Consider the following 124463-nt stretch of genomic DNA (forward strand, 5'->3'; position numbering starts at 1 on the left):
CTAATCTTCTGCCTGCGGCGCCGGCAAACCAGGTTCTAGTCCCGGTTGGGGCACCAGATTCTGTCCCGGTTGCTCCTCTTCCAGTCCAGCTCTCTGCTGTGGCTCGGGAGTGCAGTGGAGGATGGCCCAAGTCCTTGGGCCCTGCACCCTCATGGGAGACCAAGAGAAGCACTTGGCTCCTGGCTTCGGATCAGCGCGGTGCGCTGGCCACAGCGCACCGGCCACAGCGGCCACTGAGGGGTGAACCAACAGTAAAGGAAGACCTTTCTCTCTGTCTCTCTCTCTCACTGTCCACTCTGCCTGTCAAAAAAAAATTAAAAAAAAAAAGAAGTTTGTATGGATACATGGATGGATGGATGGAACGAGAGAGCATATAGGTGGACAGATGAAAGTATGATGGATAAAAGTTGAGTTAATTAATGGATGCTGGGTAGAAGGATGGAGGGAGGGATGAATAAAAGTTTGGATGGACATGTGGATGGATGGGAAGATGGATGGAAGGAAGGAAGGAAAGAGGAAGGAAGGAAGAGAGGGAGGGAGGGAGGGAGAGGTTTGGACTGACAGACAGATGGAGATGGATGACGGGGTGAATGGGTCCTGCCCTCCATTTCTTTGCACACTACATCATCCCCTCCTGCCTACAGTAGCCAAGTCTCTCCCAGACATCTCCCCCTGGTGGCTGTGACAGCTCACAGCTCACCAGGTGCAAGCACATCTGAGACAGGTGTCTGTCATAGACGCACAAGGCAGAGAGATGCTCCCGGGCACAGCAAGCCCACCTCCCAAAGAGCAAGTTCAGGAAGCTATGGTACCAGCTGGAGGCCTTGCTGGATGGGTGTGAACACAGGCCAATTCCTGAAGGAAGTCCGCAGCACAGAGAAGCCATTGTCGCTGCCTCTTGAAGGAAAAAAATGTATTGAGGGGAAAGAGAGGGGATGGGCACAGACTCCCAGCGGACGAGGGGTGACAGGCTTCCAGGGACTTTGACCTCCTGAGCTGGACTGAGTGCTGAGCAGTGTAGCAGTGGGCCTGCTACACCGACAGGTGGTCGGGGAGAGGGCGGTTCCAGTGACTGCTAATTAATATCTTATTTCCCTTTCAGAGCACCGGGCAGCAGAAGCAAAGATGTTTGTTATCTGGCTGGGGTTCACCACGTTTGGGCAATTGGGGTATTTTTAGCTTTTAAGGAGCATTGGGAGGACACAGCTCCCCAGGCGGGCGTGGGAAGAGTCCCGTGATCTGGGGACAGAAGAGCAGTGTCAGAACGGCTTCCCCGGGCAGCACTTGGGTGTCACGTATGCTTGCTTGAACGTCTGTCTCATAATGACTTCCAGGCAAGGGATGCTTGGATTCTGAGTGCAGCTTGATTCCATCAGCTACCAGGAAATCTTTTTGATGCTATGACCTTTTGTTTTGTTGTCTGCCCACTTGGCAAACCAGAGAAGCCATTAACAATGACAGAATGGAACAAAAGGTGAAATATTTTCAAAGGAACCCTTGGGACATTGCCAGTCAAGTCTTCCTCTCAGTTAAGACTCCTAATGGCCATTGTTTAGCAGCCACTCTAAAAAGCACTGTGGTGTAGTAGACCAAGCTACTGCTGCAGTGCCAGCATCCCATATGCACACCAGATAGAGTCCCGGCTGCTCCTCTTCTGATCCAGCTCTCTGCTGTGGCCTGGGAAAGCAGTGGAAGATGGCCCAAGTGCTTGAGCCCCTGCACCCAGGTGGGAGACCCAGAAGAAGCTCCTGGCTCCTGGCTTCAGCCTGGCTCAGCCCCGGCCTTTGTGGCCACCTGGGGAGTGAACCAGAAGATGGAAGACATCTCTCTCTCTCTCTGTCTGTTTCTCCCTCTCCCTTTCTGTCACTTTGCCTTTCAAATAAATAAATCAATCTTTAAAAGACAAAATCCATGCTAAGTGAGGGATAATGGGTATAAGAGAAGAGAAAAAGGCAGAGGAAAGAAGGATTTTTAACTGCCATTAGGGGATGGAAGCTGAGGCCCAAAGGAGTTTATAAAAAGTGGCCCAAGATCACCCGAGCGCTGACGGCAGTGAGGCCAGGATGCAAGCCTGGACGTCGCTATGTGAGACAGGTTTGCAAGGACTTCACAGATGGCTGTGGGGAGGGCCTGGGGCTCTGGGGCCTGGTAGAGCCTGTGTCCCCCACCACAGCCAGGGATGGAGGAGCAGGCAGCTGATCTGACAACAGCACCTGCTGGAGAACCAGGCCTGAAGCTCAGCCTAGAGCCAGGAAAGCTGCAGCTGCTCGAACCAGAGCATCCCAGAAAAAGCTGCCCCTCCCTGAGGAGAGAGCACGAAGCCCACTGCCTCTGCGAGAAAGGAGAGGCTGAAGATGCAGGGGCAAACGCGGACACTTTCCTGAGAGATTTTCTTTTTTTTAAAGATTTATTTATTTTGGAGGCCGGCGCTATGGTGCAGCAAGTTAAAGCCCAGGTCTGCAGTGCCGGCATCCCATATGGGGGCTGGTTCGAGTCCCGGCTGCTCCGCTTCTGATCTGGCTCTCTGCTATGGCCTGAGAAAGCAGAAGAAGATAGCCCAGGTCCCTGGGCCCCTGCACCCACATGGGAGACAGAGAAGAAGCTCCTGGCTCCTGGCTTCGGATTGGCCTAGCTCCAGCTGTTGCAGCCATTTGGGGAGTGGACCAGCAGTAGATGGAAGACCTCTCTCTATCTCTCTTTCTCTCTATGTAGCTGCCCTTCCAGTAAATAAAATAAATATTTAAAATCTTTTATTTTTAAAAAAAGAAAAGACAGAGAGATAGATAAAGACACACAGGTCTTCCATCTTCCGGTTTCATTCCCCAAATGCACACAACAGCAAAGGGCCTGATCCAGGAGCCAGGAGCTCAGTCTAGGACTCTTGTGTGGATGGCAGGGACCCAAGCATGGGGGCAGTGCTCTGCTGCCTCCCCAAGGTGTGCATTAGCAGACAGATGGGTCAGAACCAGAGCTGGAACTCACACTGGGCATCCGGCGTGGGTGTAGGCACTTTCAACCACTGTGCCAGTGTGTGCCCCTGGAAGATGAGAGCGATCTTTCACCCCCTGGGTTTCCTGAACTCATGTAAATGGGATTGCTTTCTTGATTTCTTTCGCAGATAGTTCATTATTGTGTATAGAAATGCTGCTGATTTTTATATGTTAATTTTGTATCCCGCATCTTTCCTGAATTAATTTTTCAGTCCTACCAGTTACTTGGAGGCATTTCTATATAAGAAATTAAATCTTTTGCAGAGACAGAAAAAAAACCTGATAATGTTTAATGCAGGTTCTACCTCCACAGTACTGCCTTTATAAAACCCTAAGTTCCCTAGTAATTAAGCAGAAATCTGTACTTTCTTCTCAAACTAGTCAGTAACCAGCCCCATGCAAATAAAAGCCCCTTTAGACCTTAAGAGAAGCCTCTGAATACAGTGACTTAGCGAGAGGCAGAAATAAAGTGGCAAAAGAAAGAGCGTTAAGCCCCTGCCATACATCAAAATCCTAAATCATCCAGACATCACCTCCCAAAGGGGCATTGTTCATCCAGTTCTACCTGTGCCCGGGGCTGTAATTGGCAGAGACATTCTAGAATGAGTCACTGGGAATCACAGAAGCCGGAAGTCTACATGGAAGCAAAGCACTATTTGGCTCAGGCAGGAAAAGCCAGCTCGGCGCAGAGGATGGAGAAGCAGAAAGCTCAGAGGACTGCTCCCTTACCCACATGGCGCCAGTGCTGTGTGATGGACTTTAGGCCTCATCACAGTGGACATCAGAAACCCTGCAGTCCGGCAGGATGCTATTCAGAGACAAACACACAACCCTACTGACAGAGGGTTGCGTGTAAATGTGAAGTTAGCTCTTGGAGAGAATGATAGTGATTTTTTTATACCAACCCTATAAACTCTGTATGATCCCAGTGAAAATTCCAACGGACATTTTTAGAAACATACAATGACTTTGTCAGTAAAAAATAGATAGGTGAGAACGACTGTGGTACAAAAAGGCAGACGAATAATAGGAAGTGTTCCTATCCAGACATGAAACTTTTTTTTTTTTTGGACAGGCAGAGTGGACAGTGAGAGAGAGAGACAGAGAGAAAGGTCTTCCTTTTATCGTTGGTTCACCCTCCGATGGCCGCCGCAGCCGGCACGCTGCGCCTGGTGCACTGCGCTGATCTGAAGGCAGGAGCCAGGTGCTTATCCTGGTCTCCCATGGGGTGCAGGGCCCAAGGACCTGGACCATCCTCCACTGCACCCCCGGGCCACAGCAGAGAGCTGGCCTGGAAGAGAGGCAACCGGGACAGAATCCGGTGCCCCAACCGGGACTAGAACCCGGTGTGCCGGCGCCACAGGCAGAGGATTAGCCTAATGAGCCACAGCGCCGGCCGAAACCTTTTTGAATGATGAAACGGCTGCAAGCTGGTGAATGTGACGGATCAAAGAAGAGATGTGGACACAGCATTGTCTGTGGATAGCGGCAGCTCTCAACCAAAAGTGAGTATCAAAGCCAAATGGGACTCTTTTTTCCTTTTTTAAAAAATATTTATTTATTTATTTATTTATTTGAAAGTCAGAGTCACACAGAAAGAGAAGGAGAGGCAGAGAGAGAGAGAGAGAGAGAGAGAGAGAGGTGTCTTCCATCCACTGGTTCACTCCCTAGCGGGCGGCAATGGCTGGAGCTGTGCCGATCTGAAGCCAGGAGCCAGAAGCTTCTTCCAGGTCTCCCACGTGAGTGCAGGGGCCTAAGGACTTGGGCCATCCTCTGCTGCTTTCCCAGGCCACAGAACAGAGCTGGATCAGAAGTGGAGCATCTGGGATGCAAACCAGCACCCAAATGGAATGCCAGTCCTGCAGGTGGCAGCTTTACCTGCTATGCCACAGCACCAGCCCCACAAATGGGACTCTTAAAAAAAAAAAAAAAAAGTCCACCCAAAACCTAAGTCAGAATGAAGATCTCCCAGGGAGAGACAGGGCACACATGTGTTTTTTGTTTGTTTGTTTTTGTTTTGACAGGAAGAGTTAGACAGTGAGAGAGAGAGAGACAGAGAGAAAGGTCTTCCTTCCATTGGTTCACCCCCTAAACGGCTGGTACAGCCGGCGTGCTGAGCCGATCTGAAGCCAGGAACCAGGTGCTTCCTCCTGGTCTCCCATGCAGGTGCAGAGACCAAGGACTTGGGCCATCCTCCACTGCCTTCCTGGGCCACAGCAGAGAGCTGGACTGGAAGAGGAACAACCAGGACAGAATCCTACGCCCCAACCGGGACTAGAACCCGGTGTGCCGGAGCCGCAGGTGGAGGATTAGCCTAGTGAGCCGCGGCGCCGGCCACACATGTGTTTTTATAAAGCATGCCCACAGATTCTGCTGTATACCCCAATTGAGAAGCACCACAATATAGAGTCAAGATTGCTACTCACAATGGTGAAGGGAAGAGGCGTGGCTGGGACTGGCTTCATGCCATAGCAGGATGAGCTGTCTCCTGTGATGCTGGCGTCTACATCATGTGGGGAGCAATCCGGACTGGACTGAGTTACTGGAATTAAGACTTATTCTATGCATCTGCTCTCCTCTGTGGGGAGCAGCTCGGACTAGACTGAGTTACTGGAATTAAGACTTATTCTATGCATCTGCTCTCCTACAGTATGGCGCTGGGGGAGGAGAAAACAGCTTCTACCCAGCTGCCTCCAGTTCAACCAATAAACTGTAGGACTTGCTCCTGATTGGAGAGCAGCGTACTCGGCGTGTGGGCAGCCGAGTTAGGATTGGCGGAGGAGGACTATAAAGGAGGAGAGAGACGGCATGCACCGGGAACATCTATGGGGAACATCTAAGGGAACCCGTGCAGCCCCCGAGAAAGCCGGCCGGCGATGTGCCGCTCCCCTGCGGAAGTGGGGAATGTGGCCAGGGGGAACTGCCCTTCCACGGAGGTGGAAGGGATAGTAGCCAACCCGGGAAGAACCAGCAGCAAACCCGGGGAGGGCCGAGCAGACGAAAGAACAGCGCAGGGTCCTGTGTCGTTCCTCCACGAAGAGGGGGAGCGACATAATGGTGCCGTGACTCGGATATGAAGCCTAGGCAGGGTTTAGTGTCGTTCCTCCACGAAGAGGGGGAGCGACATAATGGTGCCGTGACTCGGATATGAAGCCTAGGCAGGGTTTAGTGTCGTTCCTCCACGAAGACGGGGAGCGACATAATGGTGCCGTGACTCGGATAGGAAACCTAGCTCGGATAGGAAACCTAGGACGGATAGGAAACCTAAGAGGGAAGAAACGGGAAGAAGTGGAAAATACCGGAGAGAGAGACTAGCAAAGAGCCTAGGTGCCGGAAGAAGCTATTGAAAGCCTAGGCAGAGACTCGGATATGGACTGTGGGAAAGAAGTTAGGATTTAAAGTGAAAGCAAGAAGAAACTTAGACTCAGATACGGACTGCAGGTTGAAAGTGAAAGTGAAACCTGTAAGAAACTTAGACTCGGATACGGACTGTGGGGAGAAGCCAGGAGAAATGAGAGGAATATTGTTGGAAGAAAACTTAAGGAAACATACTGGGTAGAGAGGAATGTTAGGGGGGATGAAGCCGCGAGTGCAGGCCGAGGCAGAGATATAAGCCACCTTGGAATTCTTCAAGTCACCCCGGGGAGCAAGAGGCGAAGATCTGGAACCAGAGGCAGAGACGTGGGCCGCCAGGATTCGCCAGGTTAGTCCGGGGAACTTGGACTGAATGCCGGTGGTGGCGGAAACATTCGCGGAAGCCGTGCAGAGCTGTGAAGCTGCCGCGGGGCGGGCGCCGGCGGGGCGAGGCTCCGGGAAGCCGCGCAGAGCCGTGAAGCTGCCGCGGGGCGAGCCGCCGAGAAGCAGCTTCGGGGCGGAGCCCGCCGGCGGGGCGAGGCGCCGGGAAGCCGCAGGGATAAGAGAAACAGAAGTTTTAGAAGTAAAGTGAGAGAAATAGGAATGCTGGAAGATAGAAGTGGAATGGGAGAAATAGGAATGCCTGGAGATAGAGAAATAGAGAAATAGAAAGGCCTCCCCTCAACATGGCAATAAGAAAGCTTGGATTCGGTCTGCCTGATTAAGTGAGGCGATGAGCACCTGGGCGGCTAGCAGCTTATGCGCCGCAGGTCACCGAAGACAGGCACGAATTAACATCAGTAAGGCTTCCCCACAGTGTAACAATTAGGAGGCTTGGATTCGGTCTGCCTGATTTAAGGCGGTAAGTGCCAGCAAGCAGCTCGACCAGAGTATGAGCTGCAGGTCACCGAAGATAGGCACGAACCAACACTAATAAGTCTCCCCCACAATACGGCAATGAGAAGGCTTGGATTCGGTTTGCCTGACAGGGCTTGTAAGCCCCTGCAGGCTCGACCAGAGCATGCGCTGCAGGGCACCGAACACAGGCACGCATCAGCGCCTAAAAACCTTCTCACAACAGGGCGAAGAGAGGACCCGGATTCGGTTTGCCTGATTGATAGGACTTGTAAGAGCCTGTGGCAACTCTAGCAAGTAGAGCAGAGTGTGTGCCGCGGGACACCGAAGACAGGCGCGTATCAACGCTAAAAAATAAAAAGAAAGGGGGATCTGTGGGGAGCAACCGGACTAGACTGAGTTACTGCAATTAAGACTTATTCTATGCATCTGCTCTCCCACAATATGGCGCTGGGAGAGAAGTAAACAGCTTCCGCACAGCTGCCTCCAGTTCAACTAATAAACTGTAGGACTTGCTCCTGATTGGAGGAGAGCAGCGTACTCGGCGTGTGGGCAGCCGAGTTGGGATTGGCGGAGGAGGACTATAAAGGAGGAGAGAGACGGCATGCACCGGGAACATCTATGGGGAACATCTAAGGGAACCCGTGCAGCCCCCGAGAAAGCCGGCCGGCGGTGTGCCGCTCCCCTGCGGAAGTGGGGAATGCGGCCAGGGGGAACTGCCCTTCCACGGAGGTGGAAGGGATAGTAGCCAACCCGGGAAGAACCAGCAGCAAACCCGGGGAGGGCCGAGCAGACGAAAGAACAGCGCAGGGTCCTGTGTCGTTCCTCCACGAAGAGGGGGAGCGACACATCACAGTGCCAATTTTGAGCATTGGCTGCTCCGCTTCCAAACCAGCTCTCTGCTAATGTGCCAGGGAGAGCAGCAAAAGATGGCCCAAGCCCTTGGACCCCTGCCACACATGTGGGAGATCCAGATGGAGTTCCTGAATTTGGCTTGGCCCAGCCCTGGCTATTGTGGCCATCTGGGGAGTGAACCAGTGGATGGAAGATCTCTCTCTCTCTCTCTCTCTCCCTCTCTCTCTCTATCCACCCCACTCTGTCATTCTGCCTTTCAAACAAATAAAATAAATCTTTAAAAAGAAGAAGAGGAGGAGCCAGCTCTGTGGCATAGCGGGTAAATCCACTGCCTGCGGTGCCGGCATCCCATATGGGCACCAGTTCAAGTCCCAGCTGCTCTACTTCCGATCTATCTCTCTGCTATAGCCTGGGAAAACAATAGAAGATGGTCCGAGTCCTTGGGCCCCTGCACCCACATGGGAGACCCAGAAGAAGCTCCAGGCTCCTGGCTTTGGATCAGTCCAGCTCTGGCTATTGCAGCCATTTGGGGAGTGAACTAGCAGTGGAAGACCTCTCTCTCTCTCTCTCTCTCTCTCTCTCTCTCTCTCTCTCTCTCCTGCCTCTCTGTAACTCTGACTTTCAAATAAATATTTTAAAAATAAATATTTTTAAAAGGAGGAGGAGAAGGAGAAGAATAAGAGGAGGAGGAGGAGGAGGAAGGAGGAGAAGAGGAAGAGGAAGAAGAAGAAGGAGAAGAGGAGGAGGAGAAGGGCTAGATACTGGTCAATCAAATTTTCATTTATATAAAGTGATTCCATACCTCCCTTTAATACCACAATAAATCTCAAATAGGTCAAACACTTAAGGAAAGCAGAGCAAATCATGAAATCACAAAGAGAATACTTGGGTGACAGTTTACCTGACATGGAAGAATATCTCTGAGCAAGACATGATTTCCAAAAAGAAAAGACTGATGGACATGAATTCATCTATGAAACTTGACACGTCAAAATAAGTACACGCACAGGCACACTCAAACAAATTCAGAATCGAGAGACTGGGTGACACTGCAAACTTCACAACAAAGGGTTAAAACCTATAATATACATGGAACATCGTAAGTAAATGCCTAAAATGGTAATTATCCATCCGTTTTTATGCCTAAAAAGCATCCTCAGAACTGAGTGGTCTCCAACAGTAATCTTTTTTTAAGGGTTTATTTATTTGAAAGGCAAATTTACAGAGAGGCAGAAGAAGAGAGAGAGAAGTCTTCTATCCGCTGGTTCACTCCCCAGATGGCCACAACTCCCGGAGCTGTGCCTATCCAAAGCCAGGAGCCAGGAGTTTCTTTTGTGTCTCCCATGCGGGTGCAGGGGTCCAAGGACTTGGGCCATCTTCTACTGCTTTCGCAGACCATAACAGAGAGGTGAATGGTAGTGGAGCAGCCAGGACTTGAACTGGCGCCCATATGGGATGCCGGCACTGCAGATGGCGTCTTTACCCACTACACTACAGCACCAGCCCCTCCAACCGTAATTCTATATTCTCACTCTTGCATATGTGGTTGATTGAGGGTCAGCTTATTTGGACAGAGAACGACCATGCAATTCCCCTGAGCCTCATTTTCCTTGGACTGACAGGTATGTTCCCAGACAGTAGAGACAGGCACACAGAGAAAAGTGAGGTTATTATGCCAGGTTTCGCACTGGCCACTGTCACTTCTGTCTACAATCCATTCATCCAAGTCAATCATATGACCAAGCCTAACATCGGTGGGTTAGAGAAATGGACTCTCCTCCAGGAAGACCGTGTAATTAAAGCCTGTGGATGCAGAGAAGGTGGGATTGAGGACCAGTGATACTTCTGTTCTGGCTGGCTGACTCATAGCAGGAAATGAGCCAAACCTTGAAAGACAATCACAGCAGAAGAAATACAAACCACGAAATGACCATCGATCTTAGGACTTACAAATGTAAACAGTTGAGCATTATTTTTTCCCAACTTATTGGCAAGGACATCTAACACTCAGTAATGCAAAGAGAGTGCATGGGAGCCCTTTAAAATCTATACAGTCTTTTTAAGGGGAAATTGGTAACAACTATTAATATTTTCAGTGCACAAACTGTCGTTTTTATCTTAGTTCTACTTCTTACCGTGTCAGCCCTTGGGCAATTTTTTAACTGTTCTGTGCCTCAAATATGTTATCTCTAAACCTAAAATATGTAGAGCAAAGGAGGTCCTCGCGCAAGACAGCACAGTACAGGGTGTGTGTTGTTACACACAGCTGGTGGTGTAGAGACAGCCAAATCAGCAAAAGCTGCAGATGTATTTGTCAGTTTTCCATTGCTGTAACAAAGTATTTGAGGTTGGGTGCTTTATACAGAAAAGAAATTGGTTCAGCCCTCAGTTCAGGAGTTCAAGGGCACGACACCAGCTTTGCTCAGCTCTGGTGAGGGCTCCCTTGGCTGGGTCCCCATATGGCAGATGGCATCACAGCAGGAGCATGTGTGAGAGGAGGAGATAGCAGGCAAGAGAGACAGCAGGTGCCCAGTCTTGCATTTTCAAACAATGGAAACTAACTGGGGTTCTACCAAAACTATGTTACTCTCTCCCAAGGGAAGGGTCCCCAGCGACCTAATGACCTCCCACCTCTAACAGCTTCCACCACCTTCCTCCATTGCCACACTGGGGACCAAGCCTTCAACACAGGAATCTTGCAGGACCCACTTAAGCCGTGGACACACCAGAGAATCTGGGAACTAGTTACCTAAGTTAGGACACAGCCAGACAGTACAATCCCAGGATGGGCTTGGTCTGCACACACATATTGCAGAGTAACCAGGGACATCTACAGCTAGAGGGCTTGGTTTCTGAGAGGAAAGCGGAAAGAGGAAGTGAAAGAGAAAGAGAGAAAGAGATTCACACTGTCTCTGCCACTCCCCACCATGCTCCAGCTGTGCCCCCATCCCAGTCTGTTGGCTGCTTGGCACCTGCTGGCATAAGCTGATAACCTGCTGGCCTGGTCTGCCATCTGCAGAACCCTCAGCCTGGGACTGAACACATTCCTGGTCCTGCTCCAGGCAGTCTTTCCAGCCTGGCTTCCCACCCTGGTTGGTGTTGGGGTTTTTTGTTTTGTTTTGTTTTGTTGTTGTTGTATTCCACAAACTGTATCAAACTAAGCTTCTTCTTAGCTTCACATATACACCTTGTTAGTTTGCAAAGCTGCCTGCAGATCTGTCCACATGGCTGAAGGACACTCCCAGGGGCAACTCTCTCACCCTCTGAGTGGTCTGGGGCTCTGAGCCTAGAGCCTAAAGCCTAGAGCATAGAGGGCACCATGCTTCCTCTTCTCTCTCTCCTGTCTCCTGCTCTGGAGAAAGCCAGAGGCCACATCGCCAGTCCCGTGGGAGGTCCATGTGGCAGGGAACTGGTGGTATTCACCCACTGGCACACACATGCTGCCCCTGCCCAGTGCAGCCTGCCGGTGACCACAGTCGCAGCTGCGGCAGGGGGGACCCTGCTGTGCTTTGCCTGTGACTTGCCCTCTGACCTCCTGCACATGCTGAACCGCTCAAGTCATGCATTAATGGTACTAAGGTGGCGGGAACTGCATACAACTTTGGCGTCTAGGAGCTGGGACCCTTGGGAGGTCCCGGGACTCCTGGTGGGAGTGACCTTGGATGATAGTTCAAATTGTTATAAAAGCCTGTGTCTGGGTTTAGGGTGTCTCTCTGCTTCCAGGTTCACCATGGGATCCTGCCTCCATACACGCCACCATCTGCCACAGAGCCCAAGCCTGCACCACGCCCTCTGGACTCGGAAGTTCCAGAATGTGAGCTGAGTAAGCTGTGCTCTTGATGGCTTTGCCCCCTTGGGTGTTTGTTATGGAGAGAAAACGGCTGACTACTGCACACACTGAGCCAGAAGCTCGCACCCACACTGCCCAGCAGGCGCTGAGTGACACCAGGCATGATTAGGGTCTCAGGCCGCTGGATTTAGGGCCGTTTGTTACACAGCACCAATGAGTGCCTCACACCTGCACCTGCATCCCCTCTGCCCATTCTGCTCCTGCCCAACCCTGTCTCAGGCTCAGCTGCTTACAAAACACACCCTGCAAGCCGGCGCCGCGGCTCACTAGGCTAATCCTCCACCTAGCGGCGCCGGCACACCGGGTTCTAGTCCCGGTCGGGGCGCCGGATTCTGTCCCGGTTGCCCCTCTTCCAGGCCAGCTCTCTGCTGTGGCCCGGGAGTGCAGTGGAGGATGGCCCAGGTGCTTGGGCCCTGCACCCCATGGGAGACCAGGAAAAGCACCTGGATCCTGGCTCCTGCCATCGGATCAGCGTGATGCGCCGGCCGCAGCGCGCCGGCCGCGCCGGCCATTGGAGGGTGAACCAACGGCAAAGGAAGACCTTTCTCTCTGTCTCTCTCTCTCACTGTCCACTCTGCCTGTCAAAAAATAAAAAAATAAAAATAAATTAAAAAAAACACCCTGACCCCTTTAGACAGAGGAGCTTTTCCTGCATGTGAGAGAAAGGTCTTCCATCTGCTGGTTCACTCCCCAAATGGCCGCAACAGCCAGGGCTGGGCCAAGCCAAAGCCAGGAGCCAGAAGCTTCTTCCAGGTCTCCCACATGGGTACAGGGGCCACTACTGTCCCAGGCACATTAGAAGGGATCTGGGTCGAAAGTGGAGCAGCCGGGACTTGAACCGGCACCCAAATGGTGGTAGCTGTGCCTGCTATGCCACAGCACTAGCCCCTCCTCAGTTATGATTTTTGCTCCTCTTTGATTCTGTGGTTTCTGAGGGCAGGTGCTAGGCCAGTGCTTGACTGTCTGATCACCCAGCTGCCTCCCTCCACCGCCCATCCCCCCTACTGGAGGTGTCACTCCACCCACATGTTTCGTATTGGAACCTGCCCCACACCTGGCCTCTGTGGGCTCCTCCAACTCCAGACACGTCCATGCCCCAGCTGCCCACGTTCTGGGTGAGAGAGGCCATTTCCCACACGTGCAGGGCTGGCTCTGCTGGGCCGCCTGGGACTTGGGCCAGAAGGGGCCTTTCTGGGTATGGAGTGGGAGCCTTGGTGGGGGAGAAAGCTCTGGGGGAAAGGAGATCAAGTGCATTTTTTTTGTTTTACATTTTTTTTAATTTATTTGAAAGTCAGAGTTACAGAGACAAGGGAGGTGGGAGGAAGAGAGAGAGAAAAAAAAAAACAGTTATCTTCCATCTTCCATCTTCTGGTTCACTCCCCAGATGGCTACAATGACCAGGGCTGGGCTGGGCTGAAGCCCTCAAAAAACAAGTTTCTCTCTCTCTCTCTCTCTACCCCTCCTCCCTCCCTCCCTCTCCCTCCCTCCCTCTCCCTCCCTCCCTCTCCCTCCCTCGCTCTCCTCTCTCTCTCCCACTCATCTCTCTCTTCTCTCTTTCTCCCCCTCTCTGTCCCACCCTCCCTCTCTTTCTCCCTCTCTCTCCTTGTCTCTCTCTCCCCCCTACGTCCCTCCCTCCCTCTCTCTCTCTCCCTCTCTCTCCATGTCTCTCTCCCCCTCTCTTCTCTCTTTTCTCTTTCCTTCTCTCTCTGTCCCTCTCTCTCTTTCCCTCTCTCTTCTTCTCTCTCTCTCTTGTCCCTACGTCCCTCCCTCCCTCTCTCTCTCCCCCCTCCCTCCCTCCCTCCCTCACTCTCCCTCCCTTTCTCTCTCTGCCTCCATTCCTCTTTTTCTCTCTCCCTGTGTCTCCCCACCCCACCAGTTCTCTTTCCTTTCCTCCTTCCCCCTCCATCTCTGAAGCGAAGCCCTGTAGCTGTAGATGTCCTCTGGGTATAAAGAGTGGCAAGTGTGGGGCACTTGGCCTTTGAAACGTGAGGAAATAACCCAGTATAACAAGATTTCCCACGCGAATGGTGTCCAGAAGAAAGCAGGCGCAGCCATACTTCTAGCAGACAAAACAGACTTTAAATCAAAAGCAGTAAAAGGAGGCATGGCAGCTGTGATGCAATGATAAAGGGCTCAATCCCGCCAAAGGAAATGACAATCACACCCGATAGTAGAGCACCCAGACACACAAGGCGAATATTAACAGTCCTACAGGGAGCTATGGTCCCCACACAGTAATAGTAGGGGACTTTAACACCCCACTTTCAGAAACAGCATTCCGACAAAGCAAACAACAAAGAACAGCAGAGTGAGATTGCACGTGGCATCAGTGGGACCTGACAGACTTCTAAAATGTTCCATCCAGCACCTGCACTGCACACATGCTCAGCACCACACAACACTGGAACGTTCTCCAGGACAGGTCACCTGCAGGTCACAAAACACATCTTGACAAATGGCTAAGACCAGAAATCCTGTCAGGTATCTCTTCCAACCACAATGCAGTAGAACCAGAATTCAACAATAAGAACCCCTTTGGAAGTTACCTACGTACATGAAATTGAAGTTACTCCTGAACAAGCACTGGGTCAAGGGAGAGTTAAGAATGAAATTAAAGAATTTCTTGAAACAAATGAAAATGGAGACACAGTATACCAAAACCTGTGCGATACAGCCAGAGCAGTGCTAAGAAGGACGTTTATAGCAATCCACACCCAGATCAGAAAGATCTCAAATACACAGCTTATTGATACCCCTCAAGGACCTAGGAAAATAAGAACCAATCAAACCCAACATTAGTAGAAGAAAAGAAATAACAAAACTCTGAGCACAAATAGATGAGCTAGAAAATAAAAAAATACAAAATATCAATAAACAAAGAGCTAGTTCTTTGAAAAGATTAGCAACATTGAGAAACCCTTATTACCTAAACCACAAACAGAGAAGATGCAAATATATAGAATCAGATGTAGAAATGAAGATATTACAACTGATACCACAGGAATACAAAAGATTGTATGATAAGCCAGCGCCGCAGCTCAATAGGCTAATCCTCCACCTGCGGCGCCGGCAAACCGGGTTCTAGTCCCAGTCAGGGCGCTGGATTCTGTCCCAGTTGCCCCTCTTCCAGGCCAGCTCTCTGCTGTGGCCAGGGAGTGCAGTGGAGGATGGCCCAAGTCCTTGGACCCTGCACCCCATGGGAGACCAGGATAAGTACCTGGCTCCTGCCATCGGATCAGCACGGTGCGCCAGCCGCAGCGCACCAGCCGCGGTGGCCATTGGAGGGTGAACCAATGGCAAAAGGAAGACCTTTCTCTCTGTCTGTCTCTCTCTCACACTGTCCACTCTGCCTGTCAAAAAAAAAAAAAGATTGTATGATAAAATCAATAACCTAGAAGAAATGAACCAATTCCTGGATATATACACCTTACCAAGGCTGAGTCATGAAGAAGCAAGAACACCTAAACAAACCAATCATGAGTAACAAGATTGAATCAGTAATAAAAAAAAAATCTCCCATCAATGAAAACCCCAGGACCAGATGGCTTCACTGCTGAATCCTACCAAATAATTAAAGAAGAATTACCACTTTTCTCAAATTATTCCAAAAACGAGAAGAGGGAGGAATTTTTCCAAATTTATTCTATGAAGTCAGCAATCAGTTGATACCAAAACAAAGGCACAACACAAAAGAAAGTTACAAAATACCAGCAAACTGGAGCTGGTGTTGTTGGGCAGTGGATGAAGCCACCACCTGCCACTCCAGCATCTCATCTCAGAGCACAGTTTCAGTCCTGGCTGCTTAGCTTCCGATCCCACTTCCTGCTAATGTGCATGGGAAAAGAATGAGAAATAGCCCAAGTGCTTGGTTCTCTGCTACTCACATGGGACGCCAGGATGGAGTTCCTGGCTCCTGACTTTGGCCTGACCTAGTCCTGGCTGTTGCAGTCATTTGGAGAGTAAAATAATGGATGAAAGATCTCTCTCTCTCTCTCTCTCTCTCTCTCTCTGCCTTTCAAATACAAAAGTAAATCTTTTGTAAAAATCCTAGCAAATTCAGTCCAATAGCACATTGACAATATTATGTACCATAATCAAGTGGGAATCATCCTACAGATGTAGGAATGGTTCAACAGAGGCAATCAATAAAAGTCATGCACCACAGCAAAAGGATGGAGAACAAAATTCAGGCGATCATCTCAACAGATACAGAAAATGTATTCGATAAAATCCAGCACCCCTTCATGACCAAACTCTGAACACATTGGATATGGAAGGAAGGCACCTCCAAATGATAAAGGCCATATCTAACAAGATAACTGCTAACATCATACTGAATGCAGAACTAAGGCTTTCTATATAAGATCTAGAACAAGTCAAGGATGCCCACCATCACCTTTATTCAACATAGTACTGGAAGTCTTAGCTAGAGCAGTTAGGCAAGAGAAAGGAACAGCTTTCAAACCAGAAAGGAGAAAGTCAAATTGTCACTCTTTGCAGATGACATGATCTTATACATAGAAAACCTCCAAATATCCCACCAAAAGCTATTAGAAGTAATAAATGAATTCAACCATGTTGCAGAATAAAAACTCAACCTGGGGGACAGCACTGTGGCGTATTGGGCTAAGCCTCCTCCTGTGGTGCCAGAATTCTATATGGGCACCAGTTCGAGTCCTGGCTGCTCCTCTTCTGATCCAGCTCTCTGTTATGGCCTAGAAATCAGTGGAAGATGGCCCAAGTGCTCGGGCCCCTGCACTCACGTGGGAGACCCTGAGGAGGTTCCTGGCTCCTGGGTTCAAATCAGCTCAGCTCCAGCCATTGCAGCCACCTGGGGAGTGAACCAGCAGAGGGAAGACCGATCTCTCTCTCTCTCTCTCCCTCTCTCTCTCTCTCTCTGTCTCTCCCTCTCTCTGTCTGTAACTGTACTACCTCTCAAATAAACAAATTAAAAAATCTTTTTAAAAAAAGTCAACCTGAAATAGTATTGTTATATGCCCATAGTAAACTACTTGAAAAAAGAAATTAGGAAAGTAATCCCATTTCCAAAAGCCACAAAAACACAAGATATCTAGGAATAAAATTAAACAAAAAGGTGAAAGATTTCTACAATGAAAACTGTAAATCGCTGATGAAAAAAATTGGAGAAGGCACAAATAAATGAAAACATATCCCATGTTCATGGATTGGAAGAATCAATATTGTTAAATTGTCCATAGTATCCAAAGCAATTTACAGACTTAAAGCAATCCCCATCAAAATACCAATGACATGTTACACAGAACTAGAAAAAATACACTATCAAATTTGTATGGGGTGACAAAAGACTCTGAATAACTACAGTAATCTTGACAAAAAATAAAATAAATGTGACTTTAAAAAATATTACAAAGCTCCAGCAATTAAAACAGCATGGTAGGGTGATGGGCATTGTGGTACAGTGGGTTAGCCCTGTGCTTGGGGTGCTTGTGTCTGTTGTCGGAGGGCCTAGGGTCAAGGCCCACTCAACTTCTGATCCAGCTTCATGCTAATATGCGTGGGAGAAAGAAGATGATGCCCCAAGTACTTGTGTCCTGCCACTAAAGTGGGAGACCTGGATGGAGTTTCAGGCTCCTGGCCTCAGCCTGGCCCAGCCCTAATCATTGGTGCCATTTGAGGAGTAAACCAGCAGATGGAAGATCTGTCATCTCTCTGCCTCACCTTCTCTCTGTCTCAGATCCGCAGAGCCATGGAACCCATCTGTCTTCAACCAACTGCTCTTTGACAAAGGTGCTAAAAAATGCATTGGAAAAAGCATTTTCAATAAATGATGCTGGGAAAATTGGAATCCACATGCAGAAGAAAAAAAAAAACTAGACTGATATCTCTTACCACGTACAAGAATCAACTTAAAATGGTCTTAAGACCTGAATGCAAGATCTGAAACCTGGAGACCACTATAAGAAAACACAGAGAAGAAGTCTTCAGGATATTGGAATGGCAACTGTGTGTGTTTTTTTTTTTTTTTTTTTTTGGCTTGGACTCCAAAAACACAGAAAACAAAAGTAAAAATAGACTATTGGGATTTCATCAAACTAAAGAGCTTCTACATAGCAAAGAAAACTATCAACAGAGGGAAGAGACAACCTACAGAACAGGAGAAAATATTCTCATTATATATCTAACACAGAGCTAATCAAAATATTAAAGAAACTCAAACAGCTCGCTAGCAAAAAGAAGAAAAATCCAATTAAAAAATTGGCAGTGGCTGTAGAGACATTTCTCAAAGGAAGACATAAAAATAGGCAACAAGTGCACAAAACAATGTTCACTATCACCAATAATCTGGAAAATGCAAATCAAACCCACACTGAGATATCGCCTCACTGCAATTAGATTGACCATTATCACAGAGACAATGTGGCAAAGCTAGGGAGAAAGGGGAAACTTGCACCCTGTTGATGGGGATGTAAATTAGCACAGCCCTTAGGAAAAGGATGAGGTTTACAGAGCTTCCTGGAGAAACTGCAAACAGAACTGCCCCCAACCCAGCAATCCCACCACTGGGTGGATACCCAACAGAAGTGAGATCAGGCTCAGGAAGGGAGCTCAGCACTCCCGTGTGTATCACAGCACTAATTCCCAAGAGCCAAGAGACGGAGCAGCTGAGGGGTCCTTCCGCTGATGGCTGGATAAAGCAGATGTGGTGCACGTCCACCATGGAGTCCCACTCAGCAGAGTGGAGAAAGGCTGGTTTAATAGGTATTTAGGTCACAGCTGTACAAAGTAAGATGTTCTGGGACCCTGTTGCACAGTAGGCTGATTATAGATAACGTTAATGGGCCGGCGCCATGGTTCACTAGGCTAATCCTCCGCCTTGCGGCGCCGGCACACTGGGTTCTAGTCCCAGTCAGGACGCCGGATTCTGTCCCGTTCGCCCCTCTTCCAGGCCAGCTCTTTGCTGTGGCCCGGGAGTGCAATGGAGGATGGCCCAGGTGCGTGGGCCCTGCACCCGCATGGGAGACCAGGAAAAGCACCTGGCTCCTGGCTTCAGATCAGCGTGATGAGCTGGCCACAGCACCGGCTGCAGTGGCCATCGGAAGGTGAACCAACGGCAAAAAGGAAGACCTTTCTCTCTGTCTCTCTCTTTCTCACTGTCCACTCTGCCTGTCAAAAAAACAAACAAACAAACAAACAAAAAAAGATAACGTTAATGGATGTGTAGTTCTCCGTTTTCAAACCTGGAAGATGGGATTTTGAATGTGTTCACCATAAGGAAATATTCAGTGTTTGAATATTTACCTTGATTGGACATTATACAAAGTGTTTATGTAACGAAACATCATATTAGGGGGCCAGTGCTGTGGTTAAAAGGCTAAGTCTCCATCTGCAGTGCCAGCATCCCATATGGGAGCATAGGTTCAAGTCCTGGATGCTCCACTTCTGATCCAGCTCTCTGCTAATGCACCTGCTAAAGCAGTGGAGGGTGACCTAAGTACCCAGGCCCCTGCACCCACGTGTGAGACCCAGAAGAAGCTCCTGGCTCCTGGCTTCTGCCTGGCCCAACCCTGGCCAATGCAGCCATTTGGGAAGTGAACCAGCGGATGGAAGACCTCTCTTTCTCTCCTTCTCTCTCTGTAACTCTACCTGTCAAATAAATAAATAAATCTAAAAACAAAAAGAGGCTCCAAGCCTCCAATCATGAGGTGATATCAAAGAAGGGGAAATGTTGGTCAGTTCACGCTGTACAGTTGTATTGAAATCTCATTCCAAAGCTCATAAATTTGTGAAGTTATTGTCCATTTAATTTTTTTAAACTCCATACACAAAATTAACAAATGATGAATTGCAAGATGACATTTTGTAAAATTTTAAATTGTGGAAGGATTAATATTTAGATCACACAGAGGAATGCTACAAATACATAAGGAAAAAAATATCAGAAACAAGAAAACAGCAAGAAGTGTGAACAGGCAACTCACTGAGTGGGAAACTTTAACAAATACATGGAGATGCTCAACTCACGAGTTCACCAGGAATTGCTGGCCAGGCCCCACATTGTGGCTCAGTGGCTTAAGTTCCCTGTAACACCAGCATCCCGTGTGGGCAACAGTTCAAGTCCCATCTGCTCCACTTCTGATCCAGCTCCCTGCTAATGCACCTGAGAAAGCAGCAGCAGATGGCCCAAGTGCTTGGGCGCTTGCACCCATGTGGGAGACCTGGATGAAACTCCTGGATCCAGGTTCCTGGCTTCTGTCTGGCCCATCCCTGGCCATTGTTGTCATTTGGGGAGTGAACCAGCAGGTGGAAGATCTCTCTGTGTGTCTCCCTTTCTCTCTGTATTCTGCCTCTCAAATAAATAAATAAATCTTAAAGTGAAAGAAGAAAGAGATCGCTTCTCGGCCTTTTGGCTAAGATCAAGTGTGAAGAAAGAAAGAGAAAGAAGGAAAGAAGAGAGAGAGAGGAAGGAAGGAAGGAAGGAAGGAAGGAAGGAAGGAAGGAAGGAAGGAAGGAAGGAAGGAAGGAAACCACCTGAACAGGTTTAGCTGCCACCTGAGACAACAGCATCCCACATGGGCACTGGTTCAAGTCCCAGCTGCTCCACTTCCCATCCGGCTCCCTGCTAATGAACCTGGGAAAGCAACAGAAGATGATCCAAGTGCTGAGCCCCTGCCACCCACATGGGAGACTTGGAAGAAGCTTCCTGGCTTCAGCCTAGCCCAGCCCTGGCTTTTGCAGCCCTCTGGAGAGTGAACCAGTAGATGGCAGATCTCTCTCTCTCTCTCTCTCTCTCTCTCTCTCTCTTTTTCTCTTGCTATAGCTCTGCCTTTCAAATAAATAATTTTTTTAAAAAAAGGAAGGAAAAGAAGAAAAGAAAAAAAATAAACCTCATGAGACCACTGAGACCAGACAAGAACCTGTGGAAATGATGGGAGGGATTACTCCCAGAGCCCACCCAGGGCCGCCCAGTCCCACCAGCACCTGCACAGCACACAGAGGAATCTGGGTTCCTCATGGGGACAGCAGCTCCTGTTTCAGAGACTCCCATGGATCAATGCACTTTCAAGTGTCATAGCTGCATCGCAGAACAATACACAAAAACAGCTGCAGAGGCCGGCGCCGCGGCTCACTAGGCTAATCCTCTGCCTTGCGGCGGCACACCGGGTTCTAGTCCCAGTCGGGGCGCCGGATTCTGTCCAGGCCAGCTCTCTGCTGTGGCCAGGGAGTGCAGTGGAGGATGGCCCAAGTACTTGGGCCCTGCACCCCATGGGAGACCAGGATAAGTACCTGGCTCCTGCCATCGGATCAGCGTGGTGCACCAGCCGCAGCGGCCATTGGAGGGTGAACCAACGGCAAAGGAAGACCTTTCTCTCTGTCTCTCTCTCTCACTGTCCATTCTGCCTGTCAAAAAAATAAAAATAAAAATAAAACAGCTGCAGAAAAAGAGTGCCCAGCTCCCAGAAGATAGCAGCATTGCCCACACATGACAGCCAATCAAAAGTCACCAAGCAGGTAAAGAAATAGAGCAATGTAACTCATAATGAGCACCCAAAAAGTGGAACAAAAACAAACCTGGAAAAGAAAAGGTGACAACAACCCCTTGGAGTCCCTGAGGAAGACAGGGAGGGATGGGCTTGGGCGTGGTGATGGGATTGAGGGCAAGCACCTGCTGCTGTCAGAGAGATGGATTAACTGGCTGTGTTAACAGCACAACAGTCCGAACCAGATGCCCAGGACAGATCTAATGAGCATCGCGCTGTGAGCAGAAGTGGGAAAGGGAGGAGGCGTGCACTTCCATTCATGCACATGAAGCACACATGAAGCAGACGTGCGTGTCTCACGTGTGTCTACTGACAGAGAGGAAGGGAGGAAAGCTGCAGGCAGAGGGGTCCCAGGGACCAATAACAGACTCCAGTAATGAGGGAGCAGAGCTCAGAGGGCAGAGTGGACTCCACAGCCCACCGCGGCTCTCTTGCCTTGCACCGGGTCATTGCACACCTGCCCTGCATGTCCTCCACCCCTCCTCCCTTGTCACTGTTGGAAGACGAGCTGCAGGCAGTTATTGACAGCAGGTTGATAAGGGTCTCAGTCACAATCATTGTTGAATAACTCAGAATTACTGACCCCAGGCCCCAGGTGCTCTCTCTGCACCTGCTGGGAGGAGAGAATGGTCCTTTCCCTTTGCCCCCTCCCCGCCCCAGTCTTGTCCATACTCACCCTAAGCCAGCTGCCCGGGAGGTGTCCAGGGCCTCCAGTTTCCTGCAGACTCAGGCCTTTCTATTTACTGTGCTTCCTTCACACTTCTGTGTGCAAGGCACCCTTGCAGGTCCAGCTTTGGCTTCCTGACGCATATCGTGTGGGTGCTGAGAACAGCCCAGTGTCTGTGGCAGGAACCCTGGAGGGGCTGACCCGGGGAAGCCTCTGGGAAAGGCAGGAGCCTGAACCCACCAGTTCCAGATGCTGAGCATGAGGCCGATTCGGTGAGGACCCTGCTTTGTGACAGGTACCTGTGAGCCTCTCTGTGGCTGATCCACTGATTGAGCTTAACACCTGTGGGAAAAGCTGGCTGAGCCTCAAGGCACCAACCCCAGGCTGGGGGCAGATCAGCACCAACTGGGAGCTGTGCCTTCCCAGACGTCACTGGAACAGAGACGCCATCCGAGCTCAGGTGGCACCAGCTGGCTCCCCGCCAGCCACCCCCCTGTGTCACCTGCCTGCTGCCTCAGCTCTTCCCAGTGCTGGGCCTGTTCTGCCCACCAAGTGGGCTTCAGGCCTTATACCTGGAGTGGACAGGCCCAGGCACCCCAGACAATACTTTCCTCCCAGTCTCTCTCTCCTCTGACCTCTCTCCTCTCTCTTTCTGTCCCCTCTCCCCCATCTTCTCTCTCTCTCTCTCACACACACATTTTTTGATTTATTTTATTTATTTTAAAGTCAGAGTTACACAGAGAAACCCCAAAAGGAAATTAATAAAACAATTCCATATATAATAGCATCAACAATAATAAGGCACCTAGGAACTAACCTAACCAAGAAAATGAAAGACATGCATAATGAAAACTGCAAAACATTTCTGAAAAAAGTCAAAGGCATAAATAAGTGAAAAAGCTTCTCATGTTCATGGATTGTAAGGGTTACTGTTGTGAAGATGTCAATATTTCCCAAAGTTCCTTACAGATTTACTGCAACATCTATCAAAATCCCAATGATGTTGTTTGCAGAAATAGAAAAACTCATACTAAACTTTGTATTGAACCTCAAGGGACCCTAAATTATAAAGACAATCCTGAAAAACAAGAATAAAGCTGGAGGACTCACACTTTCTACTAGAAAACTATTATACTCGGGGCCGACGCTGTGGCTCAGCGGGTTAACGCCCTGGCCTGAAGCGCCGGCATCCCATATGGGTGTGGGTTGTAGTCCTGGATGCTCCTCTTCCTATCCAGCTCTCTGCTATGGCCTGGGAAAGCAGTCTATCTTAATCAGTTTAGCTGTAATGATTTAGTGGTCTTAGGTTCATTTGTGTTACTGTGCATTGTTATACATTATATGTATCATATGTTATAATTGATATATAATATATATTGCCATATATATATTATATATGTATATATATATATTGCCAGAAATCTTTCCTTTTGCAAAACTGAAACTCTGGACCATTCTACAAAAACTTCCCATTCTACTCTCTCTCCACCCCAGCAACCACCGTTCTATTTTCTGCCTCTCTGCGTATCTCATTTAATGAAATCATATAACATTTGTCTTTTAGTGACTGTCTTGCTTCATTTAGCATTCTATTCAAGGTTCATCCATGTTTCAGCAGATGGTAGGATTTCTTTCCTTTCAAAGGTGGAATGATAGTTCATTCTGTGTATACACTGTACCGTGCCACATTTTTCTGAATTATTCATCCAACTGTGGGCCTTGGTTTCTTCCTCATTTTAGCCTTCGTGAATAATGTTGTTATAAATGAGGTTAGGCAAACGTCTCTTTGAGGTTCTGCTTTCAATTCTTTGGACTTTATATTGGATGTGGAAGCACTGCATCAACATTTCTATGTTTAATTTTCTGAGGAGCTGCCATACTCTTCTACAGCAGCTGGATCATTTTGCAATTTTTTAAAAGATTTATTTATTTATTTTTGAAAGTTGAGAGAGAGAGAGAGAGAGAGAGAGATCCTCCATCCACTGGTTCATTCCTCAGATGGCCACAATGGCCAGGAGCCAGGAGCTTCTTCCGGGTCTCCCATGTGGGTGCAGGGGCCCAAGGACTTGGGCCATCTTCTACTGCTATCCCAGGCCATAGCAGAGCTGGATGGGAAGTGGAGCAGCTGGGACTCCAACCAACACTCATATGGGATGCTGGCACTGCAAGGAGGCAGATTTAATCCGCTGTGCCACAATGCTGGCCCCTACATCTCTGTCTTTATACCAGTACATTGAGTATAATAGTTTTCTTTTTTTTTAAAGATTTATTTTATTTATTTGAAAGACAGAGTTACAGAGAGAGGTAGAGACAGAGAGAGAGGTCTTCCATCTGCTGGTTCACTCCCCAGATGGCTGCAACAGCCAGAGCTGTGTTGATCCAAAGCCAGAAGCCAGGAGCTTCTTCCAGGTCTCCTATGTGGGTGCAGGGGCCCAAGGACTTGGGCCATCTTCCACAAGGTCAAGAACAGGTCAAGGTCGATAGAGGAAAGATTTATTCGTATGCAAAGCCAAAATACCCACTTCAGAGGGAGTGCAGGCACCATCAAAGAGTGACAAGGTTGTGGGCCATCTAGAGGCGTGGGGGTAGTACCTGGAGCGGGGTTTAATGGAATAGTTATATAGGGTGGAGCTTGGAGCAGGGCTGAGTGCTGTCCAATTCCTTGCCTGTTTTTGGAACTCTGAGGGGCATGAGAGTTAGCAGTGTCAGGCAAGGCAACTTCATTGAAATCACACGGTAATGAGATAGAGGCCATCGCGGGGGCACAGCCAGCAGCCTTGTTAGTTATTCCCACCAGTGCTGGTTCTAAGCAGTGGTTTCTTGTGGAAGTTGCACAGACACAGGATCTGGATGGGGGTGGTTGTAGGCAGGGCTGCAGAGAGAGGCTGGCATCCTTGGCACTCCTTGCTGGTTACCTCCCTACGTCCATCACAATCAAACTGGGGGAACGAACAAACCTGGGAATGTAAACCTGCCAAGGACGGGCAGGAACGTGGAGGTGCAGGAACGCAGGCTGGCTGGAACAACCAGTGAGGGAACTGCGTGCCCTTGGCTGGAAAGACAGCACCCCCTCATTCCCTTCCATCAGAAAGCCGTTTCCCAGCAGTGTCCTGGCGACTCCCACCTGTGCACACACGTAGACACCTCAGGCTAAAGTCTGCAAGGCTGCAGAAGGAACTCCTCAGCAGTGCCACAGTGAGCTCCAGCGTTGAGAACTACACGCTGAGAAAAGGACGCAAGCTACAAGAGCCTGTGGATGGTTAGATCTGCTTCTCTTAATGCACTGGAGACACCAAAGCCCATCATCTGTGGCCACATGGAAAAGAACGCTACTACAGACAAAAATGCTGTGGTGTAGCAGGTAAAGCCATCGCCTGCAGTGCCAGCATTCCAGGTGGGCACCAGTTCAAGTCCCAGCTGCTCCACTTCCTACCCAGATCTCTGCTATAACCTGGAAAAGCAGTCTTTAAGGCATTATGATCTGGATGAAAAGCCCACGAGAGCATTTCAGGGATGGAAAGCCAAGGCACTGTGGCAAAAAATGTCCTACATGAAGGATCTCTGTGAGATCCCAGTGGAAAGAAGTGGCCATCAAAGAAGGAGGTACTTTTCTCTGAAGGGAGGGGAGTGCTTCCACTTTGCTTATGGCCCTATCTAAATGCTGATGGAGTTTGTGGATTTAAAGACTTCCATAGCCAGGCAGCTCATATCAAGAACCTTGAATGGCCACTGACATCTTACATAAGAGTGTTAACTGTTAAATTAACAACAGGAGTCAATGTGCACTTACTCCCCATGCAGGACCTCTGGCCTCAAAGAGTTATATTATGAAAGTTAACTATGGCCAGCGCCGTGGCTCACTAGGCTAATCCTCCGCCTAGCGGCGCCGGCACACCGGGTTCTAGTCCCGGTCGGGGCGCCGGATTCTGTCCCGGTTGCCCCTCTTCCAGGCCAGCCCTCTGCTGTGGCCAGGGAGTGCAGTGGAGGATGGCCCAGGTGCTTGGGCCCTGCACCCCATGGGAGACCAGGAAAAGCACCTGGCTCCTGGCTCCTGCCATCGGATCAGCGCGGTGCGCCGGCCGCAGCGCGCCAGCCGCGGCGGCCATTGGAGGGTGAACCAACGGCAAAGGAAGACCTTTCTCTCTGTCTCTCTCTCTCACTGTCCACTCTGCCTGTCAAAAAAATAAAAAAAATAAAAAAAAAGAAAGTTAACTATAAAACTTGTTCTCAAAGATTTATTTCATTTTAGTGTATTAAGTGGAGGATATTCTTACATCTCATAAGTCTTAGTTATGCCTAAGTGCTTGCAGAAGATGTGTCATCCTTGGGTGCTTCTTTAAAGTTAATTAAGTTTCTGGGGAAAAAAAAGTGAAATTAACTTCCAGATGCAATGACTTAGAAAAGCATTTGTCTCCACTGCTAAGGAACATTTTATTGTGCAAATTTTTGAACTCTTTACTTAGTATAGAGTTGGTCTTCTGTGTTTAAAGTTAATTGGAAATAGATCTTAGTTGAGAATGGGACTGGGAATGGGAGAGGGAGGAGCAGGAGGAGTGGGAGTGTGGGTGGGAGGGTGGGTATGGTGGGAAGAATCACTATATTCCTAAAGTTGTGTTTATGAAATACATGTGACTTTTGTGGTCCTTAAATAAAAGGTTTCTGGAGGACAGCGCTGTGAAGCAGCGGGTTGATGCCTTGGCCTGAGGTGCTAGCATCCTATGTGGGCACCAGTTCAAGATTCAGCTGCTCCACTTCTGATCCAGCAATCTGCTGTGGCCTGGGAAATCAGTGGAAGATGGCCCAAGTCCATGGGCTCCTGTACCCACATGGGAGACCTGGAAGAAGCTCCTGGCTCCTGGCTTCAGATTGGCACAGCTCCAGCTGTTGCAGCCAATTGGGGAATGAACCATCAGATTGAAGACCTCTCTCTCTCTCTCTCTCCTCTCTCTGTGTAATTCTGACTTTCAAATAAATAAATAAATCTTTAAAAAATAAAATGTTTCTTTGGAGAAAAAAAAATAAATTGAATGTATTATTCATTTTTAAAAATGTAATGTTGGGGCCAGCAGTGTGGCATAGCAGGTAAAGCTGCCTCCTGCAGTGCCGGCATCCCATATGGGCATTGGGTTGAGCTCCGGCTGCTCCACTTCTGATCCAGCTCTCTGCTATTGTCTGGGAGAGCAGTAGAAGATGCCCCACGTCCTTGGGCCCCTGCACTCGTGTGGGAGACCCAGAAGAAGCTCCTGGCTTTTGGCTTCCAATCGGCCCAGCTCTGGCTGTTGTGGCCATTTGTGGAGGTGAACCAGTGGATGGAGGACATCTCTGTCTCTCTGTTCTGCATCTCTGTAACTCTGCCTTTCAAATAAATAAAAATAAATCTTAAAAAAAAGAAAGGCTGAATAGGACCCCACTTGGGAAGGAGGGGGAGGAGATATACAGATATATGCTTTCAACTGGCCCTTTATGGGTTTGTTTCTTTCAAAACTAAGTTACCTCGGGGTTAGTGTTGTGGTGCAGCAGGTCAGCCACTACTTATGATGCGAGCATCCCATACTGGAGCGCGGGTTCGAGTCCTGGCTGCTCTGCTTCCTAACCAGTTCCCTGCTAACGTGCTTGGGAAAGCAGCAGGTGATGGTCCAAGTACTTGGGCCCCTGACACCTATGTGGGAGACCTATATGGAGGTCAGGGTTCCTGGCTTTTGCCTGGACCAGCCTTAGCTGTCGAGGCCATTGGAGGGGTGAACCAGCAGGTGGAAGATCAATCTCTCTTGCCCCCTCCCTCCCTCTCTCTCTGTCACTCTGCTTTTCAAATCAATAAATCTTTAAAAAATAAATAAGTAAGTGGCCTCCAGCAAGGAAGACAAATCATGAGCATTAACACATTGGAGCCCCCGAGTGGCAGGTGTACATGGGCTGATAGTAGGACCACAGTGCTTTTCTGTACATTGGATTTCATAATCTTAAAAGTCAGTATCAGTTTAAAGAACAAAAAGCCTCACTCACCTTTATAAGCCCTCCAATATGGTTGATTCTTCTCCCCTGGAGCCAACATACCTCTGAGAGTTCTGAATTGGCAAAAATAAATAAATAAATAAATAACAGTAAGCAATTCAGGGGAGTCCACGGTCCAAGTGACATAAGAGGAGGCCACGGCAGCTGCCTGTGAATGCCAGGCCATCCCCCTGCCTGTGACGTCTGCACTCATTGCTAAGGGGTTTCAGGGGTACGGTTAGGTTAACCCCACTGCGCATGTTTTGTGTAAAAGCAGAGAGATGGCCTCGGGCGCTAGGGAGCACAGGGGCCCGTTCTCCCATATCGTGTTTCAAAGATGAGCATTCCATGTGCACCTGCTATGAACTGACCAGCAAGAGCGCCAGAGAATCCAGGAGGATCTGTGCAGAGCACCAACTCCAGGCCCTCAATTACCATCAGCAAGAATCAAATCCCAGCCAGGGTGACCGCTGAGAGGAGCTCTCACATACCCTGTGAGCAGGGTCTCTGGGTCCTAGCTGATCTCCCGGTCCCTTGGAAGACAGGGCATGGTTCATTGCTGGACTCTCCCTCCTTACCTCAGCCTCTTCCTCCCCAAGGACAGCATGGGGCAGAGAGCCAGACTCAGGGTCCTCACCAGACTGGACAGGGGACCCTGAAAGGAGCAGCAGGGTCCTTAGGTGAGTGCACCTTCTCCCCTGGGGCCCGAGTCCCTCCTGGGGGTGCCCCTGCCGAAGCCAGGGCAGCCAGGGCTGGCTCTGTCCCAGCCAAGCTGACCACAGTCCCAATCACATCACAGAAGCAAAGGCAGGCAAGAATCACACATGCACCTGCCTGGAGGAGGAGGCCTGCTGACACACCGAGAAGGAAAATAGCGTTAATGAGGAAATGGCTCTGAGTCCCGGATTTGGAGCTGTTCTAATGGCTGTGCATTTGAGCCATTCTGAGCTGTCCAGATGAAATCAGCTTGGCTCTTCATCTTATCCACAAGCTGTGTGGAGTGGTTCTGGCAGTATCATTAGCTTCTCAGGGGAAATGGAGTCTGATGGGGGAAAAAAAAAAAAGACACTTCCAGCCGGGTCATGGAGCCAGCCTGTGGAGTCACATCTTGCTACTGTTTATCCCAGCATGGTATCTGGGCTGGGGAAGGAGCCCTCAACAGCGCCCCCTGCAGGCCTTTGAGGGTGGTGGCACTTGCATCCATGCACCCCTCTCAGCTTGCCCAGGCCCACCTGGCTGGTCACAGCTTGAGAATTGCTGTCTTTTGCAACGTCATGCTTCCTTCCCCTGTAAGATCAGGGGCTACCTGCAGGCCAAAGATGAGAGAAAGCCTCCTGTGTGCCCAGCCTGGGGCACAAGCACACTCTCCTGACAGCAGCAAGGAAGAAGATGCCTTTGGTAGGGGCAGGGGCAGCGAGAGCCTGAGGTCACCCTTGGCAATGAAGAGGCTGGCCCCAAACACCAGTGTTTCAGTTTGTAAACAATGACACCTTTTGCAAACACACGTAGTTTTGCAAGTTACAGACCCCCTCACTGTCTCACACCACAGCTCCATGAGGATTCACCCACTGTCAACTATGCAAATATGTAAAGTAAATATGTAAACATGCAAATATGCACACGCAGTCACACCAGGTATGAGGGTCCTGGTCCTGTGGGTTGATAGTGGAAACAGCCAATTCCTGCTGCCTTGCATTTTCACTGCAGCTTTGCTTTATTTATTTATTTATTTATTTGAGAGGCAGAGTTACAAAGAGAGGGGGAGACAGAGAAAGAGGTCTGGGGCTGGCGCTGTGGCGTAGCGGGTAAATCATCACCTGCAGTGCCAGCATCCTATGCGGGCGCCTGTTCTAGTCCCAGCTGCTCCACTTCCTATCCAGCTCTCTGCTATGGCCTGGGAAAGCAATACAAGATGGCCCAAGTCCTTGAGCCCCTGCACCAACATGGGAAGACCCAGAGGAAGCTCTTGGCTCCTGGCTTCAGACTGGCACAGCTCTGGCTGTTGTGGCCAATTGGGGCGTAAACCAGCGGATGGAAGACCTCTCTCTCTCTCTCTCTCTCTCTGCCTCTTCTCTCTCTTTGTAACTCTGCCTTTCAAATAAATAAATAAAATAACTTTCTATAAAAAAAATAAAAGCCAAGAGTCTGACAGAATCCCAGTGTCCAAAGTGCACCCCAGACAGACAAAATCAGGACTTCTGGAGAGGGGCACAGGTGTCAGTTCTGTTCTTTTAATACCTCCAGTGGTCCCGAAGTGCAGCCCAGGCTGAGAACCCATGGCCTATGGCCGGCAGCTTCTCTGCAGAGGACAAGCCAGTGAGCCTCGTGGTCCCTGTCACAGCTGCTCCGCCACGTAAGTGCCAAAGCAGTGACGTGACTGAACGGATGGGTATGGCTCTGATCCAACGGTGTTTTATTGACAAGACAGCTCAGGCCGATTTGGTTCTGGGGCAAGAGGGTCAGAGCATCCCCCAGGAGCACTGATTAAGACAGCGGCTGGGGCCTGCGCCACGGCTCACTAGGCTAATCCTTCGCCTGCGGCGCCACCACACCGAGTTCTAGTTCTGGTCGGGGCGCCGGATTCTGTCCGGTTGTCTCTCTTCCAGGCCAGCTCTCTGCTATGGCCCGGGAGTGCAGTGGAGGATGGCCCAAGTGCTTGGGCCCTGCACCCCATGGGAGACCAGGGTAAGTACCTGGCTCCTGCCATCGGATCAGTGTGGTGCGCCGGCTGCAGTGCGCCTGCTGCAGCGGCCATTGGAGGGTGAACCAATGATAAAAGGAAGACCTGTCTCTTTGTCTCTCTCTCTCACTGTCCACTCTGCCTGTCAAAAAAAAAAAAAAAAAAGACAGCAGCTGGGCCCCCACTACAGCATCTGACACAAGGGGCCTATGCCTTTCCAAAAAAAGTTCCCAAAAACTGCATAAACCCAGTCTGTAGCCACGGGAAGTTGTATCGGATCCCAGAACCCCTCCTGTAGGGGGCAGAACACCTGCTGACCATTTCCAAAGCACCTGCTCCTGGGTCCCACTCAAGAGCCATGGAGGAGGGGCTGTGCCTCTCCTCACCAGGGGGAAAGTAGGGTTGTGGTGTGGGGGTGGGGCATAGAGGAGCATGGCCAGGGGAGGGTGGGAAGAATATATAGGAAAGAGAGGAGGTGGAAGTGAGGCAGACATGGGGGAAGGCCAGGGGTTGGGGGACACCTACTCACCACTGCGGGGGAAATACTCACATTTCTCTGGCCACAAGGAAGGGAGGGAAATGCCTAGGGAGTTTCCCGTGACTGCAGCCCCTGTCCTGCAAGCAGCCCCAGCCAGTGCCAGGAGCAGCTGGACTCCCGGAGCACAGAGGCAGAAGAAGTGCAGAGGACAAGGTCAGGTTGCCACAGCCCTGGACAGTCAGCGCCAGGCAGTCAGAAGGCAGTGAACCAAATCCCGCGCCTGCTGCATGACTCACTGAGCGGGTCTCACCCCAGCCCAGACAGCAGCACCCCCAGGGGTTGGTAAGAAATGGACACTCAGGGCCGGTGGTGAGTTAAAGCCGCAGCCTGCAGTGCCAGCATCCCTTATGAGCACCTGTTTGAGTCCTGGCTGCTCCACGTCCGATCCAGGTCGCTGCTAATGCAACTAGGAAAGCAGCAGAAGATGGCCCAAGTACTTGGTCTCCCGTACCCACATGGGAGACCTGGAAGGAGCTCCTGGCTCCTGGCTTCAGCCTGGCCTAGTCCTGACTGTTGCAGCCATTTGGAGAGTGAACTAGCAGATAGATCTCTCTCTCTGTCTCTCCTTCTCTCTCACTCTGTAGCTCTGCCTTTTAAATAAATAAATAAATAAGAGGAAGAGGAGGAAGGAAGGAAGGGAGGGAGGGAGGCAGGGAGGCAGGCAGGCAGGCAGACTCAGCCCAGCTGCTCTGCTTCCAATCCCTGCTAATGCACCTGTGAAAGCAGTGGAGGCTGTCCCAAGTATCTGAGCCTTCCCAGCCATGTGGGAGACCAGGATGGAGTTCTGGCTCCTGGATTCAGCCTGGCCCAGCCCCAGCCATTGCGGTCATTTGGAGAGTGAACCAGGGGGATGGAAGATCTCCCTCACATGCCCACTTCCCATCCCCAACACCCATCACTTTACCTTTTCAAATAAATAAAAATAACGCAGACTCTCGGACCCTGCCCCCACCCCTCCCTCCCCTGCTGAATCAGCATCCACAGCTGGGGCTCAGGATTCTGCTTTGACAAAAGCCCACATGCAGTTTGCATGCTTGCTAAAGTCTCACAACCACGGGCCAGAGGTTTTCTCCAGCTCTGGACTTACAGATTTAGGGTCCTCAGTTTTTAGGCTGCGCCTGAGCCCCTACCCCTGTACCTGGGAGGGCACAGAGACCTCAGCAAGCCCTGAACAGCCATGGGAGACTGTGCTCTGTGACATCACTAGGGTTCCTTGGGAAAGGGGACACGTCAGGGCACAGTCACGAAATCTGTGCCCAAGGGTGGGCTCTTCCCAAGGGGTCTCAGCACCAGCAGGGAGGACAGCCTGGGCCCACTCTCTTTTTTATTTTTTATTTTTAATATTTATTTATTTATTTATTTGAAATAGTCACACACAGAGAGATGGAGAGGCAGAGAGAGAGAGAGAGAGAGAGAGAGAGAGAGAGGTCTTCCATCCGCTGGTTCACTCCCCAGATAGCTGCAATGGCCGGAGCTGCATTGATCCGAAGCCAGGATCCAGGAGCTTCTTCTGGGTCTCCCACGCGGGTGCAGGGGCCCAAGAACTTGGGCCATCTTCTACTGCTTTCCCAGGCCATAGCAGAGAGCTGGACCAGAAGTGGAGGTCCAGCTGGGGCTCGACCCAGCGCCCATATGGGATGCCGGCGCTTCAGGCAGCAGCTTTACCCGCTATGCCACAGCGCCGGCCCCGCCCCTCTCTTAAGAAGGATGTTGACTCCCCCCCGCCCCGACCCAGGCCAGTAAAGTGACTCCAAACCCAGCAAAGGATGGAGCAATCACCTTTGTCTCCACAAAGCCTGCAACCCGGGTAGGATGTGTGTGTGCTTCCCATGTGTGTCCTGGAACCATCTTGTGTTTCCCAGGTGGAGGTGCACCTGCCGACTCCCAGGATTGAGGTCACCAGCTGCCACACCGCCCCCACCTTGAGGAACCAAGCCTGCTGCTGTGTGCCCTGCATCGTGGGTTTCACAATAACATCCCTGGTGCTCCGACGTGCACAGGGGGCACTCAGTGTGTGAGCCTCGTTTGGAGCCAGATCCAGACAAACCAGCTGTGAAAAGTTCTCGCAGAGGGAACCGGATGGTGTGACAAGAGCAGGGGTGTTGTTTTATTATAAAAGTTCTCACCTGACAGGAATGTATAATACATTTTCTTCTAAGGTGAATTGACAGGATTCTGGGGCTTGCTTCAAAACACTCTATCAAGACGGCACACCTGGTTTGTGTGTTGAGGCTGGGGACAGAGATAAAAGAGAGCTGGAAAGATTCTGACAACTGCAGACACTGACAACAAGGGACCCGGAACGCTGTGCCGTCTGCCTTTGTGCAAGCTGGAGACTTCTGATAATGAAAGGCTAGGATACTACATTTCTCTCGATGTTTTTTATTGTTTTATTTATTTATTAGAGAGAGAAAGAGAGACAGACAGAGCTCCCATCCACTGGTTCACTCCCCAAATGCCCACAATGGCTGCACGGGGCTGGGTCAAAGCCAGGAGTCTGCAATTCAATCCCAGTCTCCCATGTGTGCAGCAGGGACCCAGTTGCTTGAATCCTCACCACTGCCTCCAGAGCCAGCGTGTGCAGGAAGCTGGAGTCGGGAGCCCGTGAGCAGGTACTGAACCACGGTACACTGATACAGTGCACAAGCATCCTGGCCATGACCGTAACCTCCAAGGTGGACGCCAACCCAATCGCCACATCCAGGTAGAGCAGGCATGGCCCTGACCTGGAGGGTGGAGGGCACTCAGCCCCCCTCAACACCTCACCAGGGGGCTCACGGTATAGCTGGAGGTGGGTACTGGGAGAACTGGTGCTTAAATACCCAGTCAGGGCCTCAGCTCCTTCTTTGTCCTCCAAATCCTCAGCTGGTGACCATGCTCCCCACACTCCCCTGAACCCGGCCTGGAGTCCCTGTGTGGGGAGCAACCCGGACTGGACTGAGTTACTGGAATTAAGACTTATTCTATGCATCTGCTCTCCCACAATATGGCGCTGGGAGAGGAGGAAACAGCTTCTACGCAGCTGCCTCTTGCCAACTTGAGTGCTGACCTCCAGGAGCTGATCCTGCTCCTGATTGGAGGAGAGCAGCGTACTCGGCGTGTGGGCAGCCGAGTTGGGATTGGCGGAAGAGGACTATAAAGGAGGAGAGAGACAACATGCACCAGGAACATCTAAGGGGATCATCTATCTGAAGGAACACCTGTGCAGCCCCCGAGAGAGCCAGCCGGCGGTGTGCCGCTCCCCTGCGGAAGTGGGGAAAGTGGCCAGGGGGAACCGCCCTTCCATGGAGGTGGAAGGGACAGTAGCCAACCTGGGAAGAACCAGCAGCAAACCCGGGGAGGGCCGAGCAGACAGAAGAACAATGCAGGGTCCTGTGTCGTTCCTCCACGAAGAGGGGGAGCGACATAATGGTGCCGTGACTCGGATATGAAGCCTAGGCAGGGCTTAGTGTCGTTCCTCCACGAAGAGGGGGAGCGACATCCCTGCTCTGGCTGATACGTGGGTTTGCAGAAGCGAGGCCATCAGCTGTCAGGGGCTCTGCACCGGAGACTGCCCCACCCTGCACCCGCGCAACTGCATTTCCAACCTCGTGGTCATCAGGATCTGTGTTCCGTGCACCCCCTGGGACTGCCGCCCATGGGCATCTCCCCAACACCATCCCTCCCCCGGAGGAATCTCTCCACCTCTACACGTCCCCACTGCCACCTGCAGGCCCCTGCTGGTCACCGGAGAGGTGACAAACTCCCACTCCCCCAACTCCTGACTCTGAGCTCATTAACACATCAACTGTGCATTCAAACCTGCAGCTCAGCCTGTAGGGAGCCCACCTGTCCTCTGCCTGGGGACACAGCCTCCCCCCACCCCTCCACACAGCCACTCCCTGCCACGTTAACCACGTGACTCTAGTAGGGCCTGTCAGTCAGAATGTGTATCCCACCCTAGGTGCCTTGGGTTCCGCGAATGAGCACCAGCGCCCCCGTGTGGCTGTCCCAGGTGGAGACGGATGCCTTTCTCCCCCCACCTGACTTCCAGTGGGATTTGCCATCTTGAAACGGCCTGTCCAGCCCTCCTGTGCTTCTACAAACTTAGTGACCGCCTCAGGAGGCCCTCATAGAAACAGTGTAGGTTCATGTCCCCCGGAAGTTCACAGGTCTGTGATGTTGGATGTCCCCAAAGGCCCTCGCCGTAGAAGCTTGGTCCTCAAGGTGGTGCTACCCGGAGACAGTGAAACCTCCAGGGGGTGGGGCTGTGAGGAGGTCCTCAGGCCCTTGGGGGCTGCTCTGGGATTGGTAGAGCCTGAGCTTGGTCCCGCCCACTCTTCTTCCTGGCTCCAGGCGCTAGCCTTCCCCTGCTGCCACTCAGCCATCCACCCCGGCTGCTTGTCAAAGCCTGCACCATGCTTTTCGACTGGGAGCTGACACAAGCCTCTCACAGGCAGCTTGACTGGACTAATCCCAGGTCCCTGGCCATCCTCTCAAGGCCGGTCAGCACCTCCAAATGTCCTTGGGGCTGCAAATGGAGAGGCCAGCACTGTGGTGTAGCAGGTGAAGCCGCCACCTGCAGTGCCAGCATCCCATATGAGCACCAGATCAAATCTCTGCTGCTCCACTTCTGACTCAACTCCCTGCTAATGCACCTGGGAAAGTCCTTGGGTCTCTGCACCCATGTGTGAGACCCAGAGAAAGCTCCTGACTCCTGGCTTCAGAGCATGTCAGCTCCAGCTGTTGCAGCCATTTAGGAGTGAGTCAGAGGATGGAAGATCTCTCTCTCTTCCTCTGCCTCTCTGTAATTCTGCCTTTCAAATGAATAAATCTTTTTACATAAAGTGGAGACCACAGCAGAGAAACACACAACAGACCCAGCCCTTTGCCCTCCAACCTTGCATGTGTCCTGATTGTGAGCTAATGACAAGGGTGGAACCAGCAACAGTGCAGCTAGGGGGTGCAGGGTGAGTGCCCAGGGAGCCCCAAGGGAAGGCAGAGGATGGGCCCCCAGCCAGGTCCACTGGCCGTGGCACAGCACCTGACAGTGTCCTGGCCACTCAGCAGGTGTCCCGGGATCCAGACACTCTCCTTCCAGTCAGCTCCAACAGCAGCCCCTGCACCTGCTCATGAGGCTCAGCTGCTTGGGTCATCCTGCCTCAAACCCACCATGTTCACTGGCGTCTGGCTGACCACCACCCACTCACACACATGCATACACACACACACGGACACACAGATGTCCACTGCTACAGACACACAAAACCCACTCAACACACGCACACACCACACCTTCTCCCTCTCTCTCTCTTGCTCTCGTTCTCGCTCTCTCTCTGTCTCTCCTAAGTCTTTGCGTCCACAGCCAGCTCAGCTACAGATCTGCTGGAGGAAGGAAGAGGATTTGCATTTCAAGAAAAGTTTCAGGGCTGGAGCTGTGGCATAGCAGGTAAAGCCACCGCCTGCAGTGCCAGCATATGGGCACAGGTTCGAGTCCCAGCTGCTCCACTTCCCATCCAGCTCTCTGCTATTGCCTGGGAGTGCAGTGGAAGATGGCCCAAGTCCTTGGGCCCCTGCACCCACATGGGAGACCTGGAAGAAGCTCCTGGCTCCTGGCTCCTGGCTTAGGATTGGCGCAGCTCCAGCCATTATGGCCAATTGGGGAGTGAATCAAAGGATGGAAGACCTCTCTCTGCCTCTGCCTCTCCTTCTCTCTCTATGTAACTCCGACTTTCAAATAAATAAATAAATCTTAAAAAAAGAAAAGTTCCACGTCAGACTTCCCTCCCTGGGAAGTGTCTCCACGGCTCAGCCAGCTCCACCTGCTGCCCCGGCAGAGGCACGGCTGGCCGTGCCTTGGGCAGTGTGGGTTATATCACCTCTCTGGTGTCTCTTCTATCTCAAAAGCTCTCTGCATACTCTCTTCCTGTACAGAAGCCAGTATGGTGCCGGCCTAGGGTGGAGATCTCCCGCTCTGAGCCAGCTGCAACTTTGTAAAGAAACCCTCCTTCAGGAAACAAAATGAAGAGATTCACAGAAATCAGGGACATCTGAGCTGGAAACCACTCTTGGAGTCCCCAGGAAATGCAGACCCAGGCTCGCAGGCAGAGCCCCCGGGTGCAGGGAAACTCATGTGGGGTGACCAGATTCTAGCAAATGGGGGAAACCAGGCTCCCCCAGGAGAAAGGACAATGTGGACAGCAGGAGAGAATGCTGGGGCGAGGGTGGGGCAGTGAAGCATGCTGGGTTCCATGGAGAACAAGAGCACTTCTGGACAGAAAAAACATGTAGGTGAACTTCGCAAATCAGCTTTGAACTTGAGTTAGCAGAAAAACAGACGGGGCCGCAGGGCACAGCCTGTGGCTGCCCCTCTGACAGGAAAGTAGGTTAATCAGGGAGCATCCAGGGCGGATCAAGACCAGGGCATGGACGCCCTCACCCCACGCCCTTGGGGCTGCAATGGCTGCCAGGTAGCCAGTGCACACACCCTGGGGCCCAACTCCTCAGCCCGGAAACCAGTCCACCAGAGAAGCAGCAATGGGGTTCTCAGGGCTGTGGGCCTGCCTGCCAGGGCTGCTGCTTTGCAGCCTTCTTTGAGGCAGCAAAAACCTGGATACACCCACGGACTGGTGTCCTGGCACGGAGCCACAATGCCGGCCTCCCACGTGAGTGCCGGTTTGAAACCCGACTGCTCCTCTTCCGATCCATCTCCCTGCTAATGTATCTGGGCAAGCAGCAGAAGATGGCCCAAGTGCTTGGGCCCCAGCCCCTGATGTGGGAGACCTGGAAGCAGCTCCTGGCTCCTGGCTTTGGCCTGGCCTAGCTCTGGCTGTTGCAACCATTTGGGGTATGAGCCAGTGTTCATATCTCTCTCTCCCTCTCTGTCACTGTGCCTTTCAAATAAATGTAAACGAATAAATAACATTTAAAAAAAAATAATGGAAAGCCAGGCATGGGTGTGGCGGCGCAGCACAGAGATGACCTGTGGTGATGGCATCAGCAGCGGCTGACCAGGAATGGTGCCCTGTGGCAGCCGGGGCACAGGGGAGGTTCCATGTGGGGATGTAGGTTGCTCAGGTGGATAAATTCCTTCCTGTGTGTCTACACTCACAGCACTGCTCACTTCGGATCTTGCATTTTGCTGTACACAAATTGTATCCCAGTCACTACAAAGAAGCCTGCCCCAGTGTCAGCACCGTCATTTGGATTTGGAGCCGGAGGCAAGCCAAGTCTTTGCGCCCTCACCCCTCCTCCAGCCTCACTGAGGGAGTCTTGGTTCCCCTTCCATGAAGACTGGGGACTGGGTGTATGCCCTGCTTTTGAAGTATCAAGGGCACAAGTTTGATTCTCAATGCTTTTCTCTTTTTCTCATTTCCTCCACAACATCCCCCAGCCCCACCCCAACCCTGTGGGGTCTGGCACTGCCCAGCACTCACAAATCCTGTGGGCAGTTGCTCCAGGACAGCCCCAGACATGAGACAGAAAACTCACTTCCTGCACTGACCCTGTGATGACCGGCAGCCTCAAACTACCACCCACAAATCACTGGGACCCACCACGCCTTCCCGGCCCCAGCCCTACAGCTTCCAGCCAATGGTCTCGACCTGAACATCTGTCTTCAGCCCCATGTCGTTGCCCTTGAAGGCCATGGCCAAGATCAGCCTGCTAAGCTCATTTCTGATGCAGCAGCTTCCGGCTGAATCTTTAGGGTGCTCCCCTCCCCTGGGAGCAGCTCTCTGCATTTCTGATGCAGAGAGGGTACCCCAAGCATGACCACAAAGCGGCTCAGCCCGCCAGGCACAGAGCTTGGTGCCAGCCTTCCTCGGCCAGCCCGGAGGGGGGGGCATCTGAGCAAACCGGTCACCAAGGGACGGCCATGGGCTGTGGGAGGTCATAAAATATATCTGCATGTGCAGGAGTTAATTACAGCTGTCACAGAGTTCCCTCAGGGAGGGCCTTTGGTTGTGAGCCAAACCTGCATGCAGGGAGATGATGGTGTCCCCAGGTGCTAACGGGCCGCGCATCCTAAGCACCAGTGGAGTGTGTGATTCAGTGCTGCCCAGGCTGCAGAGCCAGGCAAGAGCATTCTTCCAGATGCACGCTTGGGTTTCCCAGGGGCCTGCAGCTCCAGGCAGGGAGGAAGGAAACCAGGCAAAAAAAGGGGGGGACTGAGCAGGGCTGGTGCTGTGGCATAGCAGGTAAAGCCTCCACCAGCAGTGCTGGCATCCTATATGGGTACAGGTTCGAGTCCCGGCTGCTCCACTTCTGATCAAGCTCTCTGCTATGGCTTGGGAAAGCAGGAGAAGATGGCTCAGACTGAGGCATCCCCGAGCCAGAAGTGTGCTTGCAGACTCACTGCAAAAGGATGCCCAAGTCTCTGGCTCCCACATTGGAATTTCCAGTGACTTTGGGGACAGCTGAATTCCCCAAGAAGCTGTGTACCCAGCATTTCTCAAAACAGGGGTCCTGGGTGGGCAGCTTCAGTGGGGAACTGGTCAGAGAAGCATCTGTGGATAGGAAGCCCTAACAGGGGTGAAGGGGCTGCCCTTGGGCTCTCACAAGTCCTCAGGAGAAGCGAGCAGCTCACAGCTACCTTCAAGACCAGCTTTGGAAGTCATAGGTCCGAGAAATGGAGCCATCTGAGTCCTGGCTGGGTGAGTGGCAGACAAGACTGCAGAATGGAGCCAGCCTGTGTGACAGTGCCCTCAGTGATGCTCCCAGCTTTTCTGAAAACACCTGGAAGAGTTTCATAGCAGAACGTTGTGGGATGAGCATCCCTCCCGACCCGGGATGCGGTGGCTGTCGGATATCAGACGAGGGCTGACACGTTGGGTGGGCACTCACGAGAGAAGGCCACTGAAGGAGGGACAAGGTGAGGGAACACGTGGAGTCCACACCCACAGCAAGAGGGGCTTTTCTCAAGAAAGATCAAGGCATGGTGCTGACATTGCATCCTGGGAATTTGACACGAGGGCAACCATGGAAGCTGACGGCAGGAGGAGAGCCCTGTGTCAGCTTCAGCCAGATGAATGACACCCAAGTTACAGAGGCGGGGTGTGTGTGTGTGTGTGTGTGTGTGTGTGTGTGTGTGATATGCGCAGACCCAGGACGGGGCGGAGCCAGGGAGAAGCCATTTAATCCAGCAACTGTTCTGTGAAAAGTGACGAGGAAAGACAGATGAGGACCACCACAAGAAAGGTGTGCCAGGGGCCATGCACAGGGTTCTACCCGGTCCTCCAGGGAGCGTCATCGAAGCTCCACACAGATCTGCCCACTCAGTCACTGTGGGGAGAGTCTGCATGTGTACCAGTTTTGCAGGGCCAGCATGGTGGACATACGCTTTATCAGAAATCCCACCCAGGCCCCACACCCACACAGGAAGTCTCCACCCTCATCCCAGTGTCTGGCTTGGAGCCAGGACCTGGTAATCGCACCATGGGCTGGCTGGCCAAGCCCCAGATACTCACTCAATGCCCAGCTACTGGGGGTACCAAACCTGCCCTGCCCACTCCCCACACCTCCTGGTGTGCCAATCAACCAAGACCACCTGCATGAGAACAGGTAGGTGTGGAGCACACTGTGGCTGTTGGAGACATGGGGGCAGGAAACCAAAGGACACCACTAGGGGGTGTTCTGATTGGAAGGGGCAACCAGGGGACACTGGAAGCAGCTCTGGGGGTGGGGTGTCTCCCGGTCCGGGGCACAAGTGGATTCTTCTCTAGTCGATCTTAAATTGAACAAAGCTGAGCCTGACAAGCTGCTGAGATGGAGTCGGGCTTCCCAGAGAGCCGGTTGCAGGCTGTGGGCCAGAATTCTGTTGTCATATGGGTCTGGCTGTAGTACCTCCATAGAAAGACAAACTGCCGTGAGCCACAGGAATTCTGGTCTCCGGGAACCTGGGTGGGGCCGCAGTGCCGGCAGAGGCGGCAGGGACGACACCCATCATTGTGAACCCAGGGGACCCTGACTCTGGGGTCAGGAGGGGACATCCTCCCACATGGGCGGACATGAACGAGGCCTCACTGGCCCCAGGCCCCTCCCTTGGTAGGGCCCAGCAGGTGGCCCCGACTTCCAGGGTTCCACAGCTTTCCCCGGCAGGCAGAGGGCGCGGAGCTGAGCGTGGAGGGGACAAGGTGCACAGGGCTGAGGGCAGGTGCCCATGGCACACGCCTGCACTGACAGGCCCTGCCACGCAGGGACCCCCCCCAGTAGGAAGCTAGGAAATGGGGCTTCCCAGACCTTCAAACTTTGCTCATTTTTTTAGATCACAGCGCCCCCTGCTGGAAGCAGTTCTCTTCACAGGCCCTTCCTGAGAGCTGAAGACCAAAGCAAGGTATCTGGCCATCATTTAAGTAACTATGGGGGACTTTTTTTCACTCCCCAGATGGCCGCAAAGGCCGGAGCTGCACCAATCCGAAGCCAGGATCTTCCTCTGGGTCTCCCCTGTGGGTGCAGGGGCCCAATGACTTGGGCCATCTTCTACTGCTTTCCCAAGCCATAGCAGAGAGCTGGATCAGAAGCTGGGATTCGAACAAGCACCCATATGGGATGCCGGCACTGCAGGTGGTGGCTTTACCTGCTGCACCACAGTGCAGCCCGGGTGGAGGACTTTTAAAAGGAGCTACAGGGCCGGCGCCGCGGCTCAATAGGCTAATCCTCCGCTTGTGGCGCCGGCACACCAGGTGCTAGTCCCGGATTCTGTCCCGGTTGCCTCTCTTCCAGGCCAGCTCTCTGCTGTGGCCCAGGAGTGCAGTGGAGGATGGCCCAAGTGCTTGGGCCCTGCACTCCATGGGAGACCAGGAGAAGCACCTGGCTCCTGCCATCAGATCAGCGCGGTGCGTCGGCCACAGTGGCCATTGGAGGGTGAACCAACTGCAAAAGGAAGACCTTTCTCTCTGTCTCTCTCTCTCACTGTCCACTCTGCCTGTCAAAAACAAAACAAAACAAAACAAAACAAAATAAAATAAAATAAAATAAAAGGAGCTGCAGAAGCCAGCCCCTCCCCAGCTCTAACTGCCCCCTCTGAGATTCCAGTGCCACAGGTGCTGCGTCTGCCCCAGAGACACCCCCCCCCCAAACCTGATAAGCTCCAGTCTGCAGCTGTGCAGGCCTAGGGCACCCGCCCAGCCAAGGAGCCAGAGTGGCCAGCACCTGCTGCTCCTGGAGCAGGTCAGTGGTGAGAGAGAACCCAGCAGCCAGGGTGCAGACTCCTGACTCCTGGCAGCTTCTCACCTGCTGCGTGCCTCACTTTCCACATCCATGCAGCAACTTGTGCAGGTCACAGGCAGAGGGGCCAAGATCCAGAGCGACTTCACAGTTGCCAGCAACATGCTGGAAGTTGCTAAGAGAGTGGCTATTGAGTGTTCTCACCACAAATACATGTGAGGTCATGGGTGTGTATTTCAGCACGTCACGTTGCACAATGTAATTTTATGCCATTTTTATTTGTTAATTAATTTTAATGTTCTTTAAAAAAAGAAATGGTTATCAAGTGCTTAGGCAAATGCTCAGTGCACCCCAGCACAGTCAACCTGTTCCCTCCCTTCAATGTTTCTGTCTAACATTGATGGACAGCACTATTGGCCCTGTGACCTCCCACGGGGAACAGAGGGGTGTGCCCAAGTCCAGCAGGGAGACAGTGGGATCTCAGGTCTCCCATACTCTTCTGCAGGGCTGGGCCATGGGACAGGACAGCCAATGTGGCAGGGCAGTCATGAGCACTGGATGACCCTGGTGCCAACATGCCGCAGGTCCCAAAGCAGGTGCCTGCTGTGAACCCTCTGAACTTCTCCTGGAGGGTCCTGCGGTGCCCTCTGTAGCAGGGGCCTCTCCACACCCACCCTGAGCATCCTGGCACCCTCGATGGGGAACTGCACCCTCCCTCCATCCGTCCCTCCCAGCAGGGCCTCTGCTGGCCAGATCGGCCAGTCATTGCCCCTAGGGCCTCTTAGCTAGGTATAATGAGGGCCCTGAGCTAAGGGCAAGCACCAGGAGCAAGGATGGAGGGGCTTGCCCTTCCTGGAACTGAACACCCCTGCTTCAGCTCACACCAAAAGCCCAAGCTTAGAACCCACCCAAAGCAGCTGCTTAGCCCAAGCACAGCTGTGCCTCTGATGTCACATGTCAGGCAAAAGCATCTGGAAGGGACCCTCCAGACTAGCACCCTCTGGATGCTAGGGTGCTGGGGTTCTAGAATGTTCCCCACACTGGCAGGCAGATGCACTTTTGAGAGGCGCCCCCTGCTGGCTGGGTAAAGAGAGCTTCACCTGCCTGCACCTCCATTTCTCATCCGGACAGTGAGTTTACTTATAGACAGGGTTAGGATGACACTTCACTGGACTACTTTGCTACCATGCATACAGGAGGCAGTCAATAAGTGTCAACTATTCTGATTATCTCCATCTGTCCAGCCATACTGACCCAAGCCAGTGTGGCAGCTCTGGGGGCTGGGCCCAGGTCAGCTGACTGCCCAGAGCACAAGCAGCCTGGGCTGCAGATAGGCTGACCTCTGTCCTGTCATCCAGAGAATGGGTTTTTCCCACCCCCAAAGCCAAGGTCGGATGCAGCTTTTCCAGACTGTCACGTGCGGGGCCCGCCCCAGGCTCCACCAGCAGCCGTGTTTCAGTTTAGCCTCATGAGACTCTCGGAACCAAAGATTCCTCCCCTCTTCTCTTCAGGTTGGACACAGGCTGGGGGCTGACCTCCTATATGCTGGCCTTTGATGCCTGCCAACCACAGAGGGCCCACCCACGTGCCTTGGTGCAGATGCACTGGGCTCCAATCCAAGCTGCCCAACAACCAGACCCCTCCCACACACACCTGCCATCCCACAAGGTCCCCACCACCCAGAATCAGCGTCCACTGCCTGAAGCCCAATGTGGCAGGGGTCCCCTGATGACCCCACCCAGGAACGCCCCAGACCTGCCTGCCTCCTCAACGCTCCCTGCAGGGCTCACAGCCTCCCCTGTCCCCGATATTTGGGGTTCCCCATCCCACCCTAGCCCCCAGGCAACAGTCAGAGAAGCTCCTGTGGACAAACACAGGTGCAACTCCTGGGCACCTGTGAAGACCTGGCCCAGAACCTGCAGATGCTGGACTCAAAGCTTCTACAGCATGGTTTTGCCTGTGACAGGCACCTGCTCGTGTATACTCCAAATCACTTGTAGAGGATTTAGAACTCCTAACTCATCCATGATGTTGGGTCTGGACTGCTACACTGTATTGGTTAGGGAATGTGACAAGCAAAGCAAGGCAGTCTGGGACACACACAATTATTTTCCAAATAGTTTCTATCTGTGGCTGATTGCTGTGTGGATGCAGAAGCGTGGGACCAGGTGTCTAACTGCCCCACCTTCAAGCAGCTCTTAGAGGGCCTGCATGAGACGGACATGGGGTTTTCTTCACCCACACAAGCCTCAGGCATGTGCCTGCAGAGTGTGGCCAGGTACACTCTCCTGACACCACGCGGCTTGGGAAATAGTGTCCAGCTATGAGGACGAGCACAAAACCCCTCCTGTCATCCAGGCCTGCTGTGAGCCGGGCCCACATCACCACCTCCTAGCCCCACAGGAGCCTAAAAGGAGGTTGGGTCACACTTCCCCCCTCCTCCTTCCCTTTTCCTTCCTCCCTCCCCCTCCCTCCTCCTCCCTCCTCTCTCCCTCCTTCCTCCCTTCCCCTTCCTTTCCCCTCTGTCCCTTCCCTCTCCCCTTCCCCCTTCCCCTCCCTCCCTCCTCCTCCCTCCTTTCTCCCTCCTCCCTCCTCCTCCCTCTCTCCTCCTTCACCCCTCCCCTCCCCCTTCTTCCCTCCCTCCCTCCTCCTCCTCCCTCCTCCTCCCTCTCTCCTCCTTCACCCCTCCCTCCCCCTTCTTCCCTCCCTCACTTCTCCCTCCCTCCCCCTCCCTCCCTCCTCCTCTCTCTCATTCCTCTCCCTCCCTCCTCCTCCTCCCTCGTCCCTCCCCCCTCCCTCCCTCACTCCCTCTCTTACTCCCTTACTCAGGTCCTTGCTCTGAATCCTTATCTCACGTGGACAACCGGGAAACCCATTCCCTCAGCATCTTCAATGGAGACAGCCAATGAGTGAGCTTCAGCGAGGGCGGCTGCAGGCTCCGGGACCCCGGCCCCCTGCTCCCCTCCCTCCCTGAGCGAGCAGGTAGGCAGGGCCCATGACTTGCCTCTAACCAACAGAACAAGGCCGCGGAAGGTTGTGACGCGCTTTTTCTGACCCCCCTCGCTCTCCCAGGCGGGCTTTAAGGAAGCGAGCGGCTGCCTAGGAAAGTCCCTGAGGCTGGGGCCCGAAGGTGGTCTCCGGTCAGCGGCCAGCACGGAACTGAAACCGCAGCCTGACCGCTAAGGTCGCCCTCCCAGGCCCGTGAGACACAGGCTTGGCCTCCAGGGGGCGCAGTGGAACCTGCAGAACCTCGTGGGAGCCGCTTAAGTGGAGGGGGCGTCCCCTCTTGAGTTCATGGAAAAAGGTAGTTACAAAAGCTTATTACATACCTTTGAGCCCAGTCCTGGCTCGCCACGTGCTCCGCAATTGCCGTCAGATGCCCCACGAACGAGGCCGCCCCATCTCGGTCCACAGCTGTGAGCTAAATAAACCCTTTTTCTGTAGCAAGTCAGTGTTTCACGGTAGTAACCCAAAGCTCTTCATACAGCCCCCAAAGAAATAACAACCGCCAATCAGCACGTGAACCTGCAAATGAGCTTGGAAACGAGGCGTGCCCCAAACCTCCAGTGGGACAGCAGCCCTGGCCAGCACCTGCACCACGTGTGCCTGCAGCCTGAGCATGGGAGCCTGGCCCCGGGAGGTGGCAGATGCGCTGGGGGGGGGGGGGGGGGGTGGCTGTCACTCACCCTAGGTAACTAATCCAGCAGCTGCACACACACACTTTACTGGGTGTTCCTTACAGGTTGCAAAAGTGGTCCATGGAAGGCAACCTGTCCAGTGACCCGCGGGCAGAGCCTGCCCAGCCAGCAATGAGACAGCCCCCTACCCAGGGTAAAATGCAACACACTTTAACCCTCTGTGTGCTGAGCTGTGGATGATGGGGGTAGAGGGGAGGGGGGGACGCCTAAGCTGCACCTCTTTTGCACCCCGATACAAGGCAGGAAGGGCTCCCTGGAGATTTACAGAGAGAGGAAGGCGTTCTGGGCTCCTGGGGGGGGGGGGTTACAGACAGCACTTCCTGCCCACCCGGGTGACAGCAGGGCGGCTCCCTCCCCCCTATGGCAGCTTGGGACAGGCCTGGAGAAACCAGGTTGAGTGACTTCACTGCAGGCTGAGCCACGAGTTCTGCAGGAGTGACCATATCCACGGGGGGGGGGGGGGGGGTGCTGGGAAATGTGTGTGTGCACTTGGCTTCACTACACCAAGAGCTCTGGCCCAGCCCTCATCCCTCCCACATCCATTCCACCACCCCAGCATCAGGAATCTTGCGTGGGAGCCCAGCCTGAAGCCCAGGGAGTGGCAAAGTCATGTTCTCTGCATGGCCAAGGTCAGCAATGGGCACACAGGGCAGGCCAGAGGGGCACCGGGCATGCCAATGAGAAAAGACCCCAGGGCAAGCAGCAAGTGGGGAGTATCAGTGCATCTCAGACGTTAGAAGCTGGGGCCCGGGGCCCACCATCTGAGAGTCTCATCCCACAGGCTGCAGCGGGGACCAAGAATCTGTGTGTCCATCAAGCTGCAAGAGGACACTGATTCTGCTGGCCCAGGGACCACATGTTGGGACCAACATTGTTAAGCCACTGCCTGCAATGCCTGCATCCCATATGGGAGCAGCAGTTCAAGTCCCAGTTGCTCCGCTTCCAATCCAGCTCCCTGCTAATGCGCTGGGGAAGGCAGTGGAAGATGGCCCATGTACGTGGGGCCCTGCCACCTACGAGGGAGACCTGGATGAAACTCCAGGTTTCCTGGCCCTGACTGTTGCAGCCATTTGGAGAGTAAACCAACAGATTGAATGATCTCCTTCTCTCTCTCTCTCTCTCTCTCTCTCTCTCTCCCCTCCTCTCGCTGTCACCCTACCTTTCAAATAACTCTTTTTTTAAAGATTTATTTATTTGAAATGCAGAGTTACAGAGAGAGACAAAGGCAGGGAGAGACAGAGAGAAAAGACAACTTCCATCTACTGGTTCACTCCCCAGATGACCACTACAGCCAGAGCTGCACTGATCTGAAACCAGGACCCAAGAGCTTCTTCCAGGTCCCCCACACAGGTGCAGGGGTCCAATTACTTGGGCCATCTTCTACTGCTTTCCCAGGCCATAGCAGAGAGCTGGATCAGAAGTAAAGCAGCCAGGACTCGAACCGGCACCCATATAGGATGCCGGCACTGCAGGCTAGGGCTTTAACCCACTGTGCTACAGCGCCAGCCCCTCAAATAAATCTTAAAAAAAATAGCAAAGGATGAATGAATGAACTAATGAGTGCCTAAGAATTCTGTATACAGCCCAGTACTCCTGTAGCAGTTCTGCTATTCCTGGATGGGATAGAAATAGTACACATCACCATCACACACATGCACACACACAGTGATACAGGCACACCATGTCCATGTATGTACGCTAACATGTACATGCTCACACACATGCAGAGATACACACATAGGAAGCCTTTTACCCATGCCCCGGGAGCACACACAGAAACACTGACCCATGAGTAATGGATACTGCACACAGAGGGACATGGCACTAACATAAGCACCCATGCATATTGGACAGGGCCCTTCACAGAGGGGGAACTCAGCCAGGTCGGCAATGGTCCCATGGTTAACTTGGTGGCCCGTGGTCAAGTGAACAGTATCTGCTACGACCCACTAACAAGCTCTGTCACACTAACGTCTCACAGTCAGTCCACGGTGCTTGCTCCCTGGGTCCATTCGCATCCTGTCCTGAACCTAACGGACCGGGATGATGCCTGGTGGATGAGAAAAGCAGTCGGGATCCCTGTGTCCTGCACTGTGACACAGGACTGGGAAGTTCATGCCCCCAGAGGGAGGCTGAGAGAAAGCTGTTTCTGGTGGTTTCTGTGAACGAGCATGGACAAGCAGGCATCTGCCAGATCAAAAGTTGCGCACCAGGTGCCAGGGGATTCGTGCATTTCCTGGAGCAAAGAAATCGCATCTGGTGCAATAGCTGTGATTGGCGTTATCACCTGGAACCCATCTCTCTACTACACAGGCGAGGAGGAGAGCTGCGGGCAGTGGGGAGGGGGCGGGGGAGGTGAGGTACATGAATCTCCGCCATCCCTCCAGGCATGTGGTGTTGCTTTCGGTTTGCTATGCTCCTGTGCAGAGGCAGTTCTAGAAGCTTCCACCTGACCCTACCCTTAAACCCTCACTCCACAGGTCCGGGAGCCACTGGGGGATTCTGCCAGGTGCTAAGCAAGTCTGTTCCCATTTGCATTTCCCATTACATCACCAGTGCCCATATGGGTTGCTGGCGTTGCAGGCAGCGGCTTTACCCGCTACACCACAATGTCAGCCCCTGTCACCGATCGTCTAATCATGTTCCTTCCACATCTGTGGTCATCCAGCCAAAACCATTGACCACAGCCCCTGAGTTGGGAGACTATCGCAGGTCTGGTACTGGTCTGAGCACAGTACACAGCCTGGCTCGTGGTTCAAAATTCCCTGCATCACATCCCAGAGAGCGGATCCCCAGCAAGGGGATATCGAGCTGTTTCTATACATCTCAGGTAGTCACCTGCAAACCCCACCTGAGTTCAAGAAGCTCCCAGAGGCTGAGAGAAGGAAGAAGAGCAAGCATGGGGATCAGGGAGATTTTGTCTCTCCAGTAGTTCACTCAGCTGAGTGGCTGCTTGTTCCCGCTGTCAAGTCTACGCTACATAGAAGAGGGATGACAGTGCTCTCCAAGGATACTAGGGAATCCACTCACAAATGTGCTTCCCCTGGGGCTGGCCCTGTGGCGCAGCAGGTTAAAGCCCAGGTCTGCAGCACCAGCATCCCACGTGGACATCGGTTCGAGTCCCAGCTGCTCCACTTCCAAACCAGCTCTCTGCTAGTGTGCCTGGGAAAGCAGAGGAAGATGGCCCAAGTGCTTGGGCCCCTGCACCCATGGGGGAGACCCGGAAGAAGCTGTTGGCTCCTGGCTTCAGAAGGGCTCAGCTCTGACTTTTGTGGCCATTTGGGGAGTGAACTAGCAGATGGTTCTATGTCTCTCCTGCCTCTGCCTCTCTCTGTAACTATCAGTGCTCCCTTACTACCAGAAGTGCAGTCATTCCCACTTACCTACAGGGTATAAGTTCCCAAGACCCCTATGCATGCCTGAAACCACAGATAGCACTAAATCATGCATATAGGGGCTGGCACTGTGGCACAGCAGATTAAAGCCCCAGTCTGTAGTGCCGACATCCCTTACGGGCACTGGTTTGAGTCCCAGTGGCTCCACTTCCAACCGAGGTTTCTGCTATGGCCTGGGAAAGCAGTAGAAAATGGCCCAAGTCCTTGGGCCCCTGAACCCAGATAGGAGACCCAGAAGAAGCTCTTGGCTCCTGGCTTCTGATCAGTGCAACTCTGTTGCAATTTGAAAAACTCCAGAACCATTTGGGTAGTGAACCAGTGGATGGAAGACCTCTCTCTCTCTCTCCCTCTCACTGTCTATAACTCTATCTCTCAAATAAATAAATTAAAGCTTAAAAAAAAAAACAGCCCAGAGTTCTTCCTTCCTCACAGCTGCTCAGCGGGGAGATTTGTTCTTACTGTAAATGTTAACAAGCTCAGTCCACACTTCTGTCCCTGTGAATTCAGCTGAAGCTCTCACCTTCTCGCTTATACGAAACACCCTATGGCTTCTCCCTGGCGTATCTGCACGGCTCATGTCTCCACGCTTGCCCTTCCATACCACTGCTGAGTAAAATAACGGCCATTTCATCACAGGTAGCTCCATGCCCTAACAGCCCATCTGATAACCGGGACAGCCACCAAGCGACCAGCGTGAAGAGGCCACAGTGGCAGGACATTTCATCACACTCCTCAGAATGGCACACAGTTTAAACCTTACGAGTTGCTTACTTCTGGAAGGTTTCATTCAATATTGCCAGGCTGCGGTTGGCCATGGAAAACCAAAACTGCAGAGAAGGGAGATTCATTAGCAGTCTTTGTAAAGATGCATGTGTTTATTTGAAAGGGTGAGAGAGGAGAGAGATCTTCCACTGCTAGTTTACTCCCCAGATGGCTGCAACAGCCAGGGCTGGGCCAGGCCAAAGCCAGGAGCTTGGAACTCCCTCCTGGTCTCCTCTGTGGGAGGCTGAGGCCCAAGGCCTTGGGCCACCTTCCGCTGCTTCTCCAGGTGGATTCATAAAGAGGTGCATCAGATGCAGAGTAGCCAGGACTTGAACCAGCGCTCAGATATAGATGTTGTGCCACACACCAGCCCCTCATCAACTGTCTTTAAAGATAATCAGGTGAGAGAGCCAATTTGAAAAACTCCAGAACCAGTTTATAAAACTCCTTCTTAAAATTTGTTCAGGGCCTGTGCTGTGGCATAGTAGGTAAAGCCGTGGCCTGCAGTGCCAACATCCCATCTAGGCACCAGTTCGAGTCCCAGCTGCTCCACTTCTGATCCAGCTCTATGCTATGGCCCGGAAAAGCAGCAGAAGATGGCCCACATCCTTGGGCCCCTGCACCCACATGGAAGACTTGGAGGAAGCTCCTGGCCCTGGCTTCAGATCAGTGCAGCTCTGGCTGTTGAAGACATTTGGGGAGTGAACCAGCAGATGGAAGACCTTTCTCTCTCTCTGCCTCTCCATCTCTCCATGTGTGACTCTGACTTTCAAATAAATAAATAAATCTTAAAAAAAAAAAAAGTCTATTCCTTTAACCCACTCTGATACCCAATCTGTGCTCATCCGTGTTCTCCAGAGAGCAGGTCCGTGGAGCTCTCTCAAACAGTGGACATTCGTAGTCAGGTGTCAGCTCACACAGCCACACAGGCTCAGAGTCCAGGCTCAGGTCAGGCCAGTGGTGTAAATCACAGGCTGAGGCCAAGCACCAGGAAGGTCAGGGATGTCAGTTCCAGTCCAGTCCAGAAACACAAGGTCAATGTCCCAGGTCCAAGACATGGAGGGGAGGGGAGAATGCCCTCTTACTTGAGTGAGGCAGGTTGAGGGTGCACCTTGTGACTTACCCAGGGCCGCCCTGCGCCTCTGCCTGCCCAGCAGCTCTGGGGGAGATGAGGCCACAGGATGGGGGAGCCCAGCACCCCGCATTCATGGATGAAAGGGCCTGCAGCTAGGAGAAGACATTGGGTGCTGGGGCGTCTCCTAACCACCCTGAGCTTTGTCCAGTGCCCATGAAGCGGAGGGTAACAGGACACTCAGTGCAGCAGCAACCTGGGATCAAGTCTGCCTTCCTGCCTCCTGCTTGGTCTCAGCCAGAGGAGGATCCCAGGGCCAGGCACAGCCATGGGGAGGGGGGAGGGGTCACAGCAGCCACCATACCTGGAGCCGTGCTGCCTGCCATCACGGTGGCCGCCATCACAGTCCTCACAACAGATCTCAGAAGCCAGAAGCTGAGAGATGATGCTCTTTGCCCAGGACCCACAAACCCACAGCCCCTTGCCTGAAACCCGGTACAAGCAAGAAGGGCCAGGGGCGGAAGTAGGGGCAGCGCTTTCCCTGGGATTTGGGTTAAAAGTGAGGGCCCTGACCCAGCCACCCTGGGTGACGCCAGCCCTGTGCACACGGGTCTCCCTGCTCCGACTCAGGTGTCTCCAACCTGTCTGGACAGGACCCCTCCGAAGCAGCTTGCTCCACGCCAAGCCAGGAGCATTGACACTGAAGCAGCCCCGGGGGAAACTGAGGCACCTTGCCAGAGAGCACCCAGGTTTGCAGTGGCAGAGTGGTACTAAAACTGGGGTGGGGGAGGGGGCCTGTCTCCAAAGCCCCCTCCTAGCCCCCTGCCCCGGGGCACGTACATAGACCACCGCGGTCCAGGTCCTTGGAGCCACAAACCATTCTTCGCTCTGCTTTGCTGACTTGGAACCAGAGAAGGGAAGTGATCAGCCACTTGCGGCTGACACAGTGCGTACAAGATGAAGCTCAGGCTCTGAGCCTCTCGCCCCGTCCCAACCCCCGGGTTGGGGGGGGGAGGCCAGAAAGCCGGAATTGAGGGAGGAAGAACGATTGGAGAAGGAAAACCACACGACGCGGCTTCTGAAAATCCCCGCGGATTCTTGAAGACATTAGCCTTCCCCGTGAGCGCACGGGAGGGCGTTGCACCGGGCTCCCTCGCAGGTCTCACTTCTCCTCCTCCTCCCCTGCAAACTATCGCTGCCTGGAAACTTTGTAAAGGAAGCGGTTGCCAGTTGTGGTCGAGAGGGAGGCGGCAATGAAGCGCTTCTGGGCGAAATGACTCAGCAAGACGCCACCCCCTCCCCAGCCTGGAGCAAGCACCCCCCCCAGCCCCGCCCTGGCCCAGCCCCTGCGCAAGGTGGAGGTGGGGGTTTATAGGGCAGGCTCGGCTCCCTGCACTCTAGCCCAGCACCGCTCACCGACCTGCAGTGCAGCTGCCCCGCAGTCATGCGGCCGGCCAGGGCGCTGCTTGCCTTCTGCTGCCTCGTGGTGCTCACCGCAGGAGCCCGTTCCCCAGGTAAGGGGGAATCTCCCCTGGCTGCCCCCAGCCTCCAGAGACTGACCAAGCTTCCTCCTCGCCTGGGGTCTCACTTTCCCGGCTTGGAGCCCGCGGGACCGTGCGGAGGCAGCATTCAGAGGGTGCGCCTGCTGTGCACTGTTCCTCTCTGTCCCCTCACCTGGCCGCAGGGACCCTAAGTCTGCACCCCGGAGGTCAGCACAGGGGAAGGGGCGAGGAGGAAGAGGAGACAAACAGAGAGGCACAGCTGGATGAGTGGCCACCTGCCCAGGTAACACAGCCAAGGAGCGCCTGCCTGCCTGCCGGCGGAGGGAGCTGGGTAGTGCCCTCTGCTGCCCGCATAGACCGTGGAGGGGCGAGGAAGCAGCAGGTGCCAGAGGGCTGGGACCTACTCAAGTTCCCCGCAGCCCAGGGCCCAGCAGCGGGGACAGCACCCACTCTGGGGCCAGAGTCTGACCAAAGGTGACCAGATGAGGGTACCCAAGACCACAGGTTCGTGGACGGCCTCACACTCCCCCTCCCCCCCAACGGTGAATTGGACATCAGGGCTCAGTGACGCTGGGGGCCCGTCAGTTTCTTACACCTAAGGGTGCAGGGTGAGTGCTGTGACTTGGGGACCTGGAGAACAGGGCTGGTGTGGGGGTGCAGCTTCCGCTGTCAGTGAGGGGGACAAGCCATGGGGTGTGTCCCCCGGGGTGATCTCCCCCCACCTTCCCCACAAACACGTGGCCCACACTTGGAGGCCCAGAGTCAGCAGGACACCCGATATCAGCTTAGGCCACGGAGGCAGGGGGGCTTCTGCCCCTGCCCTGTCCTGACCCCAGCCTGCTGCTGTGTTTGGTGTGCATCCAGGGGAGAGGTGGGGGCAGCTGCTTATGCACAGTGAAGAAGTCTCCTGGAGAGGCTGCCCTCTGGTGGTGCCTGGGAGGAATTACCCTTAAGGTTCTGAAGTCTCCAACAGAGCAGGGCCAGGGCAGGGACAGGACTGGGGCGGGGGCACCCCTTGACAGCTGGACTTTATTGGCATATCCAGGTCCTGCTTTCTCTTTGGCTGGCCCAGAGGGCCTCCCCGTTCAAACCTGGTCTCGGCCACTGAACCCCAGATGGAGGAGGCGGAGCCCATACCGGCATAGGAAACCTCAAAGCACCCCAGACTGCCCTCCTGCCCCATAGCTGCGGGATCTTGGAATGTTCCCAAGGCTCAATTCCATCATCTATGAAATGGGAAAATGACCACGTGCATCCCCACCTTGGGCCCAGAGGGGCTGAGCAGAAGCGGCTCAGGGAGTAGAGGTGTGGTGGCCTGCGATGGGCCTGGGCTGGCCTGAGCTGGCCTGGCTGCCAGAGTCTGGGCCCATGAGCTGGACCCCAGCACCACAGCTGTTTCTGGGGATTCTAGCAGGCCAGAGTGAGCGCCTGGAAGCCCCTCTGCCCGGCCGGGGAGGACAGACAGGGGAACCTGGGCCCCCACCTCAGCCTGCAGCCCTGCAGCCTCTCTCTTGCTTCATCTGACAACGGATCCCAGAACCTGCTGGTGTTGGAGGGAGGGGGAGGGTGAGAACGAGGACAGCAGGGACCCCAGGGTGGGGCCCTATGGGCATCTGGCTTTTCTCAGCACCCGTGAGCTAGAAGCTGAACCCTCACAGCACCTGTCCACCAGGGCCCTCCAGGACACAGGAAATTGCCACACGGCTTCCCGCTACCCTTTAGCTGTAGATTACAAGCAAAATGCGCTTCTTTCTCCTCCAGGCTGGCGTCTCTTCCAGGAAGCCCCACGGGCTGCCAGCCATGCCCTGCCCCTGCCCCCTCCAGCCAGGGCAGGGACCTGACCTGGGGTCAGCTGTCTCCTCTTTCATCCTCAAGGTGCTGTCACTCTTTGGTCATAAGCATCTCGGGCTGGGAGCATTATGCCCTACATGGAGAGACAGCGCCCCCTCCAGGCCAGGAGGTCAGGGAACCACTGCATCCTTTCTTCCCAGTGCTGATTTCTGTTCCCCAAGGGCATGTCTGCTTGCTCTTAGAGCCCCTCTCGGTGGCCAGACTGGCGTATTGATAACTACTGCACATCGTCCACTGCTAAGTGTGCCCCATGCGGTGTCTCCTTCCTTCTCACCACCCGCTGTGAGGTTGCTGCCATCATCATCCCCGAGTTCCAGATGAAGATGTGAAAGCTCAGAGAGGTTAAGCACAGCCCGAGAGAGGCAGGGTTGGGACTCCCACCCTGCATAGGTGCCAGTGAACCAAGGCCAGGACTAATCCAGGGAGAGATAAGGGGACACGTGTGCCCTTGGCAGCATGAACCTGCTCATCCCTCTTCACATGGGGACCTGTGCACCCTTGCAATTGATGGCGTCAACCCCAATTCAGTTTTGATGGCATCGGGTGAGAGGAGCAGAGGAGCATGGATGAGCTGAGGGACTCATCCCCCGGGGCAGTGGGAGGGGGCAGAATGGACACAGTCCCCCTGAACTGGACACTCACTTCCTACCACCCCAGTCCTTGGGCGCGGCCTCCAGACTGTAAGCCCTGAGAGACGGGAGTGGGGGCTAGCAGGGGACCTCCCTGAGAGCCCCAGCAGCACCTCAGCCCCGAACACGGTGTCTCCCCAGCCCAGGAGACATGGGACACAGAGGAGACTAGCAAGGCTGCCCGTATTCAGTGCCCAGTGCCTGGGATCCCTCGGGGGTGGGGGTGGCTTCACACACTGGGATTCCCCACCCCGCTGGGGTCACACCTAGAATACTCCTAAAAGAGGAAGGTACAGCTTCCACAGAACCCACCCCTTCCCTGCTACATGCAGGTGCTCCCCACTGCATCTTCCCCTACACACGCCCTCGTGACCGCCGTGTCACAGAGGCCCAGATGAATCCGCTGCAGCACTATTTGCCGGTCTTTTCTTGGAGGACAGGGGGCCTGCCCAGTGGGTGGTATCACTGGGGAACTCAAGCCCTGGTCACTGACCGTGGCCCCAAGCTTTGGTGCCACCTGCAGGTCGGAGCCTGCATTGCAGTTCAGATCTCAGAGGTGGTCGTGAAGGGTCCATACGCATCATGTGTGTGTCCTGCATTTAAATGAAGCCCATTCAGAGGCCGCCCAGGTGGGCTGTAGGAGCTGGACAGGTGGAACATGACCCAGAAGGTGAGCTTGGGGTCTGAGAAACACGGGGGAAGGGGACTTCAGGAGTCACCTGTAATGTGTGTGGGAAAACTGCTTCTTTTTACATTTTTTATTTTCTGATCTATTTGAAAGGCAGAGTGATGGAGTGGTGGGGGGAAGAGGGAGAGAGGGAGGGAGGGAGGGAGGGAGGGAGGGGGAGAGAGAGAGAGAGAGAGAGAGAGAGAGAGAGAGAGAGAGAGAGAGAGAAAGGGAGAGAAAGAGATCTTCTGTCACTCCCCATATTGGCTGCAAGGGCCAGGTCTGGGCCCGACTGAAGTGAAGAGGCAAGAACTCCATCCTGGTCTCCCACATGGGTACCAGGGGACCAAGCACTACGGCCATCTTCCACTGCTTTCCCAGGTACATTAGCAGGGAGCTGAATTGTAAGTGGGGCAGCTGGGGCTTGAACGGGCGCTCTTATGGGATGCCCATGTTACAGACTTAACCCCCTGTTACCACAACGCCAGCCCTGAAAAAATGCATTTTTAAGTAAGAAACAGCACAGGTTGCTTGGAAGCTTTGCCCCCCATTCTGAACCTCAGCACTAGGGAGAGGAGAGGCCCTAGATTTCCATAATGCACGGAACGCTGGTGATAGCAGGGATGGGGTGCAGGGACCCCCGTCTGTCCTCAGTCCCTGGAGCAGGTCCAAGCCGTTCAGGGACAGGAGTTGGAAGGAGCTACACGCCCAGGTGCTTATGTGGCCAAGTCCTCCACTTTTCTCAAACCTGTCTGTGGCAGGGCCTGGCCTCTGAGGACACTCATGTGTGACATGAGTCCCAGGGAAAGGGCGCCAGGTCCACTGCCCCCTCTCCAAACTACTCAGCATTTTATATCCGTGCACAGGTGCTCACTGCCTCGGCACTGCTCTGTGGCCAGCACAGCCCCGAGCACCCTCCAGCCCCAACCTTTTCTCGGACAAGGAGCCGGTCAGCCTGCAGCTACTGTCTAGTACCCAACCCCAGGCCCAGGTAACAGGTGTTCCTCTGGGTCCCTTTGGGGAAGGGGACATGTTATCCCCAGGGAACACTCAGATCTGCTTCCCCCTGTTGGATTCATGCTGCTATTTCTTTTTAAGGCTTTTTTTTTTTTTTTAAGGCAAAGTTACAGAGAGGAGAAAAGATACAGAGAGAAAGAGAGATAGATCTTCCATCTGCTGGTTCACTCCCCAAATGGCCACACCAGCTGGGTTGGGCTGAAGCCAGGAGCCAGGAGCTTCTTCCGGGTCTCCAGTGTTGGGGCCCAAGCACTTGGGGCATCTTCCACTGCTTTCCCAGGTGCATTAGCAGGGAGCTGGATCAGAAGTGGAGCAGCAGGGTTGTGAGCCAACGCCCATATGGGATGCCAGTGTGGCAGGCTGAGGCTTAGCCAGCTGCACCACAGGGCTGACCCCCTGGAGTTTCCATTTCTTCCTAACCCAGGAGCCAGCTAGAGTATCCCCACCTCCCGCCTGGGCCCTACCACCAAGGAGGGACTTTCACATTAAGTTTCTTCATGTTAATCTGCTTGCCAGTGGTACTGGCCAGTACCTGCCTTATATGCAGCCTGGCTCTCTCACTTCTGGCACACTGATAGTTCTGGAAACTCTGAAGAAGTAAAAGGTTTAGGGGCTGGAGCTGTGGTATAGCAGGTAAAGCTGCAACCTGCTGCGCCAGCATCCCATATTGACGCCGATTGGAGACCCGGCTGCTCCATTTCCAATCCAGCTCCCTGCTAGTGTGCCTGGGAAAGCAGAGGAAGATGGCCCAAGTTCTTGGGTCTTTGCACCCACATGGGAGACCCAGAAGAAGCTCCTAGCTCCTGGCTTTGATCTGGCACAGTCTTGGCCGTTGCGGCCATTTGGGGAGTTTACCAGCTGATGGAAGACCTCTCTCCCTCTCTAACTCTGCCTTTCAAATAAATAAATACATCTTAAGGGGGGAAGAAAAAAGATTTATAAACCTAAAACTCCTCTTCCCTATTCTCCCAGTCCCCTTTCCAATGTACTTATAATTCTTCCAAATCTTTTAAATTTTTATGTAACATATAAGCACTTCATGACTTTTATGGACAAAGTGAAAAATAGAGAAGCCCAGATTCAAGCCACTCATGAGGCAGCACTCACTTGTGGCTGTATGAAGCCTGCGTTAACACTCACATTCATCTCCTCTTTGGTTTTTTTTTTAAGATGTATGTATTTGAAAGTCAGTTACACAGAGAGGAGAGGTGGGGGCGGGGGTTCTTCTATCCACTGATTCACTCCCCAGTTGGCCGCAATGGCCAGAGCTGCATCAATCTGAAGCCAGGAGCCAGGAGCTTCCTCCAGGTCTCCCAAGCAGGTGCAGGGGCCCAAAGACTTGGGCCATCTTCTGCTTTCCCAGGCCACAGCAGAGAGCTGGATGAGAAGTGGAGCAGCCAGGACTAGAACCAGCGCCCATATGGGATGCCGGTGCTGCAGGTGGCAGCTTTACCCACTATGCCATAGCACTGGCCCCCTCCGCTTTGTAATAAAAGGCAAATTCTGTGCCTGGAAGGACCAGACACCAGTGCCTGGCCCAACCTTGCCCCTCCCCCAGCTCTCCAGACCCCTCTTCAGCTGTCCTGCTCTGCTGAGTGCTGGGACTCAGTCCTCAACTCAGAACAGGGCCCTTGGAGTCTCCCTACAGATCTGTTCAGACCAGCACCCCCACAGACGCACCTTGCACCCCGACTCCCCCACCTCACTTGCTCTGCTTTCTTGCCATGCTGATGCTTTCATTGCGTGTTGCTTTGCAGGACACCGTAAGAAGCTTCTGCGTGCCCAGCAGGAGGAGGGGGCAGGAAAGGGCTAGAAAGAAGCTGGACAAAGGAGCGAGCAGCTCAGGGTCTCCCCCGAGCCAGACCCCAGGCCATCTGCCACCTCGGCTCTCTGGCAGTCAAAGGGATGCCAGGGTCCAGCTCTGGCACGGACGCTGAGATGCGGCTGGGAGGGAAGCCGAGTATGCCTCCCTCGCATGGGAAGACGTGGAAAAGACACAGAACTGCAGCTGCCTACACTTGGGCTCAGCGGCCGTCATCCCCAGCAAGGGCTTGGGCACAGAGAAGCCAGAGAGCCGTGCACAAGTGGGGAGGCAGGACCAGGTCAGCACTACCACGTGACCCACTAGGCTGGGGCATGCAGAGGGGTGGAGGCCGGGGGCCCTTCCCCTAACACCCCAGGCCACATCCTGTCCACAGGTCCTGCTGCGGGGGTTGGGGAGCAGGGGTGCTAAGGGAAACACAACAAAGGCATTATGGGGTGGGTGGGGTGGGGTGGGTAGGAGAGGGGGCCTGCCCAGGCACAAGGCATGGCACCCACTGCAAGGCTCCCGCGATCATTGTTGTGCTCATCTCGTTGTTTTTCAGATTTTTGTTCCCAAGATCTTAACTCGGGCCTGAAGCCAGGATTCCCCGAGACCATCAAGACGGATGACCCTGGAGTCCTGGCCGCAGCCAGGCACAGCGTGGAGAGGTTCAACAATTGCACAGACGACATCTTCCTGTTCAAGGAGTCCTTTGTTCGCAGGGCCCTGGTCCAGGTGAGGGGCCCTGGGGAGCTGAGCGGCACCAGCCCCACCCTCACCTCACCACCCCCACAAACACACCCCACCACCAGCTGAGGCACACCAAGGCTAAAACCTGTCACCCAGGGCAGTCACCAGACCTCCAGCCCAGAGTCCACAGGAAGTGGGACAGGAGAGAAACACACAGAGGTGCTGCCTTCGCCCCAGAGCAGGCCGTGGCATCTCCAGCCAGGGCAGGCCCCACCTCCCGCTCCCCGCCCAGCCTCGGCCCCAAAGGACTAGGTGCTGCGCTCTACCCACCCGGAGTTCTCTTACCTCTTTGCCTGATGCACAACCCCACTCTGCCTCCAGCCTGCCTGAATGGCCCACAGTCCCCTGCAGAGTGGTCACACCCTTAGTAACCTATGGCTACCCCCAAGGGACCGCACAGGGCACAGCCAGCCTCGTTTACCTCTGAGTCCAAGAACATGCAGCCAGCACAGGCGACAGGAGGGCTGCGTGGTGGCCTCTGACACTTGCTTGGAGGAAGCTGGCCCTCAGTGACATCCCTGCTGGAGGCTGGAGGAGGTAGGGGGCAGTGCAGAGGCTCTGCTCTGAGGGGAAGGCCCAAACTCTGGTCCCGTGGGTCACAGGAGGAGGGTGATTTTGGCAAGTGTCGCTGTGAGAGCAGCACGGTCTCCCGTTCGGAAGCGGCTGTGGAAGGCAGGCTGGCGTGTGGCCAGCGTCAGTGCTCCAGGCCCAGCCTCGGAGCTGTCAGGTCCTCTGAGGCACCGCCTCCTCCAGAGAGGTCAGTAGGATGCCCTGGACCCAGTGTCCTGTCCTCCTTGTAGGGGGGGATGGGAGGTTGTCCCTGGACCTTGGCCATGGTGGAGATGACCTTGTTTCACTAGAGATGGGGCTGAGACTAAAAATGAGCCAGGTCACTGGCAAGGCCAATTGGAGAAGGGCTTTTTTTTTTTTTTTTAAGATTTTTTAATTTATTTTAAAAGTCAGAGTTAGAGAGAGACAGACCTTCCATGTACTGGTTCACTCCCCAGATGGCCACAATGGCCAGCACTGGGCCAGGCTGAAGCCAGGAGCTTCATCCAGGTCTCCCAGGTAAGCACAGGAGCCCAAGCACCTGGGTCATCTGCTGCTGCTTTCCCAGGTGCATTAGTAGGGAGCTGGATCGGAAGTGGGGCAGCCAGGACTTGAACTGGTACCCATATGGAATGCCTGAGTTGCTAAGAGGTGGCCTTACTAATGCCACAGCACCAGCCCCAAAAGGGCTCTTCTGAAACTCAAAACACAGTTTCCAGCAGCAGGGAGGAGGGGGTACAGGGAGAAGCCAGCAGTGCTTGCCACAGGAGCCATGTAACATTCACAGCAGGTGCATCTCCCACTCAGGTGGCTTCGTTTTGTCTCCGAGGAGAGAGAGGGAACAAGTAAGGACTTTGCCCTCAGCCTGGGGGCCAGGGCAACCCAAAGGCAAGCCTGGCCTGAGGTTACTCCTTTAGTGTGGGATCCAACCAGGAGCTGGCACTCTGCTGGAGGGAGGGAATGGCAGGGGCCACGATGCAGCTGCCTGCTCCCCGCTTCCTGGGGATCCCGAGTTGACCTCCACACCAGCTGTCTCCCTCCTCACCTGTGTCGGCACACCAGTGCTGGTTGGTGCAGGAGCTGCCGTCTCTTCCACCCAGCCTTAAAACACCAGCCTCTGCTCACGTTCTCTGCAGATAGTGAAAGGCCTAAAATATATGCTTGAGGTGGAATTCAGCCGAACCACCTGCAGGAAAACCTCGCACGCCCAGCTGGACAACTGTGACTTCCAAAGCAACCATACCCTGAAGCAGGTAGGTCTGAGCCCCTGCTCACATCAGTACCCTAGCATCACCTCCTGAGTTCCTGCACTGCCATGATGTGGGAGAACAGGGGAGTAGACGGGTGGGAGAAGACCTGCTTTGAGATCACTCAGAAATTGCATAGATAGATAGAGCTGTATATGCAGTGTATAGGACATGATACCTCTCTCCGCAGGGAGAAAAAAACCAGATGTGGCAAGATGTAGGTGCAAAGTAAATGTCCTCAATCATCCTTTCAAGTTTTCTTAAGCTTGACATTTTCCAGAATAAAAAGTGGGGATTGGGGGAGAATGCCTTGGTGAGGAGCATGTACATGCACACATGCGCACACACACGCATGCTGACTCTGTAACTGGCCAGCAGTCCCTCGGGCACAGGTGTGTGTGTGCATGCGGCAATCTGGGGCAGGGGTCCGGGGCGGCCAGGTGGATTCCCAGGTGGGCCCTTGTTTCTTGCAGACCCTGAGCTGCTACTCCGAGGTCTGGGTAATCCCCTGGCTCCAGAAGGTGGAGGTACCCGTTCTCCGCTGTCACTGACTCCTGGGCAAGACCGTGGCTGCGACAGACACGTGATGGATGATCCAGTAGGTCGCTGCCAAGGACAGAAGGGCGGCGCCCACTGCTACCTATGTTACACTGCACTTTCTTCTCCAATCAGCTGTTCTGCTGATGCTTCACACCTGGACCCAGGGCCGGAGCATAGGGGACCGAGTCCTCGGATCAAAGTCACTGGAGTCGGGGCCACAGCAGACACAGGCTGACCTCAGCGAGTGGGGGTCCCAGCATCCACCCAGGGTCTCAGCAAGCAGCACTGGAAAGGTGGGAGGCAGGGAAAGCAAGCATGCTCCTGGCATCAGGACCTTGTGTGGATGCACAATGCTAAGTAAAGAGCTGACCATCTCAAAGCAAAGGCTGTGTATGTTACCTTTTAAAGGGTGTGGTCAGGAAGGGCGGGTGAGTGCTGTGAGGGGCTCCCTTCACCAAGTTGTCTGAGTTAAGTTGCCTCCATAAAGCTCTGGGACTGTCCAGCCCTTTTGTTGCCAGCTAAAACCTCCTGAAGACCAATGCAGCCACAATCAGGCAGGTCTGTGGGCAGGAAGAACTGGCAAGGCAGACTAGCTGCCAGCTCTGAGCTGTGCTCTCTTCCCATGAGGAGGGTGGGCTCCACCAGAGTCCTCTGTGCTGCCCTTGAGGCCCAAGGGATCGGAAGGGCTTGGCAAATGCACAGCTGCCCTTGCATGGATGGGCAGGTGGGGCAGAGCGCTGGGACCACTCCCCAGGGAGCCATCGGCGAGCAGCCTCACTGCCAGAGCCCCGCTGCGACCCACTGCCCAGCCAGGCCTGAGAAGGCCATCCTGTCACCGGCTCTCCAGCCTCAGGAGGGCATTCTCAGCCGTGGCACGGGAGTCTTGGTTCAGCTGTGTGCCAGCCACAGCTCTGAGAGCTGTACAATGAGACCGCGTTGCCTCCTGTCATTTAAAAGTCGGTGGATGTGAAAGACTTTCAACATCCACATCACTCTGCCAGTGTGTGATGATCATAAAGTGCTCAGACAGGGATCCCCGTCCTGCAAAAGGCAGTAACTGAACCCTGATGGAGTTCTGTAATGGGCACTAGAGGCAAGCTGTGGGTCACCTGCCTAGTTTTCCATGGGTGCTAGTGATTCACACTGGAGCAAACCCCACTTCTGTGTACAGCAAAAGCATATCCGACCTAGTGAGAAGAGCAGTTTGCACCTTGCCATGCTAAATTAGCACGTAAAACACAGGAAGTGACACGTACAGAGAGAATCAACACCTGGGTCAAAGTCGAGACTCCCTTGCTCAAAATCGTGAAAAAACAATTTCCCAGCTTCTCTTCCGTGGTGAGAATGAAGCAGTAAAAGCCAAAGCTCTGTTCTGAACTGAAAAGTCAACCTTCAGGCCCAGCCCATAGAAGCTTTTTTAATGACAGAACAATTGGGGGCCGGCGCCACGGCTCAATAGGCTAATCCTCTGCCTGCAGTGCTGGCACCCCGGGTTCTAGTCCCGGTTGCTCCTCTTCCAGGCCAGCTCTCTGCTGTGGCCAGGGAGTGCAGTGGAGGATGGCCCAAGTGCTTGGGCCCTGCACCCGCATGGGACACCAGGAGAAACACCTGGCTCCTGGCTATGGATCAGCATGGTGCGCCGGCCACAGTGGCCATTGAGGGGTGAACCAATGGAAAAAATGAAGACCTTTCTCTCTGTCTCTCTCTCTCTCACTGTCTACTCTGCCTGTCCAAAAAAAAAAAAAAAAAAAAAAAAAAGAATAATTGGGTATTCCCTTAATGTTCTTGTCTATCTACTATAGGAGGCTCATCGTGAGCTATTAAAAAGTATTTAATGAGTATTCAACTTGCTGCCTTGCGGGTCATATAAAACAATATTAACAGTTTTCATCTATTATGACATAGGTTGCACCAACTGGGTTAATGCCAACCTCTGCCTCTTGTCTAACCAGCCATCAGCCTGCTGGCTTACCGCTAACTTGAGGCATGCCCATTGTGACAACAAAAATGGTTCCAATTGCACCGCACCTACCAATTCTCTCTTAACGCTTGTGCTATTACCTATTTAAAATGCTGTATCTATCAAGTTATTTCAAACACTTGCTGAGAACCCATCTCGTGTGTGCCCTCACCAACACCCAGGAAGGAAAGGAGACCGTGCAGTGTTGACTACAAAGGATGAGCTGGTGCTGGAGGTGGGCAGCCTGAGCCCTGGCCCTGCCCTGAGAGGGGTCCCGCAGTTTCCCTTCAGTTGCTGTTAAAAAGCCACCGTCCTCGGCCACACCATCAGAAAAGGTTAATCATCCGAAAAGTCTTTTTAGTTTTTTTATTTATTAGCAAATTTAATTCCAGTGTGGAGACGTATTTGTCAAGATACACAGCAACTTGGGGCTTTTAACACTAGAGCAAATGTGACATTAACACGTGCACTTTTCACATCTGTGGGTCGAGAGGTCAAGGACAAAGCAGGGACACAGGACACTCCTGAACACACTCCTGCAGCAGGTGCTGAGTGCTTGGGCCACCCAAGTTTCACAGACAAACCCAGGAAGTCCCTTGAGCCGCTGGGAACAGTCTGCCTTTCCTGGGCACCCACTCAGGAGTCTTCTCAAATTTTTACTTACCTTACTTCAGAGACAGAGACAGAGAGAGAAACAGAGACAACCTCCATCCACTGATTCACTCCCTCAAATGCCCAGGAGCCAAGAATTAAATCCAGGTGTCCCACACAGGTGGCAGGGACCCAAATGCTTGAACCACCACTACCCCTCCCAGGTGAAACATTAGCAAGAAGCTAAAATCAGGACTCCAGTTCAGGCTGTGGGTGTCCCAGTTGGCATCTTATCCGTGAGACAATCTGGTGCAGAGGAAGGCCAGGCAGGAGCAGGTGGAGGATGGGATTGATGCCCCTCTGCTATATGGAATGAACACCTAGGAACCCGGGCCCACGTCCCATACAACCCTCAAGAAGACAGCTCCCAAGTCAGCTCACACAGCTCCCAGCGGCCCCGATGCACGTGACCTGTGCTCTACCACCCCCTCCCGCCTTTCCATGCCCCACTTTCTACCAGATGCTGCAGCTGGCAGGACAGAAGCAGGAGCAACAAGACCCCTACAGCTCTGTCTACCGACCCCGAGCCTGTTAAAAGTGCATGGTGTTTCCTAGGCCCTAGAGAATTACTGTACTTAGAAAGCTTTTATAAAAAAAACAGAATGGCTTCACAGATTTGACTTCCCCGGCAGGTACACTATGCTTCCCTCTAAACCCAAAGTCAAGCCCAAGTTGAGGGGTGGCCCTCAGGGACCCACACAGCCTTGGGGGTTGCGGCCGCCGTGGCCACCACACCTCGAGGACTGGCAGGCGCAGGTGGGCAGCGCCGCGTCCCCGGCTCCAGCTGAGCCAGGCAGGGTTCCCAGCGGCTGACTCCCTGCATGCACAGCTGTCGGGTTGGCTACACGGACTGGAGGCTGAGTCTGCAGAGGAAGGGGGACTTGAAGGAGCCCAGGTACAGGTACCCATCATGCTCGTGCGCTTCGCTCACGTGGGTGGCCACCAGGCCATCGGGGTCGTGCAGGCTTCTCCGGAAAGCCCCGCTGTCGCTGAGCTCCAGGACAAGGCTGTAGCGCGGCACAAACTTCATCACCGTCTCCTGACTGAACAGCTGGACAAGAAGCACAAGGCAAGGACTGTGAGAAGGCTGTGAGCAGACAACTGCATAGCCCCTCGCCACCCAGGGCAGAGCTGGGATCGCCCCACCTCCTATCCCAGCACGGGGCCCCGCAGCAGCCCCACCTGCTCCCAGCAGGCCAAGGAGGCCAGTGCAGGGCAAGGTTGGCCTGGCTGAGCACAGGGAAACACAAGTCACATCCAAGGAAGACACAGCGCCAAAGGCACCGTCAGGATGACCTGGGCACATCAGCTCCTCGGATTACAGAGCCATTCACGCCCCAGAACCCAAGGCCGAAAGGGTTCAGCGAGCAAATCCACACCCCATACAAGCCGATCCCACAGCCTGCCTCAAAGCTCAGTGTGTAGATCGTGGAGTGATACCTCCAAGCTCTGCCTCCAGCACATCCACCATGGCTGCTTAAGTTTGAAACAGAAAAGCCCAGTGGAGAAGACATTTCTAAGACCAAGGAATGGAAACTGACAGGCAGATGTGTACCTCTGGCATGACAGCTAACACCCAGGCACTCAAGTGTCCATCCAGTCCAGAGCGTCTCCCAGTCACCACACATGTTCAGCAGCAACAAGCCAAAGCCGCCATGGTGCCCAAAAAATCCCTAAGGCTTCCTGTGACCTTGACCCTTGACCTTGACCCAGCCGCCCCTCTCTGCTCTTTGCTTTCTCCAGCTTATCCCTGAGACCGCCTTTCAACTACACGTTCCCAGAGAGCTCACAAGCCCCACCTCCCCTTCCAGCCCCAGTGCGAGATCCCTCCAGGCTGGGGGGTCCTTCCTTCTCCAGCTCAGCATCCATGGCTCCCCAATCCAGCAGATGGGGCCTGACACCAGCCCTGCCTCTCTGCGTCCTTCACACTTGGCCACTGGACAGGCTCCCCAGGGCCCGTTCTCCACACAGCAGCCATGGTCAGTTTTCTAAAACATTCTGTGTACTCTGTCACCCTCTCCTGAACAATTGGGCCAAACGGCTGTCTGTGAGCAGGGCAGGTGCATACACAGGATGGAGCCACTGGGCCTGGCACAGGCTGTCAGGGCCCATGTGGGTGAAAAGGGTGCTCACCCAGTAACAGAGTGGCTGTGGTACCAGGGCCCTTGAAGGGAAAGGTAGGCTCCTACAGGAGGCCAGGCAGGGAGGGGAGACCCAGTGTGTGGCACTGGACCCCAGCAGGGGGCCATGCAGGTGGAGACAATGGCTATAGACTGGTTAAGTGTAGGAGAACTGAGGAAACAGGTAAATATTGTCTCACTGTTGGAGAGGGAGGTGCAAATACAGGGTGGAGAGGGGCAAGAACTGGAATAAATTCTGCAGTGTGGGACTAGAAAACTGGAGACATAAGTATGGAGTTTCAAGTTAAACAAACGATAAATAAATGAAGGCTCAGCAGAGTGTGCGTGTTACAACACATACTGGATGAGTGCACACAGGTGTCCCCTAGCTGGGGGCAGTGACGCTGAAACACATTGCGACTCTTAGCACCCAGGTGGGGCTCCTTGGAGAAATGGCCGATGCCAGAGCCGGGACAGGTAATAGGCAGGATGAGCGTGGAACAGCTCGTGTGCCAGGAAGCAAAGAACACATCCCAGGGGGACAGCAGCGAGTTCAGGAAGCACACCGAGGGCACGCCCGTTGGCCATGGCCAGACAACTCGGGCATCAAGATAAGTCACAGCATCAACACCAGAGCCAGCGACACGAGAAGAAACCGTGAGATGGCTCTGGTGACAATTCAGTTACAAAAGACCGCCCCGGAGAGCGAGGCACACAGCTGCTCACAGCCACACTCCGCCCCTGGGGAACCTGCATCTGATCCTGAGGACACCCGGACGGACAAATCCAAAGGCAGTGGAACGCTCAGCAGCCCAAGTGACCTGTGACCTCACAAGGGATCAGGCCAGGAAGAAAGAACAAGCCAGAGGTGAATAGAGACAACCAGACACCACCACCACGCCTACTCCTGGATCCAGCCCTTTGCTATCAAGGACGCTGGGGCGGCTGGAGACACCTGAATGGGCTGTGGACGGGACATAAGTGAGGCATCCATCCACAGGAGCTGCCTGTCTCCGGCTGGTGGTGATGAGGGACAGCATCCCTGCTGTGGGAAAACACATCAAAGGATCGGAGTGATGGGGGGGCGGGGCACGACCGGCCTGCAACTGTTCAGGAAGAGTTCTCTGTGCCCTTCCTGCTCCTTCTCTGATACTGCCTCCAACTCCAAAGACAATGACACTTCAGCTCGGATTAGATCTGGAGCACAGCCTAACCTCTGCAAGTCTAGAGGCCCCCGGCCTTCTCCTCCCTCTCAAGGGCACAGGAAGGTGGCAGAGGGAGCAGGGCCACGCTGCCTCCTGCCCCAGATGCTCTCAGTGCACCCCCACCCCTCTCACACGGGGCCTCTCAGCTCTGCAGTCACTCCCTCATTCAACAGCGCATCCAGGAGCCTACCATGCACCACACACCACTATAGGTGCTGCAGACAGAGCAGTGAACTAAGCCTGCTCAGTCGGGGAGGCATGACCGCCACCAGCAGACAGCAGGGGTGCTTGCGTCCTGGCTGCAGGAAAACTGACAGTGACAGCAACTGAGCACTTAGCCAAGGGCACTGTTTACCTGTTCTCATTCATTAGCTCAGCACCTAATGAAATGCTACCACTGGGCTGGCACTGTGGAGCAGCAGGTTAAAGCCCCAGCCTGCAACGCCAGCGTCCTATATGGGCGCCGGTTCTAGTCCTGGCTGCTCCTCTTCAAATCCAGCTCTCTGCTATGGCCTGGGAAAGCAGTGGAAGATGGCCCAAGTCCTTGGGCCCCTGCACCCAAGTGGGAGACCCAGAAGAAGCTCCTGGCTTCAGATCAGCTCAGCTCTGGCTGTTGTGGTCATTTGGGGAGTGACCCAACAGAACAGAAGACCTCTGTCTCTCTGGCTCTACCTCTTCTGTAACTCTGTCTTTCAAATACATAAAAGTAAATCTTAAAAAAAAAAAAATAAGGGGTCAGCATGGTGGCATAGTGGGTTAAGCTACTGCCTGCAGTGCCATCATCCCATATGGGCGCTGGTTCGAGAACCGGATGCTCCACTTCCAATCCAGCTCTCTCCTGTGGCCTGAGAAAGCAGTAGAAGATGGCCAAAGTCCTTGGGCCCCTGCACCTACATGGAAGACCCAGAAGAGGCTCCTGGCTCCTGGCCTTGGATTGGCACAGCTCTGGCCGTTGTGGTCATCTGGGGAGTGAACCATCTAATGAAGGACCTCTCTCTCTCTCTCTCTCTCTCTCTGCCTCTCTTCTTTCTATGTAACTATGACTTTCAAATAAACAAATAAATCTTTAAAAAAAAAATAAGAAATGCTACCACCACTCTTTCCAATTTACAGATGCAGTCACTGAGGCAGAGACAATTCATCTGCCCAGGACCCACAGCTGCTCTGGCTTTCTCGCCAAAACTCCTCTCTCCTAGCCCACCCCACTGCTCTGCCACCTCCTCGGTCCCAGCAGGGACAGAAGCTGGCAGATGCTGGCACTGGAGGAAGAACAGAGTTCTGAATAGATCAGGATTCACCACATAGCGGCCTTGACACCCCCAGCTCCCTAAAGGCCACACACAGCAGGCTGGGGACGGTGTCCTGTTACTGGTCGCATATTCAATACCAATTGCAAACTTCCCTCTGGCCTGCAAAGTGAAGCTTCCTGGGAAAGACTTCTGCATGACACAAGCGCCCACCTCAGCAAGAGGGCAGCGTGATCAACATTTAAAGGCTGTGTCCAAGGGACAGTGCCAGCCACTGATTAAGTGGGTAGTAATCTTTTTAAGTATCTGGTTGTGGTAGGAGGTCCCCTGGAGAGGTGAGACTGACGGGAGGCTGGGGAGGCAGAGGAATGAGGCTGAGGGAAGTGGCTTCTGGGTGTGGCCACAGGAAGGGAGGCAGGTGCGTGTGACAGAGGGGCAGGGGCAGGTGCAAGACAAAGTCACAGGTCTGCAGGGGAGCACAGGGTCCGAGAGCCATGGCAGAGGGAGGAGGGGACTGGCCGGCAGGCAGAGACACCAAAGACAGCATGGTGGGGCTGACAACACAAGTATCCAGAAACAGGGAACCAGAACACTTTATAATCAAAGGGTTCCGATGTTTAAGTCTACCTTTCAGGATGCGGACTAGAATGCGTTTTAAGAAACCATTAGAAGTAACACATAGTTTAGGCAGAACTAGACTTCTTTGGAATATAAAGGTCAAAGAGAGGTCATAATTAGCTTCCTTTTCATTTGTGTTTTGGAATGAGTTTTGAATAGTTACCTTAAAAATCATCTTCTTAATGTAGGGCCTCTCGGCTAAGAAGTCCAACATGGAAAACCCGGGGCTGGGGCGGATGCTTGACATGGCAACCCAGTATCCACCGGCGCTGCTGGGCCGGATGTTGTCTGGAAACCCGGGCATGTTCTCCACGAACAGGTCAGCCCCTCCCTTCATCAGGCCAGACACGTAGACTCTGAAAGAGTCACCCAAGATGCAGTAAGCAACAACCCCCCAACTTAAGGGGAAAAACACTTGAGCCAGGCACCCAATTGATGTTGGTCCAAATCCACTGCGGGGAATGTCCTCAGCTGTGCACATCGTAAACCACAGCACAGCTACCGAGAGGAGACCCTGGAGAGCCAGCTCAGCTGGGACTGAGGGGGGGCACGGGGTGGGCCAAGGCCCTCCTGGGGGCACGGCTGGCACCAAGCGAAGACACTCCCCAACCTGCGCCCTTGAGGAGGCTGCAAATGAGAGGAAGGAAACCCAGCTTGAATTTTCCTTCTATCATGGTTACTTAAGTAGCAGTGCCTGTGGGTCCTCAGGCTCCATCCAGCATGTCTCCAGCCCACCCCGGAAACAAGCGACAGCGCTGCTGAACAGCACACGCACCTCCGGATCCTCGCCATGGTCGTTTCAGCCACCAGGACAAAGTCCTCGGCAGGAGAGAGCTGAATGCCGTTAGGGAACCGCAGCTGGTCCAAGAGCACCTTCACCTCCTTGGTCACGGTATCATACTCCAGCAGGCTGTGGATGCCAAGAGTACAGGGCCACGTCGGGGACGGTCCTCCCAGGGGTCTTAGAGCCCTGCCCTCCCTCCTGGGCCTTCAAACTCAGGTACTGAAGGGGACTCAGCCGCACACTGGCCCTGGGGCTCATCTGCTCAGACCTGGTTCCAGAGGGGGGCCACCTCTCCATCCAGAGCAGACCCACAGCATCCTCCTCCAGAGAACCCCATACACAGGTCTCAGGTGAGCACCAACACTCCAGCCCCACCAAGGTCCCCCTTCCCAGCCTGCCTGAGGGGCTCTGTCAGATCTAGACCCACACCCTCAGATGGACTGGCCAGTTTTCTTTCATTCCCTCAAAGAGAGAGTGAGAGTATCTTATCTGCTGTGATACACCCATCACCTGTTTCCAGAAGCCATTAAGCTCCTATGCTAGAAGCTAAAACATGAGGGGATCTTCCAAAAAATGTCAGAAAATACAAATTTTTAAGAATGTTATACGGGGGTGGTGCTGTGGTGTTGTGGTGTAGCAGGTAAAGCTGCCACCTGCAGTGCAAGCATCCCATCTAGTCCCAGCTGCTTCACTTCAATCCAGTTCCCTTGCTAACACGCCTGGGAAAGCAGTAGCAGATGGCCCAAGTGCTTGGGCCCCTGCACCCATGTACAAGACCTGCAGAAATATTCCTAGCTTCGGCCTGGCCTAGCCCTGGCTGTTATGGCCATCTGGGGAGGGAACTAGCAGATGGAAGATTTCTCTCTGCCTCTCCTTCTCTCTCTGTAACTCTGCCTTCCAAATGAATAAATAAATTTTAAATTAAAAAAAAGACATTGTACTACTACAGTTTTAATGATCTGTGATTATTTTAAAATTTACGGCATATGAGTGAAATGGATGTCTTTTCATTTGATCACTATCTGCAGCCTTGCCCATATTCCTGCTGAACTAGGGTCCTTTTACTTTGTACTTCTTGAACTCTTCATTTAGTGGAGCATCATGACTTTGACTATGTTAAAAATATGTTACCTCAAAAAGAAAAAAAAGTTTGGTAGAAAAAATTTGACAGAAACTATTCTGGCATGGAAAATAAGCATTTTTTTTTTTTTTTAAACATTTGTTTACTTGAAAGGCAGAGTGAAAGAGACAGAGAGCTTCCATTCACTGTTTCAGTCCCCTGTGGCTACGACAGCCAGAGCTGGGCTAGGCGAAGCCAGGAGCCTGGGTCTCCCACGTGGATGGCAGGAGCCCATGGATTTGGGTCACCTTCTGCTGCCTTCCCAAGTGCATTTGCAGGGAGCTGGAGAGGAAGCGAGCAGCCAGGACATGAACTGGCATTCATATGGGATGCCGGCACTGCAAGTGTGGAATTAATTGGTGCTACACACCAGATAAACAACCTTTAATTCCGTTTTTCCACCAACGTCCCCAAGTGCCCTCACAGTGTGCTGGGAACCACTATGGTTCCTGGAGGTGCCACGCTCTACTGACGTCACCCTGCTGCTCAAGAACCGGGGAAGGCCCAAGAGAAGGCTCACCGCCCGTCGTCCGTGCCCTCCATGACCAGGAGCAGGTAGTCCCGCCTCTGCCACTTGCTGCTGGAATCCGTGAAGTAGATCTTCCTGCCATCGCGCGTGATGGTGAGGTCATTTACAAAGGACATCTTCTTCCCCTCAATGGGCGTATCGGAGGACAGCAGCAGCTTCACTTCACCTAAAGACAGACAACAGAAAGAGGGGCCGGCGCTGTGGCGTGGTGGGTAAAGCCGCCACCTGCAGTGCTGGCATCCCATATGGGTGCTGGTACAAGTCCTGGCTGCTCCACTTCCGATCCAGCTCTCTGCTATGGCCTGGGAAAGCAGTGGAAGATGGCCCAGATCCTTGGGCCCCTGCACCCATGGGGGAGACCCAGAAGACGCTCCTGTTTCCTGGCTTCAGATTGGCACAGCTTTGGCTATAGTGGGCCAATTGGGGAGTGAACCAGAAAGATAGCAGACCTCTCTCTCTCTCTCTCTCTCTCTCTCTCTCTCTGTGTGTGTAACTCTTTCAAGTAAATAAATAAATCTTTAAAAAAAAAAGATTTTCTCTTATTATAATAACTGCTTGTCAATAATTTCAAAATACTAATCAACCAAATTGATTTAAAAGGAAGAAAATCAAATGAGCTTCTTTTTGACAGATGATGTATTCCTTCTTACGGTAGAAGGAAAACACTGCATTTGCTGTGTGGTGATACCTTTATACTATTTATTTATTTATTTATTTATTTATTGAAATTCAGAGTTACACAGAGAGAGGAAGGGAAAAGAGAGAGAGAGAGAGAGAGGTCTTCCATCCCCTAGTTCACTCCTCAATTGACCACAATGGCCGGAGCTGTGCCGATCCGAAGCCAGGAGCCAGGAGCTTCTTCCAGGTCTCCCGTGCAGGTGCTGGGACCCAAGGACTTGGGCCATCTTCTACTGCTGTCCTAGGCCATAGCAGAGCTGGATTGGAAGTGGAGCAGCCAGGTCTCAAACCAGCACCCCATATGGGATGCCGGCGCTTCAGGCCAGGGCGTTAACCCGCTGCGCCACAGCGCTGGCCCACCTTTTATACTATTTTAAAATTTTTTATTTATTGAAAGGTAGAGTAAGAGAGCGAGCGAGAGAGAGAGAGAGCTTCCATATGCTGGTTTACTTCCAAATGCCCACAACAGCTGGGGCTGGGGCTGGGACTGGGCCAGGCCAAGGCCAGGAGTCAGAACTCCCATATGGGTGGCGAGGACCTACCAAGTACGTGAGCTCTCAGGGTGGGCACCAGCAGAAAGCTGGTTGGAAGTGACAGTGAGACTCAGTCTCAGCACGGCACTATGGGAGGCAGGTGCCCCAGGTAGCAGCTTAACCCCCGCACCCACAATGCCTGCCCCTAGACTCACTTCATTAAAGGAAGACTGCTTTCTGCAAGGGTAAAGAATTCTTTCTTCTGTTCAAAGCCAACTAACCTTAAAACATCTGTTAAGCGTGTTAGGTAATGGCCTTAGCTTTGTTTGCTTGAGACAAATAAACAATGTTCCACCTCATATGCTTTCAAATAAAGAAAGTAGCAGCGGTGTGCTTTAAAAATCATAGAAAAAGGCTGGTGCCACGGCTCTCTAGGCTAATCTTCCGCCTACGGCACTGGCACACTGGGTTCTAGTCCCTGGTTGGGGCACCGGATTCTGTCCCAGTTGCTCCTCTTCCAGTCCAGCTCTCTGCTATGGCCCAGGAGTACGGTGGAGGTTGCCCAGGTCTTGGGCCCTGCCCTGCATGGGAGACCAGGAGGAAGCAACTGGCTCCTGGCTTTGGATCAGCGCAGCGCGCTGGCCATAGCAGCCATTTAGGGGGTGAACCAACGGAAGGAAGACCTTTCTGTCTCTCTCACTGTCTATAACTCTCTCTGTCTCTCTCTCTCACTGTCTAACTCTGCCTGTGTAAAAAAAAAAATCATAGAAAAAACATTCATTGTTCACTTTCCATGTATAATCTCACTTAAACCTGCACAGCACTCTCACGGGGCAGGGATGGCTGTTAATCTACAGAAAAGGAAAGCTGACACATCATCACACAGTCAACAAAGGGCAGTCCTGGGGCAGAAGGGCCCAAGTTCAGGCCCCTTGGCGCTGCCCAGAACAACAGATGCCTCCACAGCACGGACTTTCCACTAGGAAGACACTCACAGCTAATATTATAGCACTGGTCAAAGTGACCCCATGACCCGAGACAGGAGAGAGAGGAGGAATGGAGAAAGAAAGAAACAAAGGGGACAGCAACCAAGAGAAGACTGAGAGGGAGACAAGACAGACAGACAGACAGTCAGACAAGCTGTAGAGAGATACACAGGGAAACAAAGATGAAAGAGGCCTAACACCCTCAGAATGAATCTCCTGAGAAGTCAGGGTCCAGATCAAATGCAGTCATGGGTAGGGAGTATGCTGGTGTCCAGCACAAGCTGATACGTGTGTACAGTGCTTGCAATACAACTCAGTGAATACGAAAACACTGAGAGGGCCGGCACTGTGGCACAGCAGGTAAAGCCCTTGCATGCAGTGCCAGCATCCCATATGAGCGCTGGTTTCTGTCCTGGCTGCTCCACTTCTGATCCAGCTCCCTGCTAATGGCCTGGGAAAGCAGTAGAAGATGATCCAAATCCCCTGCATCCATGTGGGAGACCTGGATGAATTTCCCGGCTCCTGGCTTTGGCTTAGCCCAACCCTGGCCACAACAGCCATTTGGGGAGTGAACGAACCATTGGATGGAAGATATCTCTCTCTAACTCTGACTTTCAAATCAATCAATAAATCTTAAAAAAAAAAAAAAAAAAAAAAAAACACTAAAGAGAGAAGACATTCAGAGTCTACAGCAGACTGTATTTAACAAATCCTATTAAAACTACTTATGCACACATTGTTAAAAAGGTCTGAAATCATCACAGAAGGGAAGAAGATGTTGTCACGTACGTTTCCAAGGGTTTACTTCAAACAGTCCTTTGTAAGCATCGGCCACAAACAGAGTCCCGTTGGGCCCCGCTCGGACACCCAGAGGTCTCCCACAAGCAGGCTCGTCATCTCGGGTTTCTAGGGAAACAGACAGACAGGAACTGGTGGCTGGCTCAAGACGCCACTGGTGCCCTCCTCCATGTCAAGTACCTCATCCCTCCTTCCTACAAATACATCACGCCGGACAGAGCAAAATGACCATGACATCAGAGTAAGGACAGCCCCTGCAGGTGTTCACTGTGGGTGCTCACTGTGGGTGCTCACTGCAGGTGCTACTGTGGGTGCTACTGCGGGTGCTCATGGTGGGTGCTCACTGTGAGTGCTACCTGTGAGTGCTCACTGCAGGTGCTCACTGCGGGTGCTCACTGTGGGTGCTCATGGTCGGTGCGTGCTTATCACAGGTACTCGTTGCAGGTGCTTATTGTCAAAATGGTGCAGAAACAGATTAAATAACCAAATTAGTAAACCATCCATCAAATAAAACAAGATGTGATGCCAATGAGTAGAAAAATGCCTGAGAAGTTACTAAAATGGTGGTAACTGTAATACTGAGACCACTCTAGGGTGATTTTTACTTTTTTTAGGGAGGTGGGTATCTCTGTGTTGTTTCTGCTTCACAATGAAAATGCATCATTTGTTAAGAAAAAAATTCCAATTATTACAACATCGTAACTGATAAGAAGTCTGTGGCCCACCAGCTGTTAAAAAGTAGGATTCTTTGCAGCCGGCACCGTGGCTCACTTGGCTAATCCTCCACCTGCGGCACCGGCATCCCATATGGGCACCGGGTTCTAGTCCCAGTTGCTCCTCTTCCAGTCCAGCTTTCTGCTGTGGCCCGGGAAGGCAGTGGAGGATGGCCCAAGTGCTTGGGCCCCTGCACCCACATGGGAGACCAGGAGGAAGCACCTGGCTCCTGGCTTCAGATTGGCATAGCTCCGGCCATAGCGGCCATTTGGGGGATGAACCAATGGAAGGAAGACCTTTCTCTCTGCCTCTCTCTCTCTCAGTCTATCTTTCAAATTAAAAAAAAAAAAAAAAAATGGGATTCTTCTACTCTAGTTTTCCAAAGTCTGAGTGAACTTTGACCTACCCTTCTGAAACTCCTAGGAAGCTAATGCAGGGATCGGATTTAAATGTCCAAGGAATGACAAAGCTCTGTGACAGCAGCACACCCTCAGCACCTGTTCACTCTGAGGGGACCACGAAGGTGAACCCAGACCTGAAGGAACGGCGTGGGGCAGGCGGCACCGGGAGGTCCAGGGCCCACGTGCGGTAACAGCCACATCGCATTCCATGTGCCAGAAGCTCAGGGGTTCTTTCACTCCGAGAGTGAAACTGACTTTAGGGAGAAGCAGCTGCATGTGACAATCTGACCTCTCTCGGAAGGACTTGTGTCACCTACTTACTGCAAGGGCCCGACCCAAACCGGGCAATGGTCTCAATTTCGCCATTCTCCAGTTTGACGACTCGGCCATCTGCTGTCCCGGTAAACATCACGTCTGTTTAAAAGAAACAAAAGGAAAAGAGCACTATGGACTTAGTCTAAAACCAAGACCACATCACCTCCTAAAACAGGGGCCAGTTTATGTTAATCCACCTCCAGAGAAGAAAGGACAGTTCTGAAGCTTAAGGGGAAGTAGTGTCTGAAAATTAAAAACAAAAAAATCCTTAAAACTCACAGCAATAAAACTGGGGGCCCAGGGAGTCAGTGTGTGGGCCTGAACTGCCAAGCAAGGAGTGGCACACAGCCATCAGCGGTGAGAACTGCAGGGATAGTGCCCAGTGCAGAATCACCCGACTGAAGCTTAGCATCAGGGGCACGTGCTCACATTCACCTTGTCTGACGCTGATGCTGCAACATCCTATCGAAGGGGAAGAACTGCTGGGAATCCTGCAGGCTACATGAATGCACATGTATGCACGTACATGAACACACGCTGCTCCCCCAAGGTGTCCATTTGTGTGACCTAGCAGTTGCCTGATACAGGGGTGCCTCAGTTTGATCCAACCTTTGACCCCTGCCTCCCTCTTCCTGCTAGTGCAGACCCTGGAAGGCAATGATGATGGCTCAAGTAATGTGGTTCCTGCCACTCATGTGGGAGACCTGGATTGAACTCTTGGTTCCCAGCACCAACCCAAGCTAAGGGCCTTTGTGGGTATTTGGGGAGTGAATCCGTGGATAGACGCTCTCTCTGTCTGCCTGTCTCTCTCTTTATCCCCCTGCTTCTCAATTAATTTTTGTAATAAGAAAAGCCTCTCATTTGAGGGTGCAGCAAGATGGCAGCTGAGTAAGACGGCCAGGGACTGTTTCCCCACAGCGACACCAATCGGAGCAGATATTCACATACCGAATCACCTTCACCACCACTCAGGTATCCAGGTGAGACATCACAGTGCCTGCTTTTGGTATAATAATAAGGTGCATTGAAGGAAGCAAGAAGGAGAGAGTTGCCTGTGTTATCCCTCTCCCAGCTCCAAGTAGGGCAGTGTGAAGAGAGATGCTTCACCTCCCAGTTGGAGGACAGAGAAAGAATTAAGTTCAGACTACAGACTCGAAACCCAATACTAGGCCCACCACAGGAATATGTGAGACAGGGCCCATGGCCCCTGCTCTCAGACTAGTAGGAGCAGACTTGGACTTCAGACTCTCCTTAGCCAAGCAGCCAAGGCACCATTTCCACAACTCCTCCTCCAGCCTCCAGCAGACAGCAGACAGCAAAGCAAGATCCACAAGAGAGCAGGGTAGGAAAGCGAGCTTAGGACTCTGACTTGGAACTCACAGCCAGGTCCAATCCGGCAGCACGTGATAAAGCCCAAAGGACTCCACCCCAGGTCAGTGCTCCCAGAGGAAGCCTCTAGAGGTGTCCTGGCACTGGGCAGAGACCCACGCTCTGGTGGAATAAATTCAGTGGGACGGACCTGTTAGGGCAGATTCACTTTGGCAGGTGTTACTGCCAGCCTCATTGGGCCTGAGGTACTCCCCAAAACTGTCCAGGGTCTGGTGACTGTGAGATCTGGTTAGTGCCAGCACAGGCAGCCAAGGGGATGCCTTTACAACCCCTGCCCTAACTTGAAGAGGCAGAAAGGAATCACAGAACTATGACTGGGACTCAGCACTGGGCAGATCTTAACCATTCCCATAGCAGGGCCAGTGACTATGAACAGGGCATCTAGACCTGCTGCAGGGCCAGCTGGAGTCCCGTTGATCTGACGCTTATCACAGCCAGCATCATCTGTCATTCACCGCAGCAGCCTTAGGTGTTGAGTCCACCTCAGCAGTACACGGCCCATACCAGCAGGGGCTTTCTTCCTATCCCCAACCCCCTTGCTGCCCTGGGCTCAGCAGCCCATGGGCCCCAGATGTGGTCCTGGTAGCCACAGGACTAGGCCTTTGGGCCGACCCCATCCCTAGGAAGAGGCTTACAGAGACAGACTGCCCATTTTTAGAAGGTTCCCCCGGATCACTCTGAACAACACAGCAACTGCACATCTGGGGCTTTGGGATCCTCAGGCTGAAACGGCAGTAACACCAACAGGAGGAGGCCTGTGGCACCTTAACGCAGCCATTGCTGAAAGAGAAGCATCCAGAAGCTGAGAGAAAACAAGCGGGCTGCCCAGAATCTCAGGAAGAACAGCCACAGCCGAAGCCAGAGGACGCAATCTGGAAAGAGCTCCTAATCCTCCCAGGTGCAGCTGATCCAAGTGCCCCCCAGAATCAAGGGGCATCTCCCTTTCGATCCCTCCAGAAACAAACCAGAGAGCTACTGACACCTGCGAATTCTCAGGTGCAGAGTTCAAACTAGCTGTTTTAAGAGAGCTCGAGAGAACACAGAGAAACAATTTAATATTCTAACACAAAGACTCAAAAAAGATGGAAGTAATTTTTAAAAAGTGCAGAATAGGTCAAACAAGAAAGAAACGGTGAGTTCAGAGACAGGCTACTTTAAAATATGCAAAGGCAAAAAAAATTACAAAGAGCAGAGAAAGTTTATGGAGACTTTGAAACAGAGTTAAAAGCGCTGATATCACTGTAATTCACATTACAAAGCATATTCAAAGAGACAACAGAAAACCTCCCAAACCAAGAGAAAGATAAAACTATCCAGGCATAGGAAGGTCAGAGGTCACAGTCAGATTCAAATCAACCAAGTCTACCCTAAATCACATTATAATCAAGCTTTCCAGGGTGAAGGACAAGGAAAATAAATAAATAAATAACACATAAAGGTATCCCCGTTTGCCTGACTGCACACTTCCAGGCAGAGTGGGGTGGGACTTCCAGGGTACTGAAGGGAAAAACTGCCAGCCAAGAACAATGCCCAGCAAAGCTATCCTTTAGACATGAGGGACAGATAAAGACATTCTCTGACAGGCAAAAGCCAGACTTATCACCATCAGCTCTGTCTTATAGGAAATGACAAAGGGAGTTCTTCAAACTGAAAAAGACACTAACAAGAAGAAAATATCAGAAGGCAAAAAACTCAACAGTAAGAATAATTATACAAATTCAAAATGTGCTAATATTTTAAGTATAGTACATAAACTGCTATTTAAGAATATTTAAGTAGTATTTAAGAATATAAGAATAAATAATTTTTGAAACTACATTGATATTTTGACAGGCAATATAAAAAGATATAAAAAGAGAGACCAAAATTTTAAAATATGGGGATATGAAATGTACAAGTGCAGAGTTCATTACTAATCTTTTATTTTTTTTTGTTTTTCCCTATATTCATAATCAATGTTAAGTTGCTATCATCTCAAAGTAGATGTTTTCTGAAACCCTCATGGTAACCACAAAGCAAAAATCTATAATCCACTTTAAAAAAATGAGGAATGAAAACACATTACTAGAAAAAAAAATCACTTAACTACAAAAGAAAGCTGCAAGGAAGGATGGGAGTAAGAGAGGAAGGGAGGGAGGAATTATAAAACTAGAAAATAATTATCCCACTGGCAGGACTAAGACCTTATCTTTCAGTAATTACCTTAACTGAAAATATATTAAAGTCTCTGATTAAAAGGACTGATTGGGTTAACAACAAGGCCAACCTACATGCTGCTGACAGGAAACACCTCACATCTAAGGTCACACACACACTGAAAGGGAAGTGATGGAAGAACGTACAGGAACAGCTATTCTTCTATCAAATAAAATACATTTTAAGCCAAAAGCAGTAAAAAAGGGACAAGGAAAGGCTTTATATAATGATAAAAAGCTAATTTAGAAAGAGGAAATAACAATTAAAATATACATGCACCAAATATTAGAGTGTCCAAACATCAAAAGCAAATAGAGCTAAAGCTAAAGGGGCAGACAGACTCTAATACACTAACATGGGACTTTAACACCTCACTTTCAACAACGGGCATATGTCCAGACCAGACACCAACAAAGAAACGGCACAGTTAAAATGTACCCTAGATGAATCAGACTTGAGAGAGATCTACAGAATGTTCCGGCCAACATCTACAGAATACACATTCTTCTTAACAACACATGGAACATTCTCCATGACACATCACATACTAGGTCACAAAACTAGTCTCAGCGAGTTCTAAAAAAAGGAATTACGTTGAGCATCTTTTCTGATCACAATGCAATAAAACTAGAAATCAGCAGGAAAAATTTAGGAGATGATATAAATACAGGGCAATTAAACAATTAACTCTTGAACAACCAATGGATCAAGGAAGAAACGTAAAATGTGGGGACAGGCATTTGGCCTAGCAGTTAATGCCAATGACTGGGAAACCTGGTTCTATATCAGAATGTCTGGGTTCAAGTCCCACCTCTGCTCCTGATTCCAGCTTCCAGCTAATGTGCACCATGGAAAGCAGCAGGTGACAGCTCAAGTAGTTGTGTCCTTGCAACCCCTGGGAGAGATCCAGATTAAGTTCCTTGCTCCCAGCTTCAATGGAGCCTAGCACCAGCTATTGCAGGCAGTAGGGAGTGGACAAGCACATGGCAGCATAGTCTGTCTGTCTGTCTCTCTCTCTCTCTCTCCTTCTTAAATAACAAACATATATTTTAACATTTAAAATTTTCAGGGCTGGCACTGTGGCACAGCAGGTAAAGCCATCACCTGCAACGCCAGTATCTCACAGGGGCACTGGTTCATGTCCCATCTGTTCTTTTTCTGATTCAGCTCCTTGCTAACAGCCTGGGAAAAGCAGTGAAAGACAACCAAGTACTTGGGCCCCTGCCACCCATGAGGGAGACCTTGAAGAAGCTCCTGGTTCCTGGTTTCAGCCTGGTTCAGTACTGACCATCGTAGTCATCTTGGGAGTGAACCAGTGGATGGAAGACCTCTCTTTCTAACTTTTATTTTCAAATAAATAAATAAATAAATCTTGAAAAAAATTTTAAATTTTCTTGAAACAGATACAAATGGAAACAGCATACCAAAACCTATGGCATACAGCAAAAGCAGTACAAAGAGGAAAGTTTAAAGTAATTAATGCTTACATCAAAAAAGCAGAAATATCTCAAAGAAACAACCTATCACTGTATCTCAAGGTACTAGGAAAAACAAGAACAAAGCAAGCTCAAAATTAGTAGACAGAAGAGGCCAGCGCTGTGGCACAGCAGGTTAAGCCACAACCTGTGGCACCAGCAACCCGTACGAGCACCAATTGAGATTTCCTGCTAATGCACCTGGGAAAGCAGCAGAAGATGGCCCAAGTGCTTGGGCCCTTGGACCCATGTAGGAGACCCGGAAGATGTTCTGGGCTCCTGGCTTCAGCCTGGCACAGCCCCAGCCAGGTATTTATTAGGGGAGTCAACCAGCAGATGGAAGATCTCTCTCTCTCTCTCTCTCTCTCTCTCTCTCTCCTGCTCTCTCTGTACCTCTGTCCTTCAAATAAATAAAAAATAAATCTAAAAAAATTTTTTTTAATTAGTAGACAGAAATAATAAAACTCAGAGCACAAAAAAAAAAATGGCACAGAGACTAAAAAAAAATAAACAAACGAAAATCAATGAAATAAAGAGGTGGGTCTTTGAAAGCATAACAAAGTTGACAAGCCAAAGTCAGACTAAGAAAAATAGAGGGGGCAGGTGCTGTAGTATAGCAGGTGAAGCCGCTGCCAGCAGTGCCGGCATCCCATCTGGGCGCCGGTTTGAGTCCTGGCTGCTATACTTCTGATCCAGCTCTCTGCTTTGACCTGGGAAGGCAGTGGAAGATGACTCAAGTGCTTGGGCCCATGTGCCCACGTGAGAGACCCAGAAGAAGCTCTTGGCTCCTAGCTTCAGATCAGCACAGCTCCAGCTGTTGCAGCCATCTAGGGAATGAATAAGCGGATAGAAGACATCTCTCTCTCTCTCTCTCTCTCTGCCTCTGTCTCTCTGTGGCTCTGCCTTTCAAATAAATAAATAAATAAATAAATCTTTAAAAAAAGAAAAATAGAGAAGATTCAAAAAAATCAGAGATGAAAAGGGAGCGATTACAACTGATACAATAAACACAAAAGATTTTTAGAGATTATTAAGAACAACTAAACACCAACAAATTTGATAACTTAAAATAAATGGACAAATTCCTAAATACATATAACTTACCAAGACTGAATCAAGAAGAAATGAAATACCTAAACAGATCAATAAGTATAAGTAATAAGTCTAAATAATTTTTTAAAAGAAGTCTCTCATCAAGGAGCCAGATGGCTTCAAGGCAGAATTTTATCAAACATTTAAATAAATAATATTAATTTTTCCTAAATTATTCCAAAAATCAGAAGAGGAGAGAATTCTCCCAAACTCATTCTACAAGGCCAGCACTCCCCTGATACCAAGACAAGACAAGGGGAAGGAAGGCAGGAAGCAAGCTAGCTGGCCAATATCCTTGATGAACAGAGATGCAAAACTCCTCAACAAAACACTGGCAAACCAGATCCAACAGCACATTATAAAGATTATTCGCTTTAATCAGGTGGGAATCATCCCAGGGATGCGAGAATGGTTCAACATAGGCAAATCAATAAAAGTGAAGGACAAAATCATGCAGCCATCTCCACAGATGTAGAAAAGGCAAGTGATGGGAGACCAGGAGAAGCACCTGGCTCCTGGCTTCGGATCAGCGCGGTGCGCCGGCCACAGCGGCCATTGGGGGGTGAACCAACAGTAAAGGAAGACCTTTCTCTCTCTCTCTCTCTCTCTCTTTCACTGTCCACTCTGCCTGCCAAAAAAAAAAAAAAGGCATGCAATAAAATCCAACACCCTTTCTTTTTTTTATTTATTTATTTATTTATTTATTTATTTTGACAGGCAGAGTGGACAGTGAGAGAGAGAGACAGAGAGAAAGGTCTTCCTTTGCTGTTGGTTCACCCTCCAATGGCCGCCGCGGCCGGCGCACCGCACTGATCTGATGGCAGGAGCCAGGAGCCAGGTGCTTTTCCTGGTCTCCCATGGGGTGCAGGGCCCAAGCACCTGGGCCATCCTCCACTGCACTCCCTGGCCACAGCAGAGAGCTGGCCTGGAAGAGGGGCAACCGGGACAGAATCTGGCGCCCCGACCGGGACTAGAACCCGGTGTGCCGGCGCCGTGAGGCGGAGGATTAGCCTAGTGAGCCGCGGCGCCAGCTTCCAACACCCTTTCATGATAAAGACTCTGAACAAACTAGGAACAGAAGGAACATTCCACAACATAATAAAGGCCATATGTAACAAACCAACGGCCCACTATACCACAGCGCCCACCCGTCTTCCACTCTTTTCCTCCCTTTTATAGTTTAAAATTGAGCATTTTATATGATTCCATTCTCTCTTCTTTCAAAATTATTTATTTGGAAGGCACAATTACAGAGAGACGAAGAGGGAGAAATAGAGGAGAACGACAGAGAGAGCTCTTCCATCTGCCCAAATGGCTGCAATGGCCAGGGTTGGGCCATATGGAAGTCAGGAGGCTCAAACTCGATCTGGATTTCCCCTGTGGGTGGCAAGGGCCCAAGCACTTGGGCCATCATTTGCTGTTTTCCCAGAAACATTAACAGGAAGGTGGATCTGACGTGGAGCAGCCGAGACTCGAATGGGCATTCCGATATGAGATGCAAACAGCAACTTAACCCACTATATCACAATGTCGCTCCTTCTCTTCTTTCTTAGCATTTCAGTTATGCATTTTTTTTTCCTTTTTGTAGTGGTTGCTCTAGAGTCTGCAATATGTTTAAAAACTATGGAGCATTTCAAGAATTTGCGTTTTATATTTGCTTAAGGACCATGCTAATCTTCTTTGTATTCTACTTTTTATATTCAGTGCTGAAGTGAGCACTCACTGTGCTTTAAAATTTGTCCTACATATTTGAGGATTTTTTTTTTTTTTTTGGTAGCTGTTGGAAACAGGATTGCTTTCTTGGTTTCTTTCTCATATAATTTGCTATTGGTGTGTAAAGACAAACTGATTTTTTTCTCACTGACTTTGTCTCCTATAACTCTGCTGAAATCATTTTTTAGTTCTAATGGTTTCTGGGTGGAATCTTGTGGTTTTCTATACATAAGAACATGCCATCTGCTAAAGGTGACAATTTGACTTCTTGCTTTCATTTTGGTTGCCCTTTATTTCTTTCTCTTGCCTAATGGCTCTGGCTAAGACTTCCAGTACCATAAGTGTGGTGAAAGTGGGCATCCTGTCTTTATCGAGATCTTTGAGAGGGCCGGTGCTGTGGTGCAGCGGGTTAAAGCCCCAGCCCCGAGGCACTGGCATCTCATGTCAGCGCTGGTTCGAGTCCCAGCTGCTCCACTTCTGATCCAGCTTTCTGTTATGGCCTGGGAGAGCAGTAGAAGATGGCCCAGGTGCTTGGGCCCCTGCACCTGCGTGGGATTCCTGGAAGAAGCTCCTGGCTCCTGGCTTCAGATTGGTCCAGCTCTGGCCATTGTAGCCATTTGGGGAGTGAACCAGTGGATGGAAGATCTCTCTTTCTCTCTCTCTAACTCTACCTCTCAAAATAAATAAATAAAATCTTAAAAAAAAAAAAAAGAGTGGAAGACTAAAATAGAAACAAAAAACAAGGATAAAGAATAGAAAACAGGGGCCGGCGCTGTGGCACAGCGGGTTAAAGCCCTGGCCCAAAGCGCCAGCAACCCAAATGGGCACCAGTTCGAGACCCGGATGCTCCACTTCTGATCCAGCTCTCTGCTATGGCCTGGGAAAGCAGTAAAAGATGGCCCAAATCCTTGGGCCCCTGCACCCACATGGGAGAACCAGAAGAAGCTCCTGGCTCCTGGCTTTAGATCAGCGCAACTCTAGCCGTTGTGGCCAACTGGGGAGTGAATCATTGGATGAAAGACCTCTCTCTCTCTCTCTCTCTCTCTCTGCCTCTCCTCTCTCTGTGTAACTCTGACTTTCAAATAAATCTTTAAAAAAAATAGAAAACAGTAGCAAATATGAATATAACAGATTAATAGGTCAATAATCACTTTTTCAGTGTTTTAAAAATACCAAATAAAGAGTGGGCACTGTAGTGCAGCCAGTTAGGCTGCTGCCTGGGGACACCTATATCCTACATCATGTTGCCTGGTTTGAGTCCCAGCAAGTCCATGCTTCCAATCCAGTTTCCTGCTAATGTACCTGGGAAACAGCAGATGATGGCCCAGGTATTTGAGTCCCTGTTACCCACAGGAGTGTCCCAGGTCCAGTTCTGAGCTCCTGGCTTTGGCCTGACCCAGCCCTGGATGTTATGGGTATTTGGGGACTGAGTGGGTAGAGGACTTCTCTGTGTATGTGTACATGTGTGTTATTCCGCCTTTCAAGTGGATAAAAATAAATAAACATTAAAAAAAAACTTGAGGCAAAAACTAATAGAACTGTAAAAAACATGATAGCTGGAGATTTCAACACCCCTACACTAGAAACAGATTTAGCAGGCAGAAAATCAGTAAGGACATGGTTGAACTCAACAGCGCCATCTACCAACTGGGCCAAATTGACACTTACTGACTGCTTCATCCAACAACCAGGCCATTAAACAAATCCTAACAAATTTAAAAGAATCTCAATCACATGATGTCTGCTATCAGACCTCAATGAAATTGTGTCTAGAGTTCAGTAACAGAAATATAGCTGGAAAAATCCCAAAATTCTTGGAGATTAAACAACACATTTCAAATAACATAAGTCAAGAAACCTTATGAGAAATATTTGGAATTGAAAGAAAACACAACTTAATAGCACCTGTGTAATTTCAGCAAAAACAGAACATGGAGGAAAATTTTGGCTCTGAATGTATATAACAGAAAAGAAAGTATAAAAATAAATCCCAATAATTTTCCAAATTAGGGAACTAGAAAACAAAGAGCAAGTTAGATTCAAAGTGAATATGGCTGGCGCCGCGGCTCACTAGGCTAATCCTCCATCTGCGGCGCCGGCACCCCAGCTTCTAGTCCCAGTCGGGGCACCAGATTCTGTCCCGGTTGCTCCTCTTCCAGTCCAGCTCTCTGCTGTGGCCCAGGAGTGCAGTGGAGGATGGCCCAAGTGCTTGAGCCCTGCACCCGCATGGGAGACAAGGAGAAGCACCTGGCTCCTGGCTTCGGATCAGTGCAGTGCACCAGCCACAGTGGCCACTGTAGGGTGAACCAACAGAAAAAGGAAGACCTTTCTCTCTGTCTCTCTCACTGTCCACTCTGCCTGTCCAAAGAAATAAAATAAAATAAAAATAAAAACAAAGTGAATAAAAATAAATTTTAAAAAGCAGAGCAGAAAGCAATGAAACTGAAAGCAAGAAATCAACAGAGAAAAATCAATGGAACCAAAAGCTGGTTCTTTGGAAAGATCAATAAACCTTATAAACCTCTAAGCAGTTAACTAAGGAGAAAAAAAAAAGACATAGGGCCAGCACTGTGGCTTAGTGGGCTAAGCCTTCACCTGCAGCACCAGAATCCCATACGGGTGCCAGTTCAAGTTCCAGCTGCTCCTCTTCTAATCCAGCTCTCTGCTATGGCCTGGGAAAGCAGTGGAAGATGACCCAAATGCTTGGGCCCCTGCGCCCACGTGGGAGACCCCAAGGAGGCTCCTGGCTTCGGATGGATTCAGCTCCGGCCATTGCAGCCATCTGGGGAGTGAAGCAGCGCATAGAAGACCTTTCTTTCTGTATCTTCCATTCTCTGTCTGTAACTCTACCTCTCAAATAAATAAATAAAATCTTAAAAAATACAAATTACTAATATCAGAAATGAAAGAGGGGATATCCCCAGAGATCCCATGGGCAAGTAAAAGGATAAGAGAGGGATACTACGAAAAACACTCTGTCTACAAATTTGACAGCCTAGATGAAATGGACCAACTCCTTGAAAGACAGAATCTGCAAAGCTCCACAAGAAGAAATACACAATATGAACAGCCCTGTATCTGTTAAAGAAACTAAATCAGTAATTAACAACCCTCCAAACCAGAAAGCATCAAGCCCTGATGTAGTCAATGATGAATTTTACTAAGCATTTTGTAAAGTATAACCTACTCTCTAAAATCTCTTCCAGAAGACAGAGCAGGAAGAACACTTCCTGACTCATTCAATGAGAATGGCATTATCCTAATACTAAAAGAAAAAGATATCATGAAGATACTTCTAAAAGTTCAAGGAAAATTAAATTAAACGATGAACTATTTTGGTACAAAAAATTTGTGAAATCCATGTATACAGGGAGCCTACAAAAAGTCCATGAAGATTCATATTATGAAACAACTATGTATGGGTTTCAAAATATTTGCACCAAAATAAACTACTTTTTTTCTTTAAAGCGGAGATGTAAGTAATCACTTTTATTTTTTATGTTTTTTTTATATTTATTTATGTATTTGAAAGCAGAGTTACAGAGAGAGGGAGAGACAGAAAGAGGTTTTCACTCCCAAATGATCACAATAACTGGGCTGAGCAAGGCCCAACCCAGGAGCCTGGAATCCCAACCAGTCTCCCACATGGGTGCAGAGGCCAAGCATTTGAGTCATCATCCCCTGCTTCCCCAGGCACATTGGCAGGGAGCTGGATCAGAAGTGGAGCAGCCAGAACTCAAACAAGTGCTCATATGGGATGCTGGTGTTGCAGGTAGCAGCTTAATTTGCTGTGCCACAACACTGGCCCCTTATTTATTTTTAAATTTTATTTGAGAGGCAGGCAGACAGATATGAAAGAGACCTTCCATCTGCTGGTTCACTTTCCAAATGTCTGTAATGGCCAGGGCTGGGCCAGTAATTCAAACCAAGTCTCTGACACGCATGGCAGGAACCCAACTAGTTGCACTATCACCAGTGCCTCCTGGGGACCACGTTAGCAGGAAGCTGGAATCTATAGTTGGAGCCAGGGATCAAGTTGAGGCACTTTATATGGGACATTGCCATCCTAACAGGGGTCAACCTCTAGACCAAACACATCCCCCAAAATAAACCATCTTTAATTTCATCTAATGAACATTTTTGCAGTATCCTTGCACAACAAAACTAGACCAATATCTTTCATGAACATAAATGTAAAAATCTTCAACAAAGTATCAGCTGATCAAATCGACTGAATGACATATAAAAAGAACTGCATACCATGACCTAATTTATACCAGGTATACAAGATTTGTTCAATATTTAAAAATCAATTAATATAATCCATCATACCAAACAGACTAAAGAAGGGAAATCACATGAATATCTCAACAGATACAGAAAGAGCATTTTAAGTTCTTTTTAAAGATTTATTTATTTGAAAGACAGAGTGACAGAAAGAGGAGAAACAGAGAGAGAGATTTCTTCTACTGGTTTACGCCTCAAATATCTACAACACACAGGGCTGAGCCAGGTCAAAGCCAAGAGCCCAGAACACGGAGCCGGTGCCGCAGCTCAACAGGCTAATCCTCCGCCTAGCGGCGCTGGCACACCGGGTTCTAGTCCCAGTCGGGGCGCCAGATTCTGTCCTGGTTGCTCCTCTTCCAGGCCAGCTCTCTGCTATGGCCCGGGAGTGCAGTGGAGGATGGCCCAAGTACGTGGGCCCTGCACCCCATGGGAGACCAGGAGAAGCACCTGGCTCCTGGCTTTGGATCAGCGCAGTGCGCCGGCCGCGGCAGCCATTGGAGGGTGAACCAATGGCAAAGGAAGACCTTTCTCTCTCTCTCTCTCTCACTGTCCACTCTGTCAAAAAAAAAAAAAAAAAAAAAAAAAAAAAGAGCCCAGAACTCCACCTAGGTCTCCTACACAGGTGGCAGGAACCAAAGCACCTGGTCATCATATGTTGCCTCCCAGGCACATTAGCAGGGAGCTGGGTCCAAAGCACACAGTCTCCAAGGACTCACACCAGGCACGCCAGTGAAATGTGTATGTCCTGAGCAATGGCTTAACCCACTGCACCACAACATCCACACAACAGTGATTTTTTAAATAAGACACCAAAGGCATAATCCATAAAGAAGTAACTGATTAGCTGAACTTCACTAAATTAAAAGCTTGTGCTCTGTGAAAAATACTGTCAAATGAATGAAAAGATAAGCCACAGACAAGCAGAAAGGACTTCAAAAGACATGTCTAGGGGCTGGTCTGGGAGTGTGCACTGTGGCTCAGCAGACTGAGTCACCTCTTGGGTCACCCTCATCCCACATTGGTGGATCTGTGATCAAATCTCAGCTCCACTTCCAACCTAGCTTCCTGTTAATGTGTAATCCAAGAGGCATCAGACAACACCTCAAATATCTGGCTAACTGCCATTCACGTAGGCGACCTAGATGGAGTTCCAGGCTCCTGGCTTCAGCCTGGCCCAGCTCCAGCTGTTGTAGGCATTTGGGGAGTGAACCAGCAGATGGAAGATAGCTCTCTGTCTGTCTCTCTCTCTCTCCCCCTCTCCCCCTTCCTCCCTCCCTCTCTCCTTCTACCACTCTGCCTTTCAAATAAATAACTGTTGCCCAAAATACACAAAGAATTCTTAACAATTAACAATGAGATACTGAACAATCTGATTTTAAAAAGGACAAAAACCTGAAAAGACAAATGACAAAACGTGCAGATGGCTAGTAAGTTTATGAACAGATGCAAACATCGTGTCATCAGAGAAATGCAAACAAAAACCACAATGAGATGCACCACACCTATCAGAATGTCCAAATGCAAAACAGCAGCAATAGCATGGAGCGTCAGGAACTTTCACCCATTGCTAACAGAAGACAAGATGGCACGGCCACTTTGGAAGACAGTTTGCTGGTTTCTTACAAAACTAAACATACTCTTACAATATAATCCAATGCTCAGCCTCCTTGGTATTTACTCAAATTAGTTAAAAACTTGCTTCCACACAAAAATCTGTACATAGATAATTAAACAGCCTCATTCACAACTGCCACAACTTGGAAACAACCAAATGCCTCTCAGCAGTGAACAGATGAACTGTGGTACGTGCAGACAACGGAATACTACTCAGTGCTGGAAAGAAATGAGCTATCCAGCCATGGAAAGGCACAGAGGAACCCTAAATGCACATTACCAGTGAAAGCAGCCAATTTGAAAAGACTACATACTGCATGATTCCAACTGAATGGCATCCTGGAAAAGGCAAACCGTGGAGACAATGATAAAAGGATCATTGGTTGCCAACCGCAGCCCGAAGGGAGGGAGGCACGAGCAGACAGAACACAGAGGTCTCCTAGGGCCGTGAAAATGCTCCGAATGACACCACAACCTCATTACACACTTGTCCAAACCCATGGAATGCAAACACCCAGTGAACTCTAAACTACAGGCTCCGGCTGACAGCTGTGTGCCACTGTGGGCTCATCCCTCCGAATGAACACACCACTCTGGGAATGGGGGAAGCTGTGCACGTGTGCAGGAAAGCACTTGACAAAATCCAACACCCATCCATGATAAAACCTCCATTGGAAAATCTCCATACCAGCTGCTCAATTTTGCCATGAGCCTAAACTGTTCTACTAAAAAACAAAACAAAGCATGTTAATTGGTCACCACTCTCCCAATCACTCTCTGGAGGCTAGGGCCTCCCTCCAGGACCAGCAAGCTGCCAGTCATCCCCCAAAGACAACCTTCAAATGAAGCAGCAGGTCCCTCCCACAGCGGCATAACCAGAAGTCCCTGCTGTGCCTCACTGAAGCCTCCCAGGGGATCACCAGCTCCTGCGTGGAGAGAGGCAAGACCGATGATAGAGTAGAAAGTGGAAAGGCAGGAAAGAGCTCTGAGAGCTAAGAAAAGACTGCTGGGCTGCACTGTCTCCCTCTAAGTTCCAATTTTGAAAATAGCAAATTTGATTTTTTTTCTTCACCAAAAAAAAAAAATGACTAATGTCGATGTCTCTTTAAGAGAATACAAAGTTCTACCATGAATATTAATTCTAATGGAAACAATTCTGACTTTGTCAGCCAAAACAACAAACCAACAACTGCAGAAATGAGCCAGACTTTGGGTCCTATGTCAACAGCAGGCACCGGGCAGAGAACATCAGGCCAGAGGCCCCTGGAGAGTGACACTGAGAGGAGTACGTGGAAGGCACCCGTTCACAGCCACAGTGCCAAAAACACACGGCCCTTCAGAGGGACTCAAGGTGTTTGCAAAGAAGCTGCTTAGAAATTCTCGCACCAGTTGAAGTTCATTAACCATTTCATTATTGGGTCTGTTCAACACTAAGTTTAATTCCTACTTTGACAGAAGATGCTTTGTTCCATGTTGTTAAAGGCACAAGAATTAGAACCAGAACCGATTCCAGTTCTCGGGCTTGTGTTAAGTGTAGAGATGATAGTTGGCTGTAGGCATAGCCACCAAAGTGAGCACTAAGAAAAACAGACAATGAGAATATGGAGAATCACTGGTCTTCAGCTCAAATTGCAATCTATGCAGAGACACACTGAGCCAGGAAGCAATGAGCAATCAAGCAACACCCACCTGGTTCAGATAAACAAATGAAAACATCCGTGTCTGCATTTTTGCCTTCCTCTTTCACAATACTCTGAATACAAGAAAAGCGTCCCATAGAGAGGAACTCAAAATCACCCTGCACTAACGTGGCACATGCTACCTGGACAGACCAGACCGGCAGAGAGAGCCACTCCCACTGGACACTCCCTCGGGACATCCGCAGCTGAGCAGGGTGCCCTGGACAACCCCAATCCAGGGGAGGGTTGCCACCGCAGCTGTTCCCCCAGGATCCACCCCCAGGCAACAGACACCCGAGGTCAGACTGCAGTGCCAGGGGCTTACTTACCCCCGATATTTGCTATGGACTCTGGCCCAATAAGTTGGTTTTCAAATAGCCTTTCCACCTGTCGCAACTTCGTATTTGGTTGCAGAACACCAAGCAAGAAAGGGGGCTCTTTGAAGCTGTAAAACAATGCAATTACAGGGAGTTGTCTATAAAACACAGGTGAAGAAAAATGCCTACTGAGGGCCTATCACATGCATAACTCCTCTGATAATGAGAACACATTCCAACGGCACCCTCAGGTTCCGGAAGTGCAAAGGAAAAGGGTAAAACTGTTCCAGGACATCAGAAAAGGTCACAGCACAAAGCAAATAATGAAAATATCAATACTGCTAGCTCCCTTGGACACTCACCTGTCACCTGAGAGAGCCCCGGGGCCTGCCCCGAGCCACCCCAAGCTCATCCCCCTACTGCCCAGGGCCTGAGGGCAGCTTGACCTCCTCACCCTGAAGCGACCTGCATGGGGCCTGGACCCTCCCATCCCTCAGACAGGGCTCTGTCACTTTTCCCCACCCCTCTAACCCCTCCCACCCACAAGCAAATACACCACATCTCGCTGAGGCCACCTGCAGAAGACAGACAGGACCAAACCGCTTCTCACCCTGTCCCTCTGCCACCATCCTGACCCAGCCAACACCTTCTCTCCCCTGCTTCCTCCCTTGTCCCAACAGGCAATTCTCAACCCAGAAGCCTCGGCAGAGCACAGCACCTGCCTGCCCAAGGCTGCCACTGCCCACCTCAGTGGGGCCACGGTCCCTGGAGAGGCTACGCGGTCCCATGGTCTGGCCCCATCATCTCTCTCTTGGTCCCTCGGCAGCCCCCACATTGGCCTCTCGCTACAGAGTACCTCCTACCTGCAGCCCCCTGAGTCAGCACCGTCATAAGACCAGCACAATGAACCCCAGATTACACTCCCTCTCCATCATCCCCCAGTGATGGCTTTCTACCTGCTGCAGAGACGAACACTCGCTTCACTCTGGAGTTTTACTGCCAAAGGAGGCAAGCAGGACCACATGCTTTGGCATCAGGCACACATGGCTCCAAGTCTGACACTGGGAAGGCCCTACCTCCACACAGCTGTGAGGGGCACGTGGGCCCCAGCCAGAGCAGCACGCCACTGCACAGCTGGCCTCAGCCCCTACACTCGGGAAGTACCTGTGAAGTGCACCATCCCTGCCCACAAGGAGCCAGAGTATAAGCTTAGCAGGGAGACTTAAGGAAAAGTTATATGAGAAAATGCAAAGGACAGGCAAGGAAGGGCCCACTCCCCATGCCTGGGCAGCAAAAATGTCAATGAAGGGCCACCTCAGGGAAGCAGAAATGAGGCAGAGTCCTGGGACATCACCGGCCATACGGCTCTTGCTCCAGCCAGTAACTCCTGCTGACGGCTTCAGCTGAGCTGTTTGTGTTTAGCGACTAATTTTGTCCTGTTCTTCCCCTATGGCCCTGCCTTACCACGATCATTTTTTAGGAGACCCTCTGAGATCAAACTCACTAAAAATTGATGCTGACTCTACCAACTGTGAATGTGGCAAGTCCGCCTTACGCAAGCATGCACGGCAGGACAGGGTCCTCACACCCTAAGCAAACCCACACCTGCTCGGCTGCAGCTAGCATGAGGCCACGAGCACTCTGGGAAGGTGCTGGTCTCCATCCAGAAAAGAACACAAAGATTATCTTTCATAGAAGAGTATGACTGTCATTTGCCATTTGTAAAAACACATTTCTCAGGGGTGGGCGGTTGGCACACCAGCGAAGTCATCACATCCCACATCAGAGGGCATGGGTTCACATCTCCACTCTGTTTCCAATCTGGTCCCTACCACCCCTGTGAGAGACCCAGGCTGAGTTCTGGGCTGCTGGCTTGGGTATGGCCCAGCCCTGCTGTTGCAGGCATCTGAAAGATCTCTCTCACCTCTGTCTATCTGTCCCTCCCTCCCTCTCTCTCTTTAAAAAAATAAATAAATATCTTCAAATAAAAATAAAAAACAGCAACAACCTTCAGGGGTGGCCAGGACACGGAGAGTGAACAGAAACCCAGTGAATCAAAGTCAGGTAGAAGCCATGGAGGCTTGCAGGGGAAGAAGAGAAACTACCCCCACACGCCCTGGCTCCTGCAGCAGGCAGGACATGGCACCTCTGAACTGCTTACAAAAAGCCCAGTCAACCAAGACCACTGCCACTCCACGGGGGCTCACGTCCCTGAGACTGAGGGCCACCGGGTGGACACAGGCTTTCCTCCAGCCATGCCAACCACGTGTGACCACACTGACCACCTGCCCCCCTGCTCCACACCTCTCCCTTCTCCCAGCGACAGGCTGAAAGGCACCGCCCGTCATCCTTGACTGTGAATCGGCGTTTCACACAGGGGAGTGTGCAGGACATAGCTCTAATCTCCCCAAATGGCAGATGCTGGCGGCTTTGCAGGGCAGGTTGTTGGCAAAGCCCCGCAGCCTGCTGCTGATTTCACGCCCCCGGGACAGACACTACCTGCACCTGACTCCAGTCTGGAAGGACAGCTCCATGGAGCAGGAGGGTGGTGGGGTTAGCCAGACAGACCCCACCCCTAACAACCAGAGAGCCCCCAAGAGAGGAAGGCCGGGACATCTGTAGGCCAGGTTCATACAGAAAATACTCCTTGGAGGACTCTGGCCCACCAGGAACTCCACAGCCAGCACTCTGCCACTAGCCCCTGGCCCTCCCTCATCCTCAATCTTACATGAGCTGATGGTGTTGTTGTTGTTGTTGTTGTTTGTTTGTTTGTTTGTTTGTTTTTTATAGGCAGAGTGGACAGTGAGAGAGAGAGACAGAGAGAAAGGTCTTCCTTTGCCGTTGGTTCACCCTCCAATGGCCGCCGCGGCCAGCGCGCTGCGGCCGGTGCACCACGCTGATCCGATGGCAGGAGCCAGGTGCTTCTCCTGGTCTCCCATGGGGTGCAGGGCTCAAGCACTTGGGCCATCCTCCTCTGCACTCCTTGGCCACAGCAGAGAGCTGGCCTGGAAGAACCCGGTGTGCCAGCGCCGCAAGGTGGAGGATTAGCCTAGTGAGCTACGGCGCCGGCCTGAGCTGATGGTGTTTTTACAGCACTCTGTGCCTTTAATAATTCTAAATCCAACAATAAAAAGTTAGAGCCAGCGCTATGGTATAGCTGGTAAAGCCACGGCCTACAATGCTGGCATCCCATATGGGTGCTGATTCAAGTCCCAGCTGTTCAACTTCCAATCCAGCTCCCTGTTGATGTGCCTGGGAAAGCAGTAGAGGATGGCCCAAGTGCTTGGGTCCCTGCTACCCACATGGGAGACCTGGAAGACGCTCCTGGCTCCTGGCTTCCAACTTGCCCAGCTCCAGCCATTGGGAAGTGAACCAGTGGATGGAAGATCTCTCTCTCTCTCTCTCTCTTTTTTTTTTAAAGCCCATGCCTAACTACTTTTTATGTTTTTTTAACTTTCATTTAATGAATATAAATTTCCAAAGTACAGCTTATGAATTACAATGGCTTCCCCCCCATAACTTCCCTCCCACCCGCAACCCTCCCCTTTCCTACTCCCTCTCCCCTTCCATTCACATCAAGAATCATTTTCAATTCTCTTTATATACAGAAGATCAGTTTAGCATATATTAAGTAAAGATTTCAACAGTTTGCACCCACATAGAAACACAAAGTGAAAAATACTGTTTGAGTACTAGTTATAGCATTAAATCACAATGTACAGCACATTGAGGACAGAGATCCTACATGAGGAGAAAGTGCACAGTGACTCCTGTTGTTGACTTAACAATTTGACACTCTTGTTTATGGCATCAGTAATCTCCCTAGGCTCCAGTCATGAGTTGCCAAGGCTATGGAAGCATTTTGAGTTCACCGACTCTTATCATATTTAGACAAGGTCATAGTCAAAGTGGAAGTTCTCTCCTCCCTTCACAGAAAGGTACCTCCTTCTTTGATGACCTGTTCTTTCCACTGGGATCTCACTCGCGGAGATCTTTCATTTAGGGTGTGTGTTTTGTTTTTTTTTGTTTTTTGTTTTTTGTTTTTTGCCAGAGTGTCTTGGCTTTCCATGCCTGAAATACTCTCATGGGCTTTTCAGCCGGATCCACATGCCTTAAGGGCTGATTCTGAGGCCAGAGTGCTGTTTAGGACATCTGCCATTCCATGGATCTGCTGTGTATCCTGCTTCCCATGTTGGATCGTTCTCTCCCTTTTTTATTCTATCAGTTAGTATTTTCAGACACTAGTCTTGTTTATGTGATCCCTTTGGCTCTTAGTCCTATCATTATGATCAATTGTGAACAGAAATTGATCACTGGGACTAGTGAGATGGCATTGGTACATGCCACCTTGATGGGATTGAATTGGAATCCCCTGGTATGTTTCTAACTCTACCGTTTGGGGCAAGTCAGCTTGAGCACGTCCCAAATTGCACATCTCTTCCCTCTCTTATTCCCACTCTTATATTTAACAGCGATCACTTTTCAGTTAAGTTTCAACATTTAAGAACAACTGTGTATTGATTACAGTATAACCAGAATCTACAAAGAAATCAAGAAACTCCACAACATCAAAACAAACAACCCACTTAAGAGATGGGCCAAGGATCTCAATAGACATTTTTCAAAAGAGGAAATCCAAATGGCCAACAGACACATGAAAAAATGTTCAAGATCACTAGCAATCAGGGAAATGCAAATCAAAACCACAATGAGGTTTCACCTCACCCCAGTTAGAATGGCTCACATTCAGAAATCTACCAACAATAGATGCTGGCGAGGATGTGGGGAAAAAGGGACACTAACCCACTGTTGGTGGGAATGCAAACTGGTTAAGCCACTATGGAAGTCAGTCTGGAGATTCCTCAGAAACTTGAATAGAACCCTACCATACAACCCAGCCATCCCACTCCTTGGAATTTACCCAAAGGAAATTAAATTGGCAAACAAAAAAGCTGTCTGCACATTAATGTTTATTGCAGCTCAATTCACAATAGCTAAGACCTGGAACCAACCCAAATGCCCATCAACAGTAGACTGGATAAAGAAATTATGGGACATGTACTCTATCGAATACTATACAGCAGTCAAAAACAATGAAATCCAGTCATTTGCAACAAGATGGAGGAATCTGGAAAACATCATGCTGAGTGAACTAAGCCAGTCCCAAAGGGACAAATATCATATGTTCTCCCTGATCAGCGACTACTAACTGAGCACCAAAGGGGAAACCTGTTGAAGTGAAATGGACACTATGAGAAACAGTGACTTGATCAGCTCTTGTCCTGTTGATGTACAATGTAATACTTTATCCATTTTAGTATTTTTTGGTCTAGTACTACTGATTGAACTCTGTAATTAATACACAATTATTGGTCGGCGCCGCGGCTCACTAGGCTAATCCTCCGCCTTGTGGCGCCGGCACACCAGGTTCTAGTCCCGGTCAGGGCGCCGGATTCTGTCCCGGTTGCCCCTCTTCCAAGCCAGCTCTCTGCTATGGCCCGGGAGTGCAGTGGAGGATGGCCCAAGTGCTTGGGCCCTGCACCCCATGGGAGACCAGGAGAAGCACCTGGCTCCTGCCTTCGGATCGGCGCGGTGCGCTGGCCGCGGCGGCCATTGGAGGGTGAACCAATGGCAAAGGAAGACCTTTCTCTGTCTCTCTCTCTCACTGTCCACTCTGCCTGTCAAAAACACACACACACACACACACACACACACACACACACACACAATTATTCTTAGGTGTTTAAATTTTAACTGAAAAGTGATCCCTGTTAGGAATTTTGAAAACATTATGCTGAGTGAAATAAGCCAGTCCCAAAGGGACAAATATCATATGTTCTCCCTAATCAGTGACAACTAACCCAGCACCAAAAAGGAAACCTGTTAAAGTGAAATGAACGTTATGAGAAACGGTGACTTGATCAGCCCTTGCCCTGACTGTTGATGAACAACTTAATACGTTATCCCTCTTAGTATTTTTGTTTGTTTGTTCTACTTAATACTTTTGGTTGAATACTGTAATCAATACAGTTATTCTCTTTCTGTCTCTGTCTCTCTACCTCTTTCTCTGTAACTCTGCCTTTCAAATACATAAATAAATCTTAATTTTAAAAGACACAATAAAAGGTTGACTCTTGCATATTATATGTCAATCTAAGGTTAGACCTGTGCCTACTTTGTATCTCTGTATCACCTACCTTAAGCACACTAGATGCTGAATACACTTTTAGTTAATTGAATTGTTTCTAATTAATTAGATGAACCGCTTCTAATTCCAATTTCCTGCTAATGTGCACCCATGGAGGCAGCAGTGATGGCTCATGTATCTGACTCCCTGCCACCCACACAGGAGACCCAGGCTTGAGTTCCTGGCTTCTGGCTTTGGCCTGGCCCAGCCTCAGCTGTGGTGGGTATTTGTGAATCAGTAGATGGAAAATCTCTGTCAGTCTCCGTCTCTATCTGCCTTTCAGATAAGTAAAAAATAAAATTTAAAAACTCAGGAACTAAATAAATCAGAGGATAGGTATTTGGTGTAATATTTCAGACAATGTGTGGGACACCCACATTCTATACCAAAGTACCTGGGTTCAAGTCCCATTTCTGCTCCCAAGGCCAGCTCCCTCCTAATGTGCACCCTACGAAGCAGCAGGGTAGTTGGGTCCCTGTCTCCCACACAGGAGACCTCGGCTGAGCTTCTGAGTATTAGCTTCAGCCTGGCCCAGCCCGGCTGCTGCAGGCATTGAGGGGTCAACCAGTGGGTGAGAGATCTCTCTCCGCCTTTGAAACAAAATTTTTTTAATAAATAAGAAAACCACAAGGCTCTACTTCTCATAACTTACCTCTCCGATCAGATGGAGTTAAGCACCCCTCTCTCCCTAGAGATTTCATCAGCCTATTACAGTTTCTCCAACAACCCTTCCCAGGGATCGCCGGGCAGCTCACCTGAGAGGCTGTGGATCTATGGGAGAATCCAGCAGCATCACAGCTCCAAGCAGGGGCACGGTGAGGGAGACAGCCAGCATCAGGAAGGTTACTCGGAAGACTCTGCCACTGAAGGAGCTGCCAAAAGCAAAAGACACCACAGAGTTAGCAGGCCTTGCAGAGAGGCGCACGGCTGGTCTGAGCACCCGGTCGCAGGAGCACAGCCACATGGCCACTGCAGGTCACTGACCTCTTGTAAGTAAACTTTAGCACTGTTTGCTAGGATTGGCAAACAACATCTTTCTTCTTTCCTGAAGAAAGGAATCTTCCAACTGTGTGGGACGCCCCAATCAACTGTTCCCAATTGTGAGCCCTTGGCCGAGCCCTACAAGGTCAAAACTCACTAAACTGCTGGGCACAAGAACTGGGAAGAAGAGTTGCAGTGGCTAGTAAAATGAAAATGCTGACTCACACTTAACAAAGGAGAGTCACTTTAAGGGCAGGTCTCCTGCCACTCAAATGTGCCTCACTGACTCTGTTCCGGTCATGGGGTAATCCAGGTGCTGGTCCTCACGGCCAAGCCGCCGGTCAAGCATCTGCCAGCTGGTTCCTCCACTCCCAGAGCCTCGGGCTCCTCACTGTGCCTTAACAGGTTGGGTAGGGCAAGCTCAGTGGCCTGCCACCTCTGAACACGCATCAGAAAATAAAGCAAATCCTTCCCTTTCTATTGGAAATGAAAGACTGGGACAGGGCGACAGTGGCTCTCATAAAGTGCACTCCTGCAGATGCTTTGAACGCCACAGCCGAAGAGCACTGAATACTACCAGCGCCTCAAGTGCCTGGAAACAGTGTCCCCCCAAGAGCCTCCAGCAAGGAACACGGTCCACTGACGCTGACCCTTGAATTCAGCATGGCTGACACCTGTCTAGACTTTGTTTTTTAGAAGCAGAGAGACAGACAGAGACAATAAGAACCCATCTGCAAGTTCACTCTCCAAATGCCTGCAATGGCCAGGGCTGCACAGGGGCTGAAACCGGAAACTCAATCCAGGTCTCCTATGTGGGTAACAGGAACCTCACTACTTGAGCCATCACCAACTGCCTCCCATGGTGTGCATTAGCAGGAAGCTGGACCGAATCCAGGCACTGCAATATGGGAGACAGGCACCTCAACCAGTGACTAACCTGCTAGACCAAACACCTAACCTACTTCTGAGAACCATAAAAAAATGAATCTGGGCCAGCACTGTGGCACAGCAGGTTAAAGCTCTGGCCTGAAGTGCCGGCATCCCATATGAGCGCCGGTTCTAGTCGCAGTTGCTCCTCTTCGAATCCAGCTCCCTGCTATGGCCTAGGAAAGCAGTAGAGGACGGCCCAGGTCCTTAGGCCCCTGCACTCACGTGGGAGACCTGGAAGAAGCTCCTGGCTCCTGGCTTTGGATCGGCACAGCTCCAGCCATTGCGGCCATCTGGGGAGTGAACCAGTGGATGGAAGACCTCTCTGTTTCTACCTCTCTCTGTAGTTCTGTCTTTAAAATAAATAAAATAAATCTTTAAATAAATAAAGCTGTGCTATTTATGCCACTAAGTGCGTGGTATTTTGTTTTGGCAGCCACAGAAAATTACTATGTTTTTCCAATTAAACTAATTTCCACAAAATGTAGAAGCAGCTTTCCATTACCTCAACATAACTCAGGCTGTGAGTAGAGGAAGAATTCTGAGGAGCTGGAGAGAAAAAGCCCAGATTTCCTTGCATACACTGCTAGTAGAAACACGGATGTTAAAGACTCTGCTGGTGAGATCTGAGAAAGAAATGAGAAGCACGGCAGACAACAGAACTGTATCTTCTTAGAGAATCCCTCACTCATCATGAACAGACTGTTATCAGACAGGCAGGCACTAAAAGTGCTGCCACAGGGCTGGCGCTGTGGTATAGTGGGTAAAACCTCCCCGCCTGTGCCGGATCCCATATGAGCACTTGTTCTAGTCTCGGCTGCTCCTCTTCCAATCCAGCTGTCTGCTGTGGCCTGGGAAAGCAGTGGAAGATGACCCAAGTGCTTGGGCCCCTGTACCCACGTGGGAGACCCAGAAGAAGCTCCTGGCTCCTGGCTTTGCATTGGCCCACCTTCAGACGTTGCGGCCAACTGAGGAATGAACCAGTAGATGGAAGACCTCTCTCTCTCTGTCTCTCCTTCTGTCTCTCTGCCTCTCAAATAAATAAATAAATCTTTTAAGAAAAAAATGCTGCAGGTAAAGGCTCAGAATGATGCCAGGAATCTGTAATGAGAAACGAGTTAAGCAGATCCTCGTAAGAGTGGAAAGAAGCTTGGCTTGAAACATGTCCTGCAGTTACACAGAAAGCACAGCACTGGACATTTAGCTGAGGACATCTCCAAACACAGTGTTGAAGGTGCAACCCGCCCTCTCCTCCAGAGAAAAATGGGCATAGCACCTCTTCTCCTTTCACACTGGCCATTTGCTACTGAGGATTCTAATGTGTTTATTTCCCTTTTGATAATTTTCCAAAAACTAATTTTGTCCCTAACTTCCTTCTTTTTGCTCACAGGGGGCTCAGAATCTTCACCCAGGAGGGGTGAGAGTCTTACTCGCTTTGTTCCGTAGGAAAGGAGGTGTCCCAAGTCTCATAAACCCAAACAGAATGCTGCAAACCCAAGCTCTTGGACAGGGTAGGTGGCCAGGAAGGGAAAAGCCAGGTCGACCCTCCTCTCCCTCTCCTGCCCAAACTCCAGCCCACAAAATCCTTGCCTTATAATGTGACTGATTTAAACCAGGCAAGGAAGTTCAAGAACCACAGGCATGCAAATGACTATCAGGCACTGATCAACTGTGACCCAACATGAAGCAGCCAAATGCATCTGGAGAGGCCTACAGCAAGGGAAGGGGTGAGGGTCATAAGAATGAAAAAAAAAAAAAAACATACAAATCAGAATATGCTACACCATGCAGAAAGCAGGCAGCGAAGGGCCCAGCCGGCTTGCCCACGACCCTCTGAACTCAGAGAGCCTGACTACGAGCCAGAACCAATTCTCACCACTAACCAATAGCAACACAGCCTGCCAACACCAGAGGATGGGGCAGAGGGCACCCAGACTGAAAGCCTTTGGAAACTCTGTAAAAGTTCATGGTCATTTGCCAAGCCTGGGTATTTCCTACAAAATGAATCACACAACCTGCGACCTTTTGTGGTCTGCTCCTGTACCTCAGCAGAACATTTTCCAGGTACACCCAAGGTGCAGTATGCACCACCAGCACATGGCTTCTTTACGGGCTGAAGAAGATTCCATCGCATGTGTACACCACAATCTGTCCATCCACTCACCTGCTGATGGACATCTGTGTGAGGGGCAAGCTGAGAGCACTTAATTGGTACAAGGTGTTTTTATGGGGTGATGAAAAGCTAGTGAAACTGAAGAGCTGGTGGTTGTTCAACACTGTGAACACACAACCACCGAACCTTAAATGGTTAACTGTATAAGGGGAATTCCACCTCAACTAAAAAAAATTAGTGATAAACATATTCTACGGGTTTTTTTTCTTGCAAATTGTTGAATTCTTTACTTAGTATAGAGTTGGTCTTCTACATATAAAGTTAATTGAAAATGGATCTTAGTGAAGAATGGGACTGGGAATGTGAGAAGGTGGAGAGGGAAGAGGGGGAAGGGTGGAAGGGTTGGGGGAGGGCGGGTATGGTGGGAAGAATCACTGAGTTCCTAAAGTTGTACCTAGGAAATGCATGAAGTTTGTATTCCTTAAGTAAAAGGTTTCTTTGGTTGGGGGGGGGGGGGATGTTCTAAACAGATTGTGGTATTGTTGCAAAGCTCTATAATTACACTAAAAACCAATGGATTGGATATTGTTAAATGGGTGAGTTTTATGGTATGTGACTCACATTTCAATAAAGATTTATTTGGCTCCCCTAGGTCAGTTGCCTCTCCAGAGGCCACCACACTCTTTAACTTAAGGAGTTCTCTTGAAAGGAGCTCCAGTCTTTCAACACAGGGACAGAACAAGGCACCCGTCCAATGAGGCAGCGCTGGTCACAAGTACAAATGGCAGAAGCGCCTCCGATAATGTGGTTTCTTTAAAACCAGAATCCCAAAGACAGACAACCACACTGAAGAGGCAGGCAGTGAGGATGTGCGGCTGCGGGCCCAGCCACTCCAGTACTGTTAAGGAAGATGATGCAATCGGCACCCTGGCCCCAGTGGAGGAGTTGTCCCTGGGGGAAGCGTTGTGTAATCTTTCACCTTAAGGTGCCAATCTGACTGAGTCACTGCTGTGTTTTTCCCTGCCTAATGTGATTCTACCGAAAACAGAGTCTTCTCATTTGTCTCAAACTGCTAAACTGTTAACTTTCCTTTACCACACCACCTGTTGCATTTTAAAAAAAACGGTTTACTCATCTCCTTCAGGGCCTGGGAAGCCTCGCGTAGATATCTGATTGGCCCTTGACAACACGTTTTAAAAAAGCTCAGTTTTGTCCACATCAAACCTCCTGCTGGCCCTGAAAAGTAGAAAGGCAGCCAAAATCTGGGAACAACCTCCTGACGCCCACATCACATCACCCATCCCCGCAGGGACCCCGCAGTGATGCCCACTCATAGTCACCTGGAAGCCACTGGGTCTACCATTCCCAAAGGCAGCGGCGCCTGCTTCTCCTACCTCAACGTGACCTGAGCAGCTTTAACAAAGTCTGGAGAACTGTGGTCTGGGAGGTCCAGAGTGGGCCCGAGAACCTTATGTCTTCGCAAGTTGTTCTCAACCTGCAACTGGACACCACAAGCCTCCTCCAATTCCCCTCCCTTGCCTGATCATCACACAGCCTCTACTGGAGAGGTCTCTGGCCAGGTTCTAGAACCATAGCTTCAACACAACTCCTTACGCACAGCTATCGGATGGAACTTTCTGTGATGACAGAAATACAGCTGCCACCAGCCATGTGTGGTTAGGAGGCATGTGGGACAGAACCAGCTCGTGATATAAATGAGGTAAACGTGGTTCCTGGACCCCTGGACCTCTGGACTGGGTGCCACACTTAATTCTAAACCAAGGTTCTAAAGCTTTGCCAGAGCCCTCCTCACTGTTGGGTCCTGCAAACTCAGTCTACAGCTCCTCTGCCTTCTTTCCATGTTTGCCTCTCTCCAGCTATGCACACCGCGCTATTCTAACTTAAATAAAGGATGCTGCATTCATCCGTCTTCATTTTCACTGACAAAGCATCACATGGTCCCATCCTGTGCCGACACATCCAGGTGCAGTCTGAGGAATCAACCTGTTTGTCTCCAATCTCTCGGGAGGACGCCCATCACCCTGAAATATCCTAGGTCTCTAAGGGCAAGGGCACAATCTGGGTGCTGCAACAGGACCTGACAATTACCAGTGGCCTGGCCACAAATTACAAAATGCCCTCTAATTGCACCAGCTACATCCAAAAGGTATTCTCTAATGCTTCCTGCACACCAGGAACCAGGGCCTTGAACCACGGTGGGAGTCTCGAAGCACAGACTCTAAGACACCAAAACTGACTGCGGTTTTTGTAGAAAATTTTTTAGTCCCAAATCCATGAGACACCAGCAACTTGAGGTGTCAAGCTGAGCCCTGGAACATAAGAGATGGTCAAACAGCAAGAAGGCCCCTCTCCAGAAGTGACTGTATCTTGATTGTTTTTATTTTTCATAGTCTTTAGACCAAATGTGTTATTTTATCCTTGGAAAAAAAAATTCACCAGAAACAAGTTAAAGGAGCCATTTGGAAACACACACCCAGCACGGAGCTGAGCAGAGAAATCAAGATTCCTGAGTCCTTATGAAATCATGAATTGATGATTGCCCAGTTTCTCCACTCTGCCCTTCACTCTGCAATCTTGAAAAGGAAAATGGGAAGTGGATGGGGTAGAGACCTTTAATTAGTCTAGAATCCTTCAGAACATTATTTTTTTAAAGCAGCTCTTGACTTCTCAACGTACTCACTCTTTACTCCTAAGCAATTATATACGAACGTTAAACAGTTCCCTTCCTAGACAGAACTATACTCCAAAAGGGAAGGAACGGTTTTAGGGAACAAGTATCCTTTCAACATAGTCTGTAAAGTTCTTGGGGAACCTTATGTCAAAACATCATGATAAGCTTGTCCTGGTACGTTAAAGTGCTTAGCTCATCTATGTTTCACATGGGGGGGGGGGGGGATTTAACAACCAAACTCTGTTATAGCCCAAATACAGAAATTCAAGAGCTTTGTATAGAATCTTCTTTCTAAAGCATCATTTTAAAAACATGCTTCTTAATCAATTCTATCCTCCTGCATTTGTCTTCATTTCTCTTCTGACTACACTACTCTCTAACTCTATATAAACCGTCTCACTCATGCAATGCCTTTACCAGTAGCTCACACTACCTTCCAAGCCAAGAATCGGGAAAAGAGCCAGCCAATTTTTCTCGAGGGGATCCTTCCACTGGTAAAATCTACTATCACACTTCTGCTGTGTCAGCTGTATAATGTCTTTCCAGGCTTTCTTTATTCCACTGAGCACATCCAGAGTTTATTCTAACAGTGTTGTACTACTTTAGATTCCTTTACTGCACCCACCGTACACAGGGTTTTCCTGGCTGACTCTGAACTCAGACGACTTACCAGAAATGACCATAAATGAAATGAACGATACTGAGGGAATTACATAACAAAAACAGTGACAGTGTTATAATAGCAAATGTGGAAAGAAATGGGGGATGACAGGCACTTGCTTTGAAAGAGACTCCTGGCAAACACGTGGCAAAGGGATCAGCAGATTAAGAAGAGAAAGAGAAAAACACAGGAAAAGTAGGATGATGTTCACGAGCAGAGAGGTCAAGAAAGTATCTTTTACTTAAACAGAAATGTGAAAGGCACATGTGTAGATGAACACAGATGGAAAAGTTCAGGTGGCAGATGACTTTGAAGCGTGCAATTTACCCTGTCATTAAGAAAGAAATCCCCAGAGAGAAGCTGAAGAAAACAATGTAATTAAGTCTGTCCCCCTGCTCTGGGGCCAGAACAGCCCACCTGAGAGTTGGACACCCCCCCAACAAGGGCCCGCGGGTGCTCTGTGCCTGGTTTTCCACACACTGCACCTCAGGACAAACTCGAAGCCAGCTGCTCTTCTCTCTCTCATGTTTTCACAAGTAAACCATTGCCACTGGGTCATCAACAGAAGCTTACTTCACAATATCCACAGTAAGCAAGTGACCAACTTGTCCCAGCTTGCCAGGGTTAGCACTAACGGGAAACTGGAGTGCACAGCAATCCAGGAGGGTTGTCACCCGACAGGACAGGTGATGCAGCTGCTTCCTGATCCGACCCAGGAAGCCGACCACCAGGACTTCTCCCCAGTCGCCCTCCTGGAGCCAGGATGCTCCTCTGCTATGGTTCTCTCTCAAAATGTGTGCCTCCACCACCAGACGAACAAACCCAGTCCATGCAACATCGGCCTCTCCTCTCAGCACACTGCTGATGACTAACATATCTATCACATTTCCATCAGCATATAAATCAGTCAGCGCCACCCCTGAGCTTGGCCAGGGAGGTCTCTAGGTCCTCTCTCAAAATTCAAAGTTATGGGGGCCGGCGCTGTGACACAGCGGGTTAAGCCACCGTCTGCGGCATCAGCATCCCATATGGGCACCAGTTCGAGTCCTGGCTGCTCCACTTCTGATCCAGCTCCCAGCTAATGCACCTGGGAAAGCAGTGGAGGATGGGATGGCTCAAGTGCTTGGGCCCCTACAACCTTGTAGGAAACCAGGAAGAAGCTCCTGGCTCCTGGCTCCTGGCCTCGGCCTGGCCCAGCACTGGCTGTTGCGGCCATTTGGGGAGCAAACCAGCGGATGGGAGAGCTATCGCTCTAAATCTGTCTTTCAAATAAATTAAAAAGAAACTTAAAAAGAAATTCAAAACTATAAAGTTCAGAACCCAAACCTGGAAAGCGAATTGGAAGTATCTCATATTGAAAGCTATGTTTAAGGAGCACGTTTCAATTTTTAGCTAACAAAACCGGGCACTAAAATCCTGAAACAGCGAGGGTGGGCACAAAGGCCAGAACCCCGAAACCTCACAGACGAGGGCACCCAGTCAGAAAACACCTGCAAGGCTTGACTTCAACATCACTTCTGTTTTCCGAAGTGGGGACCGGGGGCCGAGAGCATAAGAGCAGGTGCGGCAGCCAGCTCTCCGAAGGGCCACGAGAGGAGACGGGGCCCAGCATCTGCTCCTAGAAGGAGGTCGGGCAAGGACGCGGCCACCCGGCTACCCTCGGCTGGGACCGGGTGGACCAGCAGGAAGGGCAGCGCGCAGGGGCGCCCACAGCCAGGGAGAGGCGAGGCAGCGGACGCCCTGGGGTGCCGGGCACGAGGGGTCGGGAGCGGCGCCGGCGGCCCCAGGACCCGGCAGATGCACCCTGGCTGTCCTGGCCGGTGTCCTCCACTGCAAAGCGAGTTATCCGAGAGCGCTCTCGCTGCGCACCTGACACCCTACCTCCCCTGGTACTGGGGTCGCTGTCATCCCCCCACCCTCAGGCCCCGCCTCCAGCACACCTGCCGTCCTTAGCTTCCGGGGCCTGGCCATCGTCGGTGACCACCTGCGGCCGCAGGGGCCTGCGCTGCCGCAGCCCGTCCGCCTCGCTCATGTTGGCAGGACACACCAATTCAGCCCGCAGCCGCCTCTGGAAATGAGCAGCGCGGGCTCGGACTCCCGCCCCGCCCCGCCCCACGGCGCCCGGAAATGACGTATGATCGAGGAAGGCCAATCCGCAGCGTCGTCCCCGCCCCTTTCGGGCGGGCTCTAGAGAACCAGCTCGCGCCTTCTGGTATCCCGGGCGCTGAGGCCGTTCCAGAGCGAGTGCGGGCACCGCTGCGGTGCCGCTCCGTCTCGGCCTGAGGGGTCCAGAACGCGGCTGGCTGTCCCTGCACCTGCGCTCACCGCCTCATTCTGACGGCGAGACCCGCATGATCGCTTCACGGCGCGGTGCGGATTCTGTTAGCGGAGAGAAGCGGCGGGAACATGTTTCCCTGTGGTGGGGGACGCGGCAAGGCTGGGGCTTAGGGTTTTTGGGGGAAGGTTACTACGGACGTCAGGGAAAGTTTATGAAAGGTAAGTAGAGGCAGAACCGGCCAAGACCAGTGTTGTAGGGAGCCCGCAACAAGGGTCTTTGCCGGTGCCGGGAGAGCACGGCGGGCAGACCGCAGCCCAGGTCCCTGCCTCCCTCCCTCAGCAAAGCTAGGCCAATGGCAGAAAGCCGGTGTCTGCGAAGCCAGCAACCCACAGGAGCCCCGGACCGGCTGCTCCACTTCCAACGCAGCTCCCCAGTGTGGAGAGAGAGAGCTTCCACCCACTGGCTCACTCCCCAGATGACCACAGGGCAGGGGCTCCGGGCAACAGCAGGTGAACTTGGCTGCGCCACAACGCCGACTTCTGGAAGTTGATTCTGAACGCTGCATTTTGACTGTCTTTCCCGGAGATGGTTCCTAGTGCCAGTAGCAACCGGTCTTGGTTTCTTCTGCCCAAAATCTGAGACCTGCACCTCTTCCAGTCGCTTCCAGCAAATGCTCTTCACAAGATTAAGTTTTTCCTTTTTTTTTTTTTTTTTTTTTTTTGACAGGCAGAGGGGACAGTGAGAGAGAGAGACAAAGGTCTTCCTTTGCCGTTGGTTCACCCTCCAATGGCCGCCGCGGCCAGCGGGCTGCGGCCAGCGCACCGCCCTGATCCGAAGCCAGGAGCCAGGTACTCATCCTGGTCTCCCATGGGGTACAGGGCCCAAGGACTTGGGCCATCCTCCACTGCACTCCCTGGCCACAGCAGAGAGCTGGCCTGGAAGAGGGGCAACTGGGACAGAATCCGGCGCCCCGACAGGGACTAGAACCCGGTGTACCGGCGCCGCAAGGCGGAGGATTAGCCTAGCGAGCCGCGGCGCCTGCCTTAAAGCAATTATTACATTAAAAATTGTACTGAGTTAAGCCGGCGCCGTGGTTCACTAGGCTAATCCTCTGCCTAGCGGCGCCGGCACACCGGGTTCTAGTCCCGGTCAGGGCGCTGGATTCTGTCCCGGTTACCCCTCTTCCAGGCCACTCTGCTATGGCCCAGGAGTGCAGTGGAGGATGGCCCAAGTGCTTGGGCCCTGCACCCCATGGGAGACCAGGAGAAGCACCTGGCTCCTGCCTTCGGATCAGTGCGGTGCGCCGGCCATGGCGGCCATTGGAGAGTGAACCAATGGCAAAAGGAAGACCTTTCTCTCTGTCTCTCTCTCTCTCACTGTCCACTCTGCCTGTAAAAAAAAAAAAAAAAAAAAAAAAAAAAATTGTACTGAGTGAATTTAAGCCACCGCCAGCCACGCCAGCATCCCATGTGAGTGCTGATGGGAGTCCCAACTGCTCCACTTCTGATCCAGCTCTCGGCTAATGCGAGTGAGAAAGCAGCAGAAGATGGCCCAAGTACATGGAGCCCAGCCCCCACGTGGGACCAGATGGAGTTCCAGGCTCCTGGCTCAACCCCAGCAATTTAGGGAGAGAATAAATGGATGGAAGATATTCTCATTCTCTCTCTCTCTCTGTAACGGTACCTTTCAAATAAATAAATAAATCTTGGGGCGGGGGATGTCCTGACTGCACTTGGACACTCTCCCAATAAGAAGGTGCTGTTACCTTGTCCAGTGCTAGGTGGCACTAGAATTCCACATGAATGTTTTGCATTCATTCAAGAGCTAGAGAACCAGCGTGAGGGCAGTGGGTGGTTCTTATCCATATCCAGGGTTTTTTTTGTTTTGTTTTGTTTTGTTTTTTAAGATTTATTTTAGGCCGGCGCCATGGCCCAGTAGGCTAATCCTCAGCCTGCGGCGCTGGCACCCCGGGTTCTAGTCCCAGTCGGGGCGCCAGATTCTGTCCCGGTTGCTCCTCTTCCAGTCGAGCTCTCTGCTGTGGCCCAGGAGTGCAATGGAGGATGGCCCAGGTTCTTGGACCCTGCACCCACATGGGAGACCAGGAGGAAGCACCTGGCTCCTGGCTTTGGATCAGCACAATGCACTGGTCACAACGTAGCGGCCATAGTGGCCACTTGGGTGGGATGAACCAACAGAAAAAGGAAGACCTTTCTCTGTCTCTCTCTCACTGTCCACTCTGCCTGTCAAAAAAAAAAAAAAGATTTATTTTATTTGGAAAATCTAGAGAGAGGTAGATACAGAGAGAGAGGTCTTCCATCCGCTGGTTCACTCCCCAGATGGCCACAACGGCTGGAGCTGTGCCAATCCGAAGCCAGGAGCTTCTTCTGGGTCTCCCATGTGGGTGCAGGGGCCCAAGGACTTTGGCCATCTTCTACTGCTTTCCCAGGCCATAGCAAGGAGCTGGATTGGAAGTGGAGCATCCAGGTCTCAAACCGGCACCCATATGGGAAGCCAGTGCTTTAAGCCAAGGCTTTAACCCTCTGTGCCACAGCGCTGCCCCTCCCCCAAATCCAGCTCTGCAGCAACCCCAGGTGATAACTCAGCCCTGGGAAACATTTTCTGTCATTCCATATCACACAACACAGCCAGTACTGCTGTTATCTCATGGATAGTTTTCACAACGTGCTGTATGCTCTGATCCCTTCCTGCCTGTCTGGATCTTCTCTGCCTGACACCCCTAAGTCAGACCCTCAAGATTGCTTGCCCTTTAATGCTATGCCTCCCCACCTTTGTCTGCATTGTTTCTTATTGTGGTTCTCTGTCTTCCACTCTATTCACCCCCAAATCTTTTTTATCATTCAGGATCCACTTCAAATATCATTGCTGGAAATCTTGCCTCATATTTCCCAAACACAAAACCTTCCTCATGCTTCCAAGGCACTTTGAATAGGCCTGACGGTAGCTCTGAGCCCACTGAACTACAGCGGTTTGTATTCCATGCCCAGTGTTAAAACCCCGCCAACTGAAAGCAGCCAGAAGCACGCCATCTTCATCCCTTGGGTTTGTTGGACTCAAGCAAGGGAATGCACCAGGGAACTTGTGAGGCTCCTCAGAGCAAGCAGGGTTGTCCAGGGGTCCTCGTGGAGCTTGGGGGCTGACTTTGTCGTAGATGCTCTTGGCAGGAACTGGTCAGAGTTTATAAGCCAGCTCAGTCGTTGAGGAACCAGCGGTCTTGCCTCTGGAACACTTAGTCTGTGTGGAGGTGCTGGGGAGCAGCTCCTGATCTTATCTAGGACAGCGTGAGTCAGAACCAGCTGGTATGAAAATGGTCTGAGCGCCGATCATTTATGTTGCATGACACACTACAGTTTTTCTGTTTTTGAGTCACGGTGAAGTCAGCTTTGCTTGTGCTATGTTTCAGTTCTCAGTCCTCCCACCCCACCCTGCAGCTCAGCTGCCAACCAGGCGGACTTTCTCATATTGCCAGAACCGGTTACTATGATTGGTTAGATCAGGTTCCTCAACCTCAGCGCTAAAGACATTTGACAAGGGGGTGGGGTCTCGTAGGATGTTTAGCAGCCTTCCTGGCCTCCAGCCACTAGATGGCAGTAATATTACACCTAGTCGGATGGTCAGCCAGGTCCCCAGATTTTGGCTCAAGTCCTAGCTGCTCTACTTAAAACCAGCTCCCTGGTAATGGCCTGGGAACACAGCGGAAAATGCCCAAGTGCTTAGGCCCCTGCACCCATATCGGAGACCTGGATGAACCTCCTGGCTCCTGGCTTCAACCTGGCCCATCCCTGGCTGTTGCAGCCATCTAGGGAGTGAACCAGTGGATGGAAAATCTCTCTATATATAAATCTTAGTTTCAAATAAGTAAATAAATCTTAAAAACAAATCGACAATACCCTGGGGAACAAAACAGCCCTTGGTTGAGAAACACTAGGTTAGGCCAGCCTGGGACTGGGGGTGAGAATTGTAGCCACTGAAACACTGTCCTGCTGCCAGACGTTTATCTCAACAAACTCAAGGCTTTGCAGCATGGAAGAAGAGGTGTGTTGCCAGGCAGACAGCTAACGTGCCTCACAGCTAAAACCGGGAACAAGCTCTGTTATGTATTTCTGTTAGGCCGTCACAAAGCACAAGGAACACCGGAGTAAGGGAAAGGGTTTATTAGGGAAACCCAGCAGGCTGGAGGGAAGGAGTGAAGAAGGAAAAGAGAGAGAAGGAGAGTGGAAGAGAGAAACAGGAGAGGAGCTAGTGAGGAGAGAAGAGAGGCAAGGGGGAAGAGGAGAGCAGACGAGAGGAGCCAAGAGAGCCATGTGTTCAGGAACAGGCCCTTTTAAAACTTTGCCAGAGGGTGGGCAGGGAAGTAGGAGCAGGGAATCCCATTAGGATTGGGGGGAGCTTGACACCGATGGTTGGGCCATGTGGCCACCTGGCTTTCAGCAATGGCGGGGGGCGGGGAGGGGGAGCCAGGGCATAGGATGTAAATCAGGGTGTAGATCGTGCCATAGATAAAACTGCGCCAATTTCCTAACAAGCCCTCTTTCTAATCTAGTGCTTTTTTCCCAATCATGGGTTCTTTCAGTTCCTCCCAAAAATACCCGTTGAAAGGCTGCCCTGTGCCAAGTGCTGTGACAAACACAGCAGACGTGCAGCGAGCCAGCCTACATGGGTATTGTAATCTAGGAGAGGAGATAAGAGGCATAATAGCTGTTATAAAGCATTACCACAGGGCCGGCGCTGTGGCGCAGTGGGTTAATGTCCTGGCCTGAAGCGCCAGCATCTCATATGGGCACCAGTTCTAGTCCCAGCTGCTCCATTTCCAGTCCAGCTCTCTGCTATGGCCTGGGAAAGCAGTACAAGATGACCGAAGTCCTTGGGCCCCTGCACCCTTGTGGGAGACTGGAGGAAGTTCCTGGCTCCTGGCTTCAGACTGGTGCAGCTCCAGCCATAGCGGCCATTTGGGGAGTGAAGCAGCAGATGGAAGACCTTTCTCTCTGTCTCTCTCACTGTCTATAACTCTAACTCTCAAATAAATAAATAAAATCTTTTTTTTTAATTTATTTGACAGGTAGAGTTATAGACAGTGAGAGAGAGAGAGAGAGAAAGGTCTTCCTTCCGTTGGTTCACCCCCCAAATGGCCGCCACTGCTGGCGCTGTGCCGATCTGAAGCCAGGAGCCAGGTGCTTCCCCTGGTCTCCCATGCAGGTGCAGGTGCCCAAACACTTGGGCCATCCTCCACTGCCCTCCCAGGCCACAGCAGAGAGCTGGACTGGAAGAGGAGCAACCGGGACAAGAACTTGGCACCCATATGGGATGCTGGCGCCGCAGGTGGAGGATTAACCAAGTGAGCCATGGTGCCGGCCCCTGAATAAAATCTTTTTAAAAATTAAAATAAATAAATAAATAAATAAAGCAGTGCCACAGAAAAAACAGCTGCAGCACACTTGGGGCCATGAGAAGGGGGAGTGACCAGTGAAGACTTCTTGGAAGAAGTGTCCTATACACTTGGAGAAGTAAGATTAAAATAGGTGGGTTAGGGGGATAGGGAATGATAAGAAACTGGCAAAGAGGCCAAAGTGGGGCACCCAGGGAAGGGTAAACAGCAGTGATAGTTGTAGGTAGACTTGAAGGTCACTGAGTGGTCACCGAAGAACGGACTGAAGGGCAAAGAAGGGCGACAGACAAGCTGAGCCCTGCTCCTTGCCTGCGTGTCCAGGAAAGCAGGACCGGGAGCAGCCTGCTCAGTCAAGGCATTCAAGGTCACTTGTGTCGTGGGAGCACGCTCTGACTTCAGTTCAGGTGGGACATGGTAAAGCTAAAGAATGCGGACTACCTTGTTCATGGTAGAAAAAAAGAGTGTTAGAGATCAGGCAGTTGCCAGAGACATCACAGTGGTCAGCTTAGAATGAGGAGGGGTTTATAGGCAGGATTTCTGGATACCAAGCACAGCCAGGCCTCCCAGGGACTGTAGTAAGGACCTGGAAAGGCCATAAGTCCATGGGGGCAGTCATTTTCCCCACCCTATCTTTGCTCTAATGCTCCCACACCAACCCCCCCACCTAGGCTGCTTTTGCTGTGGCCCTGGAAAAGATACATTGTCACCTTCCCATCTCATGAAGCCAAGATGGTCACAGGCAGGGTTCTAGCCATGAGATAAAAACAGAAACCTAGGAATTCTCTTGACATCTAGGAAAGTTTTTGTTTTTCCAATGAAAGGGATTGATGGAACCTGCCCTGCTCTTCCCCTGAGTTATGCTTGGAGCAGCAGCAGCATCTATGACCATGGGACAGCACCTTGAGATCTAAACAACAGAATGGAAATGCCCAGGTCCTTGGAGGTGCCATGTGGGGAACAATCCGGACTAGACTGAGTTACTGGAATTAAGACTTATTCTATGCATCTGCTCTCCCACAATATGGCGCTGGGAGAAGAAAACAGCTTCTACACAGGTGCCTCCAGTTCAGCCAATAAACTGTAGGACTCGCTCCTGATTGGAGGAGAGCAGCGTACTCGGCGTGTGGGCAGCCGAGTTGGGATTGGCGGAGGAGGACTATAAAGGAGGAGAGAGACGGCATGCACCAGGAACATCTAAGGGGAACACCTGTGCAGCCCCCGAGAGAGCCGGCCAGCAGTGTGCCGCTCCCCTGCGGAAGTGGGGAATGTGGCCAGGGGGAACTACCCTTCCACGGAGGTGGAAGGGACAGTAGCCAACCCGGGAAGAACCAGCAGCAAACCCGGGGAGGGCCGAGCAGACAGAAGAACAGCGCAGGGTTCTGTGTCGTTCCTCCACGAAGAGGGGGAGCGACAGTGCCACTGAGCCACTGACCTGCAGGCTACTTGCCACGTACACAGTAGACAGGGCCTGATGCATCTAAGGTAATGTCCAGGGAATAGTTTGTTCTGCACCTAGTGCCTCCTGCTTAGACCTGTCCTCGACGAAAATGCATGGACTCCAAGCCAGCTCTCGGGGTGGGCGTTTGGCACAGTAGTTAAGACATCAGTTGGGGCACACTTCACGTATCAGAATGCCTGGGTTTGAGATTCGGCTCCAGCTCCTGATTCCAGCTTCCTGCTAATGTAGACTCTGAGGGGCAGAGATGATGACTTAAGTAATCAGATCTCTGCCATCCACATAGCAGGTGCCAATTTCCAGCTCTCAACTTCAGCCTGGCCAGCCCCATTCAGCCTTGCCCAGCCCTAGCCATTGCAGGCTTTTGGACAGTGAACCAGCAGGGGGAGCACTTTCTCCTTCCCCCCTTCCCTTTTCTGTGGGTCTGCCTCTCAAATAAAATTACCTTTTAAAAATTGAAAAAATAAGACAGCTCTCCACAACACCGCGTTCCCCTTATCCCACATCAACTGACTGTAGTCTCTCAGGTTTCCAGCAGCAGTGAGGTGCAGAGTCCTGGACTGATGATCCCCTGGCCCGTGGACTGTTGGGCAGGAACCAACAGAACAGACTGGGTGTTGTGGACATGGACCGGGTGGGACTGGCAGGTTGAATGCATGAGTGCCCTAGTGGGAAGTAAGCAGGGATCAAAAATAAGCTGACCGTGAAAATTCCTTCAGTGCCCCATGAGAGAGGATTCTTAAGGTCAATCCAGATTTAGTAGAAAAGGTTCTCAGCCCTCATGATTGAGTTAATGTCATTATCACAGGAGTTACTATGAAAGTGACTTCAACCCTCTCTTGCCCTCCTGGCTTCTGCCATGGGATAACGCAACACAAGATGCCAGCATTATTCACTTAGGCTCCCCAGCCCTCCAGAACTGTTAGCCAAGTACATTTCTGTTCATCATAAATTACCCAATCCTAAGTTCTCTGTTACAGCAGCAGAAAATGGAACAGAGACAGATGGTAAAGATGGAAGCAACTGACTAACTTGCTAACAGGTTTACTGCCACAAACTATTAAGCCACAGGAGGCCCTAGGAAGGACTTGGCTCTTGGTTGCATGTGGATGGGAGCATATTATCCAGCAGGGGTCTTTTTGTGATGTTATCTGCACTGTGCATCACTGGGAGACTGCACACCCAACCTCTGCCATCACCATCATCTCAGTAGGTGCCCTGAGCTCCTAAGTCCTTACGGGGAAGACTTGTAGAAGTCCAGGTGTTCATGAACTAAAGGAAGGAAGGTCTTCTGAACTCATTAGCTGATTTTAAATGTTTTCGTTTTCTCAAGGGCGGGGTTTCTGCTCTGCAGTGTTTGACATTCACACACCAATGACTCAGCACCAGGTCAGGGGCTGAGTCTCCTTTCTTTCGCAGTTCTGCTTTTCCCGTTTGCTTCCTTTGGAGTCTACTGTGGTGGGAGGGCCATCAGTGGCTTGGGTTCCCCAGCAGAAGTGTCGGAGCCTTCACAGTGACCAAGGCTGGACTCAAAGGCATCGAATAGGACAAACAATGAGTATGCCAGCAGCAGTGACAAATGCCACCAAAACTAACCATGAATCGTGGTTATGACAGACTGTGTCACCACAGAGCATTGAACTTGGAGATGATGGTTCTCAACACTGGCCACACATGCAAATCATCTGGAAAGCTTAAAAAAAGTGTGCCAATACTCAAGGCCCACCCCAGAAATTCTGCTATCATTGGTCTGGGAGCTTGGCTTGGATACTGAGAGTGCTGAAAGTTCCCCGGATATTTTAAAAGTCAAAGTTCAGGGTCACTGCTTAAGAAGGAATTGGGGCTGGTGCCACAGCTAATCCTCTGCCTGCGGTGCCAGTACTCCAGGTTCTAGTCCCGGTTGGGGCGCTAGTTCTGTCCCGGTTGCTCCTCTTCCAGTCCAGCTCTCTGCTGTGGCCAGGGAGGAAGTGGTGGATGGCCCAAGTGCTTCGGCCCCTGCACCTGCATGGAAGACCAGGAGGAAGCAACTGGCTTCTGGCTTCGGATCAGCGCAGCGCACCGGCCGTAGCAGCCATTTGGGGGGTGAACCAATGGAAGGAAGACCTTTCTCTCTGTCTCTCTCTCACTGTCTAACTCTGCCTGTCAAAAAAAAAAAAAAAAAAAGAAGAAGAAGAAGAAGGAATTGGGAAATAGGGAAATTCATACAGCATTCCATTATGGGGACCTGAGACCAGTGTCCCTAACATTGCAGCCCCTAGAGAGTCACCACCACCACCGTATTACATTGGGGATCTGAGTGCTGCCTGACTGCAGGAAACACCTGAGAGGCAGCTCTGGGCTGGGGGAGGCTGTGGGAACTTGCACGAGACTCCAGGGGAGCACTCCTCCTCTGGGCTGGGACCCTGAAGAGCTCAGAGTTGGCAGTGGGACACCGGTCATGATCAGGAACGGGCAGGGGTTGGCACCAACACATGGGCAGTGCTTCCGATCACGACCCGAGTTTTGTTTTCCATCTGTGTGTTAAGCTGTATATTTATGTCTTATATACATTTCTGTGTAAGTTTGCTATATTTCGTGCTCAAAGAATGTCTTATAAAACTATTGCCTAGTTTCAAAGTTCTCTTTATCCAGGTCACTATTTTAAACTAAAATAGAAGGAAGTACACTTGTACTTGATCAGTGATCCCTAAGAGCTGGTCCCAGGGCCTAGCCAACTATGTGAAATGGCCCAGGAGCTACTAAAATTACAGATTCAGGCCTCACCATCCTGAGGTTCAGCCCCAGTCATTCCAGTGCAGGCCAGGAACCAGTGTTTCCAGAGCAGCCACAGTAGTCTGGTGTTGGTCCTTAAAAACCTTGCTTGGGCTGGCGCCGTGGCTCACTAGGCTAATCCTCCACCTGAGGCGCTGGCACCCCGGGTTCTAGTGCCGGCCAGGGCGCCGGTTCTGTCCCAGTTGCTCCTCTTCCAGTCCAGCTCTCTGCTGTGGCCCAGGAGTGCAGTGGAGGATGGCCCAAGTCCTTGGGCCTTGTACCCGCATGGGAGACCAGGAGGAAGCACCTGGCTCCTGGCTTCAGATCGGTGCAGCATGCTGGCCATAGCAACCATTTGGGGATGAACCAACGGAAGAAGACCTTTCTCTCTCTCTCTCTCTCTCTCTCTCTCTCACTGTCTAACTCTGCCTGTCAAAAAAAAAAAAAAAAAAAAAAAAAAAAAAAAAAAAAAAGCAACCTTGCCTGGTAACTACTGGGTGTTCCATAGCAGCACTTCATGGACACCAGGCACCTGGAGGCACTCTGGCTTTGAACCCAAAGAGTCCACAGCTCTGAACAGCAGTCAGGACACAGCAGATTTAGAGCCAATTTTGAGAGAAAACAGAGCACATTTTTATCAGTGTCTTAAGCCCTTGAACTCAAGAAAATAGATTCTCCATCCAACAGTTTGCAAAACATTCTGGAAAAAAAGAGATGACTGCAGAAGCCATGATTTAGGAATGATTCTATTCAATTTTAGCGCGGGCTACTATCTGTCTCACAGCTGGTAACTGACTGACAGCACACTCATTAGTGATCCCAGCCTAAGCTACAGGACCAAGAGAATCTTGAGCCTGCAGGCTTTATTTATATTATAATGGTCTTCCTGTTTGTGCTACACTTCTCGCCTGTCATACCTAAAATTCTAGGTATAGGCTGTATACACTTGTAATACAGCAACTCAAAACAACCACATTTGCAGATTCACAATTATGCATACATTTTCATGCCACATGCAAAGATGTATGCAGATGTTTCTTTTCAGTCCTTTTTGATGTTAAAAGCACCTGGCTTTTATTACGTTATTAGTGCCACTTTAAATGGCACTAATAACGTAATAATGTCATATGTTCAAAAGAACAAGATGGAGCTGAGTGTACCGATGGGGAGACAGTCATGGAGTGAGGGCTGGGGAACAAAAACAAATACTGGAACTCAGAACCTTTTGCATCTTAGGAACGTTACGCAGTCATTCAGACTCCCACCCCCAGGGAACATTGGTGAAGAGGGTGAGCCTGAAAATGGTCCAGCAGCATTTCTGGACTCAAATCCAGGGAGGACCGAGAGGCTCTGGAGGAAGAGCTTGGGGTTTGGAGCTGCTTTTTCCCTGGGAGCATTTGCAGATCCTGGAGGAGAAAGCAGAGGTGGCCAGCCCACACTTCTGACAGCGGGTTCTGAGTGAGTGAGTGCAGGGACTCGGCGGATAAGCGTCCTCGTGTGTTCTGCACAGTTGAGCCACAGCAGCCTGCAGCACCGGCCGGCTCAGTAATGCGCTCACTGGTTCTCCCTCCTGTTCTCTACCCTGCATTCCTCTTGTGTGTTCCTAGAATCCAAAGGGAACTGCTTGCATCCAGGCCTTTATCTTGGGCTCTGCTTTCAGGGCACTCAGTCCAGACCACTGCAGCAGGAGAAACAGAAAATACAGCCCAAGACATTTCCAACTGTGGGAAATCAGGGTCCTTGAAAAAGAAGAAATAGACAAAAACAGTATTTGAAGAGCTAATGGTTGAGGCATTTCTAAAACTAAGATAGACATCCAGCCAGGTACAGATCCAACAAGTCCTACAGAACCCAAAAGGTTACATTTTGAAGTCAACAACAACCAAATGAAACTGCAACAGGCAACTACAAAGAGACTATTGAGAGCAGAGGGAGGAGAGGTCATCACCTCCCCACACACGCCCATTGCTTGGATAGCTGACCTCAACAGAGCAAGGGGAAGCAGATCCAGTGAGAATGGACTCTAAGCCACAGTGCAAGAATGCACTGGCCGGGCGGGAGCAATGCGCCCAGGGAAAACACCCTGCAGGACTGGACAGGAAGGAGACGCTTCCACAGGGATAAAACTGGCATGAACAGTGGGTTATTAAAGGAAAGTGTGCGGGGAGCTCAGAAGGTAAATGATTCCAGGTGGAATCTGGGATATCTAAAAATCAGACACCCATGGGCAAATCTGTATAAAACAATAACAGTGGTGCAGAAAACATAATAAAGCCTGTGGAATTGAGATACAGAGAGAATTAAAATAGTTAAGAATGGGTTTTTCTAATTATTATTTTTAATTTGAGAGAGGCCACTGGTTAGCCTAGAGGTTAAGGCTCCCACATCCTGTATCAGAGTGTCTGGGTTCAGAACCCAGCTCCACTCCTGACTCCAGCTTCCGGCTAATGCAGACCCTGGGAGGCAGCAGTGATGGCTCAAGTAACTGGCTTCCTGCCACCCCCAGCCCCAGCCATCGCAGGCATTTAGAAGTGAAGCAGCTGATGTGAGCTCACTCTCTCTCTCTCTCTCTCGCTCTCTCTCTCCTCTCTCTTTCTCTCTAACAAATGGCTTCTTAAAATTTGTAATATACATGATCTATAAGTTAGTAGAGATTTATATATGTTATTGTTCTTAGGCCTTTGCATTAACTGGAAAGAGGGTAAAGGTGCCAATTAATAGACTTCAGTAAGTGGAAGATATGACTTAAAATCTAGGTTAACAGGATAATAATAAGTTCATAACTTCAAGCTGATGGGGAAAGGGTAGAAAATGGAACAATTAAAGAAAAATTCTCTCTAAAGAACAGCATGAAAGAAAACATAGGACATGCAAGACAGATAGAGAGCACTAAGATGGTAGGTTTAAACCCAGATACATAAACAGTTGAGTGTAAATGGAGTAAATACCACTTAAATGACCAAGAGTCAGGGTGATTTAAAAAGACCAACGTGCCACGACCATATGTTGTTTATAAGAGACATCAAATTCATGACATAAAATGACTGAAATTAAAGAGATAGACATGGAGAAAAAAATAAATATGTGCATACACTAATATCAGACAAGATACATTTTAAGGCCAAAAAACGTGTATTTAAAAAGGGGCATCTCTTGTTTTGTTTTTTTTTTTATAAAGATTTTATTAATTTATTAGAGTGGCAGAGTTATGGACAGAGAGAGAGACAGAAAGGTCTTCCATCTGCTGGTTCAATCTCTAAATGGCCGCAATGGCAAGACCTGGGCTGATCAGGAGCCAGGAGCTTCTTCTGCGTCTCCCACACAGGTGCAAAGGCCCAAGGACTTGAGTCATCTTCCACTGCTTTCCCAGGCCATAGCAGAGAGCAGGATTGGAAGAGGAGCAGCCAGGACTTGAACCAGTGCCCATATTGGATGCTGGTGCTGCAGGCAAAGGCTTAGCCTATTAAGCCACAGCACTGGCCCCCGGGGCACTTCCAGAACATTTTTTAAAAAGTCAATTCATCAGGAATAGATAATACTTTTAAAGAGAAGCTAATAATATACAGCAAAGAGATACATATCTAAATCTGATGGATAAGCAGGTAAAAAAAGTAGCATAGGTCTAAGCAGCAGGACAAGCGAACCTGACCTGAAGTGGGTGTAGAACAGTCCACCCAGCACCTGTAGACTACGCTCATCTTCCCCTCCCACTGCAACGGGGACCATTTATAAAAACAGCCACAGGCTGAGCATGAAGCGAGTCTCACCCAGTCTCAGAGGGCAGAAACTGCAACACAGTACATTCCTAAATCACAGCGCAAGTAAGCTACAGCACCAGGAACAAAAACTAGGAAGTAAGTCTGGAAATGTTTACCACATCGGATAGGAAAAATGTCTCAACCAGAGACAAAGGAAGGAAAGCAGGCCCCCTACGCTAATTGAAAAGTAGTTATCTAGTGAAGCAGCCGGGCGCGGTTACCTTGTCCAGGCAGGGAAGATGTCCCAAGTTCTGCTTCTGTAACTCCAGTCATAAATCTGTCCTATGAATCTGCCCCTGGTGTCTCTAATAAACATACTGGACCCCAACCATTGAAAGAGTGGTCTTAAGTCACGTAGGCTAGTTCCCCCAGAATAGTGCTAAGTCACGTAGGATGCAATTTAAACCCACCAATGCTGTCACAGCTAAGATATGATGCGGATGAACCTATACATATTGTAAGAAACTTGAGATTGTCACTCCGTTCTCAGGAAATGATTCCCACTGAGCCCGCTGGCTGGCGTGAATAAATTGCTTTTGATCCTCCACTGCCTCTGGTGCCTGTTTGAGTGATGGAGGTTTTCCCATCCCAGGTTTCTGTAACAGAACCCTTCTGCTGAAAACGCGCGCAACAGAGAAATCACAGGGCCTAACGGACTTGCCACACCTGCCCTCTGCTGACCAGCCCTCCTTGAGGCAGCAGGGGGCCCGATGACAGACAGACAAACCGTTTGGTGTGCAGTGAGTCCTCTGCGGAGCAGCAGGAGGGAGGTTGCATCGACACCAGATAAACACAGGAAGGCATCCTGGAAGCTGGGGAGCAGAAGGAGCCTTGCCCAGGAGCCCTGGAGCAGCTCTGTTTGTTCACTATTTCTGCCGTAACTAAGGGAGCACTGGCCCGGGCCCCATAGCACGTGCACAAGCCAGCATCAGAGCAGGCAGGCAGCCCGGTGGCTTTCCACACGGCATCATCTCTTCCCGCGTCTGCAGCTGGGGAAGGGCAGCTTTACCTGCCGTGCTCTCAGGAGTGTGCTCCCAGGATGCTCCAGGGTGGCTTCAACAAACATGTATTGCCAGCAGGTGGGGAGGCTGGTGATCTGAGATCAAGGCCCCAGGCGAGGCTCTGCTTCCTGCTTCGCAGATGGCTGCCTTCTCATGCATTCTCACACAGCCAGGGAGCAGAGGGAGGAAGCAAGCACTTAGGGGTCCTTTTACAAGAGCGCTGATCTCATCCATGAAGCTGCCACTGCCATTCATTGTCCCCAAAGCCTCCACCTCCTTATTCCATCACACTTGGGGCTTAGGATTTCAACACAGGGAACTGGAGACACAGGCATTCAGTCCATCGTGAAAGGCATAGTGCCTGCGCCTGATACATGGAGAAGAACCGATGGTATTCCCAGGGCCGCAGTTGATGTTTGTGTGGTTCAAACCTGGTAGGCTGCGAAATGCCCAAGGAGGAAGACTTCGTCTTCAGCAAGATTGAGGCTGCACATCCCTCCGCCCCGCCCCACCCACAGGCTCTAATTCATGGAGCTACTCTACATCCAACAATAACATACCTTAGAAAAGGAGTTGAGGGGGGCTGGCGCTCTGGCGCAGCAGGTTAGCACCCTGGCCTGAAGCACCAGCAACCCATAGGGGTCCCAGTTCGAGACCCGGCTGCTCCATTTCTGATCCAGCTCTGTGCTGTGGCCTAGGAAAGCAGTAGAAGATGGCCCAAGTCCTTGGGCCCCTGCACTCACGTGGGAGACCTGAAAGAAGTTCCTGGCTCCTGGCTTCGGATTGGCGCAGCTCCAGCTGTTGCGGCCAATTGGGGAGTGAACTATCGGATGGAAGACCTCTCTCTCTCTCTCTCTCTCTCTCTCTCTCTCTGCCTCTCTTCTTTCTTTGTAACTCTGACTTTCAAATAAATAAATAAATCTTTAAAAAAAAAAAAAAGGAGGTGAGGTAGCTGTCAATACTGTCCCATAAAGAGGCCACACATACCGTTGCACGTGGTGGTCATCAGACACACTCCATCCAAATCTGGCTCTTTGGGAAGTGAGAGAACAGTGTGTACCTGATGAGCCATCATGAAGGGGAGACACTTGCAGAGTCTGGGACCTGCCAGGGGCCTCCTTGAGCGTGGCAGTCAGCCCATGTAAGATTCCTTGTCCCCAGCATGGGGCACTGTGAGGGTGGGTGGGTGAGGTGGCTCTCCGCCGGAACCTACACCTACGCCTGTGTTCCATGGCTAACTCTCATCCTCAGCCAGGTGGAGAAAGTGGAGGGAGGATACTCAGTACCCCTTCTTCCCCTCCCCTCAGCTGCTGCAGGTGAGCCAGTTGCACCTGACCTTGCCTCTTGATTGACCCTCAGCTGAGCATGGCAGTGAAATCATGAACAGTAGCCCTGATTGCTTTTTATATTGCAGTATGTCGTGGGGACGTGTTTCCCCTGGGACTTCATGTTGAAGCGCTCTTCTGGACATGACCACTTCCACTTGAAATGGAAGTGACTCTCAGTAGGCACTTCTCTCTGAGCCAGACTCCGCGGCCTGTGCTCATGACACCGTGGTCCACTGTGCTGGCTGAAAGAGGCACATCGTGTTCACAGCGATTGCCTTTGAATCCAAGGGCCCAGCACCTGCAGGCGCAGCGTCTCTCCTTCTCTTCAGCTGCCAGCACTTATCAGTGCATCTCAGTGCCAAAGACTTGGGGTCCTTGTCTTAGGACACAGAATGGGGAGCAAGAAGCTAAGTCCTGGGGCAGCTGGACGAGCCTCGGGTCATCCCCCACAGGGCTCTGTCCCTACCCAGTGGCTGCTACAGCCTGTCTTGTCCCACAGATAATGGGCAGTATTCCCTTTCCCAGCTGTGTCCTTGGGTGTTCCCCAGTGGCCTTGACAATGTCACATGGCCAGGCCTGAACCTGGGGTGCTGGGAATGAGCCTCATAAACCCACAGCTGAGGCCAGGGCTGGTCA

The 124463-nt window shown here is 51.1% G+C and overlaps 2 protein-coding genes, 1 long non-coding RNA gene and 1 other non-coding gene across 5 annotated transcripts; 1 reads left to right on the forward strand and 3 right to left on the reverse strand.

Moving 5' to 3' along the window:
• Window positions 1–28026: 28026 nt before the first annotated feature.
• LOC138844212 (uncharacterized) lies at window positions 28027–28741 on the reverse strand. The gene is made up of 2 exons (XR_011379773.1): window positions 28662–28741; window positions 28027–28157 (listed from the first exon to the last, which is right to left on the reverse strand). It is a non-coding gene; the product is annotated as an uncharacterized lncRNA (long non-coding RNA).
• A 23957-nt stretch (window positions 28742–52698) lies between these two features.
• Window positions 52699–62313, forward strand: CST7 (cystatin F). 2 transcript variants are annotated; one of them, XM_002721541.5, is made up of 4 exons: window positions 52699–52887; window positions 59406–59578; window positions 61279–61395; window positions 61863–62313. In XM_002721541.5, exons 1-4 carry the CDS (start codon window positions 52818–52820, stop codon window positions 61938–61940), a joined length of 438 nt encoding a protein of 145 aa, XP_002721587.1. In that variant the 5' UTR covers window positions 52699–52817; the 3' UTR covers window positions 61941–62313. The 2 variants fall into 2 exon arrangements, with proteins under 2 accessions (XP_002721587.1, XP_069907547.1); XM_070051446.1 differs by lacking the exon at window positions 52699–52887 and adding an exon at window positions 58797–59141.
• Window positions 62314–64241: 1928 nt separating this feature from the next.
• Window positions 64242–107968, reverse strand: APMAP (adipocyte plasma membrane associated protein). The gene is made up of 9 exons (XM_002721540.5): window positions 107792–107968; window positions 99233–99349; window positions 92303–92418; window positions 76535–76627; window positions 75090–75206; window positions 72155–72329; window positions 70506–70640; window positions 69894–70086; window positions 64242–65591 (listed from the first exon to the last, which is right to left on the reverse strand). Exons 1-9 carry the CDS (start codon window positions 107881–107883, stop codon window positions 65382–65384), a joined length of 1248 nt encoding a protein of 415 aa, XP_002721586.1. The 5' UTR covers window positions 107884–107968; the 3' UTR covers window positions 64242–65381.
• LOC127487791 (U6 spliceosomal RNA) lies at window positions 84298–84400 on the reverse strand. The gene has a single exon (XR_007914972.1). It is a non-coding gene; the product is annotated as a U6 spliceosomal RNA (small nuclear RNA).
• Window positions 107969–124463: the final 16495 nt, after the last annotated feature.

Source organism: Oryctolagus cuniculus, chromosome 11 (genome assembly GCF_964237555.1).
Source record: "Oryctolagus cuniculus chromosome 11, mOryCun1.1, whole genome shotgun sequence".
NCBI classification, from domain to species: domain Eukaryota; kingdom Metazoa; phylum Chordata; class Mammalia; order Lagomorpha; family Leporidae; genus Oryctolagus; species Oryctolagus cuniculus.

What these genes read in the sequence shown, in the direction of transcription:
- APMAP (XM_002721540.5), bottom strand. Translation starts at nt 107,883, where the DNA reads ATGAGCGAGGCGGACGGGCTGCGGCAGCGCAGGCCCCTGCGGCCGCAG. An exon ending in GTCCATAGCAAATATCGGGG is followed by an intron (nt 76,628 to 92,302) that starts GTAAGTAAGCCC and finishes TCTTTTAAACAG; the next exon opens with ACGTGATGTTTACCGGGACA. An exon ending in GTTTGGGTCGGGCCCTTGCA is followed by an intron (nt 75,207 to 76,534) that starts GTAAGTAGGTGA and finishes CTGTTTCCCTAG; the next exon opens with AAACCCGAGATGACGAGCCT.
- CST7 (XM_070051446.1), top strand. Translation starts at nt 59,015, where the DNA reads ATGGGAAGACGTGGAAAAGACACAGAACTGCAGCTGCCTACACTTGGG. An exon ending in AAGTGGGGAGGCAGGACCAG is followed by an intron (nt 59,142 to 59,405) that starts GTCAGCACTACC and finishes GTTGTTTTTCAG; the next exon opens with ATTTTTGTTCCCAAGATCTT. An exon ending in TTCGCAGGGCCCTGGTCCAG is followed by an intron (nt 59,579 to 61,278) that starts GTGAGGGGCCCT and finishes CGTTCTCTGCAG; the next exon opens with ATAGTGAAAGGCCTAAAATA.